General features: G+C 42.9%; 1 protein-coding gene across 1 annotated transcript; it reads right to left on the bottom strand.

Annotated features, from left to right (window-relative positions):
* Positions 1–7,462: 7,462 nt before the first annotated feature.
* On the bottom strand, positions 7,463–87,991 carry LOC150086324 (bone morphogenetic protein 7-like). Its single transcript, XM_090373833.1, has 2 exons — positions 87,454–87,991; positions 7,463–8,368 (listed from the first exon to the last, which is right to left on the bottom strand). The coding sequence occupies exons 1-2, from the start codon at positions 87,791–87,793 to the stop codon at positions 7,491–7,493; spliced, it is 1,218 nt and encodes a 405-aa protein (XP_090229959.1). The 5' UTR covers positions 87,794–87,991; the 3' UTR covers positions 7,463–7,490.
* Between the last annotated feature and the right edge of the window lie 40,640 nt (positions 87,992–128,631).

Here is a 128,631-nt window from a genome sequence, read left to right as displayed (position 1 = left end):
CCTTATGTGTTTTAGGAGGCTCAGGAATACCCCCAGACTTCGCAGAAGACATATCGTTGACCTCAGACTCCTGAGTCAACTCCTTGTTAGGTTCAATGTTCATCATTAAATGTGTATTCAGTAAATAAGACAAGAAACTTAATTCTCACTTAAACTAATAAAATCCTCTTCTTCCTGTAAAAAATAAACTTTATTTTCACTTTGTCTATTTCTTCTTTACTATCCTGTCAAAATGACTCACCAATCACCTGAAATAAAGCACCAAGTCAGGAAAGAAAATATATTACGTGTATTTTCTATGTATATGGCTAGATGAAAAATCGGTATGAAGTTTTTGATTTTTCAGAGGCCTGAAATCTGTATCTCAGCTCCTAACAACCACATGGTGCTGAAAAATTCGTAATTTGTCAAGGAACTAAACCTCCATAGTCCCAATAAATAAGGAGATACAATGACTTGAAGATTGGCCAATCTCAGCCCAAAAGTAGCCCACGATCAATCCTATGTTAACCAATGGGAGCCATATTATCCAGTGGAAAACTTGGAAATTCAATTAAATATATCAATATTATAGTCAGTATTGCTTGAATGTTATATGTAGATGGCACTAAATTTGTTATTTCATATCCTAAAGACACACAAAACGGAATCAATTCAATGTAGCCTTCTTGTCCCATGTAAAGTCTATGGGGCAATGGTAATCCTATGGGGAAATTCACAACTGAATTTTTACAATGCTAACTCTATGGAGCAATGTATCTGTATATGATATATATCTGTGTAACCCAGAAAAATTTCTGGGTTACACAGATATATATCCACAACCCCAACTACTAAAACTTAACACTTAACTCACCACAAATGATACATATTTTCTTACATTGGGGTTTGCTAAAAACGCACAATCAAACCAAAATCGTAGGAGGGCAGAGAAAGGTGGTGGATGAACGTGGCCGTCGACGTCTGTCTCGCGTTGTTTCAGCCAACTAGAAAGCAACAGTGGCACAAATCACCGCTGACTTCAACGAGGGAGGTGACATAAACGTCTCCAGCAAGACCATCAGGCGGTTATTAGCCGCAATAGGTTATGGGACCCACCAGAGTCCCATTGCTAACACCACGACACAGGACTCTACGCCTCAACTGGGCGAAAGGACATCAGCACTGGACCTTGGATGATTGGAGAGGAGTCTCCTGGTCCGATGAGTCCCGTTTCCAGTTATTTCGAGCGGACGGGAGCTTGCAGAAAGATAGTAGTAGTAGTAGTAGTAGTAGTAGTAGTGGCATGTGATGCAAGAAAGCAAGTGTATGAGCTTATGCAGCATCAGCCAAAAAAAGAAAGAAAACATTTACAAAACAATTCCCTCTAAATGTTTGTCCAGTTCCTCCTTAAATTTATTTAAGATGGAAGTTTGTTCCAGCAATTAACCACCCGCTGGCTAAAGGCAAATTTCCGAACATCTATTCTACACGAAGAGCATTCCGCAGATTTTACCACCATGGAATAGCCTCCCCCGTACAACGGACATGAACATTGTGGAGCATCTTTGGGATTCTATGGAAAGGTCCGTCCGAGCTTTGGATCCACCACCCAGAAATGCGACGGAATTATGGACAGCGGTGAAGCAACATGGATGAAAAGAACTGTGGAACGTTTTTGCGAACCAGGGACTCATTGCCACGCCGTGTAACTGCCCTTATCCAGGCAAAAGGTGGGCCTACCCGTTACTAGAATAGATATCCTAGTTTTCTATCCACTCAGTGTACACGGAGCAACATGGCCTTAGTTGCGGTTGCCGATGCTCCTAAAACCCAACAAAAGCAACAATAGGCCTAATGACTCTGAAAAGTACAACTAACAACTGTACAGAGAAACAGAGTGGGACAGTAAATCAGAATTTCTTATAATGGGGGATTTCAATTTCCCAAATATTGACTGGAACTTGTGGATCGTTTACTCGCACACTAGCAAGACTTTTGTAGATTTATTGGATAATTGTTTGCGACAGGAGAATGTTCGAGAGGCAACCAGAGGGAGTAATACTCTTGATCTGATTATCAGCAGAGAATATTCACGCATTAAGAATTGGAGAAGCGTTAACAGCTCCTCAATCAACACGGGAGTTACGGAAGAAAGGTTGGGAAGCTACAGGACAGTGAGTTTGATTTCACAGGTGGATAAGATTATCGAATCTCCGATTAAGCACACAACACAGGACAATCTCGACAGGAATGGTATTCTTCATGGATCATAGCATTGGTTTCTGAAGGGAAAAAAAAGTCTAGCCTGGTTAGTTAATTATTATGACGAGGTCGTATAACAGTTTGATGCAACAACTTTGACATCATTTACCTTTCCTTCAGAAAAGGTCTTGATTTGGTTACCCATGTAAGGTCAATATCAAAATTGGAGCAAATTGAGACAAATGGCAAGATGATTGGTTGGATCAAAGGCTGTCTAAAATTCCTTGATATCCTCGACACCTTGTTTTCCACTCCTTCCCTTAATGACATTAATGAGAGAGTGCATGGAAAGTAATCGAAGTTTGCTAATAGTTTACAGATAGAAAGGATGGTTAGCGATCCGAACCAGGTTATTAATTTTTCTTCAAAATTACAGATATTGGTTGCATAAAAAATGTTCTGAAAAATGGCAACTGAAGTTTGAATTTAATATTTTGCATCCGAGGAACAGAAATTCAGGAGTTACTTACAAGGAGATAGAGTTACAAGGAAGGGTGCAGTAAAAGTGGTCCATGGGTAAGTGTTGCCACTTACCCATGGACAATTAGTCATGATATTTTGCATGCAGGGTAAGCAGAGGTCTAGGAAGACACACGCATTGTCTTGTCTATTATATACAGCATCTTCTGTACGTAAGTGAAAAGACTTCATCATCCCTGTGCACGATGATGGTGAAATTGCAATCAAAATGTTTTGTTCAGATCTGGAGACCACACTTAAAACAGTCATAGAGGGGCAAACAGATTGGTGAAGGGTGCTAGTGCAAACTCAAGTCATGGCAACTAGACACCTTGGGAGGGGATATGGAAGATAAGTATAAGGCCCTGAAGGGAATTAATAAAATGAACGAGGGAGGTACATCTCCACTGGCAAAGGGAGAAGAATCAGGGGACAGTAATAAAATTTGGGGGGAGGGGGGGTAGAAGAAAGATGGCTGTTTTAAGATAATAAAGCACTAAACCTACGCTTTTATTATTATGCTAATTTTCGAATTTACTATATATACATAATGGAGTCAAATGTTTCGTGGCATTTTCTTACCACTTCTTAAGTGACAGATGTCTTTGCAATATCACCATCGCAAAATATCACAAAAGAGAATGTTTGGTTTCTGACGATGTTTTCATGCCTATTAAATAGTCGGATAAGCAGTTCTTGTGACTTCGGTGATATTAGAAAGAGAGCTGTCACTGAAGAAATGGTAAGAAAACACCACGAAATGTTTGGCTCCATTATATTCATATTTCCAAATCGGAAATAAACATAAAAAGGATAACTTCCCACACAGACCTAGGCCTCACCTGGGATGCTGGACTCACCTTCCAGCCTCACTTTGTCAGGATGAGACAGAAGGGACGTACGCGGCACTTTGGGCAGTGCGTCAGAAGCTCGTTGGTGTGCATCAGCCAGCGCTGCTTTGTCGGTACATTCTGAGGTGCATTACCCCTGTCCCTCTCTACGCATCTGAAATTTGGTCATCTGCTCCTGCCTCCCACCTAAAAAAGTACTTCAGTCTGGAATATTGCTTGCTCAGATGGATGAACAGGGTGATGGGTCACCCTTTTACTATCTCTAGATCCATCTTCCAAGCTAATCTAGGGACCATTTTCTGGAGACTTCTCATTACCACAAGAAACGTACTCATGCTAGCTCGGCTGATCACAGGCCGAATAGATGCTTCATCGGTACCTCCGTTAATCTCTGGCCCAAAGAAGACAAGAGATGAACGCCGCGACTCCTGCCACCCTCTCCGGTTTACACTTAAAAACATTGATTCCATTAGGGGCATGTTTCCGGCCCACTGCCTCCAAATCTATAATAAACTAGGCATCAACCCTGATAATTTCTGTGAGGACAAGCTCTACAGAAAGGAATGCCTCAAGAACTGTTACCAACTATTGAACCTGTGACGATTACCTACATCTGGACTTTTTGCCTGTTGCATATTTTTAAAATTCTGATATCTATTTGCTATAAAGTTGGTTTTATTTGAAACGTATGTAAGTTCAATTATGTAAATATCTTGGGTCGAGCACGCATGTACTCTTGTATACTGTACATGTGGTTCCTCGCACCTCAGTATGTAAATCTCTCACCCTCCTGGCGTGGGCAGAGGCAGCAGTGCGTAGCACACGCTTCTTGATTAGACCGGGGTTCAAGCCCGTGACCACCAAATTCGGAGGATGCGGAAAGGTCAGGGAATGACCACCGCATATCACGGGAGCAACATGGCCTTAGTTGCTAATGCTCCTAAAAAAACCAAATAACACCCTCCTGGCACACTGCCGCCCCGGGGTGACCCACAGTTTCTTGTGGTCAATAAACGGATAATAATAATAATAATAATTATACCAACGTAGCCTTTGAGTGCTTTATTTTCAAACAACACAGTTTACATACGCATCACGGCGCTTAAGAAACTTCATAAACCTTAGAAAGGTTCATGAAGTTTACTTTCTGGAATAAACCACCTCTCACCGTAATCGAGGGGAATGCCGATTATTTAAGTTTTCGCTTAACATTGTGAATGAGCGTGTGGCAGATAGGCCTTAATCGAAATTATAAACTTTGAATACAGCTATTAGATATTCTACTGGAAACCCAGCATTGCAATGCAGTAGCTTTGTGCACTGCGACTCATTGCATGTCCTTTATACACGTAGCTCAGTAGGGGACAAATTATTTTCTGTTTTTACAGTGAATTGAAAGCATTAGTAATAATTTTAGTGCCATTAATTAATTTAAACGATGTTCCCAACTGTAATGCACTGCGAGTGACGTGCATTGCAGTTGGGAACACATTAAATACACATTACTGCCATAAATACCAGTTGAATTTAGTTAATAGAACACAGAGAACGGGCTACTACTACTACTGAGAGAAAGGTCATTGTGCTTTACTCGATAGGTCAATGGCCAGTAATCTGCTCGTGACTACAAATGCCATCCTCTAATCGTTTCAGGGAACAGCAGGGATGGTAATCGTATCTTGGTTGAATCTTGTTCGATAGTATCAACATCCCAGTATATGGTAGTAAATAACTACCACATCACGGCCGAAAACTGAGATATCCGACATGTCTCTTTCGCAACAGAACCAGCCAACTATCCCCAGGAAATGTACTAATCAAATACAAGCAGGCGTGCCCCAAGGAGGTGTCCTGTCTGGCATTCGTTTTACAGCCACGATAAACCCGCTAGTCCACAAGAGAACGGCGGCGTCATCATATGCGAATGACTTAAAGCTCTTGACCAAAAAAAATTGGACCGATGAGGAAGAAGACATGGTGGGAACCATCAACAAGAAGACATCATCAGAAATACGGCAGTATCTCGCGAGATTTGACCCGCAGGTTATTAAAATTCCCCCATCTTTGCCTTTTCATTTAAACACATACTAATTATAATTCAGCCGATAACTGATCGAGTCTTGGTTGTCCTGTGTTGAAATGCAGAGAGAGAGAGATCTTTGATTCAAAAGGAAGAGTCCATCGTCATATAGACGTAAGACTTTCCAGACGTAGTTCCATGTTTTACCACAGAAATTTCTACCGGAATCTCTGTTCCTACTTCAAACTTCGATCTTTGGAAACTCGACGAACTGTTCTAGATCTAAAACTGTTGTATCATATCTTCACTAGATCAACCTACCTGCCGGATCTTCTATGCCCATTGATCTTCACTCTCAAGTGGTGGCTACTAGACAGAATATTACATTCTACATGGGTAACTGTAGATTAGAGATACCAGGAACTCCTTCTTCAAAAGGACATTGGCACTCATGAACAAGTTTGATCTGGATATGGCTGCGAACAAGAGTTTCATCGAATTATTTGCAGTAGGTTGACTGGCTGACGGATGAGTTGTGATGATTAATGATGTCCTCATTAATTTCTGTGTGTGTGATGATGTCTCCTGCAGCAACCTACTCTCTGCGATTTTATTCATGGCACTGGACTTGACGTCATGAATACCTTTTTTATTTCCGTAAATTGGACTTTTCCGGTTTGAAGAACTTTCATTGTACAAAGTGTGTTATTCTTCTATTTATATTTGTTTTGTGCAGTCTTTGTTCTCTTATCTTTTCCTGCTCTGTGTTATACACTTTAACTGGGGGCACGCCTGTTGTGTATATTGTATGTTAAAAATAAATAAATAAATATAAAAGCGATCTAAGTCACATTCACCGGGAAACACTGGATTGCCATCTGATTTAAATGTAAATCAGGACGACTTTCTGAGGTGCATTGTATGGTGTGGAGTTGTTGGGTTTCTCCTGAAAGCGGAACATTCAAACCTTGAAATGTCGTATAATAGCGTCACCTGAGCAACCTGGAAGTTCATCTCCCACAATAGCAGCGCACGACACCAATGCCAAAGCATTGAATTCATGCAAGAAAGAAGACTGATTTTCCACCACTAAAATGGTGTTCCGGAGAATCAGCACCAAACATTTGAGAATCGCTGGAGGAACCTGCGACCAGCTCACCGATCCAGTCGCAAGAGTGAGCTCCTTGTTGTTCCTTCAATCTAGAGGTTACACTTGATAGATCGCTCCCTCTCTTATAATAATCTCTAACTGGCTCAATCCCTGAATGCCGACTTATGTAAATTCATAGATGGCAAAAAGGGGAGACATAAGGTCAATGTGTCCCCAGTTCGGACTTTGTTGGAATTGGTGCTTTCTAAGTTGATGTAATTTGTTTCATTTAATTAATTTTATTTTATTAAATTTATTTATTTATTGATGTTTCGTTTTCCCTTAATAAGCAGGCTTCTGCCTACTTGTTAAGCTTGATGCTGCGAAGAGTTTTGTAAAGTCATGATACATACGTGTGTGGGAAACGACAGATGGCGCCTGACCCTAACCACACTGATCGTATATTCCTTTCTACCTTACAACACAAATCCTTTATTTATTTAATAATTGCCGAACTTCTTTGCCTCCACGTTCGCATCAGAAGGGAACCAAGAGGCATTTTCTGAACACACACATACATACTTTTAACAGATTTTTTGTGTGTTTTTTTTAAGGGGAATGACTCTACAGAAGGGAAGTTTATACGAGGATGTCATAAGGGACAAATCAAAGGGTTTTCGAAGTGAGATGCGTGAGGAATGTTTCTTGAAGCGACCCGTCTTGCAAGTACTCAGAGAGAGAGAGAAAGAGAGAAGGTTGAAGTTTAATTTATTGCGTCCTATTTTACAAGCGCGGATAAGGCCCTGCACTCAGGGGCCCCCTGGTGTCACGAGCACGCACACTCCTTCACGATCATGCCCTTGTGTTTGTTGATGACCAGCTGCGGAGGGTCCTTGTCGTTGTAGTACAGAATGTTCAGGGGTTTCAGTTTCTTTGGTGCGCAGCACGGCCTCGGCACCCGCCGCAGCTTCTGATGGTTGAGGATTCCCTGGATGAGCGCATGCGTGCTGCCGTAGTTCATGTACTGGTGCGGGCACTTGCCCTTGCAGTAGTAGGCCTCGAACTCCACCGGTTCCACCACCCAATCCCAGCCGATCTCTTTGAAAGACACTTTCAGCGAGTGGCGGCAACACAGTTTCCGCTTCATGTTCTTGCTGCACTCGAGTCTCGTGCTCCTGAACTTCTCCCTGCCGAGAGTCCTTTTAGTTCGCGAGGAAGACTCCACCACAGAAACGTCCAGCATCGCCCGACGGTCGAATCTGGGATTCACCCGCCTACGAGGGGGTCCCGCGACAAAAACGTGATTGGCCGACTCGCATCCGTCGCACTCCAACTGAAGTCCGTAGTTGCGCGAGGAGTTGCCGATCCAAGAACTCACAGTTCGCGAAATGTCAAACACCTCCCACGCGTCCGTGTGGAGCAGCACGCTCCGCTCTTCGACTAGAAGCTTTCCGGTGACTCCTCTGCGGGACGGAGGTTCGGTGATTTGGTACAGACGAACAGTAACCCCGCCATGACCAGAATCTCTGCGGGGACTTCTCCGTCGACTCCTGCGCCGTCTCCTGTACACCCGTAATTTGGCCGACTGGATGGTGAGTCCCGCGGTTCTGTTCCCGTGGTGGGCTACGATGTCCAGAGGAAAGAACAGGTGTCGGGGGTGGTCCGCGTTCCGGGAGCGATGTTGCAGCTGCGGCGAAGGTGAGCCTGCAAGAAATTGGCAGAAAATTCGTCAGCTCGAAATGGGATTTGAGGGAACATTCATTTATTCACACAAAATACAATAAAAAAGCTCTCGGAATAGCATCTGAGAGGAATCCCAGATGCTGTCCCGATGGAAATCTCAGATCTGAGAGGAAATGAGACAAAAAAATACAAAAAACCAAATTCTCTATTCTTAAAGCGGAACTCATCGGAATTCTCAGCTCAAGGAACGCTTTTACACACAATTAAAGATTATTATTATTACGATTATTATTCAGTTTATTGCATAAGCTTCACCCCTGAACAGCCTTCAGCTGGAGATGGGGGTGCCCCTACACATTTGTACATTATAACTTAGACAGCAAACATAGAAGTAGTACATAAATTACGCATGCATAAACATTAATTTCTATACAATAATACGTAATACAAATAACATCCAATACGATCAAATAAAGCGCATACAAATATATACAATGACACAGCAAAAGGTAGAGACATAAATGCATACGTATCATAATATATACAACTAACACATATTCATCCAAACAAATAATAATTTAAAACAAATTAATTCTTCTCTGTAGAGGAGCAAAGTAGGATTCAACGGAGGTTCTATTCTGAAGGAAACTTCTACAGTTGTATGTGGTGGTACGAGTCCTATTATCTTCTCAGATCTGTACGTTTTCTCATCACAGAACTTGTGGGATCAATCTTCCGGGAACTGTACGTTTGGAGGATGTTAGGCTGAAAAAATCTTCTAAGCATTGCTAAATTCTGTAATAATCTTCTTCTTAGGGGAATCCACACGTCATTGCAAATGACTCGAGAAAACCTAGGACCTACGACAAGATTGTGAAAATTTAGAGCATCAAGACTATCGGTAAGGAGCTGACAGAGGGGCGCAGATTTCCTGCAATGAGCAACTGATTCCAAGGGGTGAAACCAAGGTTTGCATACATGACTGATCTCGAGATGGTGAAGGGGTGGCCGTTAACATGGTTAAACCACCTTAAAATCCAGTACTCGATACCCATGAATTTTATTATGTTAGTGAGGGAAGCAGAGGACCAGATCGTCGAGGCATACATGAAAATCGGAACAAGACACGTTTGTATGTAGTGAGTGGCAATTTTGTGGTTGTTTACTTCAGTAAGTTCCTGTCTTATAGCCCACATTGCTGACAGAGTTTTTGCCTTAGTGTTGGCGAAGTGCTGTTGGAAGGTCAGGCCTTCATCTCACGTAAGCCCTATATCAATATGATGCGAGACCTTTTGGACCCTAATACCATTGATGTAGATGTCTATGTTAACCTTCTTCTTCAGGTTGGTGAAAGGCATTTGTGCTGACTTGGCCGGGTTTATGGATAGGCAAATATTCTCAAGATAATGGTCCTGTTCTTCTATTAGGGCAGTGGCATGGGCGTTGATTGCTTCTGATTTGTCACCGTGTTTTGACGAGATGAAGAGTTTTATATCATCTGCGTAAGAGCTGCAGTCAGGATGCGTAGAGAGAAAGGAGTCCAAAGCGGCAGCAAGAAATATGGCAGAAAGGACGCCACCTTGAGGGACTCCTCTGTAGACCTCCTTCGTTCGATTGAAAGGTCCTGTGTTCAATCCTCAAATACCTTTGTTTGAGAATGGAAACAATGACTTTTAATAAGCCTCCCTGTATTCTGAAATGCTTTCGAGTATTGTCATTAAAGCATTGATTGAGACATTGTCGAAAGCAGATTTATGTCTAAAAAGATTACATCAATCTGTTCTTTGGAGTTCAGAGTCGTTTGGATCCGAAATAGGGTGTCCACTAAATTTGTCACAGTCGATCTCTTTGGAATCACAGCGTGTTAATATGGAGATCTTTTCTGGAAAAAATGCAAGAGAAGAATTGGCAGCAGAGTCTTCTCGAACAGTTTTAATAAATTGCAGCTTATAGAGATGGGACAAAAGTTCTTCTTGCTTTCGGATGTTTGACTTTAGGCACGGCTTTTACAATGTAATGTTTCCATACTTCAGGGATAACTGCAGTGCAAAGGGTTTCTCTAAATATGTGTACCTAAATGATAAATGGACTGCTTACTTTCATGATGAAGAGGGGGAGCATATCAAGGCCAGAAGTAGATTTATTTGGGAGTCTATTTAATCCCTGAACTACATTTTCTTCGGCTATGGTTATTTCTGTAAGGACAGGTCTATTATGAAGATTTGATCTGGATGGAGTCATGCTGTTGATGTCATTTACCAGCCAACTGGTACTGTCTTCTCCAGGAGAGTTAAACTTTAGTTTAGGATCTGTAGAGGTTCCGAAGGTACTGCTCGTCCATTCCCTAAAAAATGTTTCATCCATGGTGAAGTTGGAATTTTTGTGGCTATTGATTCTTTCAGACTGGTTAAGCTTTTAGAAATAGCGAAGTTGTACTCTTGGCGTTTGTGCTTTCAAGGGGTTGCATGCCGTTCGGACCCCCAGGCTGATGTGCAGGAACCATTCCGCTGCTCCGCCTTCCATCCCTATCACAACCAACCACAATCCATTAGCCCCAACTGCTCAAGAATTTTATGATCAGGCATTTCATCCAGTGCAGCTCAATGTCCTAACGATGTCTCCCATCCCACGCTCATCTGTACCACTCCCTCCAGAAGGTGCATCCCCCATCCAAATGAGGTCATTACTATTGGCATCGGAGCTCCCCCACAACCAATGTTAAAATTTACAGAAAATTTTCCATTTGGTCATTAATAATAAATCGATTTATTGCATCGGGACATTGAATTTATCAATGCGATATCAAATCTCCTTCTGGATTTTCGAGTTTCCCAATGTCGCTAACACTTTTGAGAAGCATCCAAGAAAACATTCCCACAAGGAAAACCCATTATCTTCCAGTAAAAAACTTTGCGGGACATATCAGAACTGGAGTTCACCGTGGAGAGTCATCTCCGGATTACTATGTCAGTTTTATTTGCAGTAAAGGGGACCATCGTTGTTACAGTCGCGATGGACCCCTTTACTGCAAACAAAAATGACACCCTCACTTACGCACATGACGTAGAACGCTTGGGTTCCATCAAATGGGTTCCATGAGGGTGGTAAGCCACCCGCTAACTATCTCCAGATCGATCCTACAAGCAAATCTGGGCACCACTCCCTGGAGACATATCATCATGACAAAAAACTCCTCACGCTTGCACGGCTTATAACGAGGCGAATTGATGCTCCATCGGTATCCACATTAATCTCTGGCCCGAAGAGGGCTAGAGGGGAGCACCCCGACTCCTATTTCCCTCTGAGTCTTACGCTGTCAAGCATTGATTCCCTGAGGAACATGTTTCCTGCAAATTGTCTTCAGAGCTTCAATAAATTTAGGATCCACCCTGATAGGTTCTGTGAAGCAAGCTGTACAGGAACAAAATCCTTAAAAACTGCTACCACATAATGAATCTATGATATTCACCTGCTCCTGGACATGTGGTTTTTTTTTTTAACTTGCCTATTTGTATTTCACAAAGACTTTGTTTTGTCTCCATACAATTATATATTTAATCCTGTAAATTTCTCGGGTCGAGCACGCATGTACTCTTATTTATTGTACATGTGTTCTTCGCACCTTAGTCTGTAAATACTCACACCCTTCTGGCACAGAGCCCTCCCGGGGTGACCCAAGGTTTCTTGGGAAATAAACTGATTTTAATAATAATAAATGTTCCAGTTTCTCTGGTCTAATATCTCCGTTTTTAACTAACGACTCTTCGATCTCACCAATTACAGAGCGACTATCAACCCTCATAAGATTTATTAGCTAAAAACACAGCTGTTTTACATCCGCTGTCTCCTCAAGACCCCAGATTCGAAATGATCACTAGTATGACCATATTAGGGACTACATTGGGCCCTGGTGGTACCAGAAGTGTCCTTATTACTGCAAGATGAAGCGAAAACACTGCTAAGCCAGGCACGTGTGTAATCAGGGGTTTCTGTGGTGAAAGCCCATTACAAGAGGACGGGTTTCTTCAATGTTACCTTTGACACAAATCTAGCTGTTAGCGAAGATGTGTCACCCTAAGCTACATGTGGACATGTGTAATTGTTAGGGCGGCTCCTAGAACGTTACTTCAAATCCGCCTCGTATTATTGTAGGTTTTAAAAGACTCGATAAACTAGGCCAGACTTGAAACCCTAAAAGCTACAGGCCAAGAAACATCTGTTTTGTAGGAGGGGTCCGAAAACGTACGTCAGTTAAATATACAAGCAGGTAAATCATTTATGTTTCGCACAGCTGAAAAGTGGGCGTCTGCTGCCCCATCATCAGCCCTCTGAACTGAAGTCTGATCTGGATTTTTGGAATCGGTGCAGTTGGAGTATTTCCATCCCAACTCTTTCAGCAGAATCTTCACTTCGTAGTTACTTCGCTAATACCTAGTCGATAGATTTCTGCCAACACAGATAACTAGCAGGCCAGGCGCCAGTTAGTATACCTGACCGAATCTTTGGTAACGCTTAAGGAGGCTTCTGGATCAGCTAGTGTAAAATCTTGCTACCTCTACTCTGCCAGATAGTGACTGGACGGAGTCCGAGTAGTGTGAATGCGGGGGGCATTGTCGAGGCCACGTCATATACTCAGATCCTTTTCAATGGGGGCTTTGTCAAGAATCTGGGTATATTCTTACCATGTGTACGCGATATCCATAAATTTCATTACTTCACACAGCATGTCCCACTCACTTTTCTTACTATTGAATACATGAATTGTCAAACTAATAGAGCAAGCTTATCTGCGAAAATATCTAAACCTCCCAAACACTTCCTAGTTACCATTGAGACTACGTATATCGTAATATACGTAGTCTTAATTCTAATCTGAACGATGTCCATTTCCACTTGCAGTCTTCCAAACCCCATGTACTTTTTCTGACAGAATCTCAGTTATCGGTTGATTCAAATACCGCTCACCTCATTTGCCCAAATTATTCTCTGTATGATTCCTTTTGCCTCAAAGGGGTACTTGTGCATATGTCCGTTCCGATATTCACTGTCAGAGATTAGTAATTTGGAATTTCCTGTTTTCCATCTTCTCTGGCTTAAAATCTCTCTACCTCATTCTGCCAAACTCATTTGTTGTCTCTACCATTCTCTCAACTCCACTAATCACTTGGAGCTCTCCGACTTCCTCTCTTTGCAACTTGGCTTTCTCCAGTCCAACTTTCCTAACAGTTAGTTAATTTCGTTGGTGATTTCAATGTTCACAACTCCAGCTGGCTTCTTTCGTCACAGCGACCCAGCTAGTTGAGATGCTGAGGCTTTTGCAATTTCTACTTACCTTGCGCAGATTGTTCATTTACCTACAAGAATACCGGACAATCTTAATCATACAGCCAACACGCTTGATCTTTTTCTCACAAACAACCCTTCTAAGTACACCTTTGAAGTGAGAGGTCCTTTAGGCACTTCAGATCACAACTTGGTGATTGTCTCTTCTCCAATGGAACCTTTATATCATGGCTATTCCCTACCTCGCGTTGTTTGGCATTACAAGAATGCAAAATGGGATGACTTGCAAGACTTCTTTTCTTCTTTTCCTTGGTCGGATTACTGTTTCAAAACTTCTGATGTCAACGTTTGCTGAGATCGTGTCAGTGAAATTATTCTTGCAGGAATGGAATCCTTTATCCCACACTCCACTTTAAAATCTCGTCCTTTATCTAAACTTTGGTTTTACAATAAATGTGCTAAGGCTGTCCAAGAGAAGAATGTTGCATATCGTAATTGGCTTGTTTCTAATTCTTCAGTTTCATTTTCTGCCTACACCAAAGCTCGCAACAATTGTAAAGTAGTAATTAATCAGTCGAAACTAGATTTTGAACAGGCTAAGAGTAGAAAAATTGTTTATTGCCCTAATGGTAGCCGAGCATTGTGGTCTCTTGCAAAACTATTAGCCGCAAATTTTGCCCATCTCTGTTCCCACCTCTGTCAAAACCAGATGGTCTAATTGTCACTTCAGCCAATGATAAAGCTAACCTGGTAACATCCCATTTTTCTTCCAAATCATGCATTAATGATCTTGGTAAAACATCTCCCACCATTCCCAACACGCTCCATTCAATGCCTCCTGTGGTCTTCCGTCAAAAGGATTTTGACGAATCTTGATGCTAAGAAAGCTCCAGGGCCCGATGGTATTTCTTCATTTGTTCTCAAAACCTGTGCTCCTGAACTTACTCCTATTTTTTGCGCCTTTTTTCGCTTTCTTATTCCAAAGGTGTTTTTCCTTCTGCTTGGAAATTTGCTCATATCCAGCCAGTTCCTAAAAAGGGTTACAAATTCCTTCCATCCAGTTATCGTCCCATTGCAATTACTTCTACTCTTTCTAAATTAATGGAGAAATCAATTAACCGCCAACTCTTAAACTACCTAGAAACCTTCCGTCTGATCAACAATCGCCAGTATGGATTCCGTCAGTGTCGATCCACTGGTGATATTCTGGCTTATGTTACCCATTTATGGACTAATTCAATGGAAAGGTTCGGTGAAACACAAGTAGTTGCTCTTGACATCTCAAAGGCTTTTGATCGTGTTTGGCATAAAGGTCTTCTAAACAAGCTTTCATCTTATGGTTTGCCAACTGTTTTTAGTAATTGGTTATCCAGTTTTCTCTCTGATCGCTCACTGAGGGTGATGGTAGATGGCTCTCTGTCTTCTAACTTCTCCACAAATACCGGTGTTCCCCAAGGTTCAGTTCTTTTCCCCCACTCTTTTCCTCTTGTATATTAATGACCTTCTTCCATAGTGACCTTCTGGAAATCCTATCCATAGTTTTGCCGATGATAGCAGATTGCATTTCCACTTTCCATTTTGAGAAACCCTGTCCTTCTCAATCAGCTTCAACTTCTCGAAAATCTGCTACCAATTCCTTAAATGCCGATCGCCAGTAGGGCAAAGAGAATGTAGTTGATTTCAACCCTTCTAAAACCCAGTCTTGTCTTATATCTCGCAAAAAGGATTCTTCTGCTCCTATGCTTATCTTTAGTGACACTCCGATTTCTAGGCAAAATGATATATCTCTTTTGGGGATTACCCTGACTTCTAATCTCTCTTGGCACAAGCACATTACAAATATTGCTTCCTCTGCATCTAAAAAACTTGGTTTTCTCTTTCTCTCTGGGCGTTACTTTTCTTCCAAACCAGCTGTTTACTCTGTACAAATCGCAAATCCGCCCTGCCATGGAATATTGTTCCCACGACTGGAGTGGTGGTGCCCCCAAAACCTCTCAGGCTTCTTGATTCCATTCAGAAGAGGGCAGTTAAGTTAATTAATGATTCATCTCTAACAGAGTCTCTTCACTCGCTTTCTCATAGACGCACTGTTTCTGCTGCATGCCTCTTCTACAGATACTTCCATGGGCACTGTTCTTCCGAAGTGGTTTCTATAATTCCCGCTCTCTCTTTCAAAACAGTCCGAAGCCAACATTCATTTACTGTCCAACTTGAAACCCACAGCACCAACTTTTCACCTTCCTCGTTTATTCATTCAACTGCCATTTTCTGGAACAACCTTCCTTCATACGTATTTCCTGAAAATTACAATCTACAGAAGTTCAAGTCCAATGTCAAGAAATATCTTCTTTCGTCTTCTCAACCTCCAACCCAAGCACGGTACCAAGTACTATAGGTTCTAATACCTCTCGTGTTTGGGGTTGTCATAAAAAAAAAAAAACGATGGTGCAGAAGTACGCGCGTTTGGGTAACCGTGGTTCGAGCCCACGTGACTATAAAATAAGGTGCCATTCTCTTTGTCTTGTGATCTGCTGTCGCATTATGTGCGGTCGACCCGGAAGGAGATTAATTTAAAACCTGAGCTGCGAAACCCGTAAGTGTGTGGACAGAGAGATGTCGGGTCATTAGCCGGTGCTACGAACGGCCCCGCTTGTTTCATTAAAAGGGCCGCATCGATCAGAACTTCTTTACTTGAAGTTGCAGCCTCGGGGGGGTAAACGAAAGTGTGGCAAAGTGAGCGTGTGGGTGCCGACAGGTTAAAGCATCGTGTCAGAGGTCATCAAGAACGCTATTCAGCGCGATGAATTGCAACCGCGATCTCGTTTAACTCGTTGGGGAAGGCAGGCACGGAGTCGCATTTTTGTTTTGTTTTTCTTACGATTATCATTTCGTATTCCGTTTGTAGTTCCGCGTGCCTCGAGTGAACCCTGATAAAAGCGGTTCAGATTGCGAGCGGCATTTCTCGCTATCTGCGAGGAAAAACACGCGCTTTGCGGATCTTCGTAGATATTTTAATCCCTCCGACTGATTGGTGCATCCTAACATCCTAGACAGTATTATTCAGAAGGAAACTGGAGAACTTTCCCCCACCCAGGTGGACGTCATAAAAGAAAACACTGAATATGACAATGCCAATATTGAACCACTGTTTACTGTACACGATAGCACTATCTAAAACCAAAAACAATAAATGCCCAGGTTTTGACCTCTTAGAGGTTGAGATTATCAAACAATTAGCCTAAAAAGCACCAGAAAAATTAATAGCATTATATAATAACTGTATGACAGAAGGTATATTCCCAAAAATATGGAAAAAAAATTCTCAAAACCCTGAAAAACTCCCTACTGATCCCAAATCACATAGACCAATAGCCCTACTCCCTGTACTAGGGAAAATATATGAAAGAATAACAATAATAATAATAATTTATTTATCCCTATTTTATGTTACATTTTTTTTTTCGGAGATAACAGCAAAAAGGGAGGGAGAACACACAAGCCAATGGCTTTTTAGGGGGTGTTCCCTTAAAAAAAAAAACGATGAATATACAAATATACAATTGAAAAATGTACAGTTCTGAAATTGTACAGGTAATGTTCAACAGGAAAGACAATTTTGTACATTTCTTTACAGAAGACTTCGAAAAGCATCACTACTTATAACATCATTGTGAACATTTTTACAATTAAATGAGGAGAGAAAAGAAAATGATGAGATACATGCACAGAACCCATTTGTCAACTGCTTCCTTTAACATTTATACATTATTTCCATGTTAGTGTTTTTAAAATCCAGCAGTTTAGTGGAAGGTAATTTGAATCAGACATCCCTGGTGATGTGTTCGATTAGTAGTTCCTTGAATTGATTTAGTGAAGTGACATTTTTGATTTTTGCAGGAAGTTTGTTCCACGTTTTAGCACCTCCGTATTTTATGCTTTTCTGATTGTACGATATTTCTTCTTCGTCTGTGGTTATAAAAAAAGGATCTGAAGAGAGGGGGAAAGTCTGCTGTCTTCATAGCATTGTAAACAAGGATCGCCTTGGCTTTCTGCAATAGCTGGTAGATGCTTAGGAGTCTCACTTCCTTGTATCTCGAACTAACCGATGCGTTCCAGGGAAGGCCCAAAATTGAACGAACTCATCGATTGAGAATGGAGTTGATTCTCGCAAAGTTTTCTTGGCTGGGTGGTACCCCATGAGATGATTCCATAGGTGAGGTGCGGCTGAATTAAAGAAAGGAATACTTGTCTGAGAAGAAAAGGAGACACCCAAGCAGAGGCCCTAGCGAGTATTCCCGCTACTGATGAAGTTTTCTTTCGAAGGGTTATCATTTGTTTTGCCCAACTTAGCTTATCATCTAGCCAGATTCCGAGAAACTTGGTTTCATTCACCCTTTCAAGTTGTTTTTCTTTGTACGTTACGTCTAAATCAATATTTAGTGCTTTGTTTTTCGTTCTAAACACCATATATTTTGATTTTTCTGGATTCAGTATAAGCTGATTCTTTTAAAGCCAATTATGCATTACGGAAAGCAAAGCAGAGATTTTGAGTTGGAGCTCATTAGGATCTTTATCTGTGATTAGGATGGAAATATCATCGGCATACGCTACTAGGTGAGAAGACGGAAGAAGAGAGAGAAATTCATTGATGTATAGAACAAATAGGATAAGTCCAAGAAGTACTCCCCTGAAGAAATAACAGATGTCGGATTATGATTGATTTGTTCTTATGACAAACGGCCGGTTGGTAAGGTAGTTTTCAAGGAGAAGGTTAATTTTCCCTCTCAAGCCAAGGTTATGGAATTTGTTAAGTAGAATAGTATGTTTTATGCAATCAAAAGCTTTAGATAAGTCAAGAAACAGTGCTATAGCATAGTGACCCTTTTCAAGGCTCTCAATGATCCTTGAGCAGAAGTCAACAATTGCAAGATCAGTGGATCTTTTAGAGCGATAAGCATACTGTTGTTGATGGATGAGCTGATTTTCTTCAGAAAACCCATGAGTCTGCTATGAAGAATGTTTTCGAGTAATTTTGCAAAAACTGAGAGTAGAGCTATTGTGCGAAAGCTGTTGATGGAGCTACAACGGTTTCCCTTTGGAACAAGAATGATTATTGGTTTTTTGAATTGAGAAGGGAATTTACCAGATTGAAAGGAGAGAATGAATATATACTTCAGTGGCATAAGAATTGAGCTAAGGACCTTTTTCAGCAGAGACGGAGATATTTCATCAAAGCCAGGGGCTCCCTTTTCCTTTCAATTGATTCCCTGCTTCTAAAATCTCTTGATCGGAGATAGGAACGAGAAAAAAAGAGTTTCTGACTGAGTACTTGGCAGATTCTCTCATTTCATTGTCTCTGAAATCAAGTTCGTCTTGAAAGATTCACACTTGAAATAAAGTGGTTACAGAAGGCAGTAGCTTTTAGCTCGTCATCTGAAATGAGTACCTCGTTTTCAACTACATCTCCAACATAGCTTCGTGATTTCAGTTTCCTTCCCGGTAATAGTTTGTTCAAAACTGTCCATTTTTTCTTGCTTGTTATGATACCTGTAAGTTGAGAACTATAGTATTTTCGTTTCTCTGACCAAATGCAATCAGTGACTTTGTTTCTGTATGTTGTGTATTTAATTTTATCTGCCTCGATTCCTGTTGCTCTAGCAATTCTTGCAAAGTTGTCTCTTTTCTTTAACATATTACAAATCTTGTTTGAGAAGAACGGGCATAATTTCCCTCTTGGCCTGGTGGCCTTTTTATTCCCTGGGCTCCTGATATATGACACGTATTTTTCATAGCTATTTAGGATATGCTTAAAAAAGCAGTTCGTTGCAATTTCAGGATTACTTGTAGCAAGCACTCCATCCCACATTGACTGCTGGAAGTCGTAACAAAGCTTACTGAGAGCGTCTGGAGTGACAGATTTGAAAGTGTGCATGATCTCTGCTTCATTTATTTCATTTTCGATTACCATTTAGATGGTACGATGATCCGAAATAGTTGTATCAAGTATTGCATACCTGAGAGAGCATTCCCCAATTGCGAAGTCAAGATGGGAATTGTGGGACTCTCCCATTCTAGTCGGGATATCTCCATCAGTAAGAACAGAGAAACCATTTGAAGTAATAACATCTAGGAGGTCTTGAACCTGAGAGGATGAGCTTTGAAGAATGTTAATATTAAAGTCACCAATCAGTAGAAGGCTTAGAGATTTGCTTGTGAAATGAGATAGAGTGTTGTCAAGAGTTACAAGGAAACTGTTAACTGTAGCTGAGGGAGATCGGTATAAACACCCGATCACCAAAGAGGCAATGCGGATAAAAGTGAGTTCACAAGCAGATTTGAGATAGGAAAGGCAGAGCATCGCAGATGACTATGACCATAAATAGCAACTCCACCACCTTTTGAATCACCTCTGCAACTTTGAAAAAGAAAGTAGTTTGGAATTTGGATTGAAACCTCAGGCGAGAACCAGGTTTCAGTAAAAACAATCAGGTCTGAATGCAGATTCCATGATGTCAGTTGAGCGAGGATTTCATCATTATGTTTTACAAGGCTGCGTGCGTTCATATAGAATACAGTAATTGCATCTTTTGATGCTGCAGTAAGGCATATAGTAGATTAGCTCAATATTACATAGAAGCAGGTTTACATTCCAACAATCAGTATGGTTTTAAGCAGGGCAATTCTACGGAGGATGCCATGCACCATCTACTGACAACAGTTAAAAACACAGAGGAGAAATATATGCTGGCAATCTCCATTGACTTTGCTGGGGTATTTGACTCACTCTGGTGGCCTAGTGTCCTTACGACACTCCGCCAGGCAAATTCCCCACAATATCTCTATAAGGTAATCTGCTTTACAGACAGAAGTGTCTCAGTGCGCACAACGTTCCAGGAATTGACACGCCCTGTGAATAAAGGCTGCCCGCAGGGTTCAATCCTTGGCCCTGTCTTCTGGAATATTGTTCTGGAAGAATTGTTCTATAATCTTGAGAGAGGCGGCAAGCGAGTGCATTGAACCACTGAGGCTGGTTATGCGAGCATCACTAGACTCTGGGGAGATTCCCTTGGATTGGAAAAGTGCAAATGTATCTCCCATACATAAGGGTGGCTCTAAAAGTGAAGTGGGAAATTATCGACCTGTCAGTCTGACTTCAGTAGTAGGGAAAATCATGGAGGCATTGATCAAGGGTGGAATTCAGGATCATTTGGATCGAATTGAAATTCTCAAGGATACCCAGCATGGTTTTGTAAAGGGAAAATCATGTTTAACAAATCTGGTTCGCTATTTCGAAAGGGTCACTCACGAGCCGGATTTAGGGAATAATTTCGACATTGTTTATTTAGATTTCAGCAAAGCTTTTGACTCAGTCCCACATGAGCGGTTGCTTTATAAGCTGGAACAGGTTGGAATCACTGGGAAAATCCTTAGATGGATAGAAGGATGGCTTCAGGGCAGGAGGCAGAGGGTTGTGATAAATGGCTATTCCTCAGATTGGGTTGATGTAAGAAGTGGGGTTCCCCAAGGATCAGTATTAGGACCACTGTTGTTTTTAATTTTCATAAACGACATTGATGAAGGGATAGAGGGCGTGATGTCTAAATTTGCAGATGATGTTAAAATTGGTAGAGTAGTTAATGATCACTGTCAAGCTCAGCTTCTTCAGAGAGACCTCGATAGACTTCAAGAATGGTCAGAAAAATGGCAGCTGTGCTTTAATCCAATAAAGTGTAAGGTATTACACCTGGGAAACAGTAATCCCAAAATAACTTATTCACTTGGTGGAGTTCAACTAAACCCAGTACTGGAGGAAAGGGACTTGGGTGTTACGATATGGTCAGACATGAAATTCTCTGAGCATTGTAAACAGGTTGCAAGGAAGGCCCATGGTGTCCTATCGATGATCTATCGAACTTTTGCAAGTAGAGATAGGGACGTGATAATCCCATTATATAAGGCCTATGTTAGACCACACTTGGAATACTGTGTTCAAGTATGGAGACCGCACCTAAAGAAAGACATCGAGCTTCTTGAAAGGGTGCAAAGAAGGGTAACTCGCCTGGTGAGATCGGCAAAAGGGCGTCCTTATGAAGAAAGACTTCGAATATGTGGGTTGCAGAGTTTGGAAACTAGACACCTTAGAGGAGATTTGATTGAGGTGTTTAAGGCTCTGAGAGGCATCAGTAAAATGAATGAGGACAACATTTTCAAGATTATAAATGATGCTAGAACTAGGGGACATAAATTCAAGTTACGCGGGGAAATGTTTAGATTGGACTGCAGGAAGTTTTATTTTAGCCAGCGAGTTATAAATTACTGGAATAAGTTGCCTTCATGGGTGGTAGAGGCCGACAGTTTGGGGAAATTCAAAGGTCATCTGGATAGTACTTTCGGGTAAGGGAAGCGCATAGGATGATAGGATTAATTTCCTTTTTATTTAATTTTTAATTTCATTTTATTATTTTTATTTATTTATTAATTATTATTATTTATTTATTTAATTTTTGTTTTTATCATTGTTTTGTTCGGATTTTTGTTTTTATCATTGTTTTGTTCGGATTTTTTTTTTTTTTGGCTGGTGCAGCATAAGCCATAGGCTTTCTTGCACCATACGGCCGTTACTAATACTAATTTCTGGCCTTGGATCTTGGCCCTCTGGAAAGCCTGGCCTTTGCAGATGACATGATTTTCCTTGTAAAAGGAAACATGAGAGTGGTTGTAGAGCAAAGATCAAACGCCCTCTTGCAGCTGCAGGAGTGGGCACAAACGCACCTGCTCAAATTGCCAGAAAAAACCAAACAAATACTTCTAAAAGGCAATTTGGACATAAGCAGACAAATCAAAAATTAACACAAGCACTATAAAATGGTAACAGAACTAAAATATCTTGGAGTGGTCTTTGATTGAAAATTAACTTTTTACCCCCATTTGATCTACTTGGCGAAGAAAGTGAGAAATTATGCAGGTATGATTGCCAGGATCAGTCGAGCAGACTGGGGATTCAAAAGAAAGACCCTGGCAATCTTATACTGTACAATGTTCTTACCTGTTATCACCTATGGAGCCGGTGCGTGGTTCATTCGCTCGGCCATAGTAAGAAATAGGAACAAATTAGGAATTGATACAAAGGACAATACTACTCACTATTACCAGAGCATGTCGCACAGTAAGCACACCTGCGCTACAGTTGGTGGCCAGAGCTCTCCCACTTTACTTGGAAGTAGACAAAAGAGGCTTATATTATAGATTTAAAAAGGGCGTACCCATAGAATTTCTGGGGATAGTCCTTGATACAACCAACACCTTCAATGTCTAAAGAAAAGGAATAGCCACAAAGCTCCATGAGCTATGGCAAACAAAATGGGAGCAGGAAACCAGAGGACCTATCACTGTTTGTGCTGTCCGCAAAATGATTGAAAATTTGAAGACATCTTGTTCAACCAGGTAGAGGTCGAAAACTAGTGAATTCCTTTAGTGTTGAAGATGTGGCTATGGCTGGTGTGGATTTATCGAGTCAATCTCCACGTTGTAGCGCAAGTGTTTCTTTCTCGTGAAGTGGACATGCCGTATTCCACTGTAAGGCTAGTAATACGGCAGGTGTTGCGGTACTATCCTTACAAGATGCACACGTTACAGCAGCTAAAGAATGGCAGCTATTCGTTTCACATACGCACTTCACTTTCTGACAGTGGATATCATTTGGCCATGGAACATCCTTTGGAGTGATGAAGCCCACTTCTGCTTAAATGGACAAGTGAATACGCACAACTGTCGCATTTGGGCAACAGAAAACCCTCGAGTTATCCAAGAGGTCCCGTTTCATTCTCCAAAAGTGACAGTGTGCTGTGGATTTACGGCCACATTCATGATTGGGCCATATTTTTTTGAACAGGTATCACCGACTGGACTCCGCGCCTGTTCCATTACTGGACAGTGATATGAAATATCGGCAAATTTCGCAGTACCAGAGCTGCAACAACGTGGGTGCATTCAGTATACCATATTCACGCAAGATGGTGGGCCACCCCATATCCACCATTGTGTCCAAAGATTGTCAAGGCAACACTTTAACGGGTCATCAGCCGTTGTTTCCAGAGATCTTGGCCACCCCGATGACCGGAACTTACCCAATGCGACTTCTGGTTGTGGGGTGGGTTTTTTGAAGAACCAAGTGTATCGGGAAGGATGTTAAACTTTGGCAGGTCTGAAGGACAGCATTAGACGTTATGTGCTGGCTATTCCAGTTGACACGTTACGTTCTGCTATAGAAAATGCTGTTCTTGGAATGGAAACTGTTGTTGACCAAAATGGAGGACACATTGAACAATTGTAGCGCTGTTCGAGTGATTTGTATTGCCACAGCGCCATATAGTGACAAATTTTGTGACTATTTTTTTCCCAATAAATGGCGAGCGCATTCTTTATTGTACCTGCTGTCCAAATTTCTCTTCAGTACGAGCATTAGAACTCGCTTCAGAGCCCTCTACATAGGGATACTTTAATTTTAATAACCCTGTATATATAGTCTAACAGAAAAAAAATATATATTATAAAATATAAGAAAAAAGTATAAAAATAGAATGCAAGTAGAGTGAGAAAGAAGATTAAAATGCAGTAAATGTGTGTCTCTCCCTCGCCAGCGAACATATCCTACCCCCAGAGCAGGATGGGCAGTTTGACCATCCCACTGCAATCGGCACAACAAGTCATTTGGCGATCTGGATCCCTTTAAAATTCCATTCGCAGGCAGGGGGGCGACTGGTCTCGGTCTCCTCCCCTCCCTGCCTCCCCCATACTTTCCCTGGTGGGACTTTTCCCCATTCACCCCTTTGGGGATGCCTACTCTATCGTCCCCATCCTTAGAAGAAGATCTACCTATTTCCCCCCAGCCTCCAGTCTCGCTTCCCTACTATAACTAAGTACGCTTCCTTTAACGATGCCACCAAATTCAAATCAGCGTCAAAAAATTCAACCGCTTTCTCGTAAACCTCTTCCAAATTGGTGTCCCCCCCTTTTTATAAATAGGCCTTGTCACTGAAATCCTTAGAGAGAAGGTAGCGGAACCTGTCAGAGTAGTTAAATAATCTACGGGATGCCTGATCTGTCTCCTCGTGACAAAATGTGGGCAACGGTGGGTCCCAATAGGGCTAAATGGTCAGAACGCAACAAACTAATCCCCACACACTTTTTTTTAAATCTCGGAGTTCTGTCACAAAAACAGAGTACACAACGGGGAGATGGGGGAACCCCTGGGGCCGTCAGAGTTTACACTTTACGATTGGTGCCTCCAGCAACGACGATCAAAACTGCCCACTTCTTTTGGTCCCAACAGCCTCAGCCGGTTCATGTTTTGTCCACCAGATGGCGACACCTCTTCGCCGACAGGTGAGACGAGACGAGACGTCGAGGTGAGACGTCGAACGTGAAACGAGAAATACGTCGTCGCTCCCACGGAGCGAACGTGGCGAAATACCCTCGGAGTAAATAAATACGCGCGTAACACCACACTGTCATGAAATTGTCACCAGATGGCGTGGCGAAGCCGAGTCTTTCACCACCGAGATGCGGTGTTGCGAATTCACCTGCCGAGAGGACTACGAAATGATGACTCGCGCTTTTTTTTTCTTTTCTTTTTTCTGTTCTTCCTCTGAATGAAAAGCGAAGACCGCTTTCGCGCATGCGTGAAGAGCTGCAGAGAGACACATTTTGAAACTGGGAATTCTCGGGCCATCCCGAATCTTTCGCTCTTCACCCCCTAAGAAGAAGAATTCGCCGCCCCCGGAACCCGTCTGCTCGCGGATGCTTATTAATCTCCGCGGGTGATGTCACGCGCACACACCGCAATTATCCGAACACTCCTCTTCCCCCCCCCCTCCAGCCGACTGTCGGTGCTCTTTATTTCGATGCCGTCGAACGGGGAGTCCAAGTAGGGCGTCCTTTTGTTCGGGCAACAGCCGTAGCTCGACCCCTACTTAAGAACTCGCTGACAAACGAGCTGTGGCCTGTTTTTTTTTTTCTTTTCTTTTTTTCCTTTGGCGGTCTAATCATTTTCTTTGTGGGTCACTCGAGGATTGTATTCTCCGAGGAAACTCCTTTTGTGCAAATGTGGGTCATCCTCCGGGATTGTAATAAAACTGGCTGACAACCCCTTCCACATAAAATAGTTTGAGCCGACACGAGGTGCCACGAGCTTTTCTTCTGCCACCAATCGCTGTCTGCATTCCAAAGGATGGAGATTACAAAAAAGAAATGCGAGCAAAAAATGCTTCTTTTCTTGTTACTTTTAACTCCAAAACGCGTAATGATGGGGGAGACAAAGAGCGGCCCACGATTTCAGTGCCCCCCCCAAGAACTCTCGAGTAATTCTTTCCAGGTTATAGTAAAATTTAAAAGGTGCGAAGTATAGCCCATCCGAAGTGGAAAACAAAGACACGCACGAAGAGTCGTCACGTTCGGCGTGTAACCCCCCCCCACACACACACACCCCACAGAACAACTATTTTTTGCTTCTTTTGCCGATTGACGAAGAAACAAAGCCCGGGAGACGTCGCCAGAAATCTCTAATTCATCCTAATTGGTCGGTTTGGTGACCTCAGACGACCGCAAAAAAAAAGTTTCGCGTTCATTGACTCGCATTCGAAATTACGATCGAAGAAAGTCGAGCGAAGCCTCCGCGGCCAGTTGGAAATTTTAAATAAAACTGTTTTACATTTTGTGTCACAATCTGAATAACACAAAAAATGTGACCCCCAAACTGAATTGCAGTCGGATCACAACCCAATTTGGTGTGAAATTTCCCCATCCAGTTGTGCAGGTGAGCAACACAGCGATGAGCAAACTGGTCAGAACAAGAAAATATACTCCCTTAAGTCTCTTAGACCTGAAATAAATTATTTTAGAACGTCTTAGAACCTACAACTGCACTGTACAATAAACCGGTGGAAGAAGCCACTAACTTCATTGAGAGAGAGCACATTGATTTCTGACCTGAGGTGACTCAAAGGAGGTAAGAATCGTGGACAAATCTAAACCGTGGTTCAACAAGTATTTAAAACAGGCATTTGTGGCCTAGCAAGGCTTACAGGAAATGGAGAAATTCCGGATTTAATGAAGACCTCACGGACTACAAGAAAAAAAGAGCCATTTTCTTGAAAAAGACACGACATGCACGCTACGAAGAGGTTTTTACAAAACTTCGACATTCAAAACGAATCGTGAGCAAAAAATCTACTAAAATCGAAATGGAGGAAACCACATTCAGGCAAGACACTGGGCTAAGGAGAGCTTCGAAAAGCTGCCAGCTGAACGCCAATCTAGAAATTTCCAAGAATATCAGTCGGAGGATATGGCGCGTATTTAAGTGAGAGGCGGCGCTTGTGGGAATGTTTATCCAACGTCGCCATTTCTAGAGAAGATCCACCGCTGCTATTAATTCCTTGCCTAACAAATCTACGACCGGTCCCGACGGGTTCCCTATTTTCATTTTAAAGAGATGCAGCGCCTATATTGTTGATGAGTCGTTGCACGTATTCCAAAAGATGGAATCCCGAAAGATGGCGTTTCCCCCCAGAAGTGTAATCACTACTTTTCGAGACCACAGCCATAAAAGAAGAAACCTAAAGACCCTTCAGACTTTCGGCCCATATCGATCAGCTGTTCTCTTTTAAAACTCTTTGAAAAAGCCATTCTTCCTTCTTTAACAGAAGTGTTTTGCGCACAAGCCACCCCACCTCCATACCGTAGTACTGAGACGATCCACTATTACTAATTTGTTGGGGACTCTCTTCAGAATGCAACAAGCTTTAAATGAAAAGGTCCAAATTGATATGATATCCCTTGACATTAAGGCAGCTTTTGAAAATGTTCCCTCATCTGCCCTTGAAACTATTTTGTCTGTTTAATTCCGCATTGAAGACAATCAATTACAGATTATCAACACCATTTTGAAGCCAAGAAAGCTAATTTACAACATCCAGAATTTCGTGAAGAATACACCATCACTTGGGGCATCCCTCAGGGAAATGTCTTATCAGCTTTGCTTTTCGTGGCAGCTCTGGAACCTCTTCTAGCGCAGAATCGTATTTTATTATATATATATATATATATATATATATATATATATATATAGTTATTATAGTAAAAGCACAATAAAAGCACAATAAGTATTATACAGATGCTAAACATGTATATGAACACAACAGTTTACAGTAGGCCATAAGGCCACAAAATAACTTATGACTAAAATAGCCCATGCAGGCCTACAAGGCCAAACCTTGGAAATAAACATATTATTAATAATAAAATATAAATATATAATACAACGATGGTTATGAAGTTAACTATTGGTGTAGAGATACATTGAAAGGGACTTTTCCAAGGGCTAACCCCTCTCAATATATCCTACAAATAATTAACGGAGCTATCTGTTTCTGACTGCCACTGCCTGTTTATCAGTGCCCCAATCTTAAACTTAATTTTGTTATAATTTAGTAGCAAACAGGCGAGATAACATTTAGTCCGTTGTTTGCTACTAAATTATAACAAAATTAAGTTTAAGATTTGGACACAGATAAACAGGCAGATGGCAGTCAGAAACACATAGCTCCGTTAATTATTTGTTGGATATATTGAGAGGGGTTAGCCCTTGAAAAAGTCCCTTTCAATGTATCTCTACACCAATAGTTAACTTCATAACCATCGTTGTATTATATATTTATATTTTATTACTAATAATATGTTTATTTCCAGGGTTTGGCCTTGTAGGCCTGCATGGGCTATTTTAGTCTTTATAAGTTATTTTGGCCTTATGGCCTACTGTAAGCTGTTGTGTTCATATACACGTTCAGCATCTGTATAGTACTTATTGTGTTTTTACTATAATAACTAGATTACAGACTGACGTAATATACAATCTACTATTGATGGCATTAATCTGATTTGGCTAATAACTTTTATATTCATCCCTATTGTTTATATATATGCCAGGAGATTTACATTGGATGGTGGACAAAGACCTTGGGGAATGGGGCCCACATCGAGATTCGGGTTCATCCTCCAAAGCCAACAACAGAATAAGTTTCGGAAATTATTTACAATATATTCATAAAGATATTACATTATTTACAATATACAGACATTGCACTTTTTGACTTTATTATAGTGCCCACTTTACTATACAGTTTGCCTGGTTGCGATTAGGCCATCAAGGATCTGTCTCCGGTATTTCCGATCTGTAAAGGTCGCCTTAAATTGCTCGGACTGTGATGAGCATCTGCCTGGGGAGAAAGCGGTCGCTAAGGGCTAGTCTATTAGGGTGGGCTATTGTGTCGGAGCTGACCTCAGTCCGAGTTGATGGATTCTCCAGCTGCACAGTTCCCAAATGTTTGGCTGCGAGATTATTCCGGTAGTCATTCTGGCAGTGAGGACGACGCGTCTTTTCATTACATATAAGATAGGTTTATGGCAAAACTCTGATAAGTCAGAACACCTGACAATAACTAATAAGAAAACAAAGAATCAAATTAAATTATCTATTAAGGGAGCACAGGTGAAGAAACCCAGCTCATACACCGACCTAAGAGTGACGTGGAACGACGGCCTTGGCTCCCAAAGGCACTTTCAGAACACCAGATCAAAAACTCTATCTGCCATATCAGCTGTAAGACAAGAGATAACTGGGATTCAAAACCAGCAACTAGTGACCCAATACATCCAAAGATGTATCGTTCCTGTTCCCCTTTATGCCTCAATTATTTGGTCCTCCGTCCCAAATATCTATACTATGAAGTTAGCATTAGTAGAGGCACATGATGCAAGAAAGAAAGCTTATACAGCATCAGCCAAAAAAAAAAAAAAAACCTTCCCATTTCACTGATCCATTTCACTTTCCATTTCTCTGAATGGCTTGTCTGATAACCCCTCGAAGTGCAAAGTAATCTCTTTCTCATCTTGCATATCTCCACAACTAATGAATACGGAGTATAGTATTAACTCTGTGATCATCGAAAGGTGTGACCAAGTTAACAACTTGGGGATTCTCTTTTCCAGCAGTGCTAAATTCGATGCCCACGTCCTTAAAATCACCAGCAAAGCATTCAAAACACTGGGATTCATCAAACGGAACACATACAAGTTCAAAAGATACAGGTATGCGGTTATCCTTTATAAAACTATTGTTCTGTCAATCCCTGAATTCAGTTCACCCATCTGGAATCCTCACACAAAGACTTTAACTAACAAAATTGAAGCAGTCCAAAAAACCTTTGTCCGCTACCTTACGTACCGCAATCCTCTATTCTAAGATCACTCTGTGTATTATGAATCGCTGTGTGATTACTTTCATCTGAGGCCTCTGTGCACCAGAAGAGTTAATGCTGGCATCGCCCTTCTAGCCAAAAGTAATCACTGGAACTGATGAAGCATCTGATATCCTGAGTAAAATAAACTTCAATGCTCCCTGTAGACAAGTCAGGAACCTTACACCGTTTCGCCTTGACTCTGCCACCACGGACTTTATGAAGTTCAGTCCACTGAACAGACATTGACTTCTTTGACAACTCTCATTGACAACTCCCAATCACTGATGAACTCCATCCACAAGTTTGCCTCTTCTCATATATTTATGTAGTGTATTATTTTCTCTTCTTTAATTAAGTTAATTTTGCACCTCTTTCGTACATATGATTTCTATGATTGAATCAATCTTCATCTTCCTGTTGGATCCCTTATTATTGTTATCAACTCTGCTCATTGAAAGGGTTCGTTTATGCATGGTTACTACACACACAATTTCTATTACTCAGGTGATACGAATGCATCCTTTAATCATATCTGATATTGTGAATACGTTCAGAATGAGTTGGCGAGGTATTGCACTCTTTTCAATAAATAACACTTCAACAGTGGAGTTACTTAATCTCGGGGGATACCCTCACCCATACGGCACCGTTTCGAAGCTTGTTGGCTGTACTCATCGGTGGGTGGGCAGGTATCCTGTTGTTGCAATAGTGACAATAAGTAACATTAGTCTTCTCCACTGGTGAAGCGTTACTTATTCAAAGCAGTGCAATACCTCGGCAACTCGTTGTGAAGGTTGAATCACAATATGAGATATAATTGAACGATGCATTCATTCTGCTTGGGTAGTAGAAATGATGCACGTGCAGTAACCAACTCTTTCATACTCTTAGGCATTTAGCCAAGAAATATTTTTGAAGTCTGCTCACTGTTGTGCTCTCGCATATACTCTCGATGGTTGCCTGTTCTGTATCATGTTATTAATAAAGTAAGAAAATAATAAACAAGCTGTGATGGGATGGTGAAAGGAATTTAAAAACGTTTTTGACGTATTTTCCACCCAATGATCATAATTTTTGATGATAAAAACTAAAATCACAATTTACTCCGGGTTAATGAACCTCCAAAACTGAATGGCTTCAATCACACTCGGCTGGCTATTTCGAATGTGCGGACAGTCCCTTTTCAAACCCCTCTCTGGAAAGAGATCTACGACGGGTTTCGCGCTGATGGGACTGCTTCTGTTCCCACACTGGCCGAGAAGGTGTCCAAAGAGAAAGCAGTTCAACTTTAATTCTGGTGAGGACAGGGGCAGAAACCGCGTGGCCAGGAAGCGCTTAACAAGCGTTCACACGCTACACTAGCGCCCTCTCTTTAGATGCTGCCCTCTGGGACCACGAAATAACTCTGTCATCTCCGCTACCCGCTGATATTTTTTACGAAACGCCGTCCGACTGGGTGGCCGTGTTTTCGGAGCTCCCTCATCCGGATTCGACAATCATTGTTTTCGCGCGCTAAAGTGACAGTGCACAACGAGTTCCACGTAATCTGTGATGAAAAACAGGATGATGACAGACGACTCTTGCGTCAATGCACGTCATTACGCTAAAATACGCTCCGCCGAGAATGACATGTCCCCTGTTCCGAAGACGCTAATTACGACGAGGTGTCGCAACTAATCGCACGCTCTAAGAATAGACGGCCCGAAATACCCCCCCCCCCCCCGATTCAATTAATCAGGAACGTCTCGTCTCGAAGGAGAAGAAGCGCTGCGAAAGACCCTTCGGGTGTCGAGGAACCTCTACTAGAACGAGGTTGGCGATGCATTGCCGCGTCCAGTGAAGCGCGGGTACCAGGATCCGGATTTGGATCCGAACCGGGTGTCGGTTTCATGCGCAATTTTTAATGGGGCCGAAAAGCGCAAACGACTTTTTGCGTAACAAACGAGAACGCGACTCAACCGCCCCACGTGGCAACCCGCGGACGAAATTCGACTCCCGGATTTGGACGACTAATTGGCCGTCGGATTTCTGCCGCCGAGGCGATTGCGTTATTGCGTGTAGTGGCGTGCACGCGCTGTTCATCAACCCGACACGACGTGTGTGTTTTGCGGACGAATCCCCCCCATTAGCTTCCCATCAAGTGGAACTCACGGATCTCCAGTGACGGAAGTGCTGGAATTCGGTGGTTACGCGGAGCCCTGAAGCGAACCCTCCCACGAGATTAGCCGCGATTGTTCCTTTCTGCAAATGAGGAAAATCTGCGCAAAGGAACGCGCGCGCGCGCACGCGACAGTCAAAATCGTCGCTAATTCGGCGGCAAGGCCTTGAAGCGATCAAGGCCTCGCTCGCGCATTTCTCACAAATCGTTAGGAATTTCCCTTCGCGTTCGTTTCGTCGCGTGGACGGCATTCATTTTGGACAGCGTCTGACTGGTTCCTGTTGGCACTGCCCCGACGCTTTCCAGAGAAACGCGGTCTTAATTTTCTCCGCTCGGAGCCGCCCACCAGGATCTGAAGACACTGAGAGAATAATCCCCGGACTAAAACCCTCCCTCAGATTGCAAGACGAACTCTACGGTAAACAGCAAAGAGAATGCATTTTGGGAAATCACCTTCTTCCTGCGTCCTAATGCGAAGTTTTTTTTTTGGTTTTGTTTTTGGCATCCAACTGAAGCCACGGTATTTATCAGTACGCCGACTGTTTCGATCTCTCTCTTTGTTGATTTGGGACACTTCGGTATCCCCAAAAATGGAATTTCGAGTATGTAAACAAAAATGTAAATAGTATACTTTTCAGGTATACTATTCACATTTATAGTTTACCTTTCAGGTCCCGGGGGGGGGGGTGGCTCTTGAGCACTAAAACTATAAATAATGTTTTTATTATATCAAAAGATCCCAAACAGATTCAAGAAATTACTAATCAAACCTCCAATCAAATTTAACAATCAATAGATTATTTTATTTACAGCCAGACTCCAACTACTCAATGCAGGCCACATGACAATTACGAAGAGGAAGTTCAGGAATGACATCCGAGTCGCATACTGACCTTGGCTAACGTGGGATGAAGATTTAAATTTCAAAGATCAATTCCTGAAGACAAAGAAGAAGACCTATGCTGCATTCTGGGCTATCCGCCAGGAGCTCGCAGACTGATTTGTCAGTACATCGATAGGTGCTCACTCCTCTACGATATGCATCTGAAATTTGGTCTTCAGCACCTTCCTCTGTGCGTAACAGATCCCTGACAATGGAATATTCGATTCTGTGGTGGATCAATCGGCTGGGGAGGGAGTTACCCGTTCGCCATCTCCAAATCTATTCTAGTCAATTTAGGCAAGACCCCCTGGAAGCTCACTGTTCTCAAGAAAAATCATCCTCCAAGCTGCTAACCCGTCAGATTGATGCCCCATCGATAGAGGATATTATCTCACTTCCAAAAGCAAGCAATAGAAACCACCAGAGCGAGCAACGTCCACTTGGAATGAAGCTCACTATCCTGGACTCCCTGAAAGGAATGTTCCCGTGTAACACGATTCAATATTTCACCACCTTCTAATTTCAACACATCCAAATAAGTTTGGAGAAAATAGAAGGTACAGAAGCCAAATTTGGATGAAATCTGGACCAAATCACCAGAATTACTATAAAATGCGAGCTTTATTTGTATGAGAAATGTAAATAATTTAATGCAAAAATACAAAGCAATGCAAATTTTAACGACAGAAGAAATGAAATGTAGGACAACCTCTATTTGTAATTACAATTTTAATTTAATATCAATTTTTTTTAAAGTTACCGCTATTAAGTGAAATAATTTTCTGAACAATTTCATTATTTTAAATACAGTATCAAAAATTTGTATAAAATTGTACGCTGTATTTAAAATATTTGTACAACCTCCTAGTCCACTGGTTGTTCAGGGGGTGAATCTAAGGTGAATAAACAGATAACATTAAACTTAAAAGGACGTTTGTAAATCTGCCGATGACTACAAACGAATGTTCGCCTTTCTTTAATTTCTGAAGGCGGTTAACCATCTGACTGCTGACGTCATCGTTGCGCCACTCAACTGTTCTTAATTCCCGCTCGCTCATCGATGGCTTTAGTTCGAGTTCGGCATCGTGTTCTCATCTGGGGGCCCCTTCGCCTGACAGCAGCTGGACGCGGGCAAACGTGATGAGTCAAAGTCGAATCGTCCTAACCACCGCTCTAAATGAGAGCGGCTCGTCCAACTGCGATTACCCACAGTCATGCGCATCAATCGTTTCACTATTAAAACCAACTACACTGCGCACAAAAATATTGGAGCGCCCGATCCGAAATTTCTAGAGTGAAAATCGCAGTCCTTCGCTTATCGGAACCTCACTTGACGAAAACGCACGAAATGGCCCCAAAGTATGCATTTTGATCGTAAGAAAAGGAAACAATGAGGCCCCTAGGTAGTGAGGGGACCCCAAGCCGTGGCTTAATGCCTAAATTCGCCACCGTTGATACGCGCTGCTCTGCTTCTGGGTAGTCACTCCTGAAATATGAGTGGATGCGCACTAAAGTGGTCAGGTAGACAAAGGTTCATGTAACGATCCCTTGAGATCATTATATGACCCCTCAATGCAATTACTCTACCTCATCCCCATGTTTAGAGTAACATTCGCATCCAACGGACAATTTTCCATACCCAATACATTTTCTAATGCAGCTGCAGTTCCTTAAAGAAACGCGCTTGTTATTACTACCACATTTCAACAGTACTTCGACTGTCATTCTGCTGCCCCAGCAAAATAATACGCAAAAAGATAACAGGGAGCCGTCCTCGTTTAGCGAAGACGATTGCGGCAATCCTACTTGGCAGATTCTTCGACCTGCCTTGCCCTCGTGGGTATCACACAGTTTTTAGGATCGCCGTCCTCCCCACACCGGGCAGAAAAGACCTGGGTTCGAGTCCCGTAGATGAAGTGAGGAATTTTTATGCGACTTTCTCACAAGGTGGCTGAGTTAGTCGGTCTCAGGCGATATAGCCCGGTGTTTTCGCGGAAAGTCGGGTTTTTCGTCCTGCAAACAGAAATCCGACCTCATAATACACGCAATTTACAGACAATATACAATGAGCAACATGGGCAGTTGCCGACGCTCCTAAAACCAAAACAACAACAACGACGAACCTGTCCTTATGTAGTTTACCATGAGGGATCAGAAAATGAAGTCGAAATACGCTGGTGGGCTTTCCATCATCAAACGATAAACCAGTTCAGCTACCGATGGGGGATGTGTTGGGCTCGAATTCTAGCCTAATATTCTAATCCTATTGGTGTTCCTCAGGGATTAAACGGCACTCATTCCAACTTTGTACATTCGTGTTCATGAACCAATCTCGAAGAGCATTGGCAGTAACCTCAAAACAAAAGTGGGTCTGTCTAAAGAACTTCCACTACCTTAACATTTCGGAGCATGGAACTGTCCGAAATGTCAAGATAGGCCTCACTAATCAGTTCCCCAAACAACCCTCAAAGTTTCACACTATGAGAAACAGCGTCACCATAATAATTACCAAATGTCCTAAGCCAAACCTAGACCTGTCCCACATCCTCCAAACCTCACTGCTTCCACAATGCGCTCCAACAGGAGATATTCTTCTCCGGGCATCCTCCGAACCAAACCCCCCATCCGATCAATTTGAGTATCGAGAAGTTGGTCCACTCAGTACACCGGATTTCCATTGTTTCTATGGCCCAATTACTCCGGCTATTCCACCATGCAAGGCGATACGGCTTATTGCGTTTGGTGACGTCTGGCTTATGCGCCGCCGCTCTCCCACGAAAACCGAGGTTGTAGGTAGGGCGTTCGTATAAACTCGATCCCTGTTGATGCTCTAATCTCCTGATCGATATTTTGCAAAGATACATGGCAAAATTGTTATACTTTTTCCTCGGTGGCCTAAGGTAGCGCTGAGATTACTACTCGTACTCTCTGCAGATCCTGTTCTATCTTCTATAATCTAATGTTCTTTCTGTTGGCAGCCATGCGCAATATATGTTACGCTACAGTTGATTTTGATTTGACATTTTATTTCGCAGTATAATGCTTTAATGAAAGTTTCGAATAACCTCTCTGCTTTAGACCTCAAGCGAGTTATTTAAGTGACTTTCAACTCTGGATAATAATAGAGGGCCACATAAGCAGTCTGCCTGTACGTGACAGTTCAAGATCCCTAGGATTCCACTGGCTCGAGGATTGGTGCTGAAAACCTTCTGGAACGTCAGAGGAGAGCCCTGCAAAGGATCGTTCGCTCGGAATGCAGGTTAACAACGTTGCGCACAGACCCGCAGTCTGAGATGGCTGAGACACATTTTAAGAGTTGTCCAGTGCGCGGGACACTGGATGATATGGTTACCACCATCGTGCGGCCGTCTACTAGCCACTAATCAGTACGACTAATGCCAGCTGCTGTTAGCTTGGTGTAAGGCCCGCCGTTTTTGAACCGTACACCAATGGAACGCTGTGCTTTGGATTGACGAATCACGGCACATGATGTAGCAGTCTGATGGTCGAGCGTAGGTGTTTCGGATGCCCTAGAAAATTATCTGGGGGACTGTATCGTCAGAAGATGAAGTCTGTCATTGACAACGTGTTGGTCTGGGACTGTTTCATGCTTGGTTTGGACAAAATCAAGAATGCTGAGGGTCTCTGTAGACAATACTGCGTTGCTTAAGTTATGGCAGCACACATTTGTATCAGCAGGACAATGCTGTATGTTGCATGCGTTGTATGGACCTTTTTAAGGACATGAGCGTCGAAAAGTAAGACTGTCCAGCTCAGACCCCCGACCTGAATTCTATAAAGATCCTCTGTAACGTAGTGGATTGTCGTGTCTGTGTGTGAGGAGAGAGTGCCCAAAAAAACAGAACTGAAATGGTCGTTGCTGTGAATGCCAAATGGCGGAAAATATCGGAAGACATTTAGACAAAACCTGGTGGAGCGTGTTCAAAGGAGACCACAGACTGTCATAAAGGCTTACAGGTTTCAGCACACGTATTAGTTTTATCAGACTTTGCACTCCTTCGAAAAATTAAAATTGTCTAATCGCAATAGTGCTACTCGTGTAATCCTGCAGAACCCAACGTGACCTTGCTGAGGTTCAGCAACTTCCTCCTTCCCGCAATATTTCCAACAAACCCCTTTTTCAAGATGATAAGTTGAAAAACATGGGGTTATTAACTTTGTATTAACTTTGTAGCGAAAACGTAATTTTGGTTGTGTAATATTGAAATGTGGACTTTTTATTTGTGGAAGGAAACGAGAATCATCTGGACGCTTTTAGTCCTCAAATCTCTGAGAAAAACTTGAAACGAATTGCCATTGTTGTTGTTGTTGTTGTTTGGGGTTTAATGGCGCAAGAGCAGCTTCGGCTATATTGCGCCTGCGAATTGCCATCTTTTATTCGCTGCAGCGTAGGTCAACAATCTTTAATTACAAATGTACGCATTCGCATCTGGAATCTGAGTACGTAGCTTTTCAAAGATGCAATAATTTTTGCAAGTGCTTCAGTTTAAAATTACCTAAAAATATTCAGCAATCCTTGGGACCTGCCAATACGGTTTCTCATCAAATACATTGCTGTTTATTAAAGCATCAAAACTTAGCTGAACAGAGTTTTAGATCGTCAAAGGAACCACACTCCTTTGGTATTAATTGTGGTTCCTTTGATCTTCCACCATCTATAAGGCTGTTTGCTAAGCAGAAAGAAACCACAATCAATTATTTCTGAACATTCGAATAAGTGATTGTTAGTTAGAAAGTTATTGATTGTGGAGAACTCGTATCTAATATGGTAGGACTCATTAGAAGATTTTAATCCTCTTAATATAACTAAACTTTAGAAGCTCCACGATTACCTCAATCGTCACTTGTCAGATAGGAATCGTTACTTAAAGACTACTCGAAAAGATCACACCCTACGTTTTCCTATTCACAATATCAATACACCCACCTCAACACTGGCATTCGTCAATGGTACTCAAATTCACTTTTTCCTTTTCGTTAGCGAATAAAAGTTCTTCAAATAGCTTTCCTAAAATTAACTTGAAGAAAGCTAATTGGTCGGACTTGAATCAATGATATTCCACAACTAACTGGAATTCCTTTTCCGTAATATATCGATTGATCTGGCCTTTTCCCACTCCTTCCAATATTCAATTTGGTTTAAGACGGATTTAATAAAATCCCAAAGTTAAATGAGAAAAGATTTTAACTAATGATTGTTATGTGATGAATCCTGATGAAAGAAAATTAGTTAAGACCCATTAGCTGATTCCAGAAATAAATATTTTATGACAATCTGGAAAGGGTAAGGAATTTCATCCCCAAACATCCCTTTCTAGACGAAGGTGGCCACTTCCTCTTAAGAGCTTGTCAAGGTACTCTTCAGACAGTCTGCAAAATACTTCGAGCAAAACTATTCAACAGTGTGCAGCATCTCCTTAATTATTCCATGTTTTAAAATTAGCTGATTGGTTGGTTGTTTCGGGTTTTAGGCGCATCAGCAACTTATGCGATATTTCGCCACAGTAGCCGAGTACGCAGACCGAGGGCGAATTAGTACGCGTGTTTTGGATGACCGGGTTCAAGCTAATGATTGCTAAACACGATGCTGTTTCGTTTTCTCTGTGTCTCGTGGATTCCTCTGACCGTGTGGTCGTTCCGGAGTATAAACAGAAGATTTATTTTTTTTTGCGAGAAAAAACCAAGCTACCCTCGCCTGAGACCGATTAACTCAGCCACGTTGTGAAAGGAAAAAGACCCAAAAAAATTCCTGGCGTCATTGACGGGATTCGAACTCAGGTCTTTTCCATCGGATGTGGGCAGAATGGTGGTAATACCAACTGTGCTACCCACGAGGACTTAAAATAAGCCTTAAATTACCCCAAGAATGAGCACGCTTCTGTTCTGGCTAAATATATTTATACCCTTCCGCGTCCATCCAGTCACGTGTGGTGAGCTTTTGAGGGCATCTCTGGATGATGTTTGTACCGTCACGCTTTCATTTCATGTTAGCAGTTGCAAGAAACGATAAGCCAGCGATGTGATCCGGCAATAACACCCCCTTCCCCACACACACACACTCTACAAGTCGGTCAGCTCACTCGGCTCTACGCGCCAACCCAAAAACCACCAATTTCTGTTACCCGTACTCACCCTGAGTGCGGGATTTGCTGGCATCCACTGGTATGACACACCCGCCGGTGGATGCGGGACTTTGTGCTATAACACAGACTACTGGAACAGGCCCGGCTGTACATGACGTCGAACGTGCGCCGGGAATTGGCTGTCCAGGAGGCCCAGGGACAGCTGCTCCCTGGTGGCAAAATGGCCTGACATGGATAACACATACTGCAGTACTGCTTTGTAGTGTAAGTGTTTTCAGTGTCTAACGGCACCAGGGGTTTCCCCCATCTCCGCGTTGCTTTTATTGTGGGTGTACCAGTTCACTGGGAAGGCCAGAGATTTAAAAGTGTATGGATTATGGAAGTGGGGTGTTTTGTACCGTTGTTCCTCTGGCCATTTAGCCGCTGGACCTCTTCTGAGGCCCAACGTTGCCCCACTTACGCCCCGTGGAGGCAGACCAGGTACCCGATAGTCTTTAGTTCACTCTTGCAGGTCCTGCCACCTACTTTCCTGAGATTTCAGTGGCTAGGACCTTAAAAAAAAAAAAAAATTTTTTTTTACACATATATGTGTGATATCTCTCGATTGCGTAGGGTGATGTCGCTTGAATAAGGATAGACCGAAATATGGGCGTAAGTTAATTTGGATTCATTGAATTTATGTGTGTGGGGGGCGAAGGAATTCGCTTGTGTAAAGATAGAAAGGGGGGGGAGACTGAAGACTGGGGGATTAAAGGAGGAAGGATAAGGCCAATACAGTAGGAGGCCTCAATTTGGTGTCAGCAGGGCATGCCCATGCCCTGCCAGAAGGAAGAATGGGGGTGGCGTGGAGGGGAGGAAACAGTATGACCGTCTCCTCACCCCTGCCTGGGTGGGGTAGAAAGGGCCGGACAAGGGAGCCGATACAGGTCGCCAATATGGCGACCTGTGCCGGCTCCCTTGTCCGGCCCTTTCAATATGGCGTGTTAATACTATGTCAGGCCCATTGAACAGGGATTATTTCCTCACAGAGACATTAGGTGGAGATAGGCATATACCTAGGGGCCGCCATAAACAGGGAACATACACATGTTACCCGTACTCCCTGAGTCACGTGTTTATCGGGGAAGGTCCACTGGACTACGAAAGATTCGCACTGAAAGAGCAGCATCTCCTTCTCATCCCACACGAAATCTTTTCTGGGTTTTCTTCAATGGCGTACGACGTACAGGTTTGGAAGATTCCGCACGTGGAGACTTGTTTATAGCGCGACAATTGCAAGTCGACTCGACCGAAGTCTCGACGTGTCAAGAATGGTAATCTCCGGAGAAGTGTCTCAAAGGCAAGATCAAGGTCAGTTACCACTTACATCATCCCAAGATGACCGCATTCTGGCCATAACAGCGCAGCGCGAAGCCATACGGAGAGAACAGCCGGGACGTTCTCTGTTATTTTACTGCAAACCACATACAGATGATTTGAAGAAAGGTTTCTTAAAAGATAGAGATGCCGGTTAGACACAAATCGCATTGGACACAAAATCGCCCGATCAGTAGAGCGATGTGAAGATTATGAGGATTACCTACATAAATGCGCTTTCTGCACAGCGTGCAACTTGTCACTGCTATCGTTTCACATTACCCACCGATCAACATCGTCGGTCTCAAATTCGGATTAACTTCTTCCAATTTGCCTTGTGGTTCAAGTGCTTAGAAAGTTCACGAGCTTATTTTTCTCCTGAGAGAAGAACAAATGGAGATTCGATATCCACCTCTACCTTTAAGGGGAATACGTTTCTCAAAGCTTCGGAAAAACGGGAGCGCTTTCTCTCCCGCTCAATGCAGTTCGTGTTGCTACTGTACAAAGAGGTGTAGGAGCGCAAGGTATTAGAACACCCGAACTTTATGATGACCCAAACCAAATTTCGTGATCTGCTACTCGCGAAAGTGCCAAAGTGATTCAGACTAGCTAAGATAAAAGTCTGCACGATTGTAAGTTCCTACTTCAATGCTGCGCATTACTGAAGATTCCAAATTGTCTGTGGCCAACAGAGTGGGCCAGGATTAGGGCTTAAAATACCGGGATACCGGTCATTTTTTTCCGGTATTCAAATACCGGTATTGATACCAAAATACCGGTTTTTCGGTACTAATTAAAAAAATATATAGTTTGTAATCTAATAACGTAAAGGTTATAAAATCACCTTTATGTGATAATGACGTCCTTATCTCTATTAGCAAATGTTCGATAAATCATCGATAGGACACCATGCAACATTGCAACCTGTCCACAATTCTTGGACAACTTCATGTCTGACAGTATCGTAACTCCCAAGTCACGTTCCTCCACTACTGACTTCAGTTCAACTCCACAAAGTGTATAAGTTATTTTGGGGTTGCTGTTCCCCCAGGTGTAAGATCTTGCTGAATTAAAGCATATAGCTGCCAATTTTCTGACCATCCCGGAAATCTATCTAGGTCACTCTGAAGAAGCTCTGCTTGACAGGTGATCATTAACTACTCTACTGATCTTTACATCAGCTGCAAGTTTAGACATCACACCCTATATAAAGGCCTGACGTAGCCCAGTGGTCAGGAGCGAGAGTGCATAGCACGCGTTCCTTGAGTGGACCGGGGTTCAAGCCCGTGACTACTAAATACGATAAATATTTGTATTGACGATTTATTGTAAACTCTACTGACTCGGTTGTCGTGCCGAAGCATAAACAGAATATTTATATCCCTTCATAGATGTCATTTAAGATAACCAAAAACAACAGCGGTCCCAATACAGATCCCTGGGGAACTCCGCGTCTTACATTAACCCAATCTGAGGAATAACCATTTATCATAACCCCCCTGCCTGGTGCCCTCAAGTCATCGTGCTATTCATCTCCGGATTTTCCCTATGATTCCAGCCTGCTCCAACTTATAAAGTAACCGCTCATGTGGGACTGAATGAAATGCTTTGCTGATATCTAAATAAACAATGCCGAAATTATTCCCTAAATCCAGCTCGCGAGTGACCTGTCAAAATGGCTTACCTGATTTGTTAATCATTATTTTCCGTTTACAAAACCATGCTGTGTATCCTACAGAATTCATTTCTATCAAAATGATCCTGAATTCCACCCTTGATCATTGCCTCCATGATTTTCCCTACTACTGAAATTAGACTGGCCGGTCGGTAATTTCCAGTTACACTCCTAGAACCGCCTTTATGTTCCAATTTACACCAATCCAACGGAATCATTCCTGAGTCCAGTGATGCTCTCATAACTTGCCTTAATGGTTCAATGCACTCACTTGCCACTTCCTTTAAAATTATAGGGTATATGCCATCAACCACAGGAGCCTTACTCGCCTGTGGGCGCAAAAACGTTTTATCATTAAATCAACATGTGAAATTTCAACATCATTAATTACATTTTTTTCAACTTCACTCTCATCATTTCTCATTGACGTGCGACGATGTCCCCCCAAGAGATTACGGCAGCCAGGGAAGCTTACCGCACAGTCAGGAATGAATATACTAAAGAAATTCGCAAAAACAAAAAGCAATCGTGGCAAACTCTGGTGTCTACCTCCGGAAATGAGAACCCTTGGGGCATCGTGTTCAAAATTGTAACTAATAAATTACCACGTGGTGAGGTGCTTAAGACAACACTGAAAATAGACGGTACTTCCACCTATACCTGGGAGGACACTATAAATAACATTCTTGATACCATTTACCCTGTTGAAGAGGCACCCTTGACGCAACAGCAACAAGAAATTATCAACCAGAATTTAAAATACCACACAGCAAATGTGGAGCACCCGTTCAACGGTTTTGAGATGGACCTGGTAATTAACAAGATAAAAGACTAAAAAACACCAGGTGCAGACCTGCTGGAGATAGAAGTTCTCAAAAAATTCGCTGAGGCCTCCCCAGCTATACTTCTAAGCCTACAGAATAAGTTCCTGGCAGAGGGCACCTTCCCAGCTTAATGGAAGACTGCAATCTTAAAACTAATTCTGAAAAACTCGGACAAGTCACCACAGAACCCAGCCTCATATCGCCCGATTGCCTTACTCTCCGTGATGGCCGAACTACTGGAGCGTCTACTCTTGTTTCGACTTTCTGCCTGCTACGAGGAACACCAACTCTCCTCAGAAAAACAATATGGCTTTAAAACAGGCTGCAGCACTGAAGACGCTATCAACAATCTAATCACGCAAGCAACGCACTCAGCTTTCAAGTACTCTCTTGCTATATTGGTGGACTTTGCTGCAGCTTTCGACCGCCTGTGGTGGTCCAGCGTTCTTCGGAGACTTCGGTAATCAAATGTTTCTAAAAATCTATATAACAATTTGAAGTCTTATCTAACCAACAGAAAAGTACGAGTTACTAGCAAATATCAGACAGTTACCAGATTCATCCACCGGTGATGTCCGCAGGGCTCTGTGTTTGGCCCGTTCCTCTGATCTATTGTCTTGGACGAGTTCCTGGGGTTGGACCTTGGGGGGGGGGGCTGAACCCTTGGCCTTTGCGGACGACGTCCTGTTGGTGCGTGCGGACACTAGGTCGTCCTTGGAAATTATTACAAATGCGTCGCTTGTGAAGTTCCAGAACTGGGCAGCCTTGCACAACCTTACTATCTCGGCAGAAAAAACAAAATCCATTCTCCTCAAGGGCAGACTACAAATTAGAAGACCACCTACGATGAAATTAAACTTCACTCCCATCCGACTATACACAGAGGTTAAATACTTAGGTATTTACATTGACTCGGGTCTTACTTTCCATAACCACCTGAAATATCTACAGGGCACTAACTGTGTTAGCGCAGGAAATCTTCGCACTGAGGCTATCCAAGAAATATCTAGCCACCAAAATCCGGAAGTAGGCCGCCATGATCAGGAGGGTGAGCAGAGGGGACTGGGGCCTGAAGCACAAAGCTCTGATCCTCATATACAAAGCAGTATATGTCCCGATTGTTTGCTACGGTGCCTCCACCTGGTACAGACAAGCTACACTAGCAAAAAACAAACAGAAGCTGGATACAATTCAAAGGTTCATGCTGCTATCAATTAGTAGGGCGTGCCGCACTGTTAGCATCCCTTCCTTGCAAGTTCTAACAGGTTGTCAGCCACTCTACCTAGAAGTAGTCAGGTGAGGCCTATATTACCACCTTAAGAAAGGAACACCAGCTGAAATAGTAAATCTCCAGCTGGATCTTGCAAATGACCCCAAGATAGAGAAGAGGAGAATTACCCAACACCTACAAGCGATATGGCAACAGAGCTGGGAAACCACGAAGAAAGGAGACATCACGAAGCGATTCCTCCCAACTATAAACCATACTCACCCAGAGCCCCATCCCTGGTTCTCGACTGGTCTGCACACGACGTTTATTTTCACTGGACACGGCCCCTTCCGTCAGAAAATCACAGCTATGGGGATTGAAAGAGACCTGCGGTGCCATTGTGGAGAACAAGAGTCGTGGGGGCATCTCATGTATGAGTGCCCTGCCTATGATAACAGTAGAATCAAGTTTGTTACCGCAATTCAAAGGAATCCACGTCATCAAGAGTCCTGGCTGCTGCTCGATGAAATCACGTACAGGGCACTAACTGTGTTAGCGCAGGAAATCTTCGCACTGAGGCTATCCAAGATTGCTGAAATGAGAACAACATCGGATCTTGCTGCCCAAGGCCTGAATCAGACTGGCGTGGGTTAGCTCCTTCTCTGCTAGAGGACACTGCCCTGACAACTTGCTAATCCTTTAAGGGTAGGAACACCGCTGGCACTCATCGAGTGTGGGATACTGCTGCAAACCCTTTATAGGGTAGAATCAGCCGACACCGTTCTGGTGCGGGATTGCTGGCACTCTGAAGAACTCCTGAATGCAGGATAGAGTCCACTGGCCTCTGGTGATCATGCAGGGGCACCTGTCCCCTGCTACTTTAACTCCCACTCCCAGACCCCTATTTTCACCTCACAAAGAGCGGACTGCTCCTCAACTTCAGTCCACCCTCCTTTCCCCTCTTTTTGTTCCTTCTAACCTGTACCCCTGTTCTAAGTTCCCCCCTCCCTTTTTTTTTCTCACTTGGCCTTTGTCAGGAAGCTCAGGCAACCCTGGCAAAGGCCAGCCAGAGTATAATGGACAGCCTTGCTCACCCCCCAGTGGTGGTGGTGGCGGGCAACGTGGGGTCCCACTAGGGGTCTGCGGCCAAGCAGCCAGAGACACAACAACAAAACATAACACTACTCTGACAGAAACCAGACATTACACTTTTTCTGGCTTTTACAGAGATTCTGTAATTCTTCACAAAGTACCATGGTGCAGATGTGGGAAACCGGAGGTAGCGCCTTTCACAAAACACTATGCTACTATGACGTGAATGGTTTTTCTTCTGTAAATATCGATGCAAAGTAACTGTAGAGTTCATCTGCAACATCAGTTTGGGTATCTAATACTATCCCACGCAATTACATATGCGTCCGATTTGATTTGTCCTTCTGTTCTTTGCATTTATATATGTAAAGAATTCCTCTTTGCTCTCTTTATTCCTTATCCCCAGTCTGTGCTCTCTGACAGACTCAGTAAAGATACTACAGTGAAAATTATACTTAGCTGAATAAATCGTCTTTTTCCTTCAGAAAATGATGAACATAATTCAACCATGGATGACCAACATGGCACAGAACATCAGCGTTCCGCATATTCTTTCCAAAATAAGAAATTGCCCGACTCCAATGAGATTTTAAAAGATGAACTTGAGTCGGAAATTAATGAAATATTTTTTTAAGTATTTTTGCTAAAAAAAGTTCAAAGCCTCGACAATATGGACTGAGATCGTCTACGATTATCTCAGTACCAGAATAGAATCCGAAAGGATGTTTTCTGCCTCTGTATGTACCAAATCAAATACTGTATGTGCCAAAATTAGATCCGTTTTAAACGATCATACTATTGATTGCTTATGTTTCTTAAGAGCTCACTTTATTCGGACGGGTAGTGTGGATGCTTAAACATAACTAAACTTTGCAGTAACAATATATATATATATATATTTTTGTTTTTAGAATAACTATTTTTAATGTTTCTTTTCAGAATATTTATTTAAAACTTGAATTCAAGTAATGACATTACTTGTTTTTTCCTTACTTTATTAACTGTCATCAAAATTTATTGAGAAAAACGTTTGTTTTTGGAATACAGGTATCCTGGTTTCATAAATTAAAAATACCGATATTAAGATTTTGATCGTATTGTAAGCCCTAGACAGGATTACCAATAAATGCATCGCTATACGATCGACCACTTGGGGTAGGTGATTATAACCACTGTGCCACCCGCGTGGACACATTATACGGATTGCCTATGTGATATGGGGGAGAATCATAAATTCCTGATTTATATTGGCCACACTTTAATGAAAGTTGGGAGAGCAAAACATATTTTTCTAAAATGTTTAAATTTAAAATTTAATGCAACTCCAACTAGCGGAAGTCGAGCTATTTCATGCGGACGGACATACAAATAAATAATAATTGCCATAGTTCCATTATACCGATTTTGATGAAGTTTGGGATGGGACACTGGGTTTAAATTTCTATGAAAACCCATCCAGTAGGACCCCAGTTATTACACTGGTGTGCAAAATTTAAGGACCAGTCAGGTTTTCACCTGTAGCTTCTCATAGGAGTAGCCTGGATATGGGAAAAGCATACCAAAGGAACCTCGTCAGGTACAGAAATGATGAAGGAAACAACAACGGAAACAAAACGGTACAGAGGGACTTTATTCAAAACTGACTGCCATGATACAGATGCACCACTGTCAAAGATTGAACAAAGGGAAGAGGTGGTCCTCAGTACGAGATATGGCCACCCCTAATGTCGATGCTTAGAACAATGTTGTTGATAAGTTCTTGTCATCGTCCATTCCCCTCTCAACGCCATCTTCAGCTGGTGAACATTTTTTGGTGGGTGTGGACGTGCCGCTAGGCATCTCCCCAGAGCGTCCCATATGTGCTTGATGGGATTTAGTTCGATGGGAACGGGCAGGCCAATTCGTACGAACAATGTCCTCACTTTCCAAAAGCATATCAACAGCTGCAGTACGATGGGGTGTGGCGTTATCATCCATAAACACGAACTCGGGGCCACTACCATGTGCGATTGCACCTCGGAACAGACGCATATGGGGAAGGATTACCTCAGTACAGTAGCGTGCACCTGTTACAGCAGCACCTTCCAGTCTCTGGAATTGTGTATGTCCATCCAAGATAACGCCTCCAGAGACGATAACACCTCGACCGCCATATCGATCCCTTTCAGTGATGTTTGCGGGGTGATACCGTGTGCCAACCTTTCGCCAGATTAGCTGACGTCCAGAATTGCTGCTAAGACTGAATCTACTCTCATCAGTAAAGAGTACCTTAAGTAAAGACATTGTGGTTGTAACCTTTAGAAATAGTGTTCGTCATTAAGTTTTACACAACAGTGTACACGTGGACGGACAAACGGACATGGTGTCGACAACAGGTGCTGCATATATGTATGGTAAAATGCCTAATGACCACTGAGCTACCACGACGACTATATATTTTCAGGACTGGCAGGTTCAGGTCCCTCTTAACCTAAATCAGCCCTGCATTGAGCAAACACTTCCAAGGCCCCGCGCGCAGAGAAATATTCAGCAAAACGCTTTACTGTAAAATGGAAACAGGAATTCTCCCTCTGATTGTTTTTTTTTTTTTTTTTTTTATGCACGAGAGCGTCACTGTTTCTGTTGGGGAGGCACGTTTGTTCACGTTATTCCGCAATAAAAAAGAGGGACCCGTGTACGCGTTATCAATGAAAGGAATTTAGGGTTTTTTGGGACATCATTCGCTTTCTAAATTCGAATGAAGTGCTGCGTTGTTGTTGTTGTTCTCAGTTCAATACGGCTGGGGTTTTTCAGGAAGCGCCAGCTGTTTACGAGGCGTAATAATAAAACGAAGATTACTGGATTAATTTACGACAGCAGCATTTTTAAATGGATATCACGCACCAGAAACTACCAAAATCCTTGAAATTGAGGTGGAATTCCACGGTGACGTAAACGCCGGTGGAGCATGCGCGAGTAACATTCGAAAACCAAGGCAAAGGTGAGGCTGCCGATAAGAAAATACACGACGATTTTTATCGGAAACCTTCGGTTTTACAAGGTCGAAATTTATGCCAGACGAGGACCGAACTGCGTGTTGTTGTTGTTGTTGTTGTCGTTAAAGCTCTGAGACAGCCCCCAGTGTGTATCTTGTCCGTAAAATACATGTGCTCTGGGCTGCTGTGCACGTAAGTGGAAGGTCCGAGTTTGGAAGCCTACATTTAAACGGATTCGCCGTCCAACAGTGGAGTCGATGCACGAGCAGAAGGGTATTTGCCACAGCTTATAAACCGAGGTATGGATTCACTCCATGAGATCGCAAGTTTACATTTCTCGTTATGAACTTTTGAGGTTATCATCCCCCTCACACAAAGCGGACAAAATAATGTACGAGGACAAAGTCTTAGGTCAGTTACTTTGTGCGCTTTATGCGAGATACGATGATGCCCTCCTCCCCCACAAAAAAGTCAGAAGAGTGCACACAATGTGATGAGGGGTCCTCCTCTCTCAGGATGTCTGGAGGTTGGTGGATAAAGGTGAATAGTTTACAGTATTTGCGGGATACGATCCCACTGTGTAGTTTTAAACGATTTTTTTTTTCACATTTTTATTACCAAGCGCCCCTAGCCAGAAACTGGCAAATCCGCTATATACATTCATAAGAATTATATTATGTACAGATTCAAAGTGACACGCATATTACAATGTCCTAAAGTGAAATTGTCCATACAATAAATCACGTCACATATTAGAACTAGTCAGGAATATAATTCGTGGCACAACGAACCACAAGACAAGTTTTCAACGATTGTGAGCCGTGCGTCTGTGTGCTAGCAGACGTTAGATGCGGGATCAACGGTACACGAGCAGAAAATGCACGAGATTCATAAAATAGGCCAAGTAGGACACCGCCATTTTCCTCAACCGTATCTTTTTTCTGTCACCGGCAGAATACGGTGGTGTAAACACACCCTGGAAAGGGGGGGGGTAAACCCGTTAATGGCGTAACTGGAAAACAGCTCGTCACGCGTAATATTTCAGAGGATCATTGCGGTTCTTGATGGGGCACGCGACTGATATCCTCAAGGTTGGGCCGACATCAGCAGAAAGAAACGGAAGCGGACTGCAGGAAACAGTGAGTTCCATTTTTCAGCTGCACACCACGTGGTCGAACTGATAATTGTATCGATCATCAATTAATAATTTCGTCGAAACCTCGAACTGCAACGTGGTGGTTCGTCGTTTTCCTTCAATGAAGCGAGCGTAACGCACGTGCTCGAATACAGAAATTAATTCGAAAATAGAATTTCAGTAGATGAACGCAGTTCTTTGAAACACAGAATACAGGGATGCGACGCTGAAAGAAATTCGTGTTTTGACTGTCAAGGACTTCTGATGTCAAGGCTGCTACTGCGTCTAAAATCCTAAAAAGAAGCAATCGGGTGAATGTTTGCGATGGGGAACAATTGGAAAACTAAGAACGAACGAATGTCGTGCAGATGGAGTAAAATGTCTCAATGTTGGTCGGTCAGTAGTCCATAGATTTGGAGAAAACTCCAAGGGGGCAGAACTGGAACCAGAAGAGACCCGGATGAAGAAGAAAAATATTAAATAAAAGAACAACCGTCATTGAAGACAAATATAGTAGACCCTCGAATATCTGGGGGCCGATTATCCGGTTTGCAGATAAATCGGGGTGCCTACGGCCTGAGGAAGTTTGGCTGTAGACACCCTGATAACTCACTCTAGTCAGATTTCAGCCTTCCTCCAATCGCAGGAAGGCAAATTCTTGAAAAAAAAAAAAAAAGAAAAGAAAAAGAAAAACCGATGTACGCATTAAATTTTATGCCAAAAATGGACACCGACTCTGATTTAGAATTTAATGTTTTCGCAACTTCTCCCTATGTTCAGAATCCTGTATACTAGATTTTGTGCAAATCTGTCTATCTATCTATCTGTGCATCTGTACTTCGGTGGCCCCAAAACTCTCGAACAAACCCACCTTGTAATTTGTGTATAATACACTCTGCGTATGTTTGTAGTGTACGTGTTAATACGTGTGTGTTGTTTTCAGGCTACTTTGCCACCAAGAAGCAGCCAACACCAGGTGCCCGTCCCTGGCATGCAAAGTCGAACCTGGGTCCACTATACACTTCAGTGCGCGAATTGACACTAATATCCCGCACCCACCTGAGATAGTGCTATCCAGGTGGGTGTCAGCATCCCGCACTCAGGCTGCCCATATCTTGAGTGCCAGCAAAAAAAAAAAAAAAAAAATAATAATTAAAATAAATATATATATATAAATAAAAATTTAAAAAATAATAAAATAAATAAATTAAGCCCCATCCTGGCCTGGCCAACACAACAAACAAACAAAAAAAGAAAAAAAAAAAAAAAACATCCTGGCATAACCAAGACAGGGAAAAATAAAAAAATAAAAAAGAACACTATTTTATGAACTGTAAGTGACTACACACAAATCCCTCCTTTTCTTAAACACCAAAGTAGCAAAATTTTGAAAGGCCTGAAAAGCATCCTTATTATGTAAGCACTTACTGTCATGCCCTCTGACAAGGTGTGGTATAGCGAGCATTAAATTCCTCCTGTAGTCTTCATAAATGGGACAATCAAACATGACATGACCCCACGTCTCAGGCAGGCAGTGAACATCTACAATAAGGTTGTTCTACTAACCCACAACAAAACAATTTTTGATGTAGTGACCCATGTCCAGTCATTAAAAATGATGTCTCCATATGTGCATAAAACCACTTCTTATCTTCAACATCATAATTAAATTTCGCATTGGGAATAAAAGTTCTAGTAACCCCAGAGAAACGTACCAACTGTGTGGTACTACACTTAAGGTGGTAGAAAATGAAATAGACCTGGGAGTAATTGTGCAGGCAGATATGAAGTTTTCTGAGCAATGCAGACAGGCTGCCAGGGCAGGTCATGGGGTTTTGTCAATGATATAGGCGAATTTTGCTAGCAGGGAAAAGGAGGTGATTATCCCTCTGTATAAGGCAATGGTCAGGCCACGCCTTGAGTACAGCGTACAGGTTTGGAGGCTCCATTTTAGGAAGGATGTAGATTTGCTTGAGCGTGTACAGAGAAGAGCAACACGATTGGTAAGGGGAATGAAGGGATTCTCTTACCAAGAGAGGCTTAAGTTCTGCAAATTGCAGTGGCTGGAGACTAGGCACCTGCGCGGTGATCTGATTGAGGTGTATAAGGCCTTGAATGGATTGAGCACGCTGAATTCTGATGGGATCCTTCCACTTGTTCAGATTACGAACCTAAGGGGGCATAAATTCAAATTAAGAAAAGACAAATGTAGAATAGATGTGCGGAAATTTGCCTTTAGCCAGCGGGTGATTAATTGCTGGAACAAACTTCCATCTGTCATAGAAGTTGATAGGTTGAATAAATTTAAGGAGGAACTGGACAGGCATTTGGAGGGAATGGTGCGATTTTTTTTTTTTTTTTTGGCTGATGCTGCATAAGCTCATACACTTGCTTTCTTGCATCACATGCCACTACTTGTTTCCCATCGATGTTGCCACATTTCCAATAACTTTATAATAATCATTTCTTTTTCTTTTTTTAACGTTTTCAACAGAATACACGTTTATCCTCAAAAAACTAACCCTTTTCTTTTTCCTCAAGAAATAACAGAATGCTCTATAAACACCTACTAGATCTAATGGCAGTACCCCTCCTATAACCTATATTGCATTTGTTGACACGGTCTTACATGCTCTAATTGAAGTCAACATCATTACTCTCTGCAAAGATAATAATTTTTGTCTAAACTTAACGTTGTGCAAATGTAGCCCTCTCTAATTGGTATGCTGTTCTGGGGCGAGGACATACTTGCCCCATTAAGGATTAAAAAATAATTCTCTCACGCTGTGGCGGCCGTAGCCGAGTGGTCGAACGCGAGGGTATAGAAGTGCACGCGTTTGGGTGAATATTAAATGAATAATTATGATTATGAAAGTAAATAAATTTATATTTCTGTCACACTTCAGTTTTTCTTTCATTTTGCGGATTATCATGGAAAAATTCCCACCCATCCTGGATAATCGAGGGTCCGCTGTACCTTCTACTGTTAGCCACAAATTGATAACACCATCTGCTTCGACTGGGTTCGGATCCCTCTGTTCTTGTTTTCAAGGGGCAATAATAACTGCGCAGAGACATAAAAATGACAACATGCAGCCGTAGAGAAGACGTAATCTGTAATGGGGTTAACTTCATCTTCCAGGATGATAAGGCCCAACCCTACCTGGTGGTTGGTTTGACATCGATATCTGTTTAGCGACCAACCACCAGACTTGTTGACCACTACTAGAGATGAAGACCATTGTCCATATGTTGCAGCGAGCACGATTTCCTGAGTTCAGCCCTATTAGAGCATGCTTAGTCTGCTCTTAGGAAACGCAACACTCCATTACCTCCCTCTCCACAATCTCTGTGCAAGTCCGCAATTCTTACCATGAGACTATTCCACGTAGGTAACGTAATTTCAACCGACCTACTCACACCCATTCAAATGATAACTGGCGCAATGGATGTTTCCGATTTTTCCATTAAAGATCTACCACAATTAACTTTAAATGGTTTACTTAATATGGCCCCAAACAACATGGCACGCTTTTTTTAACAGCAATGAAATTTATCAGAAAATTTTGCGGAAACAAAGCATTCGGAGCAAATTGCATTTCTGGCGATCTGCGGATGTAGCATCGAGCTTATCGTCGACTGACTCCTTTCGTCCAGTATGCAATTACAAACAAAATGGCTCTAAACTGCTGCCTGAACATCAATGAATCGTGTTGCTTTTGCAAATATTCACCTCGCCACGGGTCAACCATGTTGATCGGTGGCATGCTTTACTTGGGGATAACTGCCATAGAAAATTCCGAACGAATGCCCCATCAATCAATATTCCATCTAGTCCGTAGACCAAATTAAGGATCTCGATTACGCTGAGATCCTTAATTTGGTCTACGGACTAGATGGAATATTGATTGATAGGATATTAGTTCGGAACTGTCTATGACAAATATATCCAGCACGTCAATCAAAGCGTAGTCAGCGGCTTTACTAAAAGAAATTTAATGCAGTTCTCTGATAACAGATTCTCAGTCCTGTTTAAAATCCGTCCAAAACTTGAATTTTCTTTGCAGCTCTGGAACCTACACCAAGAGCAGCTGGACATAGCAATCAATGAGAAAAACTGCGAAAACGTTTCACCAGACATCGTACCAATTGTGGTCCAATGTTCTAGTTTAGAGAATCCACTCTTGACGTTACCAATATTCAAACCGAAATCCCTAGAACCAAGACGAGTGACTTGTCACAGACAGTCACCTCGCAAAACTATTTCCTGTACAGTCACTGTGCCTCTTTTGCCTGAAACAAATTTCCAGAAACTTGTACTTTCAAAAGACTCTCCGTTTTAGGGGATAAATCCATATATCGGAAGAAATTAAACCACTTGCACTGCCAATAGAAGGAGAGTCGACATCTCTCTGTGCAGGCTAAATCTGTCGCCCCGCGTCGTGAGGGACGTCGTGTTTCACAAAGATTGGATGATGTAAAAGCAACAACCACAGCTATTCTGAAGCGCGTTCCTGAAAATGATTTCCGGTTTCTTGAACTGTTTCTTGAAAATGATTTCGATAGGCCTGACGTAGCCGAGTGGTCAGCGCGAGAGTGCATAGCACGCGTTCTTTTTGCAGACCGGGGTTCATGCCCGTGACTACTAAATACGATAAATGAATGTTTGTATTGACGATTTATTGTAAACTCTATTGACTTGGTTGTCGTGCCGGAGTATAAACAGAAAATTTAAACTGCACAGCCAATGGCAGAAATGCGTAACTGCCCTCAAAGTGGTTGAGGTCAGCTTTGTATTTCTCGTATAAGCGCCTTTAATTGAAAACAATAAATTCATTATCGGAACTTCCTTAACCAACCTCGTGTTTTCATAGGAACTCTCCAGCCGAACTTCTTTCCTTCACAATTGAAGAAACTACACGTGACGAATACTACAGACCCAATCGCATACCGTTCTTCGCTATTTCCGGCCAATTGCGAAAATTTCCTGCAGCGTATCCTCCGCCCTTTCTGCTCAACACAACCGCCATTATTCCTAAAATGGCTGGACCATCAGAACTTTCTCCTGTCGTCTTCCAACTGAATTTTGCGAGATTTAGAATCCAGCTAAGAGACAGGATTAGTCTACTTCGATTCCAAGCTGTCTTGCACTCATCAAAGCATCACATTAGCATCTAGAACTACTTAATTATTCGTGTAAATCCACTCAGAGAATCCGTTCGTTGCAATAAAGAATGAGAATTCTTCCATTGCTTGGTGCGACATCGATTGTTTTCTGATTGTTGCCATCAAATCATAAGTTGGTTAATAATCAGAAACGTGAGGGATGACTATAAAAAGCTATACAAAATTATAATCTTTGTGCAATATAGATTTTTAATTATGCAACAGTAAGACGCAGGTTGTGGGCCCGTTCTTCACAAAACTTCTTCAGGCTGGGATGATGCCATCTTCCTGAACCAATCTCTCGTTTGGTCTCGGGATCAAGATGATAAAAAAAATGCCCTCAAACATATCACGATTGTGGTTTCAACAGGTAACCATTGAGAGTGTAGCTGAGATCAGAACAATGAACACAATTGATAACAATAATATGAAATCCAACAAGAAGATAAACATTGATAGAGATTTAAAAATTAAAATCATATGTACAAAAGAGGATTGCATTAAGTTAAGTTACCGGTAAAACAAGTAATAATTAATCAGTTAGAGAATAGAAAAATAATTTTAAAAATAATAAACTACAATAATTAGATGAGAGCTAGTCATTTTGCATTTGAAGAGAGGAGGCAAACTTGTGGATGGAGTTCATCAGTGACTGGGAGTTGTCAAAGAAGTCAATGAGAGAGTCATTTGCTGATTTGCTGATTCTGTTCAGTGGACTGAACTTCGTAAAGTCCGTGGTGGCAGAGTCAAGGCGAAACGGTGTAAGGTTCCTGACTTGTCTACAGGGAGCATTGAAGTTTATTTTACTCAGGATATCAGATGCTTCGTAAATTCCAGTGATTACTTTGGCTAGAAGGGCGATGTCAGCAGTAACTCTTCTAGTGCACAGAGGCCTCAGATGAAAGTAATCACACAGCGATTCATAATACACTGAGTGATAGAATAGAGGATTGCGGTACGTAAGGTAACGGATAAAGGTTTTTTGGACTGCTTCAATTTTGTTTGTTAAAGTCTTTGTGTGAGGATTCCAGATGGGTGAACTGAATTCAAGGATTGGCAGAACAATAGTTTTATAAAGGATAACCGCATATCTGTAGTTTTTGAACTTCTATAGGTCCCGTTTGATGAATCCCAGTGTTTTGAATGCTTTGCTGGTGATTTTAAGGACATGAGAACCGAATTTAGCACTGCTGGAGAAGAGAATCTCCAAGTTGTTAACTTGGTCTCACCTTTCGATGATCACAGAGTTAATACTGTACTCCGTATTTATTAGTTGTGGAGATCTGCAGGATGAGAAAGAGATTACTTTGCACTTAGAGGGGTTAGCAGACAAGCCATTCAGAGATAGCCACAGAGAGAATTTATTGAGAGCACATTGAAGCTGTTGAGAATCGGTAATCTCCTTCACTGCTGAATATATTATTATTATTAAATCAGTTTACGAAATATTTAAGATCATTTACGAAAACAATTAAAAGTAGAGGACCTAAGGGGGAGCCTTGTGGTACCCCACTTAGTGGTATAAAACAGTCTCAGTTCACTTGATTGATGATAACGCTCAACGAACGATGTATAATATATCTGCGTAGCCATGAGAGCAAAGGGTCACGGATACCATATAGTTTTAAGTTTATGCAGATTGCATCAACTTGAAGGTAGTTATCAAGAACTTCAGAGGTATATTGCCAGAAAGGAAGCAAATTTGTGAGCCTTCACATAAATATAAAAGAAAGGAACGTCAAGAAAACCATAAGATTTTGTACACAAAAGTGAAGAAATTTGCATAACACGAAATTCTGAACGCTCGAAGGCGGCTCATCCCTTGAAAGGAACACAGTGGGACCGATGGAAAGGTGGAATTTACAAGGAATGTGCAAATCATCGCTGCATTTCCCGATGGCACACCCGGAACAAATAAAAGAGACAGGGGCGTCGGCCTTAATTTCCATTCATCCCCCCCAACCGCCTCCCGCGGGGTATTTCATTGTCTCGCGATTTGATTGCGCCACAGCAATCGGTTCATTCTCAACTTATCCTCAAACAATAAGTCAACAATTAAAGAAAACGTCTCCTCCCAAGAAATTTCCCGATGAGACCGTGTCCCTGACCTTCCATCCACAGTACGCCTGAAGCGAACCTTGCCGCGAGTACTTTTTGATTGTGAATTCCGAGTACTACGATGTTTGTTGCTGCCAGTGGAGGTACCGCGAATTTACTCCGTACGGAGCACAGCTGTCAAAGTAAAGTTTCTGTCACCACTGCGCCTTACTAAACGAATCAAGCTGGTAATAGTACTTGTTTGTTTAACTTTCACCTAAGTCAAAGTTTCTTTTAATGCCTGAAAACTTCAGCTGCAGCAGCCAAGGCAACAGCGCTCAGTTAACAAAGGGTCCCGCGTCATTTTCTGGAGGCGTTCAGATAAGAACACCCAAAACGCTATCTGTGACTATGCTCTAATGTTCATAAATCATATTGACGAGGGCGTCCGGGAGAAGCTGTCATATTCTGATGCTAATGATTTGAAGGTGGTTGACAATACGAGCAAGGCCACGTCGCTTCAAAAAAACCTGGATCAGTTGCACGTAGTTGCTTCGGAAAGTGCAACTAAAATTCAAAAGGGGGAAAGGGATTCAAAAAGGAAGATAGAAGAGGACATATTCTGTCCATGATTTATAGAACTTTGGGGATAAAGTCGCCATTAACGCTCTATATACAAGACAGATAGCGTTATCTATATACAAGACAGATAGCGTTAGACCTGTTTAGAATATTGTGTTCAGGCCCTTAAAAGGACTTTTGGAGAGGGTTCAAAGAAGGGCGTCCAAATTAGTGATAGCGTAATCGAAAATGCTGCTGCTGCAGCAGATTCAGACATGTAAGGGGAATCTGGCCTCGCGGTAGCACGGTGGTTATAATCACCGTTCATAAAGCAAGGTTCTTTAATGAGTTTTTTCACATCGTGGCACAGTTACTCGGTCTCAGGAGAGGGTACATAGCGAAGTTTTTTTATCTCAAAGAATCTCGTTACTTTTGTTTCATTCAGGAAGCAGGAAACCGATCAGAGAAAACGCAGGCAATCAACAGACACAATACACGTGGACGTATGATTTTCATTTCGGGTTTTTGAATTTTTTTCTTTTTTTTTAGGGGAAATATGACTGAGCTGTATAAAGGTGCTAAAAGGGTTCAGCGAATGAGGAAAGTCTGTTGTCCTTGTATTAGTATTTAGTATTATTATCGGCTATATAGCTCAAGGAGGCCACAGACTTTTTCTGCACCGGTAAAAAAAAAGTAGATAAGAAAACACAAATTATGCGTTTCCCTCCTCACGTGAGTAACCATCCATTTGACCTTTGAATTTCTTAAAACTGTCAGCCTCAACTACTTGCAAAGGCAACTTGTTCCACTAATAAATAAACAACTCCCTGGCTTTTGAATTTTCCTAGAATCTAAACCCTGTAATTTCAATTTATGCCCTGAGTTCTGGAATTCTTTATAACAGTGAAAATTCCGTCTTCGTTCATTTTACTAACCCCTGTCAGAGCCTTATAAACCTCTATCAGGTTACCTCTGAGTTTCTTTCAAGCTCTGTAGCCAAAATAATCGGAGACTTTCCTCATATGATCTCTCTTTTACCGATATCACCGTGCGAATTGCTCGTCATGGAGCCTTTCAAGAAGCTCAATGTCTCTTCTCTGATGAAATCTCCATACTTGAATACAGTATTCTAAATGTGGGCTTACAACTGCTTTATACAGTTGGACTATGACCGTCATATCTGTACAGAATAATGTTCGATAAATCATCGATAGGACACCAGTCTTTCCTGGCTGCCTGTTTACACTGCTCAGAAAATTTCACATCTTCCAGTACCGTTACTCGCACATCCCTTCCTTCCTCTATTGTTTTTAATTCGACCCCGCCAAGTGTACAATTTATTTGTGGGTTGGTATTCTCCACGTGTAAGACCTTGCATTTAGCAGCATTAAAATATAGCTTCCTCTTTTCTGACCATCCTTCAAACCTACTCAAGTCATAGTGAAGGAGGGCTGCTTGGCAATGATCATTAACCACTCTCTCAATCTTTAAAGCTTCTAAAAACGCGCCCTCCATCCCTTCGTTGATGTCGTTTATGAAAATCACAAAGAATAGTGACCCCAGAACCGACTGTGGGGATTACACTTCTGACGTTACACCAATCTGAAGACTATCCATTAATCACAACTTTCTGCCCTGCAGCCACCCTTCAATCTATCTTGGAATATTTCCACGAAAGTCAACATGTTCAGCTTATAGAGTAACCTCTCATGAACTACTAAGTCAAATGGTTTGATAAAATATTGTCGAAATTTTTGCCTACATCCAGCTCATGAGTAACTGTGTCAAAATAACTTACTAAGTTAGTTAAGCATGATTTTCCCTTAACAAAACTTGCTGTGTGTGTCCTCCAGAATATACTTGATTACGCTTGATTGCACTTTTAATCATTGCCTCTAAGATTTTTCCAACCACTGAAGTGAGACTAAGCGGGTTCACTTCTCCAATTCAGAGGATTCTCTCCCGAGTCCAAAGATGCCTTCATGGTTAACCTCAGTGTCTTAATCTGGCCACCTCTCTGAAAATGGCTATATCAACTCCAGGAGCCACACTTGCCTTCAGGCTCCAATGTTTTTCTAATAAACAATCATCTGTAATTTCAAAATCACTAATTTGCAGGTGAGATGAGAGCCACTGGCCACAAAAGCAAACTGAATCCATCATTTTTGTAAAAATTTTGATTTTCAGAAATGATGAAAAAATCTATAAATCAGTCTTTTCAACTGAAGATTGTCTTGTACTTAATAAACACTGAAATTACTTAAGAACTGGTGAGTTAGAAACGGCTTAATTTCAATTAGTGGAATTAGCCAAGTATCTTAAAGTGTCAGTATGAACACATCCAAAATTACCTCAAACCAGATTAACTTATTAAAAAAAAAAAAAAAAAAAAAAATCATATATGCATTATATATTAATGTAAGAAACCAGAGTGAGCCTGGCATTATTTGGGACCAGCGTCGCATTTTCGTTCAGCATTTTGGAAAAAGAGAATCCTTGCTGCCTCTTGGAGAGCACCTCAGGAGCTTTCTCGGTGTGAAAAATGCAAAACTCGTCCCGTTCCAGTTGTGTCTCTCCAGTTGTATCGTTTCTATGTCAGCTGCTCATCAGCTCTACAAACACACCTAAGCAACTTTCTCAATGTCCAATACTGGCTGTTACGCTGGTTGAACAAAGTGCTCCAAAACCATTTATCATATCCAGACGGGTCCTTTGTGTCAACCTTGACAGGGCCCCGTGGAAGCTGCTCTTAGACAAAACTAACATTGTCGCTCTGGCTGAACACCTCACTGCCAGACTGCACTCGGCAGACAAATCATTAATCGTCGCATTTTCGCCCAGGTAAAAAAGAACAGCACCTGTAGGGCTCACCTTCTACATGGTAAGCCCTACAGACGATGTTCCCGCAAAAACCATTGACTTTCTTTAAGCAGTCTTGGAATTTTCAGCGAATCCCTCTGCAATGGCAAACCTTACATCCCCCAAAACTTATCAGGTATTGACTGCAATTAAACTCTCAAATGGTGCGTCTTCGATTCAATCCACCCGACAAGGGATTTCTAATAAAGGACTCAATAGTCTGTGCTTTGCATGCTATTCCCGTGTAACCTCTTTTCTGATTGTTATTTTCTCTTAATCCCATTTGGTTAATTTGTTTAATATTCTTGCCAGTCAAGATTACAAGGTTGTTGTTGTAGTACGGTTTTAGACGCATCAGCGACTTAGACCATATTGTGCCTTATGCATTACTTGTGTTAACTGCGTGGTCAGTTTGCTTGTCTGATGGAAGAAAAACCCCGGTTTCAGGGAGAAAAAAATGCTACCCTCTCCTGAGACCCATGAACTCAGCCAGTTCATGGAAAAAAGGCCCATAAGATTCCTCGCGTCGTTGGCGGCATTCGAACTCAGGTATTTTCCACACCTTGTGGAGAGGATGGTGACTATATCCACGGTGCTACGTGCGAGATACCGAAAAGTTGTACACCATTGGCTGCTTGCCGTGATTAAATAAATGTAATACGTCGCGTACTATACACATGTATTGTACACGATATTGAGAATTTTTAGAAAGTTTATGCTTCCAGCAATTCTTTTTCTGACCACCCTAGTTCTACACAGTCCTGTGCCACGGGTCCACGAATTCCTAGATACGCTCCTCAGAGCACACTCAGAGCACAAAAAGCCTTGAAAAAGCCAAATTGGAGATTATCTTTTTCAATATTAAATATGCTTATGGTGTCGCCATTCCTATCTTACCTGAGTGCATTAAATGAAACAGTCAGCATCCCACAGTCTTTGGTATAGAGCAGGCAGACAATTATCCAATTGGCCTCACGGGAAAATCATCAGTGCATCGATGGGTGATGTCGACCACCTTCTTTACAATTCTCCCAGAACTGTTCGGTGCAATAAATCCAAACTTCATCTCCTGCACTGATGACCAAAAATTCTTCGTTATTTTAAAAGACCCTCAAGCAATTAATAATGAAGCCTCTGCATGATTCAACAGATAATTGATCACTTACAACTACCAGGACACCAGGACCCAGGCCTTTTCCAAGAACATTGAACAATGTGAAATCAGCCCACGTGACAATCACGAAGCGGAAGTTCATGAATGACATCAAAGTTACCGGTGAGAGAATTCGAAATTTTTCATCTCATACCGACAAAGGCTAACGCAGAGTGAAGACCTAAATTTCAAATAACACTTCCTCAAGACCCTATGCTGCAGTGCGAGCCCGCGACAAAGAACCGGTAAGCAGCCACAATATTAAACTGATCGGTGTCTAACATCTATACAATGCCTTCGAAATCTGATCCTCTGCCTCTCATTCATCGTAACAAATTTCTAACGATGCAATATTGGATTCTGCGGAGATGACCTAGTTAGGAGGAGACCCATTCACCATCTCGAAATCTATTCTTGTAGTGAATTTAAGAATAAGCCCTGGAAGCATTGTTCTCATATTGTGTCTGCGTGGGGTAGCACAGTGGTATCGTCACCGTCCTCCCCACACCGGGTGGAAAAGGCCCGGGTTCGAATCCCGTCGATGACGCGAGGAACTTTAGTGGGCTTTTTTCACTCAGTGGCTGAGTTAGTCGGTCTTAGGCGTTGATAGCAAGGTTTGCCCTTCCCCATCCCCCGGAACAACTGGGGATTTTCGTGCAGTAAAACAGACAGCTCCACCAGAGAACATACGCAATTTACAGACACAATACACGTGGACAGATGAAATAACTTTCCTGGTGACCCTAACGTAATAGTTTGTTCTCATTCGGTAAATTACATAATAATAAATGACACCACGGGAAATTATGAATTTTGCGCGATGTGATAGTATCAAAATAGGTTTTATTAAACTGCGATGTGGGAAGTAAAAGGGGCCGTATCCACAGTGCCGTAGTTATGTACAGTTTTCAAGGCTACCGTTTTATCTTTTCTAAGTTCCTGAACGCACATCACATTGTTTATAAAATAACCGAAGGATTTTGAGTTGTAATCACTTCTGATTGTCTATATCAACTTGTTTTACATAGTTGATAAATATTCTTTTATTTCCCACCCCTCATAGCATTTATGGTCAGATGACAGGGTTTGGTAAGAATCCTGAAACGTCACCTGCTAACAATTTAATGTAAAAATCGAGATTGTATCAGTGTCATTTACAATTATTATTATATACGCACAGTGGCCAAAAATATAGGAACATTTCTGAACACAGTCACAGACGAAGAAACGCAAATAGAGGCAAAAAAACTGTGACTGTTGCCTGGTTGAGTATAAGGACTGCATAGGCAGTTCAAGTGCAGTAATCTGAAATCAGAATGGGGAAAATGCGTGAAGGGTCAGACTTTGAAAAAGGTTTTATCGTGGGTGCACGTTTAGATGGGTCACGATTCAAGAACCGAAGGACAACTGGTTTCTCGATAACCATCCATCTCAAAGGTTTTTAATGACTTGAAAGCAAAGCGGTTCTTCCACATCTGAAAGGTGTAAATGTGGCAGAAAAAAAAAACCTCAACAGTGATGCCGTCGTACTCTAAGGAGGACTGTACGGAAAAATAGGACATCCAATGGTGCAGCAAATAACATCTGAGTTCAACAAAGCCCGGAATTGCCCAATTTCAACCCGCACCATGAGCAGGAAATTGAAAAAACTGGGTATTGGCAGTCGCTTGCCTATTCGGAAGCCACTTGTTTCGGGGAGAAAAACAGAAAAATGCGCTTGTAGTGATGCGGAGAACCCCCGGAACAGCCTGCTTGGCCTAGAGGGGTGTGTGCAGCATAAATATTCAAGGCGATTGCATTAAAAGAAAGGAAAACACATTGCATTTACAAGTAAACTCACATAGACACCGAAATTTCAAAACTGTGAAAGTGGTGCAGTCAATAGTTCTACTTGGGGGGGGGGTAAATGTTTTATTATTATTAATTATGTTTTTTGTTGTATTAATTTTCCCCCACTTCCACATTAACACCTGACTTGTTAATCTCTCAGAAGATTCTAGATTTCGGGGGGGGGGGGTTTCCAGTGGTTATATTCCTCACCCAGACTCTAGGCTCTGTGTTCAAAATGACTGACACAACAATTTGTTTATTAAGATTATTTACATGAAATAAATTGGTGAATGATTAAGTACATATAACAGTTGATAATATTATCTTCACCGTACAAATATAAAATGTTTGGCTAGGTTAAGCTATACTCTTTTACATTGTCCTTCACTACATCACATGGATAATAATACTTCCATAATTTACTTGATACAGATATTCTCTAAGTAAATCACCCTTATATTCTAATAGGGCAGACTTATCTTCCTTTATACAAGGCTATTCCTCTGTTAGCAATATTTATGATAAATCTCTCTTATTTAGATTTTTATCTTAATACATTCGCATTCATCCTTTAAATCAATATTCATCTCATTGCCTAAGTTATGCTAACAACTTTACTTCTGACTTGTCATTCTACCACATTTTAGACACTAATCAGACACTTACTGCTAATAATGGACATGATCCCTCCGCTGGGGCTTTCCGTTCTTCATTGGGGCTGCTGTTCTCGTCTGAATAGGGCATCATCTACATCTTCTAGGAATTTATCATATGGTCCTTGATACTGCTACTCGGTTTCGGTCTGCAACTTTACCTTCACGGCTCTCTTTATCTGCACAGTGGCCAATGTCACTGCCTTCTGATGATGGACTAGGCTTTATTTCTCCTTAGACTTCACTTATTTGCCCAAGGCTCTATTTCTCCTTTTGGCGCACTTGTCCGCATACTGCTCTACTGTCGCTTCCATCACTAGCCTTATAAAACAACTACTTAACCGTTCACTCCTATTCTTAAAACTTATCTAACCTTTCACAACTGACTACTCCATCTTAAAACTTTGCCAAACTTTCTTAACTCTAACAGACAGACCTAAACTTTATCAGAACCTACTCTTCAGGGACCATCCTCATAACAAACACTGGAACAACCTCTCGGGAACCTTCGCTCTCAGGAAACTTTCGGGAACACACCCTATCAGGAAAACTTTCGGGAACCCCTATTCCTCGCCTCACATCCCCTTTTGTATCTCCACTACCGCTCATTTCTAACCAATCATTCGCTACTTCGCCCCTCTCATCTCCTATCTCATTCGCTCATTTCATTCCTATTGTCCTTTGTTGCCTGAACTTCCGACATCCAGAATTTTCGCGATCCTTCTAGAAGGATGGCCGGAAGTTCCGGGTCTTCTTGTGACCTCACATGCCCTTAATCCCCCATGAAATTTTTAAGTACTTACTCCCATTTTTGAATATCCTCCACTATCGTGTGCTGTCTCTTTCCCCAAATGGGTTTCGTAGCGGTCTATTGTTTGATTAAGGGTGGGGTTCTGCCTTCGCTCAGAATACTTTCACTATGAATTTTTTCCAGATCAGTGAATGCATTGTTCCGCGGGTTCGAAACCGTTTCCCACCCGTTGCTATTTCAATCAAAGACTTACTTAAAGATTTTTGGCCGAACAAGAGATATAACTAAGGCTGGGAGTGTCTGAACTATTTTCTAAAAACCCGGTATTTTTGCTGAAGGCTGACTGTTTAAAAATACAAATAATTTCCAATACTTAACAAAGCCACTACTAATAATATTTGTAAGGATGGGTCCTTACACTACTTTATACACTTCTTTCCGGATGTCCTGTCTGTAGCACTTCGAGCTGCACAAAGCTCTGAGGCATCAATTCCCAAGGAGTTATATGATCCGAACGTATTCGCCGGAAACACTGATTCTAGGTATTGCAGGTTTTGTAGTGAAGAACTAAGACAAGAACGAACCCGGTTCGTTCAAATGTTCGTGAAATGTCGGGTGAATCCCTTCGGCCATAAATCAGATGTGCCAAGGTTTGCAAATTCCTCTGCTTGATGATGGTTTTATGCCGAGGTTTGCGTAGAGCACGCTCCGAGAGATGGTAAAAGGGGATCCCATTGCCCTGTTTAACCATCTCAGCAGCCAATACTCCGTCCCAAGAAATCTCTTGAGTTGAGCAGAGGAGGCCTCTGACCGAAGCACAGATGCATGGAGCGCTACGGGTATCAAATTTCTTTGAACGTAATCCAACAGAAATCGTCGAGGCCTAAAACCAAACAGCTCCTGTCGGATTGCCCAGAGAGTCGCCAGCGTTTTCTGCCTGGCCATTTTGAGGTGGTCTTTGAAGGTCAGTCTGTCATCACGCTTCAACCCCAAATCGGTGTGAGAGTGAACTTTTTTAATGACGGTCCCGTTGATTTTGAGTGTTATTTCATTCTTTGTTTTCCTTTTTCTGAAGGTTATCTGAGCTGCTTTCTGAGGATTCAGCTTTAGCCCGAGACAACGCAGATAATCCTGGAGTTCAATCAGGACGATCTGTGTTTCAAAGGCGACTGCATCTACTTTTGCTGAAGCATCTAATGTGACGAGCATCTTGAGATCATCAGCACATGAGAGGAAGTTTGGGTGCTTCGCAAGGAAGGGCTCCAAAGTTGTGGCAAAGAACCATGAGGAAAGAACTCCCCCTTGTGGGATGCCGACAGAGGTTGTGGTGGTGCTCTAGAATCTATGGTTATATTTGATAAGAATTTTCCTGGCGTTAAGAAGTTGATTTAGAATAATCAAGTAGGTTTTCTTCGATTCTGAAGTAACGTTTTAAAATTTTCGCCAGCTTTCTTGTGCAAAGTGTGTCAAAAGCTGCTTGTATGTCCAGGAATACGATTTCGAGTTGTTTATTAGCATATAGGGCTTTTTGGATTGCCCAGCTGGTCATTAAGAGATTAGACAATGTGGACCTTCTAGGAATAACAGTATGTAAATGTTGTGGTCGTCCGTTGAAACAGTGTTCGATTACGATGGGTTGGATCGTTTTTTCAAAAACTTTTAGCAGCCCACAGGATATGGAAATTGCTCTGTAGCCATTAAAGCCATTCGGTTTGTTAATTTTTGGTACAGACAGGGAGTGATAGATATTCCACATTGTCAGTGTAAAACAAGACTGGAATATGCGGTTCAAGATGGTATGCAAAAGGTCGATCACGTATACGCTGAAAATTTTCAGAATAAGGAGTGGAAATCCGTCGGGACCAACTGTAGGTTTGTTGGGTAGGCTCTTGATCGCTTTCATTGTCATATCTCTCAAGATCTTAACATGCGAAAGTGAGGACCTGGCTGTATCTGTGATGGCCGCTACAGGGAGGGGAGGATGTTGTTCCAGATCAGGATGGAAGGTTGACTGTGCCCACTGTTTGAAAGTTTCTTCATCCATTACCACCTGACGTCCACGTGTAGTAGCGATGCGTTTAGAATGCCTGAGCCTTCTTTGGATATATAGAAGATGGGCCCTCCTCTTTACGCGCAGGAAATTCGCTCTTTGTTTCTTGTAATATATGTGGTCTTGCAGGGATCCAGACCTTTTCCAAGTTCTGTAGGCTTTTTGTTTTTCGTTGAAAGCATGTTTTGCCTCAGGGCTGAACCACCGCTTGGTTTTTGAGATTTTAAATACCTTCGATGCACATCATATGTCGCTTCCATAAACAAGAAATACGAACGATCAAACGAGGACTTCTCACCCAAGGAGGATTACCCTCACCAAGCTGGATTCATTAAAGGGGTCGTTCCCAGCAACAATGTCCCATCCAGCATTTCAACATCTTACAATTCATCAAACCACACCTCTTGTGAAGTAGCCAAATGGTCAGGAACGAGAGTGCAGTAACGCGTGCTCCTTGAGTGGACCGTGGTTCAAGCCCGAGACTGCTAAATACGACTAACGATTGTATTGACGATTTATTGTAAATTCCTCTGACTTGGTGGTCATAGCAGAGTATAAACAAGGAACAAGAACGTTGATTCAAACAAGTTCGAAGAAATGCCAATTTCAGGATCAGATCACCACAATTATCGTAAGAGATTTGTAAAATCAGATGGGTCATTTCGCAGAAGCCTTATGCTACGAGAGCTGTAAAAATCATTCCACCCAAAGGGCACGCCCACTTTCTGTAATGTGTCATTGAGAAAATAGGAAGGAAACTCGACATGAGGAACAAAATTTTTAAATCAACTAGATGACTGTTATTTGTATCAACATGTCAGGGAAAGTACTAGAGAAAAGAATATCCTAGACCTCATCATCACACATGAATCAGATGACATAACAGGGCTAACAGTAGAGGAACCGGTACCAGGAAGTGATCACGGAGTTCTACGGTGAATGATAAAGAGAGAGAGAGAGAGGTAGCTGAAGTAAAAGGCAAAGGAATGGATTTTAATTTCAGAAAAGGAAATTACGATGCCTTAAGGTACTACATGGCCTCTATTAACTGGGTAGATATCGCGCAGAGAATGAATACAATTGAACTGTGGTACGCTTTTAAAACATTAATCACAGATGCCTTGAATGCGTATATACCATTAAAAAAAATACTCCACGAGGGAGGGTTCCAAGTTGGATGAATAGTGAAGTTGCCACATTACTTGAGCAGAAAAAGGTGGCATGGAAAGGTTACAGATCAATAAAAAGTACTGAAGCCTATAACAGCTGCAAGGTGATGTGTAATAGAGCCACAGAAAAGGTTCGACAGGCAAAGGCAGTTTATGAGAAATCACTAGCAAACAGAGCAAAGAGGAGGGGGGGGGGGTAAAGAATTCTTCACATATATAAATGCCAAGAAGAGCAGGACAAACCAGATCGGACCTTTACGTAAGGGAAAGGGGATAGTAATAAATACACCAGCTGCCGTTGCAGATGAACTCAACAGTTATTTTGCATCGATATTTACAAATGAAAAGTCTTTTGTGGCATAGTGGCATAGTGGCATAGTGTTTTGTGGAAGGCGCCACCGGTGGTTTCCCACATCTGCACCATAGTACTCTGTGAAGGATTTACAGAATCTCTGTAAAAGCCAGAAAAAGTGTGGTGTCTGGTTTGTGACAGAGTTGTGCTGTGGTCTGTTGTTCTGTCTCTGGCTGCTTAGCCGCAAGGCCCCTAAGGGAACCCCACGTTGCCCGCCACCACCTCTGGGAGGTGAGCCAGGCTGCCCATTATACTCTGGCTGGCCTCCGCCAGGGTTGCCTGAGCTTCCTGACGGAGACCAAAAAAAAAAAAAAAAAAAAAAAAAAAATATATATATATATACTGTATAATAATAAAAAAAAAAAAAAATATATATATATATATATATATATATATATAAAATAAAAATAAATTAATAAAATAAGTAAAAAAGTAATAGATTAAAAAAAAAAAAAAAGGGGAGAGAGAGAGGGGCATAGAAGAATAGAGGATTTGAGGGGGAATGAATTTGGGTGGGTTGACAGTGGAGAATAAATCCACCCTAATTGGGCGAAGTATAGGAAAGAGTGTGGGTTTAAAAAGTCACAGGGGACAGGTGCCCCTGTGTAATTGTCAATGGCATAGTGCCTGTAGATCCCGCACTGAGGTCAGTGCCAGCAATCCCGCACCTAGATCGGTGCCAGCAGTATATCCTACCCATTTCGGGTTTGCGATGACTTAAATCCCGCACTCCAAGGAGTGCCAGCATCCCGCTCCTTGGATGGTGCCTGCAATAGATCCTACCCTATTAGGGTTTGCATGATTATGTCTGCGTTTTCCGGGGGAATAGAGAGTTATCCCACGCCGGTCCGGTTTAGTTCTTGGGCTCTGAGTTCTGCAATCTTAGCTCGCCTAAGAGCAAATGTTTCCTGCGCGTAGGTGGTTAATGCCTTATAGGTATGTTCCTCGAGTAGCAGAGTGGATTCTTGATTACGAGGGTTTCTCTGTATCGTGGTGAGGAATTTAAGCCTAATGTTGTCGTAGCTGGGGCACTCATACATGAGGTGCCCCCAGGACTCCTCTTCGCCGCAGTGGCAACGTGGATCATTCTCGATTCCCATGGCGGTCAGTTTTTGTTGGAAGGATCCATGGCCGGTGATGATAAAGGTCACATGGAGGCCAGGCGAAAACCAGGGTGGAGGTTCTGGGTGAGTTGAGCTTATGGATGGAAGGAATCGTTTTGTGATGGCCCCTTTTGTTGTAGTGTCCCAGTCATGTTGCCATATCTCTTGTAGATGTTGGGTTATCCGTTGTCTTTCCTGCCTGGTGCCGTTTGTGGTGTCAAGTTGAAAATTTAGCAGTTGGGTTGGAACTCCCTTCCTTAAGTGATAAAAAAGTCCTCTTTTAACCACTTCTAAGTATAGTGGCTGACATCCAGTTAATACCTGCAGAGCAGGGGTGCTGACGGTGCGGCACGCCCTGCAAATTGAAAGGAGCATGAATCTCTGGATTGAATCCAGCTTACGTTTATTTCTTGCTAGGATGGCTTTTCGGTACCAGATAGAGGCACCATAACACACAATTGGCACGTATGCCGCTTGGTATATCAGAGTAAGAGCTTTGTGCTTCAGCCCCCAGTCTGCCCTGCTGACTCGCCTTATCATAGCACTGTACCTTTGAATTTTGTTGGCTAGATACTTTAGGTGGTGGTGGAAGGTAAGCCCCGAGTCTAAGAAGATACCTAAGAGCTTGACTTCAGTGTGCAGCCGTATGGGCATAAAGTTTAATTTTATTGTAGGTGGTCTTGTGATTTGTAGCCTGCCTTTAAGGAGTATGGACTTTGTTTTCTCTCCTGAAATGGTAAGGTTGTGCAGGGCTGCCCAGTTCTGAAGTTTTACCAGTGCTCCATTTGCCATTTTCTCCAGGTTCGTTCTGGTGTTAGCACATACCAAAAGGACAAGATCATCCGCAAAGGCCAAGGACTCAACACCTCCCAGGTCCATGCCCAGGAACTCATCCAGGACAATAGACCAGAGGAAAGGGCCAAGCACAGAGCCCTGCGGACAGCCTCGATCGATGTACCTAGTCACTGTCTGGAATCTGTTGGTAACTTGGACTTTTCTACCAGTTAAATATGACCTTAAACTGTTGTATAGATTGTTGGAAACATTTGTTTGCCGAAGCCTCCGAAGAACACTGGGCCACCATAGTCGATCAAAGGCGCCAGCGAAGTCTACCATGATTGCAAGGGAGTATTTAAAGGCTGTGTGAGTTGCTTGAGTGATTAAACTGTTAATGGCATCTTCTGTGCTACTACCTACTTTGAATCCAAATTGCTTGTCACTTGGAAGTTTTTGTTCTTCATATCTGGCGGTTAAGCGAAATAGGAGTAGGCGTTCTTGTAGCTTGGCTATTACAGAGAGCAAGGCAATCGGGCGGTAGGAGGTTGGAATTTGTGGTGGCTTGTCGGGATTTTTCAATATAAATTTCAGGGTTGCCGTTTTCCAGGATGTTGGAAAGGTGCCTTCTGTCAGGCACCTATTTAGAAGGCTTAGGAGAGTAACAGGATAGCATTCTGCAAATTTTTTAACCACATCCACTTCCAGCAGATCAGCACCAGGTGTTTTTCCTACTTTCATTTTGGTTATTGCCAAGTCCATCTCAATGTTAGTGAAGGGGGATTCCACAGAGGCAGGATGATAGTTGTGATTTTCATCTACTATTTCTTGTTGTTGTTGAGTCATAGCTGCAGCTTCAATGGGATAAATGGTGTCTAGAATATTGTTAATGCTATCCTTCCAGGTGTAAGTAGAGGAGCCATCCATCTTTAGTGTTGTATCGAGTACCTCTCCTCGCGGCAGCTTGTTTGTTACGATCTTGAAAACGATGCCCCAGGGGTCCTTATTCCCAGAAGTGGATACCAGGGTTTGCCACGTTTGCTTTTTACTTTTACGAATTAGCTTTGTGTATTCATTTCTGACAATGCGGTAAGCCTCTCTGGCGGCATCTACTTCATGGGGAGGTAGCCTTGATCGAGCCTGCTGGAACATTTTTCTTGAATGGTGGACTCTTCTTCTGAGATCCTGTAGTTGGGGATTCCACCAGGGAACTGCATACCGGTAGGGCCTTCTGCGTGGGATGGAGAGATCACATGCAGATCTTATGGCAGTGGTAATAATCTGTACGCAATCGTCTGAAGGGAGTGCTTCAGGGAGTGGAGTGTCTTCAGGGAATCTTCTTGTTAGCTCAGTCCGAAAACGTTGCCAGTCTGCCTTTTTTGAATTGTACCGTATCACATCTCGTGGGATCGGAGGGATCCGTTCCACAGAGCGAACCAGAGAAAATGATATCGCTCTGTGGTCCGACGTGGTCCAGGCTTCTTGTACAGTCCATTTGGCTAGTTTGTTGGCAATGTCTGGGGTGGCTGCTGTAACATCTATGGTGCTTTCCCAAAGGGGGCCGCTGTAAGTTGGAAGTTGATCTGGTCGGTTTATTACTTGGAGGCCTGTAGCTAGGAAGAATTCTTCTAGTTTTGCACCATTTCTTTGTGCAGATCTGTCAGGGGTGCGACTGTGCCAGAGCAGAGATCTGCAGTTTGCATCCATGGCTATTAGTAGTCGTCCCCCCGGGAGAGTCTCAAGAGCCGTCTGAATGGTTGAGATCGCTGGGGTGATGTCTTCACCAGGGTGAGTATATATTGTTAACAGGAACAAATTCCCTAACTGAGTTATGATTTGTGCACAGGCACTGTTTGCAGTGCAGAGTGGTGTAATCTTTGTTGTGCTGATTTCTGGGTTTCTGATGATTATTGCTGCCCATGGGGTTTCGGTTTTACAGTAGACCATTTTATAGGATGCAGGGTAACCTGTGACCACACCTGAGCGAACATACGGTTCCTGTAATAAGGCCACATCAATTTGGTTTTCTTCTATTTTCACTTTTAGTTGGTCAGCTACCAGCCTCGCTCTTTGTGCGTTCAGTTGAACTATTTTTATTTCATGGTGGCAGTTTGTAGAGGGGCCTCTATCCATAGTTAATTCTCATTTGGTATTGGCTTTTGGCTTTCAGGTATACCATACAGTTCCCATCCCTGATTGAGTGTTGGTGAGGAGCTTTCACTGCTTTGCAGTTTGCACAGACTGGGAGCTGATCTTTTGCTGGGCAGTCACTGTACTTGTGCCCTTTCTGGGCACAGTGGCCACATGTTGAATCACGCTGGTTGCATGTGTGTGATGTGTGGCCAAAGCGAAGGCACTTGTAACATTTCGTAACTGAAATATGCTCCTTAAACCTATGGCTACCCCAGCCTATGAAAATGCGACTCTGTGTTTCTAAGATTTGCCATGCTCGTGTGGAGAGCTGGATTACCCAATTGACATTTGAATGTGTTTTAGATTTAGTACTATATTTTGGGCTAACGTCTTCTTCCACAGTGTCCTCAAGTAGGTGCAGACTTAGATTTTTGTGGTAAATTTCCTCTTTGAGTTCTTCTGGGGTTACACCTTGCTGTATGTCAAATAAGACAATTGAGGGTCCTTTTTTCTTGGGAGCCTCTGCCTTTAAACCGTACTTGGTCATATTTTCATTACTTAAAATTGTTTGTCTTTTGTGGCAATGGGAAATTGTGGGACCGAAGTTAAAAAATATGTAATTAATGATACTGAAATTTCGCAATATTATTTAATGAAAAAACTTTCGAGCCTACAGACCAGTAAGGCTCCTGAGGTTGATGGAATATACCCTATAATCTTAAGGGAGCCGGCAAGCGAGTGCATTGAACCATTGAGGCTAATTATGCGAGCATCACTAGACTCTGGGGAGATTCTCTTGGATTGGAAAAGTGCAAATGTATCTCCCATACATAAGGGTGGCTCTAAAAGTGAAGTTGGAAATTATCGACCTGTCAGTCTGACTTCAGTAGTAGGGAAAATCATGGAGGCAATGATCAAGGGTGGAATTCAGGATCATTTGGATCGAATTGAAATTCTCAAGGATACTGAGCATGGTTTTGTAAAGGGAAAATCATGTTTAACAAATCTGATTCGCTATTTTGAAAGGGTCACTCACGAGCTGGATTTAGGGAATAATTTCGACATTGTTTATTCAGATTTGAGCAGAGCTTTTGACTCAGTCCCAGATGAGCGGTTGCTTTATAAGTTAGAATAGGTTGGAATCACTAGGAAAATCCTTAGATGGATAGCAGGATGGCTTCAGGGAAGGAGGCAGAGGGCTGTAATAAATGGCTATTCCTCCTGAGATTGGGTTGATGTAAGAAGTGGGGTTTCCCAAGGATCAGTATTAGGACCACTGTTGTTTTTAATTTTCATAAACGACATTGATGAAGGGATAGAGGGCCTGATGTCTAAATTTGCAGATGATGTTAAAATTGGTAGAGTAGTTAATGATCACTGTCAACCTGAGCTTCTTCAGAGAGACCTAGATAGACTTCAGGAATGGTCAGAAAAATGGCAGCTGTGCTTTAATCCAACAAAGTGTAAGGTATTACACCTGGGAAACAGTAATCCCAAAATGACTTATTCACTTGGTAGAGTTCAACTAAACCCAGTAGGGACTTGGAGGAAAGGGACTTGGGTGTTACGATACGGTCAGACATGAAATTCTCTAAGCATTGTAAACAGGTTGCAAGGAAGGCCCATGGTGTCCTATCGATGATCTATCGAACTTTTGCAAGTAGAGATAGGGACATGATAATCCCATTATATAAGGCTTATGTTAGACCACACTTGGAATACTGCGTTCAAGTATGGAGACCGCACCTAAAGAAAGACATCGAGCTTCTTGAAAGGGTGCAAAGAAGGGTAACTCGCCTGGTGAGATCGGCAAAAGGGCGTCCTTATGAAGAAAGACTTCGAATATGTGGGTTGCACATCTTGGAAACTAGACACCTAAGAGGAGGTTTGATTGAGGTGTTTAAGGCTCTGAGAGGCATCAGTAAAATGAATGAGGACGAAATTTTCAAGATTATAAATGATGCTAGAACTAGGAGACATGAATTAAAGTTATGGGGGAAATGTTTAGATTGGACTGCAGGAAGTTTTATTTTAGCCAGCGAGTTATAAATTACTGGAATAAGTTGCCTCCATGGGTGGTAGAGGCCGACAGTTTGGGGAAATTCAAAGGTCATCTGGACAGTACTTTCGGGTAAGGGAAGCGCATAGGATGATAGGTTTAATTTCCTTTTTTTTTTATTTATTAATTATTATTATTTAGTTATTTATTTTATTTTTTTTTTTTTTTGTTTTTATCATTGTTTTGTTGGGATTTTTTTTTTTTTTTTTTGGCTGGTGCAGCATAAGCCATAGGCTTTCTTGCACCATGCGGCCGTTACTAATACTAATACTAAACCAAGTTTTCTTCTTAGGGCATCAATCAATCTTATATTGCGGAGACATCCCGACGACAGTTGCCTTGGTACTGCACTACTCTAAATAAAACACACCGGTGCAATTCGGAAGTGCATCGTTGCTGTTTTATTAAAAGTGTGCGCCACTACCCCAACATGGCTTTTGATACTTTCTATCCACCTGTCTCACCGATGAGATCTCAAAGAGGATCGAACCGTAGGCCGGAGAATTTGTTATGATATAGTAATGCGAGGTTCTGACGAACTGATGGAGACCCTTGCCCCTGTATATTTCTATTTCAGTGTATTCAATATCATAACATGCAGTGAAACCCAAGATGTGCATAACGCTGTAGACTACAGTAAAGAGGCGGGCTGTTCTGGTCCTTGGAATGTTTATCGAAACAACTGCTTAAAGCACGACACACAGAAGCAAAGAGGGTTACTCGAAGGATTCTTCTTCTTCTCGATTTTCTAAACGCTTAAGGTCATCCAAGAAGAAAACCACGAATTGAAGCAACAAAATAAAAAAAACTAATTGCGGAACAGAAGCTTAATCGATGAAAAATTAGACACAGTCCTAACACAGCTGCAAGATATAACGCAGGGCTTTCCTCGCAGATAAAATTAGGACGGAATTACAAGATGTGGTCACTGCAGAGAGCATCAAATTAGACACATTAAAAAGCAGCCCTCCAACGGAACGAATACAAACTCCAGGCCAAAAAAAAGAGAGCAGAGACTATCCCTAGCTCTGCAGTTCCTCCTGCCAAGTTGGAGTAGAAAACAATCAAAGTCCTTTGCAACAACCAACCTTCACTCAGATGGTTGCTCTTCCGGACAATATCGGTTTATCGAAGGTCCACGAGAAAAAGAAACCCTCGATGACGTCATACGCACTGTCCAGCTGGGAAGGTGCGCAGTTTTGATCATTCTGATGTTCCGTCCGAACAAAATACGACATCGCTCGTGGGAATGACACGTGTTCAGTACGAAAACGTTTTTGTTTAACTTCCAGCGACAATTTCGAGAAATGTGTGCCGAGTGGGGGGGGGGTGATCAGGTCGAGGAATGCACTACGACCGATGCACCTCCAGGAATCGACACTGTAAAAGGAAAACCCGTAGGATGAGGAGAAGTGGGCCATTCACGGAGGAATGCGTGTTCAGGAAAGAGAAATTAATTAAGCGAAGGCAACACTGCGTGACGAGAATGACGCGTGGTGGTGGTGGGGGGTGGTGGAAGAATGATGCGTTGCCGATTGCCTACAAACACACAAAAACCAAAGCGTTTGCTTTGTCGGCAAGTGCAGACCGTCAAAAACCGCATCGAGAACCAGTTCCAGTCCCCACTGCGATCTGCTAACGACCTCTCGACCCGATTCAAGACGTGACTGGAGGTCGTGAATAATTCAGTTCGCGCGCAGCCACACACGTCACCGCTGAAGGGAAGAACTGACCCGGGGGAGGTCAAAGGGGGTGTCGATAACTCTTTTGAGCAGAACCGGCTGCGTACGGTTACACGTTGTCCCCTCGCGCGATGTGTGGAATTCCCGGTTTTTTGTGACGTAAAATCCTTCGCACGTGTTTTGCAGCTCCTCTGTCGATCGATCGACCGCCCCCCTCTGCTCACTATCAGTACCGATAGGGGCGCGCGGCAGCCACCGTCCTTAGCGTTGATTCAATTGGACGGTTTGTGTTTATTAAAGAAAACTTCCCCCTAACACCACCAATGTGTCCACTCGAATGTCATGCTGACGTCACCACTGTTCGCATGTCATTCGCTTTGATCGTTAAAAATTTCCGAGTCGTGACTGTTCAACTAGGCGGGCTATCTGCGCTCCTTGGGTGCCAAACGCGCACCACCCCGACCAGGTCATCAATCACAACGGATAGAGGGATCGTCTGTTCCCTGTGCGTACGACGGGTCCGCCAGGTGGCGCCTATTAGTATACCGTGTGTGTTTAGCGCTCTTAATAAACAGTAACTTAAGTGAATTATATTAAATGCTCAACCATTCAAGTGATCCAGTAACCATTGATGAACGCCCGTCTACTCGTGTATGAAGTTTCAGCTGCGTTGCTCCAGCAAAAGTTAAGTATTTTGTATATTTCTCCTTTTGGCTTGGGACAATGCACTTCTTCAAGATGGACGCTAGCTTGTAGTTATTCTTGTACTGTATAGCATAATTTGCAGTTAGTGGACACTAGCTTTGCTGACCAATAACATTTTCCCTTCGCTCTCTCTCCGTTTCGTGTCACCTCCCTGCCTGCGGCAATACCCTACAGCAGGAGGTCCCGTTCACAATTGGAGAAAGCTTTGTTTTGCTGCAGTGACTAACAGGCTTAAGTTTTGTGTGACTACCAAATCGTAGTCTTCACGTACAGTTGTTTTGTTTATTATGGAAGGGGCGAATAGTTTTAAAAATGCAAATATCTGCAGAATTTGCAAAAAAGAAACCAACGAAGAAAACAAAGGTGCATACATCAAATGCTCCAAATGCAAATTCCAAATTTGCCAGAGCTGCTCGGGTCTCTCTTATATAAGCCTGAAAAAATTATCAAGCGCAGCTCGCGCGAAATTCATTGCATGCTGTTGCCGAGAAAAAAAGCCGGCGAATGGGCAAGGGATCCCTTCCCACTCAGCCGTGGATTCCCCTCCCAAACTGCTGCTTGACTCCCACTTGACGCCACCTTGCCCACTGCAGAATAGTAGAAGGCGTCATGTCAGTAACAGCCAGGTGTATTCCACCGAGCTCGATAAACGAAGCCATTCTGAAGCTGTTACTAACCTAGGAGAACTTACTAATAATCCCTTGACAAGACAGAGAAACAGCAGCCCTTGTGCTACTCAACCGGACCAGTCCTTCACGGGTGAACTGGACTTTATCATGTCCACACCAGTGGCTGCTTCCATCCTGGAGTCCCTTGCTAATGCTCCACCTGCATCAACTCCAGTTTTTCAGCTCCCACCCGCAACACCAGCTCACTCGACTACTGCAGCTATCTCCTCTAGCTTAAAAACTGCCACTCCAGTTCTCCGTGTCCCGTCTGCTGCAAATGAATCCTTGGACGGATATGTGCAGACCTCCCCTGCTACTCCAGCTCGCCCTCTCCCAGCTCCCACTACTGACAAAAATACTGTGTTGGATCAGGTCTCGATACTTCGAACCAAGCTGGAAAATATAATGAAAGACAACAACAATAGGATCACTACGGCCGTCAGAGGAGACATAGTAATCCTTTGGAACAAACTGGAAACCATCGCAATGAACGAACACCTCCAACAAGAAAGGGCGAAAGCTAAGCTTGAAGCTTTCATGGAAGGGAGAGAAAAGCAAATGCCACAGCGCTCTCTCTCTTACTCTGCTGCGCTGAGGACACCCGCCGCTCCCTCTCCCTCGGCAGATGTAGCGCAAACAAAAAAGAAACCACCTGTCCAGCGGCCAAATTTGATCATCCTAAGACCGAAGGAGAGTGAACCAGCAACCACCAGTGAGGAAATTAAAACTAAAGTAATGGAATCAATGAAAGACGACTTCAAGACAACACGAATCAAGTCAATAAGGAAGATTAGAAGTACGGGAATAGCGATAGAAACTGAGACGAGAGAAGAAATACAAGGTATAATAGGGAATCCTAAAATCGCGACTTTAGGCTTAACTGCAGAGCTGCCAAAGAGAAGGGGACCAACTGCTATTATTTTTGACGTTGGAAAAAATATTACCCCACAACAACTAACAGAGGAAATCTTTACAAGGAACCTTCGGGATCGGCTCCCCGACCAAAACCCGCAAAGGTCAGTAATTCCAAAATATGCGACCAAGCCTAAAGACAGAAACGCCAATAACTGGATTGTGGAGTTCTCCCCGGAGGCCTGGCAAGCGATAAAAACCCAAACGAGAATATACATCGAGTGGAGCTGTCACCGCTTCAGGGAACATGTGATCGTTCCCAAATGCTTTAAATGCTGCAGGTTCGGCCACACTTCCCACACCTGTGTTCAAACAACAACAACATGCGGCCACTGCTCCGACAAAGGGCACAACTTTAATAGCTGCCCAAACAAGTCCAAAGAACCCGTCTGTGCGAACTGCAAGGCAGCGAAAATGAATAGCAATCATTCCATAAGAGATCCTAAGTGCCCGTCGTATACAAAAGCCAAGAGTATGTACCAGAGCAGGACCGATTATGGGAACTAGGCCAAAACAATTCAATACCACGGAAATCAAAATCTTTCAGCACAACGCACAGCGGGCCAGAGCAGTGGCTGACCAGCTCAGAGTGAAGGCCGACGAGGAAAATGCCGATATAATTATTGTCCAAGAGCCATATTCCAACGCAAAAAAGGTAAAGGGGTACCCTTTGACTTACAAGACCATTCAGTGTGATGAAGACACTCCCTGGGCGGCGGTGCTCATCAGGAATCCTAATATAACAGCCACCAAAGTGACACAGTTATGTACGACCTGGGCAGCTTGCGCCCACGTAATCACACCCATAGGTTCCTTCTATGTGGTCTCCTTATATTGTAGACCGGGGGTAGAAATCACTTTTGCCATAAACTACCTTCAACACCTCTTGGATGTCCTTCCAAACCAGAAAATCATCGTCGGAGCAGATGTCAATTGCCGCTCGCCTGCCTGGCATAGTGCAACCGAAGATAGAAGAGGAACAAATAATGGCCAGCTCTTGGAAAACTTCCTTGCGGGGTCACCCCTAGCCATACTCAACCAGCCGCACCAACTCCCCACCTTTTGCAATACACTGTGGGAAGCAACAATTGATATCTCACTTGCGTCCACCAACACGGCCGCCCACGTCTCTGACTGGAGGGTAGAAAACTCCTGGACAACCTCCGATCACCGTGTCATCACGCTGAAAATCTCTAGGACACTAACCAGAACTCAGATCCCAAGACAACTGGACAACCGATATGCAATAAACAAGGCAGACTGGAATCTGTTTGCTGAGAAGCTCCTCACAGCAGTAAATGCTGGAGAGCAGGACCTGATGCTGGAAGAGGATCCGGACCTCCTTCAACGAAAGATTACGGAACTCATCACCAAAGTCAGCAAGATAGCAATTAAGAAGAAAATTCCATCCCCAGGGGCAGTGCCTTGGTGGAATCGGGATCTGCAGTCACTGCGGAAGGAAGTCATCATGCGCAGGAAAGAATTTCAAAGAGCCCGGCGCTCTTGGCCAGAAGCTGAAGTAGAAGTCATGAGACAGCGCTACAAGGCTGCCAGAAACTTGTATACGGACTCGATCAGAAGAAGCAAACGAAACTCCTGGGAGCAACTCGTCTCCAACATGGGAAACACAGATCCCTGGGGGGTGGTATATAAAGTTACCACCAACAAACTCCCCAGGGGGGAAATCCTTACTACTACCAGAACACCGCAGGGACTGCTTACAACATCGTGGGAGCAGTCGATTGAAAACATCCTCAACTCGATCTTCAAGGAGCAGGTTTACCCGCAGTCCCAAGCACAATGCAGGCTTTGTAAAGAAAACGATGACTACGCCACTGACAACCAGGAACAGCCGTTCACACAGGAAGAGCTTCAGAGCGCTGCTGCGCAGATAAAAACTAGAAAATGCCCGGGCAAGGATATGCTTGAACCGGAAATCATTAAGCGTGTTGTGGATTTAACACCAGGACTCCTACTTCGACTCTATAACTGTTGTCTGAAACAGGGGTACTTCCCCAAGGACTGGAAAATTGCCAATACAAAATTAATCCTAAAAAATCCTAACAGAAACCCAACTCTTCCGACCTCCTATCGGCCCATTGCTTTGCTGTCGGTCTTGAGCAAGCTCTATGAAAGACTTTTATACAAGCGGATTCAACAGTATTACTCCATAGCAAACCTAGAGGCAGCAAACCAATATGGCTTCAGGCCGGGACTGTCAACAATCGAAGCCATCAGGAACCTTATAAATACTGCCAATTCATGCCAAAGTAAATATTTCCTGGTGATCGCTGTGGATTTTGCTAGGGCGTTTGACTCTCTCTGGTGGCCAAGCGTCCTTGGCAGACTCCGCAAAGCTCATACGCCCATAAACCTTTACAATACTATCAAAGCTTACCTGTCCCAAAGAAGAATTGAAGTCATAGCGCCCTTCCAAAGGATAACAAGAAATATCCATAGAGGATGCCCGCAGGGGTCCGTTCTTGGCCCCCTGCTTTGGAATATAGTCTTCGACGACTTCCTTGACACCAACTTGGGGGAAGTAAAGTGTCAAGCCTTCGCAGATGACCTTGCACTGATGGTGGCTGCAGACTCCAGGGCCCAACTGGAGATACAGGCAAACCATGCCCTAGAGATCCTACAACAATGGGCGGAAGAAAACTTCCTACAAATTGAACCGACAAAAACAACGTCGATCCTTCTCAAAGGATCATTAAATATCAGAAGACCCCCGCAAATTAAAATAAAAGGAAAAACGATAAAGTTTACCACCCAAATGAAATATCTAGGTGTCATCCTTGACAACAATCTCTCCTTCCAACCTCATCTCAAGCAACTAAGAATAAAAATTAGAAACTACTCTGCACTGGTAGCCCGTGTTACAAGGCGTGACTGGGGCCTGAAAAAGCGAACACTCTCTCTCTACTATAAGGCTACATTTATACCAGCAATCTCATATGCTGCTCCAATCTGGTTCCACAAGACAGCCATGGCCGTAAATAAAAGAATTCTTGATTCAATCCAGAGATCAATCCTTCTAACAATAACCCGCGCATGCAGGACTGTCAGTACGCATGCGCTCCAGGTGCTGGCGGGGGTTCTCCCGCTGGACCTGGAGATTGTCAGGTGTGGCCTGTCATACTACCTATCTAAAGGGATGCCCGTCACATTCATGGGGTACACCATCGAACTTACAAATGACAGAAAGACAGAAAAAACCCGATTATTAGGGCATCTAAAGCAAGAGTGGCAAACCCGCTGGACAAACAGTACCAAAGGAGAAGTGACAAGGAAATTTTTTCCGGAAATACACAAAGTGTACCCTAAATCACCGCCTTGGCTCCACCCAGGACTGCACTCCACTTACCTCCTGACGGGTCACGGCCCTTTCAATGAAAAACTTGCAGCCTTTCGGCTTGTGGAGGACCCACATTGTCCATGTGGGGAACGCGAGAGCTGGCAACATTTGATGCACCAATGTCCACTGTACGACGACCTACGCGGAATCTTAATCACCAGACTAACTTACTTACCTCAGGACCAGGAACACCATCTCCTGGACAGCTTCGATGAATATAGTGCGCTCGCCAAATTTGCACAAGACTTATTTGCAAGAAGGAGAACACAAATTGCAATCAATAATGCACGCCATTAGCCCAGGGCTCCCTGCAGATGAGCATCCAAACTGAACCAGACTATGGCCGTTATGGTGGGACCTCACTCTCCCTGTCTCCTAGGATTGAACATCCATTGCAAATGATAGACGATCCGACACCATATATGCGGACTCCTACTAGACAATGATCTCTCTCTGGACGGGACTCTTTCTCCCATGTGCGACGCAATGACTGGACCACATGACCACAGCAGCTCTGCTTCAGCACGCCGCCTGGCGTTCTAAACTAGGCACCTTTGCCCAGTTCACTTTTAAAACCCCATCCCTAGGCAGGGAAGGGGAAGAGATAGGCCTCTGTCTCATCCCCTCCCCTGTCCCCCCCTTTCCTCCCTGGTGGGGCTTGCTCCACTGACACTCCTGGGATCGCCTTCTCTTTCGTTCCCATACTTCTATCTGTTCCCCCCAATCTTCAGTCTTCCCCCACTCTACCTTTACCGACCGTGAATGTCCCACTGCATGCTGCTAAATTTCAATGTAAAAAATTAACCTACCTTCATTTAAAACCTATCTCGGCCTTACCTAAACCTCTAGCGTCTACCCCATTTTTTTTTTTTTTTTTTTTTTTTTTTTTTTTTTTTTTTACATAGGTCCTAGCCACTGAAATCTCAGGAAATTAGGTGGCAGGGCCTGCCAGAGTAAATAATTGTAAAACTGGTGTACCTGGTCTGCCTCCACGGGGCCAAGTGTGGGCAACGTTGGGCCTCAGTAGGGGTCCAGCGGCTAAATGACCAGATGAACAACGGTACACGACAGTACACATGTACAATATCCACACACTTTTAAATCTCTGGCCTCAACAGTGTTCTGTTTCACATGACAATGTATACTACGCGGAGATGGGGGAAAACCCCTGGTGCCGTTTGACACGAATACACTTTACACTTTACACTTGTGCGTACGACGCCGCCTGACTTGGAACAAATTCTGAGTCAGGCGGCAGTGAATGGGGTAAACGTGTTGAACTTACCAGTTCAAAAAGTTCAGATACGCTGTTGTGAAGCCATTGTTGTGCCAATCGTCGAATCCTCGCATAAAGACTAATTAACAAAATTGAAGCATTCCAAAAACTTTTTGATTACGACCAACTTGGCCTTTGCCTCCACCTAAAAAAATTCGGCTTCTGGTGACAAAGTTTCCAACCCCAGCCACGTGGAGGAGGGTTGCTACTATCTATTAAACTTTCAACAGTTCTCTTTTGTCTCTAAAAACGCGTAAAATTTATGTACACAGCATGGGTTTGTTAAGGGAAAGTCTTGTCTGACAAATTTGATAGGATATTATGATGTGGTTACAAAGGAACTGGATGCAAAAAATAATTTTGATATCATATATTTGGATTTCAGGAAAGCTTTTGACACTGTTGCGCATGGAAGACTATTGTACAAATTGGAGCAGAATGGTACTAAGGGTAAGTTGCTACAATGGATAAAAGGATGGTTGAGGGGGAGAAGACAAAGGATGGTAATCAATGAGCGCTGCTCTTCGTGGACTAATGTTATTAGTGGAGTCCCACAGGGTTCGGTGTTGGGTCCTCTGTTGTTTTGTATATTTATCAATGATATTGATGAAGGTATATCAGGCTTAATGTCGAAGTTTGCAGATGATACAAAGGTTGGCAGGGTTGTTAAGGACAATAATGGCAGTGTGCTACTGCAACAGGATCTAGATAATTTGGGCAGATGGGCTAAGAAGTGGCAACTGAAGTTTAACCTTGACAAATGCAAAGTACTGCATATGGGTAGAAGTAATCCCAGAGAAACGTACCAACTGTGTGGTACTACACTTAAGGTGATAGAAAAGGAAAAAGACCTAGGAGTAATTGAGCAGTCAGAAAATCTCAGTCAATGATATATGGGAATTTTGCTAGTAGGGAAAAGGAGGTGATTATCCCTCTGTATAAGGCAATGGTCATGAGTACTGCGTACAGGTCTGGAGGCCTCATTTAAGAAGGATTTAGATTTACTTGAGCGTGTACAGAGAAGGGCAACAAGATTGGTGAGGGGAATGAAGGGATCCTCTTACCAAGAGAGGCTTAAGTGCTGCAAATTGCAGTGGCTGGAGACTAGACACCTGTGCGGTGATCTGATTAAGGTGTATAAAGCCTTGAATGGGTTGAGGACGCTGAATTCTGATGGGATCCTTCCACTTGTTTAGATTACGAACCTAAGGGGGCATAAATTCAAAACTGGACAGGCATTTGGAGGGAATGCTGTGATTTTTTTTTTTGGCTGGTGCTGCATAAGCTCATACACTGGCTTTCTTGCATCACATGCCACTACTACTACTACTACACATCGCTGCTTAGAAATAAATAATGTGCATTATAAAACTCACATATAAATGAAACGAGTAAAACCAGAAAGTTTTAACTGTAAACAAATCAATAAAAACAACATAAATGTGCCTAGTTTCAAAGAGACTCCACAGCTCCAAGGAAGAAGGAACATTATTCCCTCTTCCTCGGAGCTGTTCCAAGAAATAATACTTATTTCTTCCAACAGCACATCTCTAACATTATAGAATTGTGCTCCATCATTTCTAAACTTCCAACACACACAACTGCCATTATCCTCAGTCCCGAGCCGCCAAATTCTTACCCTCACACCATGGCCAGTCACAACCAAAGGCCCAACCTAGACAATTTCTGAATTTTTCTCTAAAATCGGGAATCATCTGATCAGTAACGCTTCCGTTGTCATACGACCTCCAATGACTTTGTCAATCTCCACCGACTCCAATTGAAATCTTTTCTTTTCTTCAGTTGCATCTCTCTTAGTGTAGACCTTTCCCGTTTTAGGACACGATCTAATTGCCATCATTTCAGAACTTTGATTCCTCCTAATATGGAAATCTCTCTACAATCACTAAATTTATCGATTTTTGTCCCGCGATGACCCGAAGCACATCGTTGGAGATCGTCCGACAAGCACAGGTTATACTGAAAACGGCAGACCTTTGTGGTCCATAAAGATGCCATCTGATCACTGAGTCCTCAACAATAGCTTCCCAAGCTCCACACGCTTAGGTTGCGATTCCAATAAAAACGCAATATATCGATACCCAAATCGACTTTTACTTACGCTTCAGTTTTCCATAAATCATCTCGACTTTCTCTCTCATAAACCTGATGTGGGAGAAAGTTTAATCTCGTGTCCACATCATCACTCCCAAGTTCTTGATTTCGGGGGCAATGCCCAAGGCAAGCTGTGCAGATGTCACGGTTGAAAACCTATTCTGACTCAAAGATCCCTTGACCAATAAACATTTAGATTTCGTACTCGATATCTTCAACCCAATATTCTTCCTGCCTTCTCCATCTTCAATTTCCACATTTACGGCAACATCATCTGCCAAACCCACATCTTCCCATTGCCCCTTTAACGGCTCCTCCAGCACCAAGTTCCACACACAAAAGGGTTCCCGCGGGACTCCTCGGCTATTTTCTGCGTGTTCCGAGGAAAGGTTCGCGTTCCTCCTTCCCCCAAGGGGGAACAAAAAGGAAAACAGAAATTATTTACAAAAGCGGCGAAACAAAGCGAGCGTGTCTGGATCGTCACAATGCGTGTCGGACTTTGCTCGCAGTGTCCGCAGCAAAAGTTGCGCACGCATTTCAGTCTCCGTTCGACTTCTCGGCCTTCTGGCTTAGATCGTATTGTAGACTCTGTTCGAGGCGCGTCTTAAAGAAAACTGGTCACGCGAACGCCAGAAATATTCGGAGGCAGACGTTGCAGCCGCGGGGGGCAACGGCAGCGATGAGCAACAAACGGAGTCGGGTGTTGTGAACTCACCCGTCGCCACACCCGCTATTTATGTTAAACAAGGGCGATCTTTCATCATCCGACTTTATCTTATCTGCCGTGAAGAGGGATGGGGCGGTGGGAGCCCCCCCGCGAAGGTCGCTGTTTCTCGGAGAATTTCCAGTCGTGATGAAACGAGGTGATGCAACGGCGGCATCACCGTCTCAAAATACTCGTCCTGTCATCCCTCGCCCTCCACGGGGGGTTACACAAAGGTGTCCTCGCTACCACGAAGTGTCAAAGGGGTGCCAACGCACCGCGACCGCACTTCTCGACCTTTGTCGGGGCGAATCGAAATTCGAATTCTGTCGACGTCACTTCGCGAGCGAAGGACGGAAGAAAGCGCGGGCAGCAACCCCGTCACTGACCCGAAGAAAGGTTACAGTTCACAGGACCGGTCCGTGACGGATAACGGTGAAAGATGAGGCGTCACGAGAGGAACACCGTTGTCAAAGAGCTGCTCGTAACCGCTCTGTTATAAATGGAAAGGGTCAAGACCTCCGCAGTCTGCTGGCGGTATTACCTCGGAGGCTTACAAGTGCGAGGGCGATGGTACGCCCCTAGCCGAAGAGAGAGCGAAGAGGTAGTGACCTCAGCAAGCGCAGAGGGTCCAAGACGAGGACTCGTTTGCAACAATGCATCGCAGGGGAACATCCTCCGCCTCCCTCCCTGTGGGGTGAAATTCCGGGCTGCAGCCACTCGTTGCGGGGTCGCTGCGAGAATGGGGGGTTGTTCGACGTCGGCCATGGATAAAAGGGTTGGTGTTGACGCTGTGCGAAACAGTTCTCCCGCCCCTCTCGTTCGCAAACAACGTTGCCCCCGTCGTGCGCCGCTTTGTCTGGCGCAAAATACCAACCGGTGGGACGTTGCAACATCGTATAGAAAGGTTATCCGCGTGACCTTTCCTTATCGCTTAATTCACCTTATGACACGCACTGGGCAAATATTAAGCTCCAGTTGACAAAATTGCGAAACTGCGCGGTGCTCCGAACGCACCCAGGTCTTCTGCGGTCCACGTCCAGAGGAGCGGAATTTCTTCGAGAAAAAAAATATACGAAAGCGGAGTCGCTCTCCATCGTGGGAGGGAAGGAAGGCTGTGACGTCATTTGAAGAAAACGAAAAAAGGACAGGTGTGCCTATAACTTCTGTGGAAGCAGTGTACACAGCGTGCAGTTATAAGTGCGCGCACCGCCGCTCCGAAATGCCCCCCCGCCGTTAAATTCGGCATTTTTAAGTTGTTTGGCAGATTTCAGCGGCCCGAAGTTAATTTTAACTCCCTCAGACCCCGGCTGGGTTTATTTAAGGCGCCGTTCCCTTTAGAGGACATTTTTTGCTCCGAATATTTCTTCGAATAAACACTTCGCGCGACCTCCGTCAGTCTCGGCATTCGTAAAAACCAGTTACGGAGACACCCGTCCGAGAATGCGAACCACGTGCGATGCTGCACATATTTGCGATGCCACCCCGTCCCCGCGTGGGAGTTACAGCCGTGACGGACTGGTCTCGTCGTGTCAGATTGCGGGCCGCTTCCGCACAAACTGCGATTGCTTCGAACGAGTCCAGATTCAACACGGCGGAAAACTAAGTCAAAAGTGGATGTGTGTGGGGGGGGGGGATCCACTCCCCCTTTTCTTGACTCCAAGGTCCACCCGCTATAACTCTCGCTCTTTTTTTCTTTTTACATTGGTCTCTGTCAGGAAGCTTAGGCGACCCTGCAGAGACTAGCCAGAGAATAATGGGCAGCCTGGCTACCTCCTAGGGGTGTGTGCGGGCAACGTGGGGTCCCATCAGGGATCCCGCGGCCAAATGCCAGCACACCCAACGCAAAACTTATTCAACACAGAATACTTCTGGCATTTACAGAAGTTCTGTATTTCTTCACAGTGTACATATGGTGCAGATGTGGGGGAAGGGCAAACAGTGGCGAAGGAAACACTGAAAGAGTAACCGTGGAAACATAAGAAATAGAAAAGAATGCGTCCATCGCGAGACATTGAAGAGAAAGAAAAGGAAACGCACTCACCTGAGTCTCTGTAAGTGTACACCCTGTGCACATCACGTTCGTCCTCGTCCCAGCTGTCGCCCTCCTCCTCCTCTTCCTCCTCCCTGTCCTCTCGCTCGCTCTCTTCGACGGCACGCTCATAGAGCTGTCGGATGCGCCGCATCTCCTCGCGAGAGGTGTTCACTTTGGACATGTCGGGGACCCTGGACAGTCCGAGGTCGGCCAGGATCCTCCGTTTGATGAATCCGAGTTCGGACTCCATGTGGGCGTGGGGCGTCACTTGGTCCACTGGAAGGGTGTGCACGAAGCACGCGAGGCGATGGGTAAACCACACTAAAAGCACAATCCATCGTCTACTCATGCTTGTATGTGTGCGGGGGTCTCATGTCGGGCCCCTCAAGTCGGCACGAGACAGCGCGCGGTATCCATGGGATTGTCGGTGACGTTGCTCCGTCGGCGACTGCGATGATGCACACGTGGCGGAGACGCGAAGCCGACGACTTGTAACGGCACAGCGGTTCACCCGACGACGTTCAAATGACCCAGCGCGCGCGAGAACTGACGGAAAACGACGGGCAGCCGTGAACTTAAATGTGTGGCCGCCGAGAGGCGTTATCGGCGCACCCCACGCTGCTCCGCGCTGGCGAATAGGCGTTGGCCTGCACGCACGCGGTGGTAACGCATTACGCGGGAATTCCGAAGTCGGGTACTCCGAGAAGCAGAACTGTAACGCTCCCCCCACTCCGTTCGCTGTCCCCCCCCGCGCGGGGATAAGAAATAGAAACAACGAAGTCGTTAACGAGGCAGGTAACCATGGAAACAATCGATAACTGGACGGGGCGACCAAGTGAGTACGAGCTGGTGTCTTCCTCCCCCACCCGTGTTTACCAATTGATCTGTGGGTCGCGAAACATTTATTATTTCAATCAAACTATTTTTCAAACGTGCAAAATAAAAAAATTAGAAACAAATAAATTGTTGTGGATGAAAAGGGTGTGTTTGACGCTCGCCGACTTCGCCATCAACCGATGTTTTTAATTCGGATTTAAGAAAAGCTTCGTCAGTTCGCTGCGTGCTCAGAAAGAGGAATGAAGACAGAAGAGTGCAGAACGATTCCTCGCGCTAATCAGTGGACCAATCAAGGAAAAAGCCCCCGTTTGTTTTCGCCCGAACTGCAATCGATATCGCATCAGAGATACAACGCCGAGTGACGTCATTCTCATAAGGAAGCGGCCGACACCTCCGGAGATTTTGCAACGTCTCTTAACCTCTTTCCGTGTTCTGACGATGTACACGGAAAGGGGTGAAGTTTGAGCAAACACCAAACAAACGTCTTCTGCATCTCGCAGCGTGTATGAATGAAAAAAAGAGCCCAAACTGATGGGGGGGAGGGGGCCCTGGTCTCATTTGCACCACCGAGCTCCGATCGACTCAATTTCCAGGGACGGGCACTATCCCTTACGTCACCCTTACTCTCCCGAAAGAATCACCGCCTGGCGACGACGCGAAATTGGGACATTTCGACGAAGTACGACTCATCTGCCGCCAAGGGTGAGCCGAAAGGAAGTGACTTCGCGGCCCAATTAACGCTAATAGGTCACGTGGGATGACGTCATCCCGCCGATGAGATAATTCGTTATTCCGAGTTGCACGGACGCAGTACCAGCTACGCTCATTAAAGCGCCAACTTTCTGCGGACGGGCCACGCCCAGCTGCGAACAACACCGCGTCCGTTAGCACGTGCTGTAGCGGGACAGCTGACAAATGCCGCTTCATTAGAGTCGATCAGAGAGGGGGGGGGGGGGGGGGTTCTTTCGAACGGAGATGCGCGTCCGCTCTCACGGGTTGCGACAGGACAAATCGTTCTGTCCTGTCACAACATCGTTCTCGATTCTCCGAAATGTCGAGGAATAGCGTTACAGAGAGGCACCTCTTACCGCGGTTCTCCCCCTTCTGGACCCCTGTTGTTGTTGTAGGACGCAATTCCCACGCCATCCGCTCGGAGATGCGCAGTAGTACTTTAAATCCACGCAGTTGCGCTTTTTGTCTTTCGCAGACCACTCCGATCTCGGGGATGCGTTGTTATAGCAACCACAGCAGGCGTACCGGCGAAGGCGTAGGAAAAATTAAGGGACGATTACAGGGGAAAAAAAACGAGGTGACGCAGCCGAAGAGATTTTTTTCAGCGATCACGTGGTCCAAAATTATTGCTGGTCTGCGCGCTACACTCCCTCCAATTCACGGTTACCTCTTTATGTCCTTACAAATGCGATGTCACCAGTCCACAGCTACGCGTTCGCATTGCGATTACGCTGCCCCTGCCCTACCCCACTGTAAAAGGGGCAACCACAAACGGAGCGCAACCATTAATTCGAGAACCTGACCCGAACGCTCTCTTTAAATTATTCAGTTGAAAATGTGGATAATGTTTCACTGATGTGGATAACTCTTTCAAGAGGACCAGGTTATGCAGATGACATTACGTTTACAGACTACCATAAAAGATATTTTTTCCTACTACAAAATGTATGGTAACTTAAGATACCTCATCCAAATAGGTTGATTAACCTCTGGGTAACCTTCATCAATCGTGCTAGTGCAACCGAGAATATTGGTCAAAAATGTCCAATATTCTTATTATTGTTAGAAAGACGTCTTCGATGTTTGGTCTTCTTAAACGTTCTTTTAGAGATTTCTTCGACACGAATTGTGTGATCAAAATCTGCCAAAAGGTGGTGGCTCTAATCCCTCGATGACTTCGTCAGCAACCAGTTAGCGCTTTGGGAAAGATATCGAAAGAGCACACAAGTCGCTTATTAAACACATTTTTGCATAAGAAGACACTTCAACTCCAGAATTAAGAATTCTACTTTAAATTCCTTTCCATTGCTTTTAGATTTCAACTTTTTAGACCAGTTAACGATCCGGTGAAGTGTGGAAGAAGAAGGAAATTTTCGATGCCCCCCGAAGAAACCGAGTTTTGCACGTACCAACCATCGGTACTTTAACGAGATCTTTAAGAGGACAGCAGACTTCAACCTTTTTTTAACAAAGCAGCTTTTAGAAAGCTCGTCAAAAAGAAGTTTAAAAAGAAGGACGTTGCACCCTTCAGCGAGGAAAGGACTTTTCTTCTCCTTCAAAAACCACAAAACTTGAAGGGCAACAGGAATCTTTCTGCGTATTACTGGAAGCGAACCCGGGACAATCATTTTTGCTCACGCCTCGGGGCGTTTTTGTCATTATTATAATTTTTCTTTTCTTTTTTAACTCGAAAATATTTGTTGAGCCCCGAAATGCTTGTTGATGCGCAACAACGTGCAATCTATACTTTTGTTTTCATTTTTCATCGTTGCCTTCAAATACAATCTTTCTATTCGACCAATCTTTTTTTTTGGCTGTGGTTTTCTGTTTGAATTTTAATATCCACTCTGCGTACAGTATTTACAAAAAAAACAAAGAAAGAATCTTTATTTGTCCTACCAAGGACATGAGATTATAACTGGTAGCGCCATCTTCTGGGAATGTGTGGGACCAGAGCGGCATTCGCGTCTTACTCACCCAGGCCTGAGTCAAAGGGCGCGTAATTAGTACAGTCATGACAGTGTCCCGGCCACGACCTCTGGCGTCACCGAAAGCAGATTAAAACGGCTGAGATCATTAATTACGAAGGGCCGGCCCGATATCTGTTTGCTCTATCGGAGTGTGCGTGGAGGAAGTGCGTTGGGGAAACCCAGTTAAGCAGCGCGCTCTGTGTTCACAGGTGAAATCCTCCGCAAACACTGGCGCTGAATAGCGTAGCACGCACCCCCACCCCCACCCTCAGCATCGCATTCAATCGTGCGGTAGCGTGTTGCAGCCAGGTGTTGTCCACATCCAGGAAATTGTACTCGCGAGCGCATTCTTGCCGCTTCCGTCATCCTTTCTTACGAATGAATGGAGGGAACAGGCCCACTCCGGAAACCAACTCCCACGCGCCCATAAAAGAAAAAGAGAGAGCTCTCGGAGATGAACAATAAAAGAAATTTTTTAAAAAAGCGAAGAAACACCTATGGTCTTGTGGTTGCCATGGAGACAGAGACAGTCACTCTCGCATCAACATGTCCAGGTGTATGACGGGAGTTCGAGAAGGTCGGCTTAACAGAAACGCTTTTTTTCTCGCTACCTTTCGGCTGTTCCGCGGATCCCTCTGAGTCCGCATCACCTGCCGAATACACAGAAAATCGCGTTAAAACAAAAAAGAAAAAAAAAAAAATAGCCGTAGCTGCAACAGTCCGATTTCTGCGGAAAAGGTCGATACCAGAAACTGTTGCTCACCTGGTAAGTGATTTAGCGGAACCAACCCCACGTGAGTCACATTCAGAGAATTCCCCAGGTCGGAATCGATTGACGGCGGGGAAATGTCAGAGTTTAAGTTGTCTCCTGGCGGGGGTTCAACGAACTGCAATTGGTCGGTCTGGGCATAACTGAAACAAGAACTGGGGAGGGAAAACCCCTTTTCGACATCGGCTGCGAATGTGGATTCGGGCGTTCTGATGGACAGACGAGGAGGGGGCGAGAGAGAGAGAGAGAGAGAGAATTCTGCATTCATTTCCGCCCTTGACAGAAGGCCGATGTTATCCAAATAATTAGAGTCGCGGCGTACGTCACCCGCGGTATAATAATCCCTGCCGGCTGTTCGTAGAACGTGCAGGGGGTGGTCAGTGGATGCAGGTACAACCGGCATTTCGGTAATTATCGTAACCGCTGTCGCCGGCTGCCTGTTCGACGGGTAATGTTTTTCTCTCGTTTTTCCCTCTCGTCAGGGCCTTCTGTCGAACAAACAGAGCGTTCTGCTGGTCGAGCCACCTTGTCTAGGTGTCGAAACTGTAACGCTCTCTTTCGTCGAAATGACCCCTTTCGTTAGAAAGTTGCCGCACAAATTCCGAGTACACACTTACGAGCTTTGATTCCGCTTAATAAAAGAGCGCTTCGAAGCATTCCTGCACCCACCCACGCCAATTTCAGTGGAGCAATTCTCACACCCTCGTACGGAGGGTCTCTCCGGTCCCGCAGTCGATACACACATCGCCAATTTGCATTACTGGCGCGTCTATAAACCCGTACTTCCACCGCACTCTGATTGGCCAACGCCCTTTGACCTTCACCCTCATATTTAGCGTTTCCAACTTGTTCGAGCGCAACCTGAACGGGTCTTGGCATCGATGACTACCGAAGGTCGCCACGGGTGTTGTCGAGCAATGTATGTGCGATGTATATTTATCGAAGAGAGAAAGAAGAAGACAGCAATTGGGGAAAAATTACCGATGGAGATTATGGGGAGGGAAGGGTGTTTGAGGAAAACTTTTCTTCGGAGTGTCTAATCTCTCTGCAATCTCCCCTGCGGCGACATCGCGAATAATTACTTTGGAAATCGCAGCGATCACCGGGGTTCTGTTTGTCCCGGAAATCTTCGAGGGCCCGTAAGAGAGGCAATCCGCTTCGTTCGTTCGTTTCTTCACGGCACACTGTTTCTGGAAATTTCGCCACTACCTCCCGCCTGATTCAGCGAGGATTGAAAAGGTTAGGGGGAGGGAGAAATGTTTTTATTCGAAGATTTGCGGGTAGATTTATTCGTAGGTCTTACAGCATAAATCAAAACACGACTATAGAATACATTTTGTGTCCAATTAAATAAACGCGCTGTATACTTTTGTGTACTCTTCTTCTTCCTTGAGTCAAAATCCACTTTCCTCAGAGGCAAAGTATCGTCGTTACCAACTCATTCAAAACCTCTTTTTTCCAATTAAACAGACTTTGAGTGAGTTTTTCTAATTAAGTTCCCAGAAGATGATGATGGATCCTGGGGCGAATCTCCAAGACCCATCATCATCTTCCTCACTGTTCCAACCTAAGGTTGAGTCAGGTGACTCAAAGCCTTCCATCTGTTTTTATCTTCCTACATCTTGTCTTCTGTCATTCTCTCCCACTTAATTCCCTGTTTTTTCCACATCTTCTCTAATCTGATCTTTCCATCTCTCCCTAGGTCTTCCTCTCAGTTTCTCCTTGTCCATTTTCATTTGCAATATTCTTCTTGGTAATCTATCCAAGATCACTCCTTTAATTTGTGTCCAAACCATCGCAAACGTGATGCAATCATTTTGCCCCTCAGACTTTCTATTCCCAAATTCATTCTTATTCAGTATTTCTTATTTTATCTCTTCTAGTTTTATCTAGCATGGTCCTTAACACCTTCTTTTCCATTGCTTCGATTCTGCTAGAATTCTTTTCATTCATCCTTCATGTTTCAGCAGCATAGGTCAAAATAGGGACCAAATACGCCCTATTTATCATCTTTGTACACTTTATTGGAACTTTCCTCCATTGTTACCCTGCAGGCTGCCATCCATTGTTAATGAACTTCCTAGGTAGTGAAAATTATCCATCACCTGCAACACTTCCTTCCCCAATTCTGCGCCTTTTACACTCACCCCCCCCCCCCCTCTGTCCATCATCTCTTTGCTTTTTGGCCACTTATCCTTAGACTATACTAAGTACTCTTTTACAATGTGTTAGTTTCTCTTGAAGTTCTTCCTCCTTGTTTGCCCAAAGGACAACACCATCTGCAAACACCGCTGTTCCCCTTTTTTATCGTCCACAGCTGCAAGGATATTGTCCATGACAACAATAAACAGTACAATACACTACATGACAATACACTATCCTGTCGAAGTCCCTTGGACAATGAAAGCCAATCTGAATCCCTAAATTTTGTCCTCACACAACTTTTACACTTTAAATACATATTTTTAATCATCCCACCTCCTCCCTGTCTATTACTATTTTCTCCAAACTTTCCTACCCTTTTTTCTCTTTGCACACTATCATATGCCTCTTCAAAGTCTAAGAATATCAGAAAAAGGCTCTCTGAAAACTCCCAGTGTCTTCTAACTCCTCCAACTTTTGCCCTTTTCCCCTTTAACAATTCCCCTTGCTACTTTTTTCTTCTCATTATATATCTCTTTGTCCTCTTCCAATTTTGTTTTCATAAATTTCCTGAAAGCATCATTCTTCAGTTTCACTGTCCTTTTTATTGTGTCATTCCACCAGTGTCTTTGTTTCCTTTCTGATTCCTCCAGTCCGCCTACACACACCTCTACAGCTGTTCGAACCATCACCTTCTTAAATTTTCGCGTTCCTCGTTGACGCCTTCTGTCATTGTACTTGGTACTCTTTCTTTAATCTTCTCTTCGAGCTCCTCTCTTCTCTCTCGATTCGGCAGTTTCCAAATCTTTATCTTTTGTCCAATTCTACTCTTATTTTTATTCTCAACTCTTATCCTAAATTTGGTCACCAGCAGTCTGTGGTCGCTGTCCATACTTCCTGAGAGTATAACCTTTACATCTATCACCTTCCTGCTCCATATTCTATCCATAATAAAATAATCTATTAATGTTTGATATCCATCATTCCAACTATATCTCGTTGCTTCTTGTCAAACCAGGTATTACTTTTTTCGCAAGCACAGATCCACTAGCCTTTGGCCTTCTTCATTTCTTTATCCATATCCATAAGTTCCAATAACACTCTTCAACCCTACTCCTTCTTTCTCTATCTGTTCATTTAAATTTTCCATAATTATCACACTCGTTCCTAGGATGACCCTTTCCAGCTCTTCCTCAAATTCGATCTTCTCACTGTCGTCTCCCTCCCCAAAAGGACCAATCCTATTTAATGTTTTTTTTTTTTTTTTTTTATCTTCCAGCTCAGGCGGTAATCGTGACTCCACTATATTAGATTCTCGCCAATCCAAAAGAATGAGAAACTCATCGACTTTTAACTCATTTTATCAAGCGGCTTCCATATTAACAGTAAATGGTTTAACCACTGGATTAGTCGACTCTATGGGTTGTGCTTACGTTATCGCAAGCCTCACTTCGTTGCTATTTGTTACTTGCGTCTTCTCGGTTTCACCTCAAACTGCCGTTATAGCAACTTTAAACATCAGTATATTGATGAAAACGTACCAGGAATATAAGACTCTTCATCAGACAACAAGACCTGTACATTTCTGGACGCTGAAAGTGGAGGATGCTTTGCAGGGCATAAAGCCCTACAGTCGATCATCTTCTGGACTCGGCTGGGAAGGTGAAACCCGCTATGGAAAATCTGAAATGTCCATCGCCCCAGAAGTTGTTTGTTTGTTGTTTGTTATTTTTATTTTAGGAGCATTAGCAACTAAGGCCATATTGCACCGGGGATATGCGGTGGTCATTCCCCGACCTTTCCGTATTTGGTGGTCACGGGCTCGAACTCCGGTCTAATCAAGAAGCGTGTGCTATGCACTTCTGCTCCTGCTCACCTGGCTACGGAGGCGCCGCCCTAGAAGTTGTGCGTGATCTGGTGATGAGTGATAGATGAGTGACAGTTCCGCACATTTCCAGCTTGCTCATCTCGTCTGAATGTGTGTACCACACAATAATAGTTCTGGCTATGCAAAAGATGTCAGCACAATAGATCCTAAAATTCTTAACAAATGAGCAACAGTTGTCAAGTGAACATTTGCATTGTTTTCAAGCAGATCCAGCAAATTTCTTTCCAAGGTTTATGACCATGGATGAGAGATGGGGTCATCTTTAATCCAGAAACAAAGCAGCAGTTCTAACAGTGGAAACAGCTATTCTCACCCTCTACAGAAAGGCAAGTTGATTCCTTCTGCTGGCTAGGCGGTGGCATCGGTTTGTGGGAATTCGGATGATGTGCTGATTACCTTCAGAAAGGCCAGACAATCACAGGGGCATATTACCAGATCTTGTGAAGCGTTTGCATAAAAACGTCAAAGAAAATCGCTAAGGACAACTCAGCAGAGGAGGCTTGTTCCACCAGGACAATGCGCCTGCTTACAAATCTGTCATTGCCATGGCTGCATTGCATGAGTGCAACTTTTTGATATCTTCGGCTATCCCCATACTCACCAGACTTAGCGTCTTCGGGCTTTCACCATTTCTTGATTTGAGAAAAATACCTGGCTGGCATCCATTTTCCCAGTGAAGCAGTGACGTTACTGCTTCACTGGATGCATTCTAGGAAGAAAGTTTCAATCAAATTGACAGCCCTTCTGATATGTTAGTCAAGGGAGGGATTAATATAACATCAAATGTATCATCAAAAATGATATAAAATCCAGAAGCACTGGCCACTAAAGGAGATAACATCGCTAATCCAGGTATTAAGAAACAGACTTCCCTCCAAATACTGCCAACTCCTTATTTGGCCAAAGAGTGCGTAATATATCTTTAAGTGATGAACACATTAATCGAAATAATGATGCGACCTAATCAAAATCTCCTTCTGTAATAACCCTTAGTATCCCTACAACTTAAACATTTGCTAAAATCAGTAACACCAAAAATGAAGATCTTCATTTCTAGAATGGACCCGGCAATTAGGGACAAAAATATCACGGACTACATTGAAAATCCATTCGGAATTATTACAGTTCGTGCCAGAAAACTTAAAAGCCCTAACTCAAGTTCTTTTTGTATTCAATGGGGGAGAAAATACCATAACTAATAACGACAACTGGCCAACGGGAACAAATTCAAAGAAAGAAGTCGCCTTACACCAGCACCTATCCTACCCCCACCCCCCCTGGGTGTTAGCAATTCCAGAACACAATCTCGCTTCAATCCGTTGTACAATCCGTAAGAAAGGGTTACTTTCAAAACCGTCGAAGTCTTAAAAGAATAAGTGCACCGTTGTATATAATTTTAAAGAACTATAATATTGCGTTTCTGATTGAAACTTGGCTTTACCCATCGTTAACGGACAGCGAGTTCCTTCCCCCTAACTTTAGCGCGCTTCGTAAGGACCGCGCAGGTAGTGGTGAGGGCGGTGTTACCGTCATCTGGCACAAGTCTCCGGATTCTGAATCATGGCCTTGCGGACAGTTAAGAAAGATTACATATCGATCTGAAATTATAGAGAAGGCGTATTCAATTTATTGTGGCATACGTGCCACCTCCCCTTTATTGAAGGAGCTGGATAAAAATAGAGATCATCTTTTAAGTCTACAGATAGCGTCACAGAGTTGAGAGACTTCGATCTCCCAAAAATAGATCAATCCATTCAAAATCAAGATATAAACACGAAATTTTTGCTAGGAATTTTATGAATCATCACGGCCTCATTCAACAGGTCAGTTCCCCCATAGAGAAGCCATCTCCTTGATCTGATATTTATCTAGAAATTAATGGCACCATCACCTCGCACCATAAATACTTAATTTTAATATAATGGCTACCAATAATATGATGCACAACACACTAATATCAAAAAATTGTCAAAAGTGAATTGGACTCCCCTCGGGATAAATAATAACAAGGTTCTTTACTAACATAAATTGTGATTCCTCACACAGAAAGCCAGAGGAATATTACAATACGTTGTTGTTTAGAAAAAATAAATAAAATAATAAATAAATAAAAAATAATCAAAATGTAATAATTTGTAGTAATTAAAACGAAAAAGGACTACAAGTTGAGCAGAACATGAAATAACATCGGCTAACTAAGACCGGCACTTACATAACTGTCCTTTACAAACAGAAAGGTAGGCCAAGATGCTATCGCGATATGTCTTGTTTATAGTCCACAGGTCGATGTAGATGATGAGCGAGTTGAGAGTATCCAGAATCACATTTAGGAAGTGGCTCTTGAAATTCTGTAACCTCTGGAGCCTTGAGCACAAGTAGGGGGGGGTACTGTAGAGATGTCTGCCTGGCAAATGCCAACCAACCGTGTTCCAGATGTTGATGTGATCATGCTTAGCTAAGAGCAGATGAAGGAATGCCTTTATTTTTAGCACATGGGTTCTGTGGACTGTGGGCGTGTATTGCAGGTTGGAGCAGAGTGAAGATTCAGATGTCGTGTAGATCTGGTATGACCACAAGTTGGCCCACTTCAGCACCCAAAATTCGAGGCCCCATAGCTTACTGAGGTTGGTGGGTGGTACCGCCGACCACGGCATAGGAGAACACACTACAGAAGTAAAGTTGCAAGGTATTTCCTGATTATTTGCTTGTGCATTTTGCAGAGATCTTTTTTCATTCCCCAGAAGGCTCTCGGGGCTTTGGAATACAGAGCTTGGATTTGTTATTTATAGGTGAGGTTGGCATCAAGGATTACTCCTAGGAATTTGACACTGTCTGCGGGAGTCAGAACCTTTCCTGCGAATTCCTGACGTAGAGAAGATGCAGTATCAGCAGCAGAAGTCATCCGACTTGGAATAAAGATGAGATAGTTTGACATCTCTGGATTAACTGACAGGCCAAAATATTTGGCATACTTACAGAATGTATTTAGGTAGCTATTTACAAATTGAGAGGAGGCTTGTGTTTCTTGTGAATCACCAACACAGCGTTTGCATGGCAGGTAGCATACAATATCATCAGCATGCGATAGAAACGTCGGAATTTGATCCATTAGTGGAACGAATATTGCTGCAAATAGCAAGGCTGAGAGAGAACCATCTTGTGGGATCCTTACCTCGATGCTTTAACAGACTGTAATGCTATTGCCTGCGAAGTGAAGCATTCTCCTAGATAGCAGATTATTGAGGATCTCGAGCATATTTCCGGATATCCCGTAAAATCTTTCAAGTAAGGCAAGAAGGGGTGTTATTTGGACTGAGTCGAGAGCAGATTTCATGTCCAGAAAAATGGTGTGAAGATCTTCGTTGTCATTCCAGGTGTGAAGTATTTTCTGTGATAAGGACTGTAGGCAGGTTACAGTAGATCTATTAGGAATGGCATAATGAGTATGTTCGGCCTATGCGCAAAGATTTTGAGTGCAACATCATTACAATGCACTGCACTTCTCGAGGTGTTTCAGGAAGGGAGAAGAGACTGATATTCGTATTTTCGCATGCGGCTTCTTCAGAGCTGCCACAACTCTGTACGACAACCAGCTTGAAGGCACTTGTCCATATTTGAATACTTTGTTGTAGAGTTGCGTGAGCTCTTTGCTGATTAAATAAGAAGCAATTTTTAGACTAAAAAGAGGTATTGCGTCAGTTCCTGTGGTGGACTTGTCAGGTAGTGAATTTATTATTTTTATTAGCTGTTCTTCGGAAATTTCTGTATTACTAATAGGTGAAGAAACGTTAAACGCTTCGTTCCAAGGATATGCTTCGGACACAGAGTGATCTCGCTTAAAACGCAGCACATGCTCACAACATTCCTGGATATCTAAAAACAGAGGGGTGCAAGTATGACTTGTGGACCACACACGTTTTCCACCTGGGTAGCTGGTCGTTCATGAAGTGACCAATAGCTGATTGTTTACTCTTCTGGAAATCAATCGTTGCTTTGGAAAATTTAGCATATGAGTCTTGTGAAGGCGACTTCTTGTAAGAGGCATAGGCTGCCTGTTTTTCCCTAAAGGCCTTAGTCACGAAGTCATTCCACCATGGCTTTGAGTGGGGACTAAGGATGCATGTTTTGGACATTGCAGACCTTGCAATGAACTTCATCCATCTCGAAAGCGTGTAGGTAGCCTCATTGCCGTTAAGCTCAGCCAATGTGTTCCATGGGTAAAGTTGGAAAAGGGTAGTAACTTTTCGATCGGATTGTGATCGGACGGGTGGACGTTCTCAGTTATGCTCTGGGTTTCCTTTACTGAAGATGTGGATCGAAACTTTCTTCATCATATCAACACACACTAAATTACGACTCAGTTCATCACTATTCAAAATATATACCAAAGGTAATCGCTAGTTAATTACAGCCTGGAGGTAGTAGCTAAGTAATTACATCCCTAAACGAGATCAAAATCTTGGTCTCTGTTTTTCCACACTTGAAGAGCACAAACCCAGCCACCCACTGTTACTTTTTTCAGCCTGATCACGAGCTCGTTTCCATTCACTTGAACCTTCTATGTTCTAGCTTTCCCAACTATACGCATTGAAAATAAGATCATTTCTCCTAAATTTTTGAAGCTGCCTCAACAATTCTCTGGGACATGCTGAAGGACGATGACACGGACCTTGCCTGTGATCTATTGGGGACTACGCTACTGCCGAAATATTAAAAATCTCAACACAACCAAAAGCTGGTGGAACTGGACTTCAACAAAGCTTTTCTTTAAATAATTCAGTGATGTTCACAACAGGAACGTCTTCCCAAAGGAAGGGCGCTATTTAACAGGCCAACCGCTATAAAAGTACATTTTGAGTGTACACTCCATAAGGGCAAAGCTTTCTATACGAGCACGTTTGGCATCAAAAATATAAAGGCAGTTGCACACCAGAGATCTTGATTTGCGGGGTCTCCGCAGGTAAAGTTTGTTCTTGAAGTTCATCATTTTGGATTTAGCTGGATTTATGTGGATCTTGTTTAACCTGGTCCAGATGGAGAGATTGGACAAAACATGCTGAGCATTTGCTTCCAGAGATCGTCCGCAAATGCTACAATTTTTGTGTTGTCAAAGGAGTTACCAAGCCAATTTTGGAGAACCATGTTCCAGACCAGGGGCCCCAGGACGGAGCCCTGAGGATAATCCCGGTAGATAGGCCTTGTGATCTGAAGAAATTTTGATTTTACTACTATAGAGTGCTCTGAAAAGTAGTTCTGGAACAGCTTGTACAAATTGGAAGGGCAATCTGGCGGCACGGAGACCTTCAAGGGCATTTTCCCACCATACAGTGTCAAAGGCTCCTTCGAAGTCGACAAAAATAGCTAATTCATATTTGGAGGTTGAGTTCTCCAGGTGCAGGACCAAATCAAACAGGGCCTCTTCGCAGGAGCGGCCTAGTGTGAAGCCATACTGGGATGGGGAGATTAAATCCTGTGAAAGGAACAAAGTGGTAACTCTGTGGGCCATTAGCCGCTCTAATATTTTTCCAAGGTTAGCCAGTAGTGCAATAGGCCTGAAGGACCGTGGTTCAGTTGAAGGCTTATTTGGTTTTTTAATGAGCCGGAGCAATGCCACTTTCCAACACTTAGGGAACTGGCTGTCTCGTAGACACTTGTTAAACAGCAACAAAGGGTGTGATGGTCTTAATTTGTTGAACCTGAGGATCAAGACATATTCAATAAGGTCCATGCCCGGACATTTCTTGGGATTGATTTTTTTCAGTATTGCATCCAGCTCCAGCATGGTAAAGGTTTCGGCTAAGGACTGAGAACAGTAATTAGCATTTTGTGCTCGAAGATCAGCATGTTCGGGAAGGTCTTCCAAGGGATCATCAGTTGGGAAAAGATTGTCCTGAATGAGATTGACCGAGTCGTGCCAGTTAGTTGATTCATTCGTTCCTACGACCATAGACCCTAAGATGTCTGAGGTGAAAGTCTTCCCCCTTGTAATTTTGCAGAAGAGACCCCAGGGATTTGCATTGCCAGAGTCCTTAACAAAGTTGGTCCACGTTTCTTTTTTCCTGTTTGCTATTGCTTTTGTGTACTGATTGTTTTTAGTGATGTAGTCATTATAGAGCCGGGCAACATCTGGAGGAGGCCATCCACGATGCCGCTGGTACCACTATAGACCACAAACTCTGCTTCTTCCCACACCTCCAACACCTCAGCGCCAAAGTTAAAGGTTTTTCTGCCACCATTCTCAGAGTCTCTCGAAGTGATTGGGGTTTGTCTAAGAGAACGTTATCGCTATACTACAAAGCAGTATTCCTACCCATTGTAACTTATGCTGCCGGAGTGTGGTTCCACCATGCAGTTATTATAAAAATGAGAAACAAACTGAACTCCATTCAAAGAGGAATGATCCTGGCCACCCACCGTATATGCAGGACTGTCTCCACGGCAGCTATTCAGGTAATTGCGGGAACTGTCCCGCTTGATTTGTTTACGATCTTCCGTGGGCTCTGCTTTAGAATCAGAAAGAAAATACCAACCTGTATTCTGGGTATTGAGTTTAATCTCACTGCAGATGATAAGTGGGAAAAAACAAGATGTTACAGCGAACTGGTCAACATCTGGCAAACCAGGTGGAATACGTCGCCACAAGGTACAGTAACCAAAAGGTTCCTCCCCGAGGTAAAGTTTGCGATGACCAAAACTGCAAGATCCTGGTTTTCTCTAAGCCTTGAAACGTCCTTCTTGGTGAACGGCCACGGCTCCCTGAATGAAAAGCTGTACCAACTGGGGGCTTCTCTTTTGTGGAGGCAAGGAAAACTGGTACCACCTTCTTTTTGACTGTGACTTGTACGAGGATCTCAGAGATCAACTTCGGAGAGACATTCTGAACTTCTCCCCAACCAATGGGGATCAACTAATCCAGACTCCAGACAATCTTTCCTCCCTGCAGGCCTTTGCATCTGGCATTTTTACCCGGCGAAACCAGACAAACAATTCTACAGCCTACATTTCACACTTGTGAAGGGGAAGGAAGGCTAAATTCAAATTTTTATAATTTTTATTTTTATTATTTTTATTTTTCATACATAAATATATCACTTTATTATTATAATATATCACAATGTATTACCTTTATTATAATATATTACCGGCACGCACCACTAGATTTTATTATTATTATTATTTTTTTTATTCTATTTTTATTTATTTATTTTATTTTTTATTAGTTTACAACCTGCACCACGGGTATTTTTTTTTTTTTTTTTTTTCGCCTCTCTTCCCTCTGGAATGGGCCCCCAAAGGTTTCTGGCACACCTGCTGACAACACCAGGTGGGTCAGAGTCTCTTTCGAGACGGTACGTGTTTTACTGGGGCTGGCCCACCTTCCCGTGGTGTGGACGAATACCCAGAATCATCTGTTCAGGTGACTGATGCTTCTGGGTAGCCAAGCGGCCAGACACAACAAGAGAACACACACACACACACACATATCTGGCCCATTTCTAGTGATATCACAGAGATACGAGGCGGAGTTGAACTAACGTTCTAGGTGCCGTCCTTACATATACACATGTCCACACACATGTCCATCAAAAATATAAATGGCTTCAACCCCCACTGCATGGATAGATCACGTGTCTAGATTTTCCACTCAGAATCATGCCTCTTGCTTGATACCCTTACAGGCGCTATTTCGCCCTACATCATCACCAAACAAAACCTGATAAACTCCATTTACAGTCTGACACAGATAGAGTACAACAGTTTCTTGGAAAATGTCTTAGCCCTTTCATAACTGAGCCCCTCAAGTCAATCTTCAACAAGATCTTGTCGCAACGCATCGTTCCCATTAGCTGTAACACTTATCTGATCAGAACACTTCCTAAATGTAAATCTGCCAACAGCAGAGCATGCGCAGACCAATCTCCTCCGTCTGACATCTTTCAAAATTTCAGAGAGAATACGACTTCCTTGTATAACCTTGTCTGAAGACAGATCTAACAACAACAAACCTTGCAAACCCACCTGCCGTCTTCAGGCGTTCAAATATTGATTCTTGTAGGGACACGTCTGCGACTCACATTGAGCCGTATATGTCTATGAATTGAACGTGTTCTGCGGTCAGTTTGCTGTCTGCGTGGGTAGCACAGTGGTATCGTCACCGTCCTCCCCACACCGGGTGGGAAAGGCCCGGATTCGAATCGATGACGCGAGGAACTTCAATGGGCTTTTTTTTCACTCCGTGGCTGAGTTAGCCGGTCAGGCCTAGATAGCATGATTTTTTCGTTCAGCAAAATAGGCAAATCGACCAGAGAACACACGCAATTTACAGACAAAATACACATGGGTAGATATAATCAATTACGGTTGACCCTAATATAATAATCATAACCATTACAACTGACCCAGCCAATGACTTCAAAAGTGAGAAGAAAAGGATTTGGAAGGAACTTACTGGTGTCTGGATAAAAAGATGGGACGAGAGTGACTTTGGGCAAGTAACAAGAAAATACATCACGCAAGTGGAATTCTCAATAACCCGTGGAGTTATTTCATGGTTTAGGCCTTCTATGACAACTTCTTATCTGCTGACAAAGCACGAGTATTCAGGGCTAAGTTATTTGAGCGTGGTCTGGAGTCTGACCCCTATTGCACATGGGAGAAAATGAAACTTTGATTCACGTCCTTCTGAACTGTCCGTTGTACTCTCAACCTACAGCAAATTTAATGACTGTGGTTCCAAACTTATTGGAGAACAATGTAAATATTCTAGTTGAAGACCGTGATAATTTTACTGCATTGCAAACCTACTGAAGAACTATTTTTGCAATGAGAACTGAGCTAAGGACCTCAGGTTCTCCTGGCAATTGACTTCGTAACAAGCTGTAAAACATTATCCGTGCAAGAATATCTGTTTGTTTGAGCATTATGGGGTGGACAGCAATACATGCTGTAGTAAGCAAATAATTCAGAAACCTAAAATATTTCTTAAGAGATGGAAAAACTATGTGGATATTGCGGACAGTACAACTAGGAGTTTTGGACTGGAACTGTGTTGGTAAATACTTGTGACACCATATAAATAAAGTTAGTTTTCACTTGATACTGTTTAAATAAATGGAAAATAATAAGTTTGGACCTTCATTTTGTGGTGGACAATGTTCATGAAATAACATTTAAATTACATAGATCCTTTAAGATTCAAGATCACACAAGGAAACATGGACTTCAACGTTGGAAAATGTATTAAAACTATTCTAGTGGCAGAAGAGGACTACAAGAACTCTGTAGTTGCAATCTAATCGTGGTGCCTATTGACAGGATTATCAAATGGTTATGATAATCAGAAGTTTAAGTTAGGATAAAACAAGATATAGAGATATGAACAATGATAACATAGGATTACCATACCAGAAACAGAAGGTTTACGCGAAGGAGATAGTAGCTGCAATGTCATTGCGATGGTCAGCTGCTTTGAAAATTATAGTGGACAAACTTGCCAAGTGTTCATGGTTGTTAAAAGAATGAAGAGGTGGTCTCCTGCCACATTATATCCTTTAAGAGTATTTATGTATTTAAAACTTAGTTGATTGTACTTAATTTAATTACATATCGGGCTTTTTTTGTTCTCACAAACCCTGAGCTTTGTACATATAAAAATTGCTTCTCAGCGGTACTGAGTTTAATTGTGCAGGTTTCTCCACTGGTACAAAATTTTTATTTATTTTTTTGCAAGCTCCCAGGTCTGGGCAACCTGGGGGCGAGACTGCTGGAGGTAGTGTAGTAGTCCAGCACCACCGGAGGTAGAGCAACACCTACCGGTATTGCACTACCTACGATGGGTGCTGGACTTGTGCATTTCGGCACGAACAGAGATAGTAGACCCGGGCCAGGCTCTTTCGTGCCTGGTGGCGAGCGCCAGGCAGCGGCTGCCCTTGTATTGACAGTCTCTTCGCCTGGTAGCGAAGAGGCTGCCACTAACACAACACAATAACACTTTTCAGGCCAGTTTCGTAGAGGTTTTACGCCATCACAGATAAACTAGGTGGAGATGGATTTTGCCTAGGAGCCACCCTCGACACCAGGACACGCGCACACAATGCACCAGGAGGTCACATGTAACATGACATCATATATATATATATATGTATAATAAGAATGTAAATGTATATAAATCTTCTCTGTAAGTTTTGTACTGTATATAAACGAATGTAGATAAAATTGTGTGTTTAAATAAATGTGGTCAATTTGCTGTTTGGACGAAGACCCTGAGTTTCCTGGAGAAAAACCACGCTACCTTCGTCAGACCAATTAACTGAGTCCTGTTATGAAAAAGGCTCATATAAATTCCTCACATCATCGATGGAATTCAAACTCAAGTCTTTTCCGCCAGGTGTGGAGGAGGACGGCGATTCTACCAACTGCGTTACCGCGAGTTCGAAGAGAACGCAGTAACTGGTGATACTTCAATGCTTGATAACCATACTTCATGTTTCTATAAGCGCTGATTCTACTTATGACATTCCACTTATGCGGAAATCTGCAACATCCTCATGGAGTGCTGATCCAACCTTTTCAGAAGAAATCTTTCAGAAGATTTCTTCTGAAAGTAGTTTCCAAAAGGTCCCGCCTATACCATTTGTTCATTTTCCACCTAAGCAAGCCGCAGAACTATTATGTAAGGATCTTGAGGATTATTTGTTTAAAAAATCTGACAAAGTGACTAAACAAGTGTCCAAAAATGTTCTCAGGTACTGGGCTCGCCTTGAACATGCTTTAAATAAATTTCTCTTAGAGAACACAAAACTTCTGACTAACCTGGAAGAAAATGAAAGACATGTCTCTCGTCCTACGCCTCCTGATTCCTCTACCTTGATTTATGCTCAAGCAACACATGGTTCCCCTAGTTCCCCAGCACCTGAACTAAAGATCATCTCTTCCTCAGCGACCACTAATGCAACTAAGCCCGCTTCGGCTCCTGCTCAACAGAATATTATTATTCTAAAGGCAGAAGAAAACTGTAATCTGGGTACAAGCCAAGCTGTCAAATCAGAAGTGACCAAGGCATTGAATGAAAATATGAAGGACATTAAAAAAACTGAGGCTCACTCATAATAAGGGCGTTGTTATAGAAACTGACTCTGAGGCTGATGCAGCAAAGATTGCGTCCTTATCAGCTTTGTCTAAAGTGGGATCCTCTCATCACCCCTCTAAAAAATCTGACCCGGCCATTCTTAATTTTGACGTGGAGAAGAACTTATCCAAAGAAGAGTTTCTTGAAGATCTTTACTTTAAAAATCTGCAAGACTTCGATATTACACTTCAGGATCTTACCAAGGAATTGTCTTTCGATTTACCACTAGGTCTATATCCAAAAGTAATGTACATTGAGTCATTAGCGTTTCTTCTCGTATATATAAATTAATTTTAAAGTTACAGCGTCTCTACATTGGGTTTACTGACCACAAATTTAGATCTTTTGTGGTGGTGACGAAATGTTACACTTGCCTAGACTTCGGCCATACGACTACCACGTGTCGACAGGAGTCCTCCACTTGTGGCCACTGCTCCAAACGTGGCCATGTGATTAGCGAATGCCCAAGTAAATCTGAACCTCTAGTATGTGCAAATTGCAAATCTAGAAAGAAGGACTCCAGGTACTCTGTTCGAGATTCACGATGCCCAGAGTTTATAAGAGCTAAAGAATTGATAAGATTAAGACCCAACTATGAGTAATGCATCTGATAACCATTCTGCTACTGCAAACGGCTCTATCACTTCTGACTTGCCTATCCTTCAACACAAGTCTCGTCTAGTTGCAGATGAAGTTCGGCAATATCTGGATGTTCATCAATTTGACATACTGGCCCTTCAAGAACTATATTATCATCAAGGCAAAGTTTGTGGCTACCCTCTGTCCATGCGTGTCGTTCAGCCCGATCATGCTGAGCCGCGCTCTGCGTTTGTTATTACAAACGCTAATCTGAATGTTCTCAAAATCAATAGCCTTACCACACAACATGCTGTCTACATTCACGTTTCGACCTCTAGCACTTCTTATTTCCTAGTTTCTTTGTACTGTCCACCTACTTCTGATATCACTGTTTATCTTCAATACGTTGATAATGTTGTTGCTACTGTTGGTTCCACACACCTTTTCATCATGTCCGATGCCAATGCAAAATCTCTACTCTGGTTCTCATCTTCCTCTGACGCTAAAGGCAGACTTATCGAAGAATTCTTACTCTTTCATTACCTTTGTTACTCTCAATCAGCCTGACATACCTTGTACCTTCAGCTCTACATAGTGTTAGGGTCGGGCGCCACCTGTAGTTTCCCACATCTGCGCCATATATACACTGTGAAGAAATACAGAACACTGTAAATGCCAGAAAAGTGTTGTGTTGAATGCGTAGTATCATGTTGGGTTCTGTTGTGTGTCCTGGCATTTTGCCGCAGGACCTCTGATGGGACCCCACGTTGTCCGCACACACCACTAGGAGGTAGCCAGGCTGCCCATTATTCTCTGGCAGGTCTCCGTCAGGTCGCCTGAGCTTCTTGAACGGAGACTAGGAAGCCTTCAGCTCTGCATCTGGAGAGAGTAATATTGACATAATTGTGACTGCATATGCCAGTCTTCCTCTCGGAACACTTCTCTTCCTTTGCAGGACCTTCGCGGCTTTTCCCTTAAACGTATATTATGGCCTCGTTTTGATTATGCTCTTGAATTCTCATTCATGGACTCTATGATGAATATTATTGCTAATTATTCTGCATCTGACTATGCAATGTATGTCCAGGACGCTTTGTTTGAGGCCTGCTCTCGTGCTGCTAAGAGGAAAGTACTGCCTAAACATCCAACACCGTGGTGGGGTCCCGACTTGTCCATCTTACGCCGTCGTGTGTTTCGTGCTCGCCGGTCCTTCCAACGACATCGTACGAGCTGGCCAATCGCAGACGTTGAGCAGCTTAAAAATGAATATCGCAACCTCAAAAGGCAATATGCCGAGGCCATAAAAGACAGTAAAAGATCCACTTGGAGAACATTTGTTTTAACCTCAGGTAATTCTGACCATTGGGGTCTGGTTCATCGTTTCTATAGAAACAAGGTTCACCCGCCAGAAATTTATCAGTCTGTTGACTCTCACAATGCTGAAACTCTGACTTGAACTGGCACTGTCAATGCCATACTTGATGCACTTCTTCCCTCAGTTGACACCTGCTGTGATCTTCCTATTCACCGACAAATTAGATCTTTCAACAGTGCCTATCTTACTTCTGAATCCACTTCTTGCTTCAGCCAGGCGGAGGTTGATTTGGCAATCTCTTCATAATAATAGCTGTCCTGGACTTGATAACCTCAAAGGCATTTTTATTAAGCGACTATACAAACTCTGTCCATCTGTCTTTGTTACACTGTATAATACATGTTTGAACGAGGCAACTTTTCCTGTCCTTTGGAAGACGGCATTGCTAAAATTAATTCCCAAACCTGGTACTCCTATTTCTGCTAAGGCCTATCGTCCTATTGCGTTATTGTCCAACTTGGGTAAAACTCTTGAACGACTTATTGCTGCCCGTCTAGATTGTCTATTTACTGAATGCTCATTAAAGTCCTCTGACCAGTTTGGTTTTCGTCCGGGCCGTTGAACTGAGGAGGCCTTGGTTGAACTTCTCTCCAGAATAAACAACTGCACTTTTAAATATGCTATGTCTATTTTCGTAGCTTTCTCTAGACTTTTTCTTTGGTGGGACAAAGGACTCCCTTTTTGTGGGACAGCTTCTTTGCTCGCCTAAGGGCTGCTCAATGCTCCTCACAACTCTACTACTTAACCTGCAACTACTTTCTTCACCGTTCTGTACAAGTCATTTCTGGAATTCATCAACGTAGTCGCTCTGTCTCTCGAGGATACCCACAAGGTTCAGTGCTTGGTCCACTCGTCTGGGATTTGGTTCTAGGTGAGTGGCTTCTCCGTTCAATGCCGCTGATCTAACCCTTCTTGACTTTGGTAATTCTCGTGCTGCTTTGGAAAGTACTGCCAGTAGCGTTATCAATGATCTGTTCTCTTGGTCCGTTATTAATAAACTTACCATTTCTCCTAACAAGACTAAGCTTCTTTATCTTAAGGGCACCCTTAATATTTTCAGAGCTCCGACTGTAAACTATTTGGTCGTTCTCTCTCCATGGTTGACACATAAATTTTTCGGTATTATTCTAGATCGTAATCTAAACTTCCAGAAGCATATCTTGCACCTTCATGATAAAATAGCCAAGTATACATCTCTGCCTGTCCGTCTTTCGCATCAATCCTAGGGTATTAACCATCATACCCTTCGTCTTTTGTACAAAGTGATGTTTGTTTCGATTTGTACCTATGGCGCTGGCGCCTGGTTTTGATATACTAAGAAAATTGCCATCCAAGAGAAACTCTCTCTATCCAAAGACGTATGCTCTTAATGACGAGTCGTACCTGTCGCACTGTCTCGACAGCTGCGCTATAGGTTTTAAACGGTTGCCTACCTCTGGACCTCCAAATCGCTTATACAGGTTTTGCTATTACCTTAGACATGCCATTCCAGTTGACTTTTTAGATTTAACTGTTAATATCCGCTGCGATCCTAAAACCGAAAATAACTGGTTGCTGGAACCACCTGGTTCAACTCTAGCAAGATCGGTGGTTTTCGTCTTCCAAAGATATGGTCACAAGAAAGTTTATTCCATCTGTGTCCTTTGCCTTACAAATGTCTATTCTAAAATGGTTCAGTCCGAGTCTCCGTACTCTTTTTATTCGAACTGGCCATTCGTGCTAAACTTACTATGTTTAACCTGTCTGATTCTCCCTTCTGTAACTGTGGCAGCCCAGAAGACTGGCAGCATGTTCTTTTCATCTGTCCATATTACTTGGATCTTCGTCAGCCTCTGTCTGCTGTGTGTCAACCATTTTCACCAGGCAATGAGTCGTTTCTCTTGGACTCCAAAGAAAAATTTCATTTTCTGCAAGATTTTGCACATAAAGCCTTTGCCAGACGTGGACAACTCCTCAAAGTGCCCCAATTTCAGGAATTACTCCTATTCCAGCTCTACCTCCAATCCAGACCAGCATCTCCATCGTCGCCATCTCGTGATACCACCACCACGATGGTGGTGGTATCACAATGGTGATTACCAACTGGTCAGTTGGTAATCAAACTTGCACGATGCCGAATGATATCACTGTGTCTTCTTGACTTTTATTTGCTGCTGGCCTCCTGCCGGGATCATCTGCTGGCACCACCTTGCACTGGTGCGGGATTTTTATTAATTTTTTAAACTTATTTTTATATTTATTACTTCTGAATTTTGTTTTCATTTTATTTCATTTACTTATTTTATCTTTAATTTTTCAGATTGTTATTATTATTTTTCTATATTTTTACTTTAAAGTTTTTATTTCTTTAACTTTTAATTCCTTTTATAATTTTTATTAATTTACCGTTTTATTTTACTTTTATTTTCTCATATTTTGAATGATTTCGACATTCAGTACGTGACACTCGGGGTTTGCTGCAGTTCGCGTTCAGTTGTGGCCCACCTCCTCGAGGCGTAGACGGGTATCAGGACGCACCACCCTAGTGCTTGTTGCTTCCTGATAGCAAAGCGGCCAGAAACAACTAAACACATACGTCCATGGCACAAACATAGAATTAAAACACACATTTCTGGCCTTTCTGCAGAGTTTTTGTAGCATCACAGTGTACCACGGAGGAGTTGAACTAGTGTTTGGGAGCCTGTACATGTCTACATTTAAGTTTCGAGGCTCAACTGAACCCCGTCATCAGGTGAGCCCGACTTCATGACGCAACAAGATTGAACTCGAAGTTACATTAAAGAATTCTGATTGGCATTGAGTTAAGATAAATTACTTTAAATGAACAACATTTAATGGATTCCACGAATGCGCTTTGTCTTCCGACTTCGATATATTCGTGGCCGTACAGACCCCGAATTGGGGGTCTGCTGTATTTTTATCGAGGGTTTTCTGTCGGTATTTAATCACAAAAAAAAAAGCCAACTTTTACATACTTCGAGCAGCGCGGTTAAAAATAAGACATTCCGTATTTCTATTTTTAGTTCCCCAATTTCATATTCCCCGCTTCCATTCCGCGGATAATCGGCATTTCTACCACCCTTTGCAAATTCCGCTGCTCTGAACGAGTTTGCTCGAAACGAAATCTGCTTTTTTTGTTTTATTTTATGTCGAAAATATCTGGAATTAATTTGGGGCATTTATCGAAACGTGGTGGGGAGGGACGAGCTTAAACGACACCGTAATACCGTTAACCCTCCCTCGGAGTTCAGCTTTACAGTAATTATTAATTGCGCCATTTTTAAATATTAATTTTAATTTTAAACCCTCGAAGAAGTGCCAACCTTTTATTAAAGATTCCGATCTTATATAACGGTGGGAGGTGCACGACGGATGTGGAACAGTTTTTTCGGACTCGGCAGAACGCAGAAACGTAAATATTTGTGTCGCGCTAAACGGGCAACGTATTCACCTCCACACGCCCTCTGGTGGGAATGGATGCAACCCGGGTGCTATTCGTGGTGCGTTAGTCACCGGATATAAACTACCCAAATTATTCCTCGTTTTCCCTTTTTATTTTATTTATTTTTTTCGAGTTTCCCTCGTGCACCGACTCGGAGGGTTAATTAAACATGACCGAAAGAAGTGTCGCGGCGGAGAGAGAGAGAGAGAGAGAGAGAGAATTACCTTATTTTCTGCTCCATTTCGCAGGCATGAACGAGGGCTGTGTGCAAGGTTGGAGCGTGGAATTTGCTATTTGCAGACGGAAGTCGCTCCGCCAAGCGGCGCGTCTAGACGCTATGAGTCGGGGGTGCTCCGCAGATGGAGAAGGGTTAGATGACTCCGGTGTGACAATGAACCTCGAGCTGCCATGTCAAAATCAGCCGCCACAAAGTCGAATTCTCCCCGAGGAAGTCCCCCACAAAGCGTGTTTCCCTTGGCAGCAGACGAATCCACGCACTCAGTTCCTGACGTGCCGAGTGACAGCCTCTCCGATACAGATCCCTCCACCTGCAGTAGCGCGCGATAGAACTCCTCAAAGACACCGCCACGAGGCGATGAGTTACATTTCTACCCCCCCCCCCCACGTGCACAGCGAGAAGAGCTCCTTCCGACGAAGGAAGAAGTCGAAGCAATCGCGTGAGTCCTCTCCAGGATTTCCCCGTTTTGACAAGGCGAAGTGGGGTTGTCTGCAGTTTCTCAGACACGAGTGAGTAGTGGCAGGACAAGGGTTCAACGGGAGTACTTGGAAAGCTAATGGTGGTTCCGGAAGAGAAAATAACTGCGGATAAATACGCATTTCTCCTTTTTACGCCAACAACATCGTTCAATTTCCCTCTCGTTGAACGTACTATCTAAGGTCAGGTGCCACCGGTGGTTTCCCACATCTGTGTCGTTATGTATTCTGTAATCGAATGCAGAACTAGTGCAAAAGCCAGGAAAAATGTAGTGTCTGGTTTATACAGTATTGTGTTTTGTTTTGTTGTTATGTCTCTGGTTGCTTGGCCGTAGGGCCCCAAGTGGGATCCTATGTTGTCGGCCACTACCACTGGGAGGTGAGCCAAGGTCCCATAGTTCTTTGGCTAGTCTGGCAGTTCAGACTGAAGGGGAAAGATTTAGGTTGGCCAATAAGGTAGATGGGCCACCCAAACAAGGTAAAACAGGGGGGGGGGGGTTGTGGATGGGTGAAAAAGTCAGAGGGCAGGTGCTCCTGTGTGATCGCAGAGGCCAAGGCACTCTGTAAATCCCGCACTCAGAGGAGTGCCAGCAAATAATGCACTGAAAAGAGTGCCACAGATCCCGCATCAAAGGATGGCAGCACACAATCCTACCCTTATTTGGGTACGCATAGTCTTCTTGTACAATATCTTACACTGGTGGGGTAGAATTATCCCACTCTGGTGTGATTCTGTTCGTGGTCATGCATTGCTCTTAGTTCAGCGAGTTTGGCTTTCCTTAGGGTAAAGACTTCTTGTGCGAAATTTGTTAGAGCTTCATAGAAATGATCGTTTTCGAGGTGGAGGAGGAAAGGCTCTTTATTCCGGGGATGGCAACGAATTTCAGTAAGAAATTTAAGCCGACAGTTGTTATAGGTTGGACATCATCTGGTCATAAACCAGATGACTCCAGGACTCCTCTTACCCAGAATGGCAGAGGGGGTTCTCTTTCCACTCTTAGAGCTGATCAATTTTTGTTTAAAGGGTCCACGGCCTGTGATTATGAAGGTAACATGAAAGTCAGGTGTAAACCGGGGACGGGTTTTTGGATAAGTAAAATCAATACGTGGACAGAAAGGTTTGATAATGTCACCTTTTGTAGTAGTTTCCCAAAAAGAGTGTTGTCACAAGCTGAGCAATTGATCTGTGATTCGCCTTCTTTCTTGCTTGAGATTGTTAGCTAGGTTAAGTTGTATGTTTAGTACATGTGTCCGGATTCCTTTCTTGAGGCGAGTGAAAAGTCCTCTTCTACTAACTTCAAGATAGAGTGGTAGACAGCCAATAATAACTTGGAGGGCTGGGGACTGGGGTGCTGACAGTTCGGCACTCTCTCTTCGGCACTTGCCACCTCAGACAAGCAAATGAAAATTTCATTTCATGAGATTGGCCTACACCCTCCGTCTGAGATCAACGCGATTGCTGAGAGTTGAACCGATAAGATCTGAACGCACACCTGACCAAACAAATAATCAATCCTTTGATAAATCAGTCACATTACGAGTTGCGCCTTTAGTTTTGGTTGTTGACTACGCTGGCATCCCGTATAGAAACACCTTATGGTTCCTCGAATATGGGTTTCTAATATTTTGACCAGGTAGTGCTCAAGTAATGATACAAAATATGAACGAAGTCATCGAGCCATAAAAATAAAAAAAAAAAGTAATTGACCACAACATCGAAGACCCGTGTTAATTCTCAATCGAACAATCTTTATTGATATGCGAGGATCGTGAAGAACACCTTTTGCGATAGTTCCGAAATAAAATGATTTTGGAAAACCTTCTTACGAGGGTAGTTCAAAGGTGGACGAGACTTCCCTTTTTATTGAGAAACGCGGGAATGCAAAATAGCTGGGTGACGTCATCGGGCGTGCAGCTACCGTTAGCTGTAGCACGCACGCACGCACGCACGACCGCACTCAGCATCACCCTTCAAAGGGAAAGTTGTTCGTCGCGCATCTCGAGTTCTGTATGCAAATCATTAAATCCCACACATTCCCAGCTTATATAATTTCCAGCTTATTTTACAGCAGGTTATAAGGGGGGGGGGTCAAATGACCCGGAAAGATCTACCAAAATAACATCAACCTGTTTCTTCTACAGCCAGCCTCAGCAGCTGCTGTAGGAGAAACAGGAGAAACTGCTTTCGGCAATGAACAGGTCCACGCAAGCAGCTTTCGTCTTCCTAGACAAAGCCAATCCGAGTAATCTATCACACAAACTGGAAGATGGAGAGAGAGGGAGAACATCCTTTACTGATTTCTTTCTTATTTTGTAACCACAGGAGACTGCATAAAAAGAAATATGCGGTATTGTACAGGAGTACCCCAAGTGTAGTTATTAGGCCCATTTTTATCCGAATTCGCTATATATGCCTATTGTTTCCACCATATCCGTCCGTCCGCATGTAACAACTACACTTCCAGTGCACGGATTACCAGAAAATTTTATATTTGGACATTTTAAAAATACTTCTGGAAACATTTAAAATTTTGTTAAAATCGAATAAAAAGAAATCCGGCAATTAATATATTTTTTTTTCATACAGTTTGTAAAGAAAAAAAAGAGATGAACATAGTATAATACAGAAAATGTACGTGATGAAGTAAATGTTCGAGTTCTTGAAAAGAATTAATTGTAATCATCAACTGTGTTGATAATAATTTGATAGAGCTCCTTAACAGAAGCTACCTTTATCGAAAAGCTAAGGTCCGATCAGTTTGACATGCGACGATCTGGTGTAGCGCAGCTCCGGAAAGTTTAACAACTCCGCGGTTCTCTTTAATGGCCGACTAGAAATAAGTGTGCCCATTTAGTTGTTTCTGGCCACGTTTCTGCTAGGAGAGAGCAAAATTGACAGGAAGGCCATTTTCCAGTGCCCGTCGGATTTCAGTGAAGTAAAGGTATGTAAGAATCATGATGCACAAGATACCTCAAACTTAAGTTCTCTGAGTAATCAAGAAATTGTACATGAATACTCTGAAGTAAATAAAAATCCTGAAAAGGAACAAGCTTTGCCCAAGTCTGACTTGACACAAAACACTTCTTTTGTGGAAGGATTTGATTTTTCTGAACCTCTTGACCCAACAAGGGTATATAATACAATTACAAAAATTAAAAGACTCTAGGGGAATACTTAGCAGCCGAATCGAGTAAGGTAACAAAGGTTGCCTCTAATTGTATCCAGGGTTTATGGTCAGATTTTGAGGCTGTAACTACTGCACTAATAATTGAGAATGAGCGTTTAAAAGTCAAGGCAGGGGAATTGCAAATAAGAGCAAACCTTTTTGGAAGCCTTTTTAAAGAAGATCCTAAACTTACGTCTTATGCGGACGTTGTTAGAGAAGACACTGGAACTTGGGCACAATGTCCGGCTGATCGGACTATCCCCTCAGGAGTTATTACTAAAGAACACAAAAGTGTATCTGAATCGAGAACTACAGAATATGATAAACCCAGGAACAAAAGTGCGGTTAGTAGTGATCCTAACAATATAATAATATTAAAGCCTTCACCTGACAGTTCAATATCCAGTGGTCAGGACATAAAAAACAAGGTCACCGACACAATAAGAAAAGAGCACAGAAATATCAAGATTAAAAACATTAGATTGTTAAGAAACAATGGTGTTCTAGTCGAAACGACGAACTATACAGATGCAAAAACCATTTGCAATTCCAGAACGCTGACTGGTATTGGTCTGGCTATGGATAAACCCCGTTTGCAACGTCCTACTGTTCTAATATACAATATCCCCAAGGATTATTCCAAAGAGGACATTGTAGAGGATCTCTACATTAAAAACTTGAAAGACTTTGGCTGTAGCTTGGAAGAGGTGAGGCAAGGAACCACTTTCAGGTTCACTTCTGGTGCAGGGAATCGTGTTACTAACTGGGTCATTGGATTAGCTCCAAAAATATACAAATATATAATGCAAAATGATCGTATTTTTCTGGGGTTCTCCTCACACAGGTTTCGTCATTTTACAGCTGTTTCTAAATGTTTTCGCTGTCTGGGGTATGGACATTCAGCGCAAAACTGTTCGCACAAAACAGTCTCGTGCGGCCATTGTGCCAATGGAGGCCACGTCTTCTCGGAATGCACGCACAAAGAGGAGCCACCAAAATGTGTCAACTGTAAGAGGAGAAATCGAGATTTTCAACATTCTGTTCGTGATAGCTGCTGTCCCGAATACATAAGAGCGGTGGAATTGACAGAAAAGAGAACACAATATGAATAACACGGCTAATCCAAATCCTCTTTTGAGTGTAAATTATTCTTACCAGGGCATTAAAATCCTGCAAATTAACGGCCAAAGAGCTAGAGCAACTATGGACGAGATAAGGGTGGCGGCATTTGAGAATAAAATGGATATTATTTGTATTCAGGAACCTTATTGCTCTGCACAAATTGGAGGTAGAGCATTTAAGCTAATGGGCTTCCCAACTTCTGCAAGAATTGTGCACTCGCTTGACAGTTCGCCCAAGACAGCTTTCGTCATTCTGAATAACGATTTAGTGGTCACCTCTATTTCTGGTGAGTGTTCTCAGAACGCAGTCTGTGTGCTTGTCTCCTCGAAATTTATAAATTTCTCTATCGTTTCTCTCTATTGCCCGCCGTCAGAAGACTTCCAATTGGCTCTGCATAGTATAGATAGATTATGTACAAAGTTTGCCTCGAAAAACTCGATAATTTCTGGTGATGTAAATGCAAAATCCAATATGTGGCATAGCGGGTTTAATGACCCTGGTGGTTCGGCCCTGGAAGATGTTATTCTTGCTCATGGACTTACTGTTCAAAATTTGCCTAATAAACCCTACACTTTTTCGACCGTCAACGGTGAAAGCAACATTGATATTACTCTAACCTCTGTCAAAATTGATTGTTGTATCTCTCATTGGGATGTTGTCCCAGAGTTAATCAACAGTGACCACCGTGCCATAGTTTATGGTCTTCTTCCTGGGCAGCGAGTTGATGACCTTCAACTTACTGATCTTAGGAGATTTTCCATTAAGACTATTAAATGGAACAAATTTAAAGATTTCCTCTCTGCTGTCTTTACGACCGAAATGATCGAATCCCTTAATATATTAATGGCTGAGGAGATTGTTGATTTTGTTCAAACCCAGCTGTATCTGGCCACGGATTACGCAGCAAATAAAAAACACAACAAGACAACTCCTGTCCCTTGGTGGAACTCAGATCTTGCAAATTTAAGATCGCAAGTTCAGAACGCAAGGAAGGAATATCAAAATCACAGACATCTGTCTCGACAGGATGTTCAAGCATACAAGGATTCTTATAGAGATCTTCGAAGGAGATACCACAAAGAAATAGCTAATGCTAAAATAGATTGTTGGCAAGGATTTGTCAAACAGGTTGGAAATTCAGAACCGTGGGGATTAGTTTACAAAATCTCCAGAAACAAATTAATCTGTGGAGAAGTGTACAACACAGTAAGAATAAACGGAGCAGAATCTGAGGACTGGAGCTCCACGGTACATGCTATAGTGTCAAGTCTGTTCCCTAAAGATATTCCAGAGTTGGATACATTGGAGCAAGGCAAGATACGTCTTGAAAACAGTATGTACACGGGTTCAACTGATATTGAGTGTTTCAATCTGTTGGAGTTGGGTTCTGCCATAGCTGGACTAAACAGCAAAAAATGCCCCGGAATTGACTTGTGGAGAATCTTGTTATCGTCAAGTTTTTCAACTTTTACCCACAAGTACTGCTAAATCTCTTGAACAAATGCCTCCTGGAAGGATACTTTCCAAATCAGTGGAAATTGGCATTGCTCAAGATTCTTCACAAGACAGGGAAAAATATATCCGATCCCCGTGCTTACAGACCAATTTCCTTACTTGCTAATCTGGGAAAATTATATGAACGTCTTCTGGCTCCCAGAATACTAAAGAAATTTGAGGAAAACCAACTATGCTCAAACTGTCAGTTTGGCTTCAAAAAAGGGAGGTCCACCGACGATGCTATTCTTACGGTGATGAACTTTATCCAGAATTCATCTTCTAAATATGTTTTGGCAATTTTTGTGGACTTTGAGGGCGCTTTCGACTCCCTCTGGTGGGAGAGTGCCCTCAGGTCTTTAAGGCTGGCTAAATGTGATAATTATGTGTACAGGGTACTGAGATCATACTTTAATGAGAGACACATCATGGTCAAGGCAAAGCACCTGTCTTACAAGGCCCAGGTTTCGAGAGGATGCCCCCAGGGGTCGGTGTTGGGGCCTCTCCTCTGGAATGCCGTACTAGATCAGTGGCTCACGAAATCTCACGAGGATTCCCTAAAGGTGGCCTACGCCGATGATATCGTGATTGCCATAGAAGGAAGGTCACGTAAGGTATTAGAGGACAAAATTCAACCCATCTTAGATGATTTGGTGGCATGGGCTGACATCAACAAGCTCAAGATATCTCCGAGTAAAACGAATTTCATGACATTTAAAAACCACTTTAATTACGGAAGACCACCAAGAATTCGGCTGAATGGTTTACAGATACCTTATGTTCCTCAAAACAAATATCTTGGCATAATTCTTGATGATAAATTAACCTTTCTCCCTCATGTCACCAAACTGAAGGAAAAAATTAGAAATTTTACTGCTTCGGTCATAAGAATCTCCAAAAGAGACTGGGGTTTGAATAAAAAGACCTTGAAACTATATTATAAAGCAATATTTCTGCCTATAGTTTCGTATGGAGCAGGTATTTGGCACCAGAACGTCGTTAAGGTGAAAATTAAAAACAAGTTACTATCAATTCAAAGGACAATGCTTCTGGCACTAAACAATGCCCCTCGTACAGTATCAAACAATGCCCTCCAAATTCTTGGAGGAGAACTGCCTTTAGATTTATTTATCTTATACCGTGGCATGATTTATAAACATAAGAAAGGACTGCAGGTATCTATTATGGGAATTACAACCGACCCAGTTAGTAACTTAAAGACAGAACGGAAAAGATTATGTAGTGAAATGATTAGTATTTGGCAAAGTAGATGGAATGAGTCTGTGCACGGCGAAGTCACAAAGAAGTATATTGAAAATGTTGAGTTTGCTTCTACTCAACCTTCTGCTTCGTGGTTTGCACCAGGCATGTTTACGACGTATTTATTAACAGGCCATGGATCTCTGAGGGCCAAACTTTTCGACAGAGGTTTGGAGCCGGATCCTTTTTGCACCTGTGGTCAAATGGAGGACTGGATCCATGTTTTACTGTTTTGTCCGCAATATACAGACCATCGAGTATTGCTACTTAATCAGGTTCCAGGTCTAGCTGAGGACAACGTGAAAATACTAGTTGAGAACAAAACAAACTTTGAGACTTTCCAGACCTTTGCAGAATCGGTCTTTAAGAAAAGACTTCAACTAAGAACTCAAATCCAAAATCGAGTATAAATCTGACAGCTGAGCAGTTAATATAAATGTTGGTATCCCATTAAATATAAATAGGATGACTTGTCAAATATGTAAATTGAATTGTATTACTAGGATTTAGAGTCAAAATTTTATTATCTTTTGTACATATGTAAATATTTACTTCGTTTTTTTTTTGTTTTTTTTTTTTTGCTGGTTTCCAGGTTTGGGCAACCTGGGGACGGGATTGCTGGCACCCACCGGTATTGCACTATCTCCGGTGGGTGTGGGATTTGTGCCCATGGCACTAAAGGTAATAGTAAACCCAGGCTTGGCTGCTTGTGCCTGGGGGCAGGCAGCGGCTGCCTGGGTGTTGGCTGCTCCCTGGTGGCAAGGTGGACATACACAAGCGATAAAAAGCTTGCTGAGTTTTTGCACCACCACAGACGTGCAAGGTGGAGATGGGCTAAGGCCTAGGAGCCACCCTTGATATAGGTAAAACACACACACACACACACACACACACACACACACACGTGTTCATATATAATATAGTATATATATAGGTATAATGAGAATGATAATGCTAATGTATATAAAATTGTATATATATATCCTCTGTAAGTTCTTGTATATAAAATGTAAAGAATTGTGTGTACAAATAAATGGAAATGGAAAAATGCCCGTCCACGCCAGGAAGAGGCGGGCAACAACATGTTCGTGTTGTTTTTGTTATAGTGGGGTTTTAGGAGCATCAGCGAGTAAGGCCATATTGGGACGTGTGTACTGTCTGTAAATTGAGTGTGTTCTGCGGTCGATTTTCTGTTTTCTGGAAAAAAAAACCATGCTACTCTCGCCTGAGGCCGACTAACTCAGCCACGTTGTAAAAAACCCATAAAAATTCCTCACGTCAACAACGGGACTCGAACTCAGGTCCTTTCCATCCAGTGTGGGAAAGACGGCGATTCTACCAGCTGTGCTACCCACGAGGGCCCACAACTTGTACCCAAACTGTCCAACCATGTAGACAGGGTATAAAACATTTATTAAAAAAATTATTTTGTAATAAATATTTTTGTATTTTTAGGAAATTTTATAGCTATTTTATGCAAACTCAGTATCACTAATAATTTTTAATGTTATTTGGCGAAGAAAGTTATAGGAACAGTTTTTGTGGACGGGAATGTGCACCGACAATGACCTTAGTATGGCTTAAGGTCACCAGCAACAGCCGACATGTTTCGTACCTGCGATGCGTCCACAAAATCATGGAATCGATGAGTTTCTGCGCAATCGATCGCCACTCTTCTATAAGTGCTGTTTATAGCTTAGCGAACGTCACCGCTCAGCCTGGACGAGTTGAAATACATCTTCGGAGGGAGACTCGGGCGTACGAGATGGGATTAAGATCAGGGAAGCGAGCAAGACGATATCCTCATCTTCCTACATCTGTGTTCAGATTGTGTTTGTGTTCACGCACAATTTTGTTTCGGGTTCTTCCGTTTTCACTGGTGGCAGCTGACTCTGCTCACCCCGTGCACTTCCACCACTTTGCTCATTGGAGACTCTCGAAGTTGCGAAATCACGTTTAGTCTGTGGAGCAAACTCGGGCATCCCGCCACCTCGTTTCTCACGCAGCATGAGTCATCACCTTTGAGGTCACGATGGGCAACATGGCGACATCCGAAATTCCTTACATTTCGGGCTGTTTTTGCAGGTCGGGTATCGAACTCCCTTCACTACTGGCAGACGTGCGTGGTATGTTGAGTAGTGCGTATGCGACCGGCACTTTCGAAGCTACGTTATGCCAACGAGCTACGTATAATCTTGCCGCTGTGCCACGAATTTGTCAAAACTCACCCGTTTCCCACCGCTGATTTTGCTTTCTGAAATATGAAATATTAATTATGATGAAATGTCAAACTAACAGAAAAATATTTATCTGAAAACAGATCCAAACCTCCCCAAACACTTTCCTTGAGCTAATCCCAATGATCAGTTGCCTCAACCACTGCCCATCTCTTAATTGTTCATTGCTGATTCAATCCATTTCTTTGGCTCGCTGTCAAACGTTTATGGAGCAAACTTATGTTAAAAAGGTGGTGCGTACGCTCACTCTGATACATACTGTTAGTCCTTCTTAATCCGGAATCTGCGGTTTTTGATCTCCTGTGGCTTAAAATCACACCGACCTCGGAAGTAAACTTTCCAAAACTCACAGATTCCTGGCAGTCGAGTGGTGTGTAATGCGATGGATGCACCGAATCACGGGTAACGCATTCACCATTTGACCCCAGGGCTGTTTTTCTTAAATTTCACTCCCATGAGAGTTCACATTGCATCCAGGAATATTCTTCTTCTGTCCCAGATGCTAACCGGTGTGACTGAAGCCTCCAATCTCCATAGAGTTATCTCTACTCCACGTGCTGGACTCAGTAATGGCAACTCCTACTTACCGTTGCATTCTACACTGTCCAACCAACCTTTGCTGTCTGAAGAATTCTTTCCGAACAACGGAGTCACCCTTTTCAATTCATTGGCCTGTAACCACCCTGTGAAATAAAATAAATTTTCTCTTTATACTCCGGCACGACAACCAAGTCAGTAGAGTTTACAATAAATCGTCAATACAAATATTTAGTAGTCACGGGCTTCAGCCCCGGTCCACTCAATGAACGCGTGCTATACACTCTCGCTCCTGACCACTGGGCTACGTCAGGCCTGTTACTCTGAAGGTAAGTTCTCCCCATGACAACATATGCAGCGGGCGCTTGGTTTCATCGTGCCGTGTTGGTGAGGTTCCAGGCAAAACTCAACTCTATACAAAGGTCAATAGCATGTTGAGAGTGTGCAGGACCGCATCTACTGCAGCAATTCAGGTGTTGGCCGCGGCTATTCCTTTCGACTGAAGCGGGAGTGCAGTAGCACACGCTCTTTGAGTAGGCCTTTGAGTAAATACAGTCGATCTGGCAACCCGCACTGGACCAGCGTGGCAGATTATGGTCCATTTCCCTCAGCACGAATTGTTGAGGAGGCTTCCATTCTGCAGTGGGTTGATAATGGCTGCAGTTTACCTTTATTCCTTTGGACTTGTTCCTGATATACCGAGGACTATGTTATCGGATTAAGAAAAAGATTCCCGCTACGTTTCATAACATTACAATCGATACTCAGGCAGATATTAAAAGGAAAAAGGAACGGTGTATAAACGAGATAATTAACCGATGGCAAACGAGATGGGACACTGTAACTGCGGGAAGGGTGACAAAGTTATTTCTTCCTGAGGTGACGTTTCTCCTAGATAAAACAGTAGCTAAATGGTTTACGCCTGGGTTGGAGTTGCTTTATATAATAACAGGCCATGGCTCATTGAACGAGAAACTATTTGCTCTAGGATTAACAAATACCGAATTGTGTCTTTTTTTTTTTTGTAGAGCCAAGGAAAATTGGTTTCACATTTTGTGTAAATGTAATATTTATGATAGTGGGCGCGATCAATAATTAGTGATGTGATTCCCGGACAAGCGTTTCGCCTCTTGATAGAACGAGATCAACTTCAGCTGTTACAAACCTCTGCTAAAGCTTCATTTGATCTAAGAAGAAGTGTGCTTCCACAGTTAAGAAGTGGTTTAACTTTGGAAAATTTTGGATAAACTGGGATTAACGTGGTGTTTGTATTTATTGTCGGAGAGTTTTTTTTTTAATCTATTTATTTAATTTTATTTTATTTTTATTATTTATTTATTTATTTATTACTATTTTTTTATTATTATTTTTTTTTTTTAACTCTGGAGTGGGCCCTCAGAGGTTTTTTTCTTTTTTTTTTTCATTTTGTCTTATAAACTGAGACCTATGGCGTGGAACTGGCCCATCTTCCCGTGGTGTAGAGGAATATCTGAAAGCGGCCTTCCCTGTGGTCGCTGCTTCCAGGTAGCCAAGAGGCCACAACAACACAACACATAAAATACACAAACATCACACTACTCCAAGTCTGGCCTAGTTTATAGAGTCTGCTAAAACCTACAGTAACACGAGGCGGATTTGAACTAACGTTCTAGGAGCCGCCCTAACAATAACACATGTCCACATGTCCAATACACGTGGATGGATCTCGATTTGCCCTAATACACAATAGTTTATTATTATTCTTGTAGGGATAAACCTCTTTATTGCATTGTGCATCTAGCTCTTTATATCTACTCTTTGGTTTACCAATTAATGTGGGAAGGCTATTCAAAAGAAGAATAAGATATACGGCAACTGACTTGTAACAAAAGCTGCATCCTCATTTTCAGCTTGCGCTGAAGCTCTCAGCACTTATAAAGATGCTTTTAATGAATCCAAATTCGATTCTGACCAGGCTAACTGTAGAAAATTTGTTTCCTGCAAACAAAGGATTTTGTATCAAGGCTAGGGACAACAACACAGCCCAGAAACATTAAAGCTATGTGCGAGGGCGAACATGGGATAACTGTGGAAGTAAAGCAAGTAAAAACACGACACCCAGCTTACTCCTCCTTTATAATCTCTTGTCCACCAGAAAGCAACTCGCCTACAAGACGTAAGCGCCTGGCCAGAAGGTACCTTAGTCAAGTCCTACAGAGACAGATGGGCCAGACCACTGGTTAAAAATGATGCAAGGAATAGGGCTCAATAGCAATCAAAAGAACTACCCCCACCTGGGGATGTGAAACATCACATCCACTTGTTTGCACAAAACGTGAGGAGCATCTCAAATAAGCTCCACACTCTACAAACGACGATGATGTACGAGGACCTGGATTTCATTTGCCTAATCGAAACCTGGTTGGGAAATGAAAAACAGATCAGCTAACTGCGACAGCAATCTACAAATGTGTGGGAACCGGAAGAACAGATAGAAGAGGAGGGGGAGTTATAATTTGCTATAAAAATAAATACCAGCCTATAAGAGAACGAACAACGAATTCAAAGAATTTTGAAGGGGTTTGCGTTACCTTTTCAAAAGAGCACGTGGAAATACAGTTATGCATCATATACCTCCCACCTGAGCACACAAAGAAGACAAGAAATGAACTCTATGCTTGGTTTGCTGCAAATCTAAAGCCATCAGTCGACACAATAATAGCGGGAGATTTTAATTTTCCTCTTCCGAAACACAGGGAGGCCAAGAAAGAGCTGGATGCTACATTAGGCGCATTACACTTAACGCAGCTTCCGACACCAGTGACAAGGGGTTTGCAGCAACTTGACCTGTTGTACCATAGTTCCTTAGACATAAGGCTAGCGCAAAACTTCATAAAATTTAAGTCGGATCACAATCCCATTGAAATAGGAGTAGCACTGAAGATCCATAAATACATGCAGGGTAACCACACGAACTGGGAAAAGCAAAGTATCTTTTCTCAGTTAAGTATATTAATGCAGAAGTCATCCTCAATCATCTAACTACTTACAACTAGAGTTACCTACAAGAAAAGCCAATAGACGAAGCTTTAGAAATGATCACTAAAAAGCTATACCAAACAGCATTGGAAGAAGCAGCAAAAGAAATCAAAATATCTGAGAGAACAAAAGAATGGTTCAACCCACAACTGAAAGCAAATTTCCTCAGGAAGCAAAAACTGTATAGAAAATGGCAAAGAATGGGTCATCCCGCCGATCACGTTCGTTATAAAAAGGAGAGAGACATTTCATCAAAGCAAAACGACAAGCACACTGCAATGTTGTTCATAACAAATTAAAACAAGCAAAAAGAATTACTAGCAATAGAAATAGCACAGAGAATAAGACCGAATGCATTTTCAAGGAATGGGCTAATAACACTTTTGGTAACCCTTCTGGACTGAATCAAATTGAGACCACTGATAATAGCAACAAAGTTTTGGACCTCCTGGAAGATTTAAAAAAGCGAAACTATTCGACAAGAGAGGAACCAACAAGACCTCCTTTGAGTGAAATACAAATCACCAAATAGAGCGTAATGAAAGCAATCAACGATCTGCCCAATAAGGCCACTGTTGGACGAGACAAATTTCCAATGTTCATCCTTAAAATAAGTAGCCCATTTATAATAGATCTATTATTACACGTCTATCAGGAAATCCTGAAATCAGGGGTGTTTGTGCAAGCTTGGATAAATTACATTGTAACCAAACATTAAAAACCAAAAGTTAACAAAGGATTACAGACCAATTTCTGTTAGTTGCACCATACAGAAGGTATTTGAAAAAGCACTGCTTCCTACCATCAACCAACACTGCTTCAACCATAGACCACCACATTTGCACTCAGTCATTTCGGGGAGATCAACAATAACAAACTTACTGGAAACCCTTTTTCGCGTGCAGAAAGCACTAAATGAGAAAAAACAAATTGATATTATTTTTTTGGATATTTCTGCAGCCTATGACAACATCTCAATTCCAGCTCTCATTGGGATTTTAAGGAATTATTTTAATGTAAGAGGAAATCTGTTAACTATATTAAACAGCCTGCTAGAACACAGAAAACTTACTGTTAAGCACCAAAAGCTACAATCTTGCTTTACCATCTCGCGAGGAGTGCCACAGGGGGGAGTTCTTTCGGCTACCCTCTTCGCGGCCGCCCTGGAGCCGTTTCTTGCACGGTACTACAATTTATAACATATGCTGACGATGTAAAATTCTTCATCACTTCCAAAGACCATGAATCAGCAGAAGGTATCTGCCAGATGGCAAATAGCACAATCCAAGAATTTGAGAACTACCTGGATTGCGTTGGGCTCCGTATTAATGCACAGAAGTCTGCCCAAATGACCATAACTTATGAGCAGAATAAAAATGACATCTCGATCTCTGTATGAAAACAGTGCACGCTCACCTGGACCTGAAGCTTAAGTGGGATGACAGACTCACCTTTGCCCAACACTTCCCCCATATGAAGACAAAAATATTCGCTGCTTTATGGGCTACTAGACAGGAACTGGTAGGAATTAGGGATCCTCAGCTAGCGACCAATTTCATTTTAACGTGTGTCCTGCCAATTGCAATGTACGCCTCTCTCAAATGTGGTCTTCAGCTCCAGATTCACATTATAAGTCCGTCCTTGGGATCGAGTACTGGTTCTTGCGATCGCTTAACAGAGTTGCTGGCCACCCTTCTACTATTTCAAGGGTCATTTTCTACTCAAATCTTAACATCACACCCTGGATGCAGCGGACAATTAACAGGAACATACACACTCTCGCACAAATGCTCACAGGCAGAGTGGATGCTCCAGTCCTGGATAATATTCTAGTCAAACCACGTGCCACTGCTAGACGTTGCGGATGAGTAAATCATCCACTGCGTCCAGTCCTGAACAATCTTAGTAGCCTGCAAAGATTCTTCCCATCAAATGCAGCAAAAATATTTAACTCTCTGCACATAGATGCTGAAAAACTGTGTGAGGATGCAACATACCGGAAAGAGATCTTCCAGGATTCGTACAGACTTACTGAAATATGAATCGGCTGCAAAGGGACAACTTCCAAAGGATTGAGTAAAAGTGAAACTTTCCACTTTAAGAATAATAATAATTTGATAAACTGTTGACTGGCAAAATCCCTTCCCTTAACAGTTGTGTAAATATATATGGAATTACTGAATTGTAAATATATGATTTGTATAATGTATGTACACTAAATACTGTATTAAATATAAAATGTGAAGATAAAATGTGTATTTCGGGACGAGACTACGTGTCGTGTTCAGTACATGTAACCCACTGCCCGTAGTATCTCGCACCCTGATATGTAATTTGCACCCTCCTCGCACTTTGCCGTCCCTGGGTGGTTTGCTTATGGGAATAAACTGATGATAATAATAATAATAAAATCTTCTGGTTTCTGCCCAAAGCTATTGGCCGCAACTTCTGTCTATAATCCCACCTCTGTTACCACCTGATGGTTCTGCTTAATCTTCAGCTCAAGATAAAGTTGACTTAGCACCTACTTCTTTTCTAAGTCTTCTATTGACGATCAAGGTAAATCACCTCCTACTATTTCCAGTGCACTCAATAACTCCCGTGGTCTTCCATCGAAAGGATATCAGAAGAATTTTGCAAAATCTTGTTGCCAAGAAAGTTTCAGATTTTGATGATATTTCTCCACTTGTTCTTAAAACCTGTGTTCCTCAGCCTACTGAGGTTTCTCTATGCTTTTCACACTTTCTTATTCGAATATGTTTTTCCATCTGTTTGG

This window comes from Mastigoproctus giganteus, chromosome 5 (genome assembly GCF_048544385.1).
Source record: "Mastigoproctus giganteus isolate SK-2022 chromosome 5, ASM4854438v1, whole genome shotgun sequence".
NCBI classification, from domain to species: Eukaryota; Metazoa; Arthropoda; class Arachnida; order Uropygi; family Thelyphonidae; genus Mastigoproctus; species Mastigoproctus giganteus.
This window is presented reverse-complemented; position numbering and strand designations above follow the sequence as displayed.

Excerpts from the sequence above, each read along its gene's own strand:
- LOC150086324 (XM_090373833.1), bottom strand. The coding sequence starts at position 87,793 with ATGAGTAGACGATGGATTGTGCTTTTAGTGTGGTTTACCCATCGCCTC. Across the intron at positions 8,369-87,453 it reads GTACACTTACAGAGACTCAG|GCTCACCTTCGCCGCAGCTG; the intron begins GTGAGTGCGTTT and ends AATTTCTTGCAG.